Genomic DNA, 108,844 nt, shown 5'->3' on the forward strand with positions numbered 1-108,844 from the left:
CTTTATTTACTTTATTATCAGTATTCTACAGCCTCCCACACATCATCACTTTATTATCAGTATTCTACAGCCTTCCACACATCATCACTTTATTTACTTTATTATCAGTATTCTACAGCCTCCCACACATCATCACTTTATTATCAGTATTCTACAGCCTTCCACACATCATCACTTTATTCACTTTATTATCAGTATTCTACAGCCTTCCACACATCATCACTTTATTATCAGTATTCTACAGCCTTCCACACATCATCACTTTATTTACTTTATTATCAGTATTCTACAGCCTCCCATACATCATCACTTTATTATCAGTATTCTACAGCCTCCCACATATCATCACTTTATTTACTTTATTATCAGTATTCTTCAGCCTTCCACACATCATCACTTTATTATCAGTATTCTACAGCCTTCCACACATCATCACTTTATTTACTTTATTATCAGTATTCTACAGCCTCCCACACATCATCACTTTATTATCAGTATTCTACAGCCTTCCACACATCATCACTTTATTTACTTTATTATCAGTATTCTACAGCCTCCCACACATCATCACTTTATTTACTTTATTATCAGTATTCTACAGCCTTCCACACATCATCACTTTATTCACTTTATTATCAGTATTCTACAGCCACCACACATCATCACTTTATTTACTTTATTATCAGTATTATACAGCCTTCCACGCATCATCACTTTATTATCAGTATTCTACAGCTTCCACACATCATCACTTTATTATCAGTATTCTACACATCATCACTTTATTTACTTTATTATCAGTATTCTACAGCCTTCCACACATCATCACTTTATTTACTTTATTATCAGTATTCTACAGCCTCCCACACATCATCACTTTATTATCAGTATTCTACAGCCTCCCACACATCATCACTTTATTTACTTCATTATCAGTATTCTACACCCTTCCACACATCATCACTTTATTATCAGTATTCTACAGCCTCCCACACATCATCACTTTATTTACTTTATTATCAGTATTCTACAGCCTCCCACACATCATCACTTTATTTACTTTATTATCAGTATTCTACAGCCTCCCACACATCATCACTTTATTTACTTTATTATCAGTATTCTACAGCCTCCCACACATCATCACGTTATTTACTTTATTATCAGTATTCTACAGCCTCCCACACATCATCACTTTATTATCAGTATTCTACAGTCTCCCACAAATCATCACTTTTTTGACTTTATTATCAGTATTCTACGGCCTCCCACACATCATCACTTTATTATCAGTATTCTACACAGCATCACTTTATTTACTTTATTATCAGTATTCTACAGCCTCCCACACATCATCACTTTATTATCAGTATTCTACAGCCTTCCACACATCATCACTTTATTTACTTTATTATCAGTATTCTACAGCCTCCCACACATCATCACTTTATTATCAGTATTCTACAGCCTTCACACATCATCACTTTATTCACTTTATTATCAGTATTCTACAGCCTTCCACACATCATCACTTTATTATCAGTATTCTACAGCCTTCCACACATCATCACTTTATTTACTTTATTATCAGTATTCTACAGCCTCCCATACATCATCACTTTATTATCAGTATTCTACAGCCTCCCACATATCATCACTTTATTTACTTTATTATCAGTATTCTTCAGCCTTCCACACATCATCACTTTATTATCAGTATTCTACAGCCTTCCACACATCATCACTTTATTTACTTTATTATCAGTATTCTACAGCCTCCCACACATCATCACTTTATTATCAGTATTCTACAGCCTTCCACACATCATCACTTTATTTACTTTATTATCAGTATTCTACAGCCTCCCACACATCATCACTTTATTTACTTTATTATCAGTATTCTACAGCCTTCCACACATCATCACTTTATTCACTTTATTATCAGTATTCTACAGCCACCCACACATCATCACTTTATTTACTTTATTATCAGTATTATACAGCCTTCCACGCATCATCACTTTATTATCAGTATTCTACAGCTTCCCACACATCATCACTTTATTATCAGTATTCTACACATCATCACTTTATTTACTTTATTATCAGTATTCTACAGCCTTCCACACGTCATCACTTTATTTACTTTATTATCAGTATTCTACAGCCTCCCACACATCATCACTTTATTATCAGTATTCTACAGCCTCCCACACATCATCACTTTATTTACTTCATTATCAGTATTCTACACCCTTCCACACATCATCACTTTATTATCAGTATTCTACAGCCTCCCACACATCATCACTTTATTTACTTTATTATCAGTATTCTACAGCCTCCACACATCATCACTTTATTTACTTTATTATCAGTATTCTACAGCCTCCCACACATCATCACTTTATTTACTTTATTATCAGTATTCTACAGCCTCCCACACATCATCACGTTATTTACTTTATTATCAGTATTCTACAGCCTTCCACACATCATCACTTTATTATCAGTATTCTACAGCCTCCCACACATCATCACTTTATTATAAGTATTCTACATTCTTCCACTCATCATCACTTTATTATCAGTATTCTACAGCCTCCCACACATCATCACTTTATTATCAGTATTCTACAGCCTCCCACACATCATCACTTTATTATTAGTATTCTACAGCCTCCCACACATCATCACTTTATTATCAGTATTCTAGAGCCTTCCACACATCATCACTTTATTATCAGTATTCTACAGCCTCCCACACATCATCACTTTATTATCAGTATTCTACAGCCTCCCACACATCATCACTTTATTTACTTTATTATCAGTATTATACAGCCTTCCACGCATCATCACTTTATTATCAGTATTCTACAGCTTCCCACACATCATCACTTTATTATCAGTATTCTACACATCATCACTTTATTTACTTTATTATCAGTATTCTACAGCCTTCCACACGTCATCACTTTATTTACTTTATTATCAGTATTCTACAGCCTCCCACACATCATCACTTTATTATCAGTATTCTACAGCCTCCCACACATCATCACTTTATTTACTTCATTATCAGTATTCTACACCCTTCCACACATCATCACTTTATTATCAGTATTCTACAGCCTCCCACACATCATCACTTTATTTACTTTATTATCAGTATTCTACAGCCTCCCACACATCATCACTTTATTTACTTTATTATCAGTATTCTACAGCCTCCCACACATCATCACTTTATTTACTTTATTATCAGTATTCTACAGCCTCCCACACATCATCACGTTATTTACTTTATTATCAGTATTCTACAGCCTTCCACACATCATCACTTTATTATCAGTATTCTACAGCCTCCCACACATCATCACTTTATTATAAGTATTCTACATTCTTCCACTCATCATCACTTTATTATCAGTATTCTACAGCCTCCCACACATCATCACTTTATTATCAGTATTCTACAGCCTCCCACACATCATCACTTTATTATTAGTATTCTACAGCCTCCCACACATCATCACTTTATTATCAGTATTCTAGAGCCTTCCACACATCATCACTTTATTATCAGTATTCTACAGCCTCCCACACATCATCACTTTATTATCAGTATTCTACAGCCTCCCACACATCATCACTTTATTTACTTTATTATCAGTATTCTACAGCCTTCCACACATCATCACTTTATTTACTTTATTATCAGTATTCTACAGCCTTCCACACATCATCACTTTATTTACTTTATTATCAGTATTCTACACATCATCACTTTATTTACTTTATTATCAATATTCTACAACCTTCCACACATCATCACTTTATTATCAGTATTCTACAGCCTTCCACACATCATCACTTTATTCACTTTATTATCAGTATTCTACAGCCTCCCACACATCATCACTTTATTTAATTTATTATCAGTATTCTACACATCATCACTTTATTCACTTTATTATCAGTATTCTACAGCCTTTCCACACATCACCACTTTATTATCAGCATTCTACAGCCTCCCACATATCATCACTTTATTTACTTTATTATCAGTATTCTACAGCCTCCCACACATCATCACTTTATTATCAGTATTCTACAGCCTTCCACACATCATCACTTCATTATCAGTATTCTACAGCCTTCCACACATCATCACTTTATTTACTTTATTAGCAGTATTCTACAGCGTCCCACACATCATCACTTTTTTATCAGTATTCTACACATCATCACTTTATTTACTTTATTATCAGTATTCTACAGCCTTCCACACATCATCACTTTATTATCAGTATTCTACACATCATCACTTTATTTACTCTATTATCAGTATTCTACAGCCTTCCACACATCATCACTTTATTATCAGTATTGTGCAGCCTTCCACACATCATCACTTTATTTACTTTATTATCAGTATTCTACAGCCTCCCATACATCATCACTTTATTATCAGTATTCTACAGCCTCCCACGTATCATCACTTTATTTACTTTATTATCAGTATTCTTCAGCCTTCCACACATCATCACTTTATTATCAGTATTCTACAGCCTCCCACACATCATCACTTAATTATCAGTATTCTACAGCCTCCCACACATCATCACTTAATTATCAGTATTCTACAGCCTTACACTCATCATCACTTTATGATCAGTATTCTACAGCCTCCCACACATCATCACTTTATTATCAGTATTCTACAGCCTCCCACACATCATCACTTTATTTACTTTATTATCAGTATTCTACAGCCTTCCACACATCATCACTTTATTTACTTTATTATCAGTATTCTACAGCCTTCCACACATCATCACTTTATTTACTTTATTATCAGTATTCTACACATCATCACTTTATTTACTTTATTATCAGTATTCTACAGCCTTCCACACATCATCGATTTATTATCAGTATTCTACAGCCTTCCACACATCATCACTTTATTTACTTTATTATCAGTATTCTACACATCATCACTTTATTTACTTTATTATCATTATTCTACAGCCTTCCACACATCATCGATTTATTATCAGTATTCTACAGCCTCCCACACATCATCACTTGATTTACTTTATTATCAGTATTCTACAACCTTCCACGCATCATCACTTTATTATCAGTATTCTACAGCCTTCCACACATCATCACTTTATTATAAGTATTCTACATTCTTCCACTCATCATCACTTTATTATCAGTATTCTACAGCCTTCCACACATCATCAATTTATTTACTTTATTACCAGTATTCTACAGCCTCCCATACATCATCACTTTATTATAAGTATTCTACATTCTTCCACTCATCATCACTTTATTATCAGTATTCTACAGCCTTCCACGCATCATCACTTTATTATCAGTATTCTACAGCCTTCCACACATCATCACTTTATTATAAGTATTCTACATTCTTCCACACATCATCACTTTATTATCAGTATTCTACAGCCTTCCACACATCATCAATTTATTTACTTTATTACCAGTATTCTACAGCCTCCCATACATCATCACCTTATTATCAGTATTCTACAGCCTCCCACATATCATCACTTTATTTACTTTATTATCAGTATTCTTCAGCCTTCCACACATCATCACTTTATTATCAGTATTCTACAGCCTTCCACACATCATCACTTTATTTACTTTATTATCAGTATTCTACAGCCTTCCACACATCATCACTTTATTTACTTTATGATCAGTATTCTACAGCCTCCCACACATCATCACTTTATTATCAGTATTCTACAGCCTCCCACACATCAACACTTTATTTACTTTATTATCAGTATTCTACAGCCTTCCACACATCATCACTTTATTTACTTTATTATCAGTATTCTACACATCATCACTTTATTTACTTTATTATCAATATTCTACAGCCTTCCACACATCATCACTTTATTATCAGTATTCTACAGCCTCCCACACATCATCACTTTATTATCAGTATTCTACAGCCTTCCACACATCATCACTTTATTATCAGTATTCAACAGCCTTCCACACATCATCACTTTATTTAATTTATTATCAGTATTCTACAGCCTCCCACACATCATCACTTTATTATCAGTATTCTACAGCCTTCCACACATCATCACTTTATTCACTTTATTATCAGTATTCTACAGTCTTCCACACATCATCACTTTATTATCAGTATTCTACACATCATCACTTTATTTACTTTATTATCAGTATTCTACACATCATCACTTTATTTACTTTATTATCAGTATTCTACAGCCTTCCACACATCATCACTTTATTTACTTTATTATCAATATTCTACAGCCTTCCACACATCATCACTTTATTATCAGTATTCTACACATCATCACTTTATTTACTTTATTATCAGTATTCTACACATCATCACTTTATTATCAGTATTCTACAGCCTCCCACACATCATCACTTTATTTACTTTATTATCAGTATTCTTCAGCCTTCCACACATCACCACTTTATTATCAGTATTCTACAGCCTCCCACACATCATCACTTTATTTACTTTATTATCAGTATTCTACAGCCTTCCACACATCACTTTATTATCAGTATTCTACAGCCTTCCACACATCATCACTTTATTTACTTTATTATCAGTATTCTACAGCCTTCCACGCATCATCACTTTATTTACTTTATTATCAGTATTCTACAGCCTTCCACACATCATCACTTTATTTACTTTATTATCAGTATTCTACAGCCTTCCACACATCATCACTTTATTATCAGTATTCTACAGCCTTCCACGCATCATCACTTTATTTACTTTATTATCAGTATTCTACAGCCTTCCACACATCATCACTTTATTATCAGTATTCTACAGCCTTCCACACATCATCACTTTATTATAAGTATTCTACATTCTTCCACTCATCATCACTTTATTATCAGTATTCTACAGCCTTCCACACATCACTTTATTATCAGTATTCTACAGCCTTCCACACATCACTTTATTATCAGTATTCTACAGCCTTCCACACATCATCACTTTATTATAAGTATTCTACATTCTTCCACTCATCATCACTTTATTATCAGTATTCTACAGCCTTCCACGCATCATCACTTTATTATCAGTATTCTACAGCCTTCCACACATCATCACTTTATTATAAGTATTCTACATTCTTCCACTCATCATCACTTTATTATCAGTATTCTACAGCCTTCCACACATCACTTTATTATCAGTATTCTACAGCCTTCCACACATCATCACTTTATTTACTTTATTATCAGTATTCTACAGCCTTCCACACATCATCACTTTATTATCAGTATTCTACAGCCTTCCACACATCATCCCTTTATTTACTTTATTATCAGTATTCTACAGCCTTCCACGCATCATCACTTTATTTACTTTATTATCAGTATTCTACAGCCTTCCACACATCATCACTTTATTTACTTTATTATCAGTATTCTACAGCCTTCCACACATCATCACTTTATTATCAGCATTCTACAGCCTTTCCACACATCATCACTTTATTTACTTTAATATCAATATTCTACAGCCTTCCACACATCATCACTTTATTATCAGTATTCTACACATCATCACTTTATTTACTTTATTATCAGTATTCTACACATCATCACTTTATTTACTTTATTATCAGTATTCTACAGCCTTCCACACATCATCACTTTATTATCAGTATTCTACATCCTCCCACACATCATCACTTTATTTACTTTATTATCAGTATTCTACAGCCTTCCACACATCATCACTTTATTATCAGTATTCTACAGCCTCCCACACATCATCAATTTATTTACTTTATTATCAGTATTCTACAGCCTTCCACACATCATCACTTTATTTTCACAAATTCTGTGCATCAAATCATGCCTGTCATGTCAAGTCCCTAGCAAGCACACAATAATGCAGACACATGGACACACACACACACAAACAAGCAAACAAACCCACATATGTACATACAGTGGGGCAAAAAAGTATTTAGTCAGTCACCAATTGTGCAAGTTCTCCCACTTAAAAAGAGGAGAGAGGCCTGTAATTTTCATCATAGGTACACTTCAACTATGACAGACAAAATGAGAAAAAAAATCCAGAAAATCACATTGTAGGATTTTTTATGAATTTATTTGCAAATTATGGTGGAAAATAAGTATTTTTAAGTGGGAGAACTTGCACAATTGGTGGCTGACTAAATACTTTTGCCCCACTGTATATACCTCAGAGTTTATAGTTTTTTACGATTGCTTACACACTAAAATTGAACTTTTTTCACAATTAGCATAACCTCACACTCAAGGAGCAAAACACAAGGCTAGATTTGCACAACTGCAAGCACATTGTCAGCTTCACACTAGTTTCAAAACATTACACACAGTGATTTGCAAAACACTAAACACACTTGTACACATCAGACACAGAAGTATATCATGATGTCACTTCCTTGCAATTCCAAAGCACTGACTGTCAAATTACCACACCTATGAGCCAATCTGTTAAACACAGCCATCAGGTGCACAAACATGACTGCTACATTGTAGACACACCAATCAGGTTTAAGCACTATAAAAATGCAGCAGGAAGGTTCACCTGCCTTCAACCAAAATGGAAGGAGTCAGAAGAAGAGTGAGGGTGAGAGGAGGAGTACACAGAGGAGGAGGAGGAGGAAGAGGAAGAGGCCGAGCCAGAGCTCGAGGAAGACCTGAAGCAGGAGGAGAACCTACACAAAGAAGAGGACCAAACTTATCAAATGACATTCGTGCAACACTAGTGGACCATGTTGTGAACCACAGATTGACGTTGAGGGAGGCTGGACTGAGAGTTCAGCCAAATCTTAGCAGATATACAGTGGCATCTGTCATAAGGACGTTTCGACAGAAATGGGTAAAAGATCTGTCTACGGTTACAGTAATCCGCTGCTTATTGTCAGCACCATATCAGCACTTGTGATACCCCTTCCTGTGACATTGTACAGGAAGTTGCATGTATTATTCTCTACATAGGTTCAAATGAAACAACTTCATCGAGTGCCTTTTGAGCGGAGTTCAGAGAGGGTCAAACGGCTGCGGCTTGAGTATGTGGAGGTTTGTATTGTTCACTTTAGCACTGTGGTGTTGCATACTGCACACATGACTGTTTTACATTGACTGTATACTAGTTATATCCTGAACTACACAACTTCTCTTTCACTGTATTTCAGGGAGTTTTGCAGATGGATGCTAAGGAAATCCTGCATGAATTCATCTATATATTGATGAGGCAGGGTTCAACCTCACAAAAGCAAGAAGGAGAGGCAGAAATATCATTGGCCACAGGGCTATAATCAATGTCCCAGGGCAGCGTGGGGGCAACATCACACTTTGCGCTGCCATTTCACAGCATGGGGTTGTCCTCCGTCAAGCCAAAATGTGCCCTTACAACACACCTCACATTCTCGCAATTTTGGACCGATTGCACCACATCATCACAGCAGGTAATGAAATGCACTAGATGCAATACATGGTCATCTGGAACAATGTGTCATTTCACCACTCTGCTTTGGTCCAGAACTGGTTTCAACACCACAGTTAACAGTACTATACCTTCCACCATACTCTCCGTTTCTAAACCCTATAGAAGAGTTTTTCTCTGCATGGAGGTGGAAGGTTTACGATCTCCAGCCCCAGGCTCAGGTACCCCTCATTCAGGCCAGGAAGGTTTACGATCTCCAGCCCCAGGCTCAGGTACCCCTCATTCAGGCCAGGAAGGTTTACGATCTCCAGCCTCAGGCTCAGGTACCCCTCATTCAGGCCAGGAAGGTTTACGATCTCCAGCCCCAGGCTCAGGTACCCCTCATTCAGGCCATGGAGGACGCCTGTGACCAAGTCGACGCCGAGGCTGTGCAAGGATGGATTCTTCCCGCGTTGTCTTGCTAATGACGATATTGCTTGTGATATTGATGAAATTCTCTGGTCAGATCCAGCTAGGAGAAGAGATAATGTATAGTATGTTTACTGTTGTATTTTCTGTACAATATTGTCAGGTTTTTTTCAGAATTTTTTAAATGTTATTTACTGTAATTGTAACCTGTACTGGATACAGTATTTTACGTTTGTCTGTTTGCTGAGCTAAGTGTTATGCACACTACTGTAGTAGCATGAGAACTGGGACATGTTTTGTTGTGATTCTCCATGTTGACATGTTAGCAACAGCAGTGTAACTGGTTCAAAAAGATTGAAGTCATATGAAATGTGTGTTTCGTATGGTAAAACAATATTATTTTTATGAAGTTGTGTTTAGTTTTGACAAGTGTTCCATTTTGCAAATGATCTGAAGTGTTGTGCTACTTTGGTGTAGGGTTGTGCTACTTGTGTGTAGTGTTTTGACAAACTGGGCCCTGTTTTCAAAATTGTAGAAAAACTGTAATGATGCCATAAATAGACCTCTTCTCACATTGAAACACCATCTGTGAAATGTGATGTGCATCAAACACCATCTCTTTCTCTCGTTTTCTCTCATGACATCCCTGCTGGCTGTATCTAGATTTCACCCTTGGCGGGACAGTGTCTAGAGATCTCTCTGATTTAGAGTCACGAATGGGTGAGGTGCCTTTACAAACTACACCTTGAAACATTCTCCGGTCATACACACAAACAAACACCCATACAAAGCCAACCCCCTGCAGTGGGCTCAGCAGGGTTACACACGCTCGCTCAGAGCCCAAGATCCCTGCACGCTAGACAAGTAGCAAAGTTCTATACACACACTGCACACTAGCCATTAATGTTGTACACACACACATATACACACATAAACACACACACTCACCCATGCACACCACACAAAGTTGTCCACCCTGAAGCCTTTTAGTTCCTCTCTAAAGTGTGATCCCTCTGTCATGTTGATCATACTGAGGGAAATAGGGCATGTTTAAAATTGTCTCATCTGTAGTAAATTGTTCTTTTACCCTATGGGCTTACATGCTACATGCTTAACCCACATTCACCTCAGCAGTGTGGGTTATGCAATGGCACGCAGACTACATGCTTCAGGAACATGCTACACAAAGAGGTCTCTGACAACATGCAGATGACTGATTACGGTGTGTGTGTGTGTGTGTCACGATCAATAACCCCCATGTCACCTCGAAAACATGACACGTCAGACTCATTAATGATTTAGCATAAATCAGGTCCAACTCTGCACATGCACTTGCTTTTCTCTCATTGAAACCTTCCTCGTTCCATCCATCCTTCCCTCCCAGACAGCTTTCGACCTGACTACTTCCTACGTAGTCAATGAGAGATAAGCTGCTCTGGTCTGCAGTCTTCTTAAAGGGCTACTGGAAAATATTCCTCAACAGTGTAGCAGAAAAGCTTGTGTTTATGACTTTTCTAAAACAAATTTATTTCGGACCTCTCGATAATCCTCGGAAATCCTTTCAATTAGAGAATGGGGGAGTTCTCCCCTTACTGGAAACCCCAGTCTCAGGCAGGTGCAAGGAGAGGGAGATAATTGGCCAGTACCAATGTAAAAAGGGGAGCGGAGTGAACCAGCGTGTTGTGATGTGTGTTGTTGGGGGAGGGGGCTAATCCGCTGTGACAGGTTTGTTAGGTTTCTTGGTTGATAATTGGATGCTTGCAGGCCCATTTTGTAGATACAGTATAAACGTGGTTCCCATAGCTGAGTTGGTTGTCAACACCAAAGTTGTGGGTTTAATTCCATCTTGGGCCACATATTCTGAATAGATGTTTTAGAACTCTAAGTCGCTTTGGATAAAAGCGTCTGCAAAATGAGCATATTATTTTTATTATCTGTAATTATTATCACTAAAACCCCCTCTCTCTTTTTCATATCAGGGCCATAACAATGATGATAATAGGATCACTATAAATCCCTGGGGTCTGACTGTCCCTGTAGGATGCTCTGAGAGTAGTACTCTGTTCTATCATTCCACTCTATTCCCTACAGGCTTTTTGTTGGCATACTAATGCACACATGAGCAGTTAAGAATGACGGGTATCGGACCAGGGTTGTCCATGCGACTCGAGAATGCCTTACTCCACTGAGATAATGCTTAAGTCTTCAAGGCTCAGATGCAAGGTTACTCATCAAATGAGCCTCTACACAGACACACAGGAAAATACACACATACACACCCATATGCACACATGCACACACACTTTCAAACCCAATGGCACAGTAATGTTTGAAGCCCCTGTGTGTGCTTCAGAGAGCTCTTCGTTAACGAAACCTCCAGATGAGAGCCTGTTCATTCCATCTGTGGGGAAGAAAGAGGAGCCAAACGATTGTCTTCCAGTGGGAAACACATCACTGATGGATCAAAACCGTCACTCCTTTCATCAGCCATCGTTTTATATTTCATTCTCAAACATTCATGTTTCTTAATGTGGAATGAGATGCTTCGATGAGATGCTTCAGTTCCTTCACAGAGATATATATTGGTGGGAATTCATTGGGTTTGTAATCAGGAGTTTTTAATGACACACACCTTACATCGTTTTTAGTTACACACATGTGCATACACACTACTGACACTGGTGTAATTGCAACACACTCACTAATATAGCAAAGTTATAGTAGTGAAACTATTTTCAGAAAAACCTTGTGTTTCTAATGTACCATTGCCAGTGTGTGTCTGTCCATTCAACTTTCTCTCTATAACAAATCTGATATGGGAGAAGAAAGGTTCTGAACAATGCTAGCCGGAGGGAGAGAAGGGGCTACACACACACACACACACACACACACACACACACACACACACACACACACACACACACACACACACACACACACACACACACACACACACACACACACACACACACACACACACACACACACACACACACACACTTCCCCTGCGGGGAGGCTGGGCTGATGGGATGCCAGTGTGTGGACAGTGTTAATCTCTCCGTTCCTCTCCTCTCTCTCTGTTTTCTGATCTTTCGTTCAGCATGAGTATTAGACCCCTGAGAAACACCTAACCTCAGCATGAACCTGCAGAGCAGCTCAGATATGACAGCTCACACTCCCTCTGATCACACACACACACACAGAGACACACACACACACAAACAAGCAAACACGCACACACTGTACTGATCATTCATATGCACACATAACTTTCTCACTAGCACACACTCTCACACACCCATTCTAACACTCAGTCATCACAGGAGAGTTTAAGTTGGAGAGGGGCCTTTGACAGCAGGAAGGAAGAGAAGACAGGAGGGAAAAGAAGAGAAGAAAAAGCGAGGATCTGTGACCTTTAATTGTGACGAGTGTGAGAGCACTGACATAAGACTGCCATTTCTCCTCTCCATCTTATAATTGCTTCCTCTCCCTGCCTCTGCCTCTTTCTCTCCAAGTCCTTGAGGATGAGTCGTGCTGGTTCTCAGATGGAAGGGCTCTGTGTGTGCGCGTGCTTGCGTATGTGCGTGTGGTATGTGCATGTGTGTTTACGTCAAGGCTCGATCAGCAGCGTGGAAGCTTTGATCCAATAGTTATTTTTATCCCCAGATGAGAAAGAAAAGGTGGATGGGGGGGGGGGGATAGAGGTTTGGAGGGGAGCTTTTGACATAAACACGATAATGAGCGTATGGCCCATTTGGATTGGCTGTGATGTTTAGAATAAAGTATTCTAATAGAAACAGGAGGTTTTGGTTTTCAGTAATTGATGCTCCAACGTGTCTCCAATAAGTGTACCTCAGTGGTAGGTGCTGCTAGGCTCTCTCGCTCTCTCTCTCTCTCTCGCTTTCTCTCGTTCTCTCTCGCTCTCTCTTGCTCTCTCTCTCTCTTGCTCTCTCTCTCTCTCGCTCTCTCGCTCTTGCTCTCTTTTGCTCTCTTTTGCTCTCTCTCTCTCCCCCTCCTCTCTCTTCATTCTCAGTGGTGTCATGTGTCTCTGTTGAGGCCTGAGAGTGCATCCCTTTGATCCCCCTTCATTCCTCCACCCCTCCTTTTCTTCTCTCTCCCCTTCTCCATCCCCATTCTGGTACTATGGGAGCCAGACCAGGATATAATGACCACCTTGTGTCTGCCTAGTGGGGCTGAAGCCTGGGAATAGGTTTGATTCCTCTCCCGTCCTCAGTAACACCTTTCCAGGCATACCTGGCTGCAAGCTTATCCGTAAGAATGTCCAGCTGCGTCTGAGGGCCTGTTGTTCTGACCGCTCTAATGCTTTTCTCAGATTCTAAGGTGTACGCTGTAGACTAGAAGAGCTGTGCTAGGGGAGTAAAAGCTGTTCAACATAACAGAAATATACACAGAAATATTTTTTATGGGAAATACCATGTGTCCCTCTGTGCTCTTGATCACATTGATGTGCATTGTGTGGGAATTCTGTTTAATCCCTGAGAGAGAGAGAGAGAGAGAGAGAGAGAGAGAGAGAGAGAGAGAGAGAGAGAGAGAGAGAGAGAGAGAGAGAGAGAGAGAGAGAGAGAGAGAGAGAGAGAGAGAGAGAGAGAGAGAGAGAGAGAGAGAGAGAGAGAGAGAGAGAGAGAGAGAGAGAGAGAGAGCTGTGAACGGGGTTCACGAGATGACAGAAAGGACACAAGATCAGAGTGCTTTAAATGAGCAAGTAAAATCAGATTTTTGACCAATCCCTTAGCTTTTATCAAACTAAGTTAAGATGTCCCATGGGCCTACATTCCAAAGTGTGTGTCATTTGGTCCTACGGTTGATGAGAAGAAGATTTTTTGAAGTATGTTTAGTATAGTTTAGCATATTAGTGTATGTGCTAAAAAGCATCTACTGCATGGCCGTAATTACATCTTTTACTAACTAAAAAATATATATTATAGTACAAATGCAGTATACATGTTCAACACAATAAAGAAAATAAATTACTTGTCAAAATCTAAATATTGCTCACAGCGTAGATCGAAGCTCAGAATGCTTATATTCTTGATCTGACTGAGTTGTAATCGCACCTAACCCAGCACTGTCCAGGTTAGGGGAGGGTTTGGCCGGCCGGGATGTCCTTGTTCCATTGCGCTCTAGCAACTCCTTGTGGCGGCCGGGCACATGCACGCTGATTTCGGTAGCCAGCTGTATGGTGTTTCCTCTGACACATTGGTGCGGCTGGCTTCCGGGTTAAGTGAGCAGTGTGTCAAGAAGTAGTGCGTCTTAGCGGGGTCATGTTTCCGTGGACACATGGATCTCGACCTTTGCCTCTCCCAAGTCCATAAGGGAGTTGCAGCGATGGGACAAGACTGTAACAACCAATTGGATATCACGAAATTGGGGAGAAAAACGGGGTAAAAGTACCAAAAAGAAAAAAAGAAAGCAACCCAACCCTCCAGACCAAACCCTGGTTACGACCCTGATCTGCTTGTATAGTGTGGCCATCTTTGAATGCATATGCGTCATTTTTTCAACTGTTTTGGGACTATGGTGATGAGTCCCAAAGACCAAATTTGGAGTGAATCTGACATGAGAAGAAGATTGTTTAAAGAGAAGATGATTATTTAAAGCGTTATGTTTTAAGATATTAATCCCAAACTTAACTTGGTTCATCGTGGTAATGTTTTCGATGGCCTTTACACGCTTCAAGCTGATTGGACATTGTGAAGTGGATTTGCAAAGAATTTAAATGGACATGTAAAATCTGATTTCATGATTTATCAATATCTCAGCCAAATGTGATGTTATTTCCAAGATGGAAGAAAATCTATCCTGATGGACCTTGTGTGTTCTTGAGGCAACGTACATACAACATTCAAATGGGGTGGAGGGTATGAGGGTTTAAGTGAGACTTCCTATAACAGTGCCACCTATAGGCCAATCAGGGTCATTCCTTTTGACAAAGTTACTCATGGCCTTTAGTTTCTGTGTCCCAAATTAGAAAAAAGTCACCCATCTTTAATTGAGTTATTTGACCATGTCAAGTTTAAATCCAAGAATAGCAATTGGTTTCACAGCTTAGCTGGGGAGAAGGTAAGAGTGTGAAAGACAGGGGAATGAGAGATAGAGGTACACATAGAGAGAGGATAAAAGAGGATAAAACCTTACTAAGATGCTGTCAGTTGGATCTGCTGGCTCTGTCTAAAGTCCTGATTTATTAACAGAGCCTTCAGACAGTATTCACTCCCCTTGACTTGTACCACATTCTGTTGTGTTACAGCCTCAATTTAAAAAGGATTCAACTTCTATACTTTTTTCCCCCCATGATGTTAAAGTGGAAATATGTTTTTCAAAATGTTTACAAATTAATGATAAATTAAAACTGAAATGTCTTGAGTCAATAAGTATTCAACCCCTTTGTTATGGCAAGCTGAAATAAGTTCAGGAATTGTTATTTGCTTAACAAGTCACATAATAAGTTACATGGACTCAGTCTGTGTGCAGTACTATTGTTTAAATGGATTTTTAAATCTCATCTCTGTGCCCAACACATACATTACAAGTATATGTAAGGTATAAAAAAAAGCAGACACTGAACATCCTTTTGAGTTTGGTGGTTATGAATTACACTTTGGATGGTGTATCAATACACCCAGTCACTACAAGGATACAGGTGTCCTTCCTAACTCAGTTGCCGGAGAGGAAGAAAACTACTCAGGGATTTCACCATGAAGCCAATGGTGACTTTAAAACAGTTACAGAGTTTAATGGCTGGATGGGGGAAAACTGAGGATGGATCAACAACATAGTAGTTACTCAACAATACTAACCTAATTGACAGAGTGAAAAGAAGGAAGCCTGTACAGAATACAAATATTGCAAAACATGCATCCTAAAACACAAGGCCAAATCTACACTGGTGTTGCTTATCAAGAAGACAGTGAATGTTCCAGAGTGTCCAAGTTACAGTTTTGACAAAAATCTACTCTGGAGCTTTTTGGAGTGTCGGCTACTGAGCTGCATACAGTATGTGTTGTTTCTAGGGGGGTTGGGGACCATCACTGGAGAGGTACAGAATGAGCAGACGTTTTGTTCCAACCCAGCTCCTGATTCACCTGATTCAGCAAGGCCAGCAGAGAGATTGATGGCTGGTTGATACCGAACCCAAACTATGACCGAAAAAAATAGTATCTGTTTCTTTCCCTCACCACAGAAGTGAGATGCATCCAATTTTCCTGATTTCTCTATTTCTTTTAACGTAGGGCCTACAGCTTTTAACATACAACACAATGTTGTAGAGGTGATGTGCCAAAATACATTCTTCATACACAGTATAAATGTTGCACTATGTTAGTGCAGAATGTGTGAGATGAACAATATATCAAAAAGTGGCACAGATCCTTTTTGTCGAGATAATTACAAAGTCATGAAAGTGTTATTAATTCAATTAAATGCAGTTTATTGTATATACTTTATTGACATGGAAAGTAAAACGCTTACATTATCAAAGTAAACCATTTATTTTTTATATACAAGTTGTTATTTATCTATACTTTCTACGATGTGATCCATAAATAGAGAAGAGAGAGGGACAGAGTGAGAGGGGGAACAAGAGAGAGACGTAGAGATAAGAGATAAGGAGAGGATTGGGGGCAATATGCTGCAATAACAATTATGTGTGAGACGTCACTCAGTGATTGGCTCAATACATCATTTTCTGAGCGACGCATGCACGCATGCACACACACAATTATACAGCAACTACAATGTTTTCAGAAAGTATTCATACCCCTTGACTTATTGCACATTTTTTTGTGTCACAGCTTAAATTAAAAAATCTGTTTTTCCCTCTCACTCATTTACACAAAATACCTCATAATGACAAAGTGAAAACTTTTGCAAATGTATTGAAAATTAAATATAAATACATACATACATACATACATACATAAATATCTCATTTACATGTGTGTTGATATATGTTAGAATCACATTTCGCAGCGATTACAGCTGTCTCTAAGAGCTTTCAATATTTGCACATTAATCTGTGAACTCCGGAGAACGAAGTTGAAGAAAGCCCAGTGCCCTGAGGAGAGGCAGAAGTGGAGTAAAACAGACAAGTACATTAGGCTACATACAGTGATGCCTAAGTCTAGTTTTTTGTAAATTGAAACAATATTCCCCCTCTGTGTAGGAGGGTGGGAGAAGGTGGGTGTGCGGAGGTGTGGGGTTTAAGTTGTGTGTGAATGGATGTGTGGGTGGATATATAGAGGGGTGTAAATGTATCTTTGAAGAGGGGAGGGAGGAAAAGACAGAGGTTGTGTAACGGCATTCTTCGTTTGTAGAAAGAGAGTCGGACCGAAATGCAGCGTGGTGGTTACTCATGTCTTTAATAAATGAAGAGCGATACATGAAATAACTTAATACAAAAGAAAAACAACAAACGGAACGAGAAAACTAATTACAGCCTATCTGGTGAAACTACACAGAGACAGGAACAATCACCCACGAAATACAAAGTGAAACCCAGGCTACCTAAATACGGTTCCCCATCAGAGACAACAAGCTCCTTGCAGACTGGCAGCTCTTTGCAGACTGACAGCTCTGGCTGCTTAATGCAGACTGACAGCTCTGGCTGCTTCATGCAGACTGACAGCTCAGGCTGCTCCGAACAGGCAGGAGGCTCCGGCAGCGCTGTAGAGGAGGAAGGCTCTAGAAGCGCTGAACAGGCGGGAGACTCCGACAGCGCAGGAGGGAAGGAAGGCTCTGATAGCACTGAACAGACAGGAGACTCCAGTAGCGCTGTAGAGTAGGAAGGCTCTGATAGCGCTGAACAGGCGGGAGACTCCGACAGCACAGGAGAGGCGAGGCGCACTGTAGGCCTGATGCGTGGTGCTGGCACTGGTAATACTGGATCGAGGACACGCACAGGTCTCCTACCTGGCGTAGCCATACTCCCTGTAAGCCCCCCCAGTAATTTTTTGGGGCTGCTTTTCGGGCTTCCATCCGCGTCGCCGTGCTGCCTCCTCATACCAGCGCCTCTCCGCTTTATTCGCCTCTAGTTCTTCCTTGGGATGGCGATATTCTCCAGGCTGATCCCAGGGTCCTTTTCCGTCTAATATCTCCTCCCAAGTCCAGAAGTCCTTTGATCGCTGCTCCTCACGATTAACAGGGAGAGTTGGCTCAGGTCTGAATCCTGACTCTGCCACTCTCTCCCTGAGCCCTCCCCCAATACATTTTCGGGGGTGACTCTCGGGTTTCTTTCTGCGCCGCCGTGTCTTTCTCTTCGACTCCATTCTCCTATAGCCCTCTTCGCACTCCCCCTGCGAATCCCAGGCGGGCTCCGGCACTCTCTCTGGGTCGACCGCCCACCTGTCTATTTCTTCCCACATAGTATACTCCATACCTCTGCTGTCCATAACGTCCTCCCTTGTCCATTCTCCGAATAATTCATCCTCCTTTCGCTGCTCATGCTGTCGCTGCCTGTTACCACGCCACTCGGTCCGTGTGTGGTGGGTGATTCTGTAACGGCGTTCTTCATTTGTAGAAAGAGAGTCGGACCGAAATGCAGCGTGGTGGTTACTCATGTCTTTAATAAATGAAGAGAGATACATGAAATAACTTAATACAAAAGTAAAACAACAAACGGAACGAGAAAACTAAATACAGCCTATCTGGTGAAACTACACAGAGACAGGAACAATCACCCACGAAGTACAAAGTGAAACCCAGGCTACCTAAATACAGTTCCCCATCAGAGACAACAAGAATCACCTGACTCTGATTGAGAACCACCTCAGGCAGCCAAGCCTATACTAGACACACCCCTAATCAACCACAATCCCAATGCCTACAAAAACCCCAATACGACAATACAATAACCCCATGTCACACCCTGGCCTGAAACAAATAATTAAAGAAAACACAAAATACTAAGACCAAGGCGTGACAGGTTTGGATAAACTGGCCTGGGTGGGTAACGGAGGGCATGGAGGGGAGGTGGTGATAAGCTTAGCTTGGGGAGCAAAAGTGGGTAAGGATGGGAGGGTGGGACAAGCTTGGCATAGGGGGGAAAGAGGGAGTAAAGCTGGGAAGTGGGGTTAAGTTTGGCTTGGGTGGGGTAAAGAGGGGAGAACAGGAAAGGGGTGGTGGAGAGGGATGGATTTGGTTTTGAGCATTAGTGGTTTAGAGCATTAGTGAGGTCGGGCACTGATGTTTGGCGATTAGGCCTGGCTCGCAATTGGCATTCAAAATGAATCCCAAAGGTGGTCAATGGGGTTGAAGTCAGGGCTCTGTACAGGCCAGTCAAGTTCTTCCACACCGATATCAACAAGCCTTTTCTGTTTATATCTTGCTTTGTGCACAGGGTATTGTCATGCTGAAACAGGAAAGGGCCTACCCCAAACTTTTGCCACAAGTTGGAAGCACAGAATCGCCTAGAATGTCATTGTATACTGTAGCTTTTAGATTTTCCTTCACCAGAACTAAGGGGCCTAACCCGAACCATGAAAAACAGTGTTAGGTGGAGGGGAACAGGTGAACCCAAGAGCAGACTCAGATGAGGATGAAGTAACCAAGGTATTTATTGGAACACAGGGGGAAGACGGAGTGCAGGTCAGGTGAAGCTCTGGCGGGTTGCTGGAGACCAGGTGCGGAGGCTGAAGCTGGAGCGAGAGGGGTTGGGACAGGGTAAGCAGGTCCGGAGGGGAATCCAAGGGAGTAGTAGAGTGGGGAATCCAGGACAGAGTAGCAGGATGACGAGACGTGGGACAGGAGACAGGGACCAGAGTCAGAGCGGGCAGAACTGTAGCGGAGAGACAAACAGCGTCAGGCAGGGTAACAGGCACAGCAGGGTAACACGCACAGTAGACTGACAGAGCAGAGATTACGATCTGGCAGTGTGGAATTGGCAGGACTGATTATGTATCGGGTTGCAGCTGGTGTGGATCTGCTCTGACTCTAGCACACCTGTCTCCGCCCACACAATCACACACACACACACAGAGAGAGGGAAGGGGACACAGGATTAGCAGTAGAGGGTGTTGCAGGAGCAGATATGACACCCAGATCACATTATTCCGCCTCCACCAAACTTTACAGTTGGCATTATGCTTTGGGGCAGGTAGTGTTCTCCTGGTATCTGCCAAACCCAGATTTGTCCATCGGACTGCCAGATAGTGAGGCGTGATTCATCATTCCAGAGAACGCCTTTCCACTGCTCCAGAGTCCAATGGCGGAAAACTTTACACCACTCCAGCCGACACTTGGCATTGCGTATGGTGATCTTAGGCTTGTGTGCGGCTGCTCGGCCATGGAAACCCATTTCATGAAGCTCCCGCCGAAAAGTTATTGTGTTGACGTTGCTTCCAGAGGCAGTTTGGAAGTCGGTAGTGAGTGTGGCAACCCAGGAAAGATGATTTTTACGTTCTAAGCACTTCAGCACTCAGCTATCCCGTTCTGTGAGCTTGTGTGGCCTATCACTTCGCAACTGAGCTGTTGTTGCTCCTAGACATTTACACTTCACAACAACAGCACTTAGAGTTGACCGGGGCAGCTCTAGCTGGGCAGAAATTTTGACGAACGAACTTGTTGTAAAGATAGCATCCTATGACGGTGCCACGTTGAAAGTCACTGAGGTCTTGAGTAAGGCCATTCTACTGCCAATGTTTGTCAATGGAGATTGCATGGCTGTGTGATTGATTTTACACACCTGTCAGCAGAGTGTGTGGCTGAAATGGCTAAATCCACTAATTTGAAGGGGTGTACACATACATTTGGATATATCTTCTGATATAACTGACCAATATTGAAACCTTTTTGCCCTCTTTGTTAAAGATATTTTCAGAATACTCGGAAATCTTAGGATATAAAATGAATGTGGAAAAAAATGAAGTCTTGCCATAGAAGTCAAAACTGTAACTCAGCCACTCAGGAACATTCACTGTGTTCTTGGTATGCAGTACCAGTGTAGATTTGGGTTTGTTATTGTCCTGCTGAAGGTTAATTAATATCCCAGTGTCTGGTGGAAAGCAGATTGAACCAGGTTTTCCTCTGGGACTTTGCCTGTGCTTAGCTCTATTCTGTTTATTTTTATCCTACAAAACTCCCTAGTCCTTGCCGATGATAAGCATATCCATAATATCATGCAGCCACCAGCATGATTCAAATATATGAAGAGTGGCACTTTTCATGTGTTGTGTTACATTTGTCCCAAACATAACGCTTTGTATTCAGGACAAAGTTTATTTCTTTTTCTTTCTTTCTTTTTTGCAGTTTTACTTGAGTGCATTATTGCAAACAGGATGTATATTTTATAAGATTTTATTCTGTACAGGGTTCCTTTAATTCACTCTGTCATTTAGGTTATTATTGTGGCTTAACTACAATGTTGTTGATCCAACCTCAGTTGTCTCTTATCACAGCCATTAAACTCTGTAACTGTTTTAAAGTCACCATTGGCTGAGTGGTTTTCTTCCTCTCCTGCAACTGAGTTAGGAAGGACGCCTATATCTTTGTAGTGACTGGGTTTATTGATACACCATCCAAAGTGTAATTAATAACTTTACCATGCTCAAAGGGAAATTCAATGTCTGCTTTTTTTTACCCATCTACCAATAGGTGCCCTGCTTTGCGAGGCATTGGAAAGCCTTCCTGATCTTTGTGGTTGAATCTGTGTTTGACATTCACTGCTCGACTGAGGGACCTTGCAGATAATTGTATTTTTGGGGTACAGAGATGAGGTAGTCATTAAAAAATCATGTTAAACACTATTATTGCACACAGAGGCCATGCAACTTATTATGTGTCTTGTTAAGCACATTTTTACTCTTGAATTTAGGTAAGCTTGTGTCATGACGTTGGCCTGTTGGTGAGGTTTGTGACCCACATAAATACTTTTCCCTCTTTTCTCTCTACTCTACAGAATGACTCTTGGAAAGCCCTTTGTTAACGTAGAGAGAGAGAGTCTGGTAACATCAAAAGGTGGGGAACAGAATCATATTTTGGTAATCCAACCAGTTGCAAATATCCATTGGTACTTAAAGAATATGATTGTCAGATCAGTTGTCATCTGAGGCATCATTACTGATGATAGGATGACATAAACTGTATCTTGGAAAGTCTACACATTCTAGTTATCAGATTCACATGGAATTGTTGTGCAATTTAAATGTTTAAATATGAAACTATTTGTGAAAAGATTCAATGTTATTTTAGCTTCTAAATGAGAGAATTGTTTTCATAGAGTTAAAACTCTGTGGACCCGCCCATGTGAACAGACATTGGTTGTAAACTATGAAACTACATAAGCCCCTTTACGAAAATTTAACTTTGTGTTCCCGAGGACGCGAGGACGACGGTCCATACGTTAAAAGGGCTACTATCAAACTACAGAACTAAGCCAACTTCAGCGTGAGCTTAAAGTATGGCAACTTGGTATGAACTTTGAACTCGTGTTCACTAAAGAAGTGATACCTCCTAGCCGTTGAGTGAGCAGCAGCAGTTGTAAACGTGGGCTAGGAAAGGATGGACAAAGTATATCTTCTACCAAACACACAACGGTACGACAACATATTCGTTCTACCACAAGACATATTCTTCAAAGGACAAGGGAGATCTCTGTTGGGCAACACGGCCTTCCATCCACAACCAACCTATTGAAGCCCCACTCAGAGTAAATATTTCTTGCATTTTCCTTTTCCAAATGGGCAATTATTTAGAATTAATAAAATTCTGTATTTACGATAGCATAGCTTTACAAGTTCCGATCAGAGACCAAATTCCTTTGTTCCTTAGTCTTCCACGCTTTCATTCAAAACCCAACCCCCCTTTCTTTGTGTAACCAGCCATCATATCTGTTCCGGCCACTAGGGACGTTTTCTTTTATGACATAATTAGTAATCAATGTATGACCCATCCTGTGTATGTGTAATTCTGTGTGATTGTTTAGGTATTTAGTAAATAAATAATTCAACCAAATCTTGTATTGCTGATTCAAAGTGTTAGCCAGGGTTCGTGAAGATGCAGGGGCACTGGCTCCTGCTGACTCCATATGGGTGGTGTGGAATTATGTAAGGGTCGCGGAACTGGTGGCAGTGAAGTCAGACGCAGGAGAGCAGAGATCGGTAATAGCCGGAGTAGTTTAATTACAAAACCCATGGCAATACAAAAAGAACCTACATGGGTACAAAACCCGACGCACACCAGTAACATAGCGTACAAGCACTTACAAACAAACAATTCCACACAAGGGGGGAACAGAGGGTTAAATACACAACACTTAATGAGGGAAATAGAAACCAGGTGTGTAGGAAAACAAGACAAAACAATTGGAAAATGAAAGTGGATCGATGATGGCTAGAAGACAGGTGACGCCGACCGCCGAACACCGCGGGAACAAGGAGAGGAAACCACTTCGGTGGAAGTCGTGACAGGTGTGAATACTTTCTGAAGGCACTGTCCATGGTAGAGTCCTATTTGCCTATGATAGATTGGCAGATAAAATAAGGGATGCTCCTCCTGGTCCGAGTTGCAGCATACTGAACTAAATGTGACAACTGTATGTCATAGCAAAATTGATGGATGTATTTGGTTATTCAAAGCTCGTTTGCAGAACAGGGTCTTCATGAAAGTTTCCTGGTTTAGAAGCAGAAGTATCACTTCAACTTTGACACGATGGACTTGTAATTCCATCTGGTTCCTATGATGTGACTTTTTTTGAGTATAGTGAAGGTATGACAGTTGTTCTGACAGGCCTTATTTTTGTATTGAGCAAATGAGAATTATCTTTTCAATTTCCCCACTCCGTATGTTCCTCCCCAATTGATTAACTGTCAAACCCTCCCCATTCAGTCTATGTGAACTGAGAGAGATCAAAGTCCTGTCTCTGTGCATGCCTGTCTACATACATACACACACTCACACATTCTAGGGATGCTGGGACACATAAACACAGTGCAATTGCCTTGGTAAACATGCAGAGCAGCTCCATACAGTGCTCTCTCTACACACACACACACACACGCACACACACACACAGGGAGAGAGACCGAGATACTTTACAGACGGATGGTGCCTATTTGAGTAAAAAAAACAATTAACTGTGGAGATGGTGAGAGCGGGGCCAAAATCTGCTCTGGAATTGTGTCTTTATTTGAAAATTGTGTTAATGCTGGTTTAATGTGTGTGTGTGGGGGGGGGGGGTGAAATAGAAAATGGTATAGAGAGTGAAAGAAAGACTAGAGAGGCAGGGAGAGCTAAATTGAAAAACAGAGGGTAAGGAAGACAAATATATAGAGAGAGAGAGAACAGGGTAGAATAGTTCAAAGAAGAGTCCTCGTCCCTTCTGCTTCCCTCGTCGTCTCACCCCCTTTAACCTTGACCTACCTACCTGTCCTGTCTGCTCCTGTGGCAGCTGCTCACACAGTCATGAAACACACACACACATACACACAGACATACACACGTACACACACACATGTACATGAACACACACTGGAATGATGAAATCTGTTTGAAGAGGCCATTTGTAATTACACACACTGCAGGACAGTGGAAATGGATTGTGACTCCACACACACACACACGCACACACACATACACACACATACAGTGTATACAGGACGTGTCTGGGATCCATACTCATCTCCCAGGAGAGAGCAGCTGTGTGGTACATGATTATCAGTCCGGATGCATTTAACCTATACATATCCATCGTTTACTATGGCATATATATCTGTATAGGGATAGAAGACACGGTAGTCTTATATAGGACACACACTGATTTCTACAGTAATACTGTACTTTTTACATTCTTTTTGCTCTAGCTCTAGTGTGCAAGTTTGTGTAAGGCTAAATGTGACATCTTTGCTAACTCAGGTTTTGCACAGTGAGAAAGCCACCCTGCGATAGCCTGGAGAGAGCTTGGGGCTAACCCTGAACACCAGATTAAGGAACGTTTTTTCTTTCCTCTCTCTGCATCTGTTTTCTTCTATTCCATGTTTTGCTAATACAGGAAAACTAAAACTTCTCCCTCTATCCTCCTTTTTAGTACATATTGAATAATCAGTCCTTGTTCAAGGTACAGCAATCATTCACTACATTGATCCTTTGTTCTAATTTCAAGAGGAATTGGATTGTACTTTCTCTATTGAAACGTGACATTTGGTAGCTACACAGTACAACTACACTCCTTCCAATATCCAAAGTCCTCTTACCTCTTCTCTTCATAACAACTTCATCCCCTGCATGATCCTAGAGTATTTAGCATCCTTGCAGCTGTGATTTTATCACTGTTCCAGGTCAGTCAGAAATGGGAAATCATCCTTTAGTTCCAGTGGATACATCCAAGGATGGCACCCAGTGGCAACAAAGACCACTACACAAACACAACATTTAATTATCTTTCTCACATTCTACCCAAATACATGCCTGCCTTTGCTCTACACAATTCGATTCAACAGTTGATTCAACAGCATACCACCCTGCATCCCACTGTTAGCTTGCTTCTGATGCTAAGCAGGGTTGGTCCTGGTCAGTCCCTGGATGGGAGACCAGATGCTGCTGGAAGGGGTGTTGGAGAGCCAGTAGGGGGCACCCTTTGCTCTGGTTAAATAAATATCCCAGGGCAGTGATTAGGGACATTGCCCTGTGTAGGGGGATGTTAATGGGTGTCTTGACTCTCAGTGGTCACTAAGTGGCACTTATTGTAAGCGTAGGGGTGTTAACCCTGGTGTCCTGGCTACATTCCCAATCTGGCCTTAATGCCACCTAATCATCCCCAGTTTACAATTGGCGTATTCATTCCTGTACCTGTTCCCCAAGTTGTTGCTGTAAATGAGAATGTGTTCTCAGTTAACATACCTAGTAAAATAAGGGTTAAATAAAAAACAAGACTTTATGGAGGGGTGAATATTAGACATTTAGAGAAACAAGATGAACATCTCAACCATGCCCCCCCACTGAGGAACATCAGACTGCTGTCACACTGTTTGTTTACTTAACATAATTAATGTTCATCTGAATCCTTCATGTATCAAAGCTATATACTTGAGGGATCGTCCTCCATCCCTCCCCCTTCTTCCTCTGTGTTCTGTTTTTAACTAAGATCATACTTGTGTGGTTGTTTCATGCCATTCTGTTAAAGTTTCCAAATAAAGAGCAGTTGAAATGGAGTTCAGTGTTTTATCCCAAATCTCCACACTTCCATAAGGACCTGGGTTAGTTTCCCACCGTCATGAATCAGGATCAGTCAGAACGTTCAACAACAGCCAGCTTCATGTGGTTGGTTCTCCTGCAGGGGTTAAAGGAACAGGTTTATAGAGGCTGCAGCTCCTCTTCAGTACACATTTGCTGCTGGGTTTGTATCTGTGTCAGAGAGCCACCATGTCCTCTCGTTCACCCCAAAAACAGACACACTAACTCTCTTTCCCCCGTCTCTCTCTTTCATTATTTCTCTCTCCCTCCACCCCCGCCCCTCTTTGATCCGTGCCTGCAGACACACAGGGAAGATGACAGCTCCTCAACAAGCGTGGAATGAGGGAGAAGAGAGGAGAGGGGGAGAGGTGGAGAAAAGTGGAGAGGGGGAAAGAGAGATGCTGAGGTGCTCATCATGAGGTGAGACATGGACTCAAACAGCCCTGGAGCTGGGTTAAATGCAACACATCCTGCAAGATACACATACGCACGCACGTACACAGACAGACAGACAGGACAAACCATGTCTCTACAAGCTCAGGAATAGATGGAGAGAACTTTTCTCCTCGGCTCCTCGTTCAGATGGTCAGATGTTCCAAACAAACTGTCCAGCAGCCTACAATCCCCCATGTAATCAGGAGAGGGATTAGACCAGTGTGTCTCTGGGACCATGTTGACTAGCACGCAGCATATGGGTTAGAGATTGGAGAGGTGTACAAACCAGACACACACTCTAACAAATATACCCAAACAAATGCTACAAACACACACTTACTCTAACCATCAGCAACAGAACCATGATCATTCTTTGCTAAATCTCGCCCATCCGTGGATTGGGCATAGGAGGTGACTATTGCAGACACAGTGGCAGAAATACAGTGTGACTGGCTGGTGAATGCACTGATGCCTGGGTTTAGCAAGAAGTTGGCAGCGACAGGGATTTCTGTGTCAGTCAGGTTTTCAACAACAAGGATTCGGAGTCCGGAGACACACACACACACACACACACACACACACACACACACACACACACACACACACACACACACACACACACACACACACACACACACACACACACACACACACACACACACACACACACACACACACACACACACACACACACACACGCAAGTGGACATACAAATAAAAGATGCCCGAGCATTATGCGTTATGAGTCCAATATGCCGTATCTCAGCCACTGCACCTAACCTAGCAAAACAACAGCTCACACTTCCTCATACACCCAGTGAAATACTGAAAAAAGCAAGACAAATATGAATTGAAGCAATGGCAGTGCACTCAGTTTTATCGACTGTCCCGCATCTGAACCCCTGATTCTGCAATTCACACTGTACCATGGGGAGTCTGATCAAATACACTCCAATTCCCTACTGCTCCCTCTCTCTGTACACAAACACATACACATACACATACACAGTAGCAGTAGGCTTGAATATTAATAGTGGACTTATTTGCAATTCAAGCCGAAGGACTGTAAGCAAATCTGTTCTCTGAGAGAGTAGGGATTTGTGGGGGGAAACACGTGCAGTCCCTAGAGTCAATTCAACCTCTTCACTGAAGGCATTGTGTTAGAATATTCTTATATCAATGAAAACAATAGTACTTAAATTAACAGAATTCATCTAGGCTTAGGTTGCATCCTTGTTTGTAGAAATGCTGTGTTCAGATGTTTGTGTTAGAGTTTAACATAGTAAAAACAGTCAGAATTCACTTTAAACACAGTTTTGCTTGTCAAAATGGACTTCCTTTTCAGAGACAGTCACTTCCGCTGGCTTTTACAAACTCACTCTCTTTAAGCCTATAGTTGTTGTTCCTCTGAAACTTTGCAAATGAAGCAAAGTGAAGATGGAACATCTATCAAAGCGCAAAACAAAGCAAATAATGGGAACTGAATTGTAATCAACCAATGAGCAAATGAACTCAAAGCAGCAGCGAGTAAACATTGACCCGGAGGTATCAATCTAGCTTCTAGATAGGCATCCATCAGCCATCAGAGGCAGCTGCTTATTGGACAGAAATAAACTCAGCATCATTACCAAATCTCCCAAAACAGCCAATCAATTACAGGGAGCTCTTATCCAATCAGCTAATGGGATGACAAATGACTCATCAAATCATGGGCAGAGTATTGATCAGCCAGGAGGGAGGATGTGGTCATCAAATGAAGCCCTAAAAGGTGACCTGTAGAGCTACAAGGTGAGCTGGGTTGTGTGTGTGTGTGTGTGTGTGTGTGTGTGTGTGTGTGTGTGTGTGTGTGTGTGTGTGTGTGTGTGTGTGTGTGTGTGTGTGTGTGTGTGTGTGTGTGTGTGTGTGTGTGTGTGTGTGTGTGTGTGTGTGTGTGTGTGTGTGTGTGCGTGCGTGCGTGTGTGTGTGTGTGCTTGCAGGTGTCAGGCTGGTGTTTCCCATGTCTTAATGAGACATCTGAAGTCATCAGTGGTCTGATTAGGCCACTCCAGCTCACTCACTTATCAAAACCTAGAGAGCCACGACACCTGCCAGATCTGTGTCTACTCGAGACTGTTACGTTTGTGTGTGTGCATAATGGACTGTTATGATTAGTTCCATCTCAAACGTACCTCAAATTGATTTGGACTAATCAATGACATTTAGTTAGATTCCTTTTAGGATTGCAGTTATGACACTAACTCATACATCAAGTATTAATGAAGATCATATAGAGATCAAACTACTGCAGTTAAAAAGGAATTTGGCTGAGCAAGGTCAGTAGTTGATTAAATATGCACAGAGCAACAGAGTACTTAAACCACCAAAATGAAACCTTTCATAGGTATATTATCATTTTGTTGTGAAGATGATGAGGGGGATGAATCTCTGAATAAATGCTTATCTTCAATAGAGAAAAGCATTCAAACTCTTTACTTCATTAAATACAGAATTGGAATAGGCCTCATTCTCGTATGGGTTCTAACTCACACAGTCATTCATTAGAATATAATTTATTTAAATGTTCAACAAAGAAAATCACATGCTATTATTGGTACGAGTATTAGAATGGAAGGGTTAAATGGAGAGCTGATGACATGACGAGAATAGCCATCCCTGTCATAACACTAGCTAGCGGAACGCAGCAAACTGCAGAGTTCTCTGTGGGACAAATAAAAAAACACACAGAACTCGATCACTCTCTTTCTCTCTCTGGCTCTCCCTCGCTGCCCCTCTCTCTCCTACACTAGGGTCCACTCCTCCACTGAACCGCCCAGAGCAACTCATGTACAGAGAACATGAGTACAGAGAAAGCAAGGGATAAAAAAAACTTCTCTACCAGAAGGTATGTGGTAAGTCTTTAAATAGGGAATTCATTCATGGCAATGAATTTAGCCCTGAGTATTTTCTTTCTTTATCTCTTTATCTCTCTTTCTCTCAGTCTTAAGAGCACCAAAAGGACAAACACATAAGTTGTTGAAGGACAAGTTGAAGCTCATCAACAGGGAACCGAGAATTCTCTCAGGTCAGCAAACAATTGAATCAGACTTCCCGAATCAAAGTTTGAATTTGGCCTCCTCAAATTTGCTGATTTGAGGATAGATCATAGTAGGCTACGGGATGGGAGAACTTGATTATGCTGTTTTGCCAATGGCAGTCTTGCACTGCCCCTGAGTGGTTTAATAGTGAAGTGAATGCAACTTGAAAATAATGATATTAACAAACAAGATCAGACAGTTATATGGATGGAGTGTAGTATATATTTTCAACCACTAAGTGACAGTACAACACAGGGAAAGATGTATTACTGATCCAGCAGCTCTACTGTGACTTTGGCCTGGTTCTATTCCAGTCCTTAGCCACATTACTTAGCTCTTAGCCCAGGCGTAGGAAATTTCTTAGAAACTGGCTTTCATCCATTCACGTCAGAGATTGCTCTGATTTCCCAGACCTAAATCTGTTACTGATTTTAGGTTCAAGGGAATTGAGATTATTCTTGAAATGGAGTACCTGTTCATGGCAGCTCAAGAACCCATAGAGGCTGATAAGATATGTAAAATATCTAGGGGGCACCGGAGTGGCGCAACGATCTAAGGCACTGCATCGCAGTGCTTGAGGTGTCACTACAGGACCGGGTTTGATCCCAGGCTGTGTCACAACCGGCTGTGATCAAGAGACCCGTAGAGTGACACACATTTCTCCCAGCGTCATCCGGGTTGGGGGAGTGTTTGGCCATGGGGGCTTTACTTGGCTCATCGTGAGCTAGCAACTCCTTGTGGCAGGCCAGGCACCTGCGGGCTGACTTTGGTCATCAGTTAAAAGGTGTTTCCTCTGACACATTGGTGCGGCTGGCTTCCGGTTTAAGCGGGCAGTTGTTAAGAAGTGCTGTTTGGAGGGCCATGTTTCAGAGGACTCATGACTTGACTTTCGCCTCCCGAGTCTGTTGGGGAGTTGCAGCGATGAGAGAAGGTCAAAAAAGGGGGTAATGTCACGACTCCTACCGAAGGTGGCTCCTCTTCCTGTTCGGGCAGCACTTGGCGGTCGTCGTCACCGGTCTACTAGCTGCCACCGATCCCTTTTCTGTTGGTTTTGTCTTATTGGTTTCACCTGTTTCTTGTTTAGGTTTTTAGTTGGGTTATGTAAGCCGGCAGGCCCGCATGCTCTTTGTGAGGGATTATTTTTCCACTGTGTTTATGTGTTTCGTGTTGGGTTTTTCTCCGGACTCCGGACCTGTTTTTGGACTTATCGTGGAAGTGCGCCCGTTATTTGGCGTTTACGATTTTTCCTGTGCCGAAAAATAGGCACTATTCTGTACCTTCTGCCTCCTGCGCCTGACTCCGCACCCACTACGCCTGAGTGCGTCACAGACGCCCGCACCATCAAGAATGGAGTCAGCAGGAGGAGCGGCCACCCCCCTTCCATCGATGGAGCGCGTCCTCCATCATACCACCATCCTCCATCGGATTGGGTCTGTGATGGACCAGATGATGGAGAGAATGGACCGATGGGAGAGGAGTGGTCTCCCCACCGCGCATCCAGCTCCTCCGATGAGTCAACCTACTCCTCCGGCGGCGTCCGGCTCCAGCGCACTTCGTCTTGCGCCCCTGAGGGAGTACGATGGAGCAGCGGCTGGGTACCAGGGGTTTTTACTCCAGCTCGAGTTGTACCTGGCTACCGTGAGGCTGACTCCCTCTGGTGAGGAGAGTGTGAGCGTCCTCGTCTCCTGCCTGACGGGCCAAGCTCTGGAGTGGGCCACCGCTGTCTGGAATGGCCCAAACTGGAGAGGGATGACTATCCAGAGTTCACCCACCATTTCCGGGCCGTGTTCGACCACCCTCCGGAGGGCCGAGCGACGGCTGAGCGGCTATTCCACCTTAGGCAGGAGACGAGGAGCGTGCGGGACTTTGCGTTGGAGATCCAGACCTTGGCTGCTGGGGCCGGGTGGAATGACAGGGCCCTGATGGACCACTACCGGTGCAGCCTCCGGGAGGACGTCCACAGGGAGCTAGCTTGTCGGGACGCCACTCTCTCCCTCAACGAACTCATAGACATGTGAATCCGGCTGGACAATCTGCTACCTGCCCGCGGGCATTCAGAAAGGGTCCTGTCAGTTCCACCTCCTAGCCCTCCCGCTCCCATTCCTATGGAGTTAGGAGGTGCCGCTTCGAGGGGTACCGGAAGAGGAGGGTCCTCCTGCACCAGCTATGGCCGGAGAGGACACACATCCGACCGGTGCTGGAGGAGCCCGTCTGGGAGTCGAGAGGGCAGGCAGAACACTTCTTGGTCCCCCCAGGTGAGTCAGCATCAAACTCACCTAGAGCCCCCTGTTGGGATTATATAAAAAAAATCCTTTAATTTTCTCTCTCTCCAGCATAAGACGCTAGTCGATTCAGGCGCAGCTGGGAACATTATGGATCGCGGACTCGCCCGTAAGCTGGGAATTCCTCTGGTGCTGATAGATCCCCCCTTCCCCGTGAACTCCTTAGATAGCTGACCATTAGGGTCAGGGCTGGTCAGGGAGGCCACGGTTCCACTGGACATGGAAATGCAGGGGGATCATAGGGAGCAGATTAGTCCCTTATCGATTGACATGCGTTTCCAGTGGTGATGGGGGTTCCCATTCTGGCCAGTCACAATCCCAGTATTTTGTGGAAACAGGGGGCTCTCCAGGGGTGGTCAGAGGAGTGTTCAGGTAGGTGTATGGGAGTTTTCATCGGTGCCACGTCGGTGGAGAGTCCAGACCAGGTTTCCACTGTGCCATTCCCTCTGAGGATGCCGATTTGGCCTTCTGTAAGAAGAGAGCGACCAAATTACCACCTCATCGACAGGGGGGTTGTGCGATAAACCTCCAGGTAAACGCTGTGCTTCCCAGGAGTCACGTGTACCCATTGTCACATGAGGAGATGTTGGCTATGGAGACATATGTCACGGAATCTCTGGGACAGAGGCACATTCGGCCCTCCATGTCACCCGTCTCCTCAAGTTTCTTTTTGTGAAGTAAAAGGATTGAGGTCTGCGTCCGTGCATTGATTATCGATTTCTCATTTCCATCACAGTGGGGTTTAGTTACCAGCTACCTCTCATCACTACGGAAGAGGAATCATTTCACGGAGCGCGTTTTTTCACTAAACTGGAAAAAATGAAATCGCGTTTAGTACCACATCGGGCCATTATGAGTACCTCGTCATGTCGTATGGGTTAAAGAATGCTCCAGACGTCTTTCAAACCTTTGTAGATGAGATTCTCAGGGACCTGCACAGGCAGGGCGTGGTTGTATATATTGATGATATCCTGATCTATTCCGCCACGCGCGCCACGCATGTGTCTCTAAGGCGCAAGGTGCTTTGTCGACTGCTGGAGCATGAGCTATACATCAAGGCTGAGAAGTGTGTGTTCTCCAAACGAGCCGTCTCCTTCCTGGGTTATCGCATTTCCACCTCGGGGGTGGTGATGGAGTGTGACCGCATTAAGGCCGTGCGTAATTGGCTGACTCCAACCACGGTAAAGGGGGTGCAGCGGTTTTTAGGGTTTGCCAATTACTACCGGACGTTTATCCGGGGTTTTGGCCAGGTGGCGGCTCCCATTACCTCACTGCTGAAAGGGGGGATGGTGCGGTTACAGTGGTCGGCAGAGACTGACAGAGCCTTCAATCGGTTGAAGGCGCTGTTCACTGATGTGCCTGTGTTGGCGCACCCGGACCTGGAGTATATCCGGGCAGCGAGGAGACTGAATCCACGTCAGGCAAGGTGGGCCATCTTCTTCAGCCGATTTAGGTTTATGATCTCGTATAGACCAGGTTCCCTGAACATGAAGGCCGACGCGCTGTCCCGTCTCTATGACAAGGAGGATAGGCCCATCGATCCTACTCCCATCCTTCCAGCTTCTAGGCTCGTGGCACCAGTGGTATGCGAGGTGGAAGCGGACATTGAGCGGGCGTTAGCGGTGGAACCTGCGCCTCCACATATTTCCTACAGGTCGTAAGTACGTGCCGCTTGGTGTCCGTGATCAATTGATTCAGTGGGCTCACACACTACCCTCTTCTGGTCATCCTGGTATGGCGAGGAAGCGCAGGGTTCATAGGGGGAAGTACTCGTGACCCACCTCAGTTAGGGACGTGAGGTTCTATGTCTCTTCCTGTTCGGTGTGTGCTCACTACGCGGTGCCGGAGGACATCGTCTCTGATCGGGGTCCCCAGTTCACGTCCTGAGGGTGAAGGGCATTTATGGAGCATCTGGGGGTCTCGGTCAGCTTGACCTCTGGTTATCACCCGAGAGTAATGGGCAGGTGGTGAGAGGGAACCAGGAGGTGGGTAGGTTTCTGCGGTAGTGTTGCCAGGACTGGCCAGGAGAATGGGCGGAGTTGGCCCAGAACTCACTCCGCCACTCCTCCACGAACATGTCACCATTTCAATGAGTGTTGGGCTACCGGCCGGTCCTGGCACAGTGGCATCAGAGTCAGATCGAGGTGCAGCGTCAGGTGCAGCGCTCCAAGGAGACCTGGAGGGCCGTCCAGGAATCCCTCAAACAAGCCTGTGGACGGCAGAAGAGGAACACTGACCGCTACTCTGATGCCACTGTGCCAGGACTGGCTGGTAGCCCAACACGCATTGAAATGGTGACATGTTCGTGGAGGAGTGGCGGAGTGAGTTCTGGGCCAACTCCACCCATTCTCCTGGCCAGTCCTGGCAACACTACCGCAGAAACCTACCCACCTCCTGGTTCCCTCTCACCACCTGCCCACCAAGTGAGGCCCCCGGGGTCTGGCTCTTGACCGGAAACCTGCCCCTCCGATTGCCCTGCCGGAACCTGGGGCCGCAGAGCGTGGGGCCCTTCAAAGTCCTGAGGAGGATAAACACGGTGTGTTATAGACTACAACTCCCGTCCTATTATCTTATTAACCCCTCGTTTCATGTGTCTCTCCTCAGGCCGGTGGTAGCTGGTCCCCTGCAAGAAGGTGAGGTGCCGGAGGTCCCTCCGCCCCCTCTGGACATCGAGGGGTCCGCGGGGAGTCCCCGGGGGGTCCCCATCGAGGGGTCCCCGGCGTACACACCATAATTTGCAAATAAATTCATAAAAAATCCTACAATGTGATTTTCTGGATTTTTTTTCTAATTTTGTCTGTCATAGTTGAAGTGTACCTATGATGAAAATGACAGGCCTCTCTCGTCTTTAAGTGGGAGAACTTGCACAATTGGTGGCTGACCTTTTTGCACCACTGTATATATAAAATGTCTATGGATGCAAGGCAAGGTAGCAGACAGTATCAATTCCTTTTTTCCATGTACTTGACGTTCACTGAAAAGCTGAAACACTGAAAGATGTCTGCTTTGACATTTTGCTAAGATGAGTGTCAAACTGTGTCTTCTAAACCAGGTATTCCCATACTGCAATGCTGTGGGTGGTAAACCAAAAAAAAAAAAAATTATAATATTTTTTTTTACATTCGTTTCTCTTCACATTTTCAAACAGTCCATTTAGATTTTCCGACGGGGCTATACATTTGGGTGAGTAGCCTGAGTAGCCTTCACTGCAAAAATAAAATTAAACCATCTAGTGTTCAGCAAAATCCAAAATCCAATCCAATCCAATCTATCCAATGATATGGGCAGCAACCATGTAACGCTTTTACAACATACAGAAGTGAGCTGGGGCCGGATTCACAAAGGTTACTTATGAAAAAATGTAAGAAGTTTCTTAAGAAAAAAAATAGGAAGTTCATAAGATAGTTTGTAAATGCAACTCCTCAAAATGTTCTTAGGAATTCGTAGTTTTCTTAGGAACTTTGTAAATATCTTTCTTAAAAACTTCTTATTTAGCATTGACATTAGTGACGTGCTTGAAACCAATAAATAACCCCTATGTGATCGGATTTGGTTATTTGGCTATTTTCCATACATTATAGCCATCAGACTAGCTATATCAAAATCAAAAATGGATAACCAAGAAAAGAGATTGAAGTGATGGTGGAGTAAATAGCAGCCAGGAAAAGCTTGCTGTTGGGGAGACTTGTCTCTGCCATCGGTGGTATGGCAAGGGACAGTGATGCAGTAAAAAATAGGTGGTCCAACATCAAGTCTGCTACTAAGAAGAAAGGAGCAGAGAGACCATGTGGACCAGCTGGAGGCGAAGGTGTCGTCCATCATAGAGAAGGTGGTAGAGGGACTGTGCGACTGGAAATTTAGTTCGCTACGTTAGCTAGCTAACGTGTAAAGACACTATAGCCAAAATAGCTAACGACGGTAACGTTAGCTAAGTTAGCCAAGTTCTTCTTTGCAAATTGACAAGATATTGTTAGCTATTTAACACTTCCAGAATATTGTAACATGTTGGTAATTACTAGCTAGCTAGATAATGCGTGTTTAATTTGTATTCTTACTGTATTTAAATATCCGGTAGCCAACTGTGTCTGTGGCGCAAGAAAACGTTCATGGTTACAAAGGTATCCATTTGTCTCAAGACAAAGGTTTACCTAAAGTTAAGTACATTTCCAAGAAATCCTAAAGCATTATTTTCAATCCCATTTCTTCTTAAGTTTTTTCTCAGGAAAATTAGGAAAAACCTAAAGAACTTTTCCAATTACTTTATTTTTTAAACTTTATTTAACTAGGCAAGTCAGTTAAGAACAAATTCTTATTTTCAATGACGGCCTCAGAACTGCCTGTTCAGGGGCAGAACGACAGATTTGTACCTTGTCAGCTTGGGGTTTGAACTTGCAACCTTCCGGTTACTAGTCCAACGCTCTAACCACTAAGCTACCCTGCCGCCCCAGGAATAGGAATAGCAACTTTGCTTAACTTCCTTCTTCCTTCTTAGTTAAGGAAAAAAATGGCAGAAGAAATTTATTCTTAAGAATGTTTTGTGAATCCGGCCCCTGGTTATCAAGGGGCAAAGTATTGACATATTGTTTTGAATTGAGAGAAGAGCTTAAAGTTTTCTTTAATGACCATCATTTTCACTTGTCTGACCGCTTGCATGATGTCGAGATTCTCACACGGCTGGCCTATCTGGGTGATGTTTTTTCTTGCCTGAATGATCTGAAGCTAGGATTACAGGGACTCTCCGCAAAAAAATACTCAATGTGCAGGACAAAATTAATGCTATGATTAAGAAGTTGGAGCTCTTCTCTGTCTGCATTAAGAAGCACAACACACAGGTCTTTCCATCATTGTATGATATTTAGTGTACAAATGAACTCAAGCTTACGGACAATGTCAAATGTGGGTGCCCAATTAGGCATGTACTTTCCCGAAATGAATGACACAAACAACTAGATTTGTTATCCCTTTCATGTCCTGGCTCCAGTCCACTTATTGATATCTGAACAAGGGAGCCTCACTTCGAAATTGCAATAAGCGTTTCTGTGAAAATGTAATTTAATCAGAAACCACTGCCAGATTCTTGGATTGGGATGTGCTCAGAGTATCCTACCTTGGAATATCTTGCTGTTAAGACACTGACGCCCTTTGCAACCACGTACAGTTGAAGTCTACATAAATGTTTACATAAAAACTTGTTTTTCAACCTCTCCACAAATGTCTTGTTAACAAACTATAGTTTTGGCAAGTTGGTTAGGCCATCTACTTTGTGCATGACAAAAGTAATTTTCCAACAATTGTTTACAGACAGATTATTACGCTTATAATTCATTGTATCACAATTCCAGTGGGTCAGAAGTTTACATACACTAAATTGACTGTGCCTTTAAACAGCTTGGAAAATTCCAGAAAATTATGTCACGGCTTTAGGCTAATTGGCATCATTTGAGTCAATTGGAGGTGTAGCTGTGGATGTATTTCAAGGCCTATCTTCAAACTCTGTGCCTCTTTGCTTGACATCATGGGAAAATCAAACAAAATCAGCCTAGACCTCACCAAAAAAAAATGTAGACTTCCACAAGTCTGGTTCATCCCTGGGAGCAATTTCCAAATGCCTGAAGGTACCACGTTCATCTGTACAAACAATTGTACGCAAGTATAAACACCATGGGACCACACAGCTGTCATAATGCTCAGGAAGGAGACGAGTTCTGTCTCCTAGAGATTATCGTACTTTGGTGCGAAAAGTGCAAATCAATCCCAGAACAACAGCAAAGGACCTTGTGAAGATGCTGGAGGAAACAGGTACAAAAGTATCTATATCCACAGTAAAGCGAGTCCTATATCGACTTAACCTGAAAGGCCGCTCAGCAAGGAAGAAGCCACTGCTCCAAAACCGCCATAAAAAAGCCAGACTATGGTTTGAACTGCACATGGGGACAAAGATCATACTTTTTGGAGAAATGTCCTCTGGTCTGATGATACAAAAATAGAACTGTTTGGCCATAATGACCATCATTATGTTTGGAGGAAAAGGGGGTAGGCTTGCAAGCCGAAGAACACCATCCCAACCGTGAAGCACGGGGTGGCAGCATCATGCTGTGGGGGTGCTTTGCTGCAAGAGGGACTGGTGCACTTCACAAAATAGATGACATCATGAGGGAGGAAAATGATGCGATGTCTTGAGATGTTGCTTCAATATATCCAGTCAGGAAGTTAAAGCTTAGTCGCAAATGGGTCTTCCAAATGGACAATGACCCCAATCATACTTCCAAAGATGTGGCAAAATGGCTTAAGGACAACAAAGTCAGGGTATTGAAGTGGCCATCACAAAGCCCTAACCTCAAACCTATAGAACATTTGTGGGCAGAACTGAAAAAGCGTGTGTGAGCAAGGAGGCCTCAAACCTGATTCAGTTACACCAGCTCTGTCATGAGGAATGGGCCAAAATTTACCCAACTTATTGTGAGAGGCTTGTGGAAGGCTACCCGAAACATTTGACCCAAGTTAAACAATTTAAAGCCATTGCTACCAAATACTAATTGAGTGTATGTAAACTTCTGACCCACTGGGAATGTGATAAAAGAAATTAAAGCTGAAATAAATCATTATCTCTTCTATTATTCTGACATTTCACATTCTTAAAATAAAGTGGTGATCCTAACTAACCTAAGACAGGGAATTGTTTACTAGGATTAAATGCCAGGAATTGTGAAAAACTGAGTTTAAATGTATTTGGCTTAGGTGTATGTAAACTTCCGACTTCCACTGTATGTGAGAGTGGATTCTCGGCCCTCACTAGCATGAAAACTAAATACAGGCACAGACTGTGTGTGGAAAATGATTTAAGACTGAGACTCTCCAATACAACTCAACATTGCAGAGTTATGTGCATCCTTTCAAGCACAGCTTCTCATTAACCTGTGGTGAGTTATACACAATTTTAGATGAACAAATAAGGTTTCATATGTAAGGTGGCTAAATAATATTATTGATTAATATTATTTGTGCCCTGGTCCTATAACAGCTCTTTGTCACTTCCCACGAGCCGGATTGTGACGACAACTCACACCCATTCTTATGTTTAATAAATATATCGTATAGCAGGCTTACAATGATGGCAAAAAAACAACATTTGAGAGTGCGCTGACCCTGGTGCTAGAGAGGGTACGCAGCTAGAGGTTGAATGTTTGAAGGGGTACAGGACTATAAAAAGATTGAAAACCCCTGCTCTAAACAACCTTAGCTACATTTAACATCGAAACCAATATTGAGAAAGAAAGCAGAAGAAGGGGATGTAGAGGGGAGAAACTCTCTCACCTGGTTACCATAGAAACGTCTATTCTCCTTACTCCAGTATCAGCCCTGAGCACAGACAGCCAGAGCACAGTCTGATCTCACACAGAACACTCGAGAAGATAGACAGCATGCATTTTTAAAACTGCCTCACCTCATACATTTACAATCCACAGGTCTCATGTACACACCTTCCGTACACACCACACAATGCCTCTGACTGTAACACACCTCACAATGTTTGTCATGTATCAGTGAATTCATTTTTTATTCAATACTACACTTAAAATGTCAATGTTGCATTGCTCACCTGTATTGCTCACAATGTTATTTTATACATGTATACAGTATCATAATCATGGATCTCTATGCAGTTATGCTCACTACATAGTTCTAATAACATCTATCAACACTGCAGCAGTTTAGTCCAATTCTCAGCTCTGCATGACTTCAGACCATAACTGAAAACATTTCACATGCACACACGCGCGCACGCCCACACACACACACACAGCTCTTTGACAACACTTCCCTCTCCAAGCCAGCACTGAACACAGCCTACAATTTGAGCAAAGCCTACTCTTAGTTACCACACGTGTGGGGGCAGACTTTAAATTACACCAGCCTAAAAAACTAAGGTTTTTGTTAAGATCGTGTGTTACTTCTAGTTTTTGTCAAGCTCCAGTGTTACATCTAGCTGTGTGTAATTCATCTCTATTTGACATAATTAACTGTCTATCTCAGATTCATCCATGACTGGTGCACATAAATGATTGACACTAGAGGTTAGAGGAATGAAAGGAGAAAGAGCAGGGGTCCACTCAGACAGTCTGATATGAATGTCTGATAATGGTATGACTTTACAACAGCCTTCTATATTTCCACTGGATCCAGGGGATGTTACTCTATTGGCATGTTTGGGCTCAACAATTGGGCTTATTCATTTAAGCACACAAACCAAAATCAACAAAATCTGGCAAGGGACAAATCTAACAGAAAAACTGGGTCTGTAGTCAGTGATGTGAAACGTGAATGGTGCAGATAGAAACAGAATGAATAAATCTGACATGATTCCATATTCTATGACAAATACCCCTATCTGTTCTACATGAAACATTTGCAGTACCAGTCAAAAGTTTGGACACGTCTACTCATTCAAGGGTTTTTCTTTATTTTCAATATTTTCTACATTGTAGAATGCTATTGAAGACATCAAAACTATGAAATAACACATATGGAATCATGTTGTAACCAATGAAGTGTTAAACAAATCAAAACATATGTTATATTTTATATTCTTCAAAGTAGCCACCCTTTGCCTTGTTGACAGCTTTGCACACTCTTGGCATTCTCTCAACCAGCTTCACCTGGAATGTTTTCCAACAATCTTGAAGGAGTTCCAACATATGCTGATCCCTTTTAGGCTGCTTTTCCTTCACTCTGCGGTCCAACTCATCCCAAACCATCTCTATTGGGTTGAGGTCGGGTAATTGTGAAGGCCAGGTCATCTGATGCACCACTACATCACTCTCCTTATTGGTAAAATAGCCCTTACAAAGCCTGGAGTTGTGTTGGGTCATTGTCCTGCTGAAAAACAAATGATAGTCCCACAAGCGCAAATCAGATGGGATGGCGTATCGCTGCAGAATGCTGTGGTAGCCATGATGGTTAAGTGTGCCTTGATTTCAAAATAAATCACAGACAGTGTCACCAGAAAAGCACCCCCACACCATCACACCTCCTCCATCACACATCGAGATAATCCCTTCACCAACTCTGCATCTCACAAAGACACGGCGGTTGGAACCAAAAATCTCAAATTCGTGCTCATCAGACCAAAGGACAGATTTCCACCGGTCTAATGTTCATTGCTTGTGTTTCTTGGCCGAAGGAAGTCTCTTCTTCTCATTGGTGTCCTTTAGTCGTGGTTTCTTTGAAGCAATTCGACCATGAAGGCCTGATTCACACAGTCTCCTCTGAACAGTTGATGTTGAGATGTGTCTGTTACTAAGCATTTATTTGGGCTGCAATTTCTGAGGCTGGTAACTACAATGAACTTATCCTCTGCAGCAGAGGTAACTCTAGTTCTTCCTTTCCTTTGGCGGTCCTCATGAGAACCAGTTTAATCATAGCCCTTGATGGTTTTTGCGACTCCACTTGAAGAAACTTTCAAAGTTCTTGAAATTTTCCAGATTGACTGACCTTCATGTCTTATTAAAGTAATGATGGACTGTCGTTTATCTTTGCTTATTTGATGTGTTCTTGCCATAATATGGACTTGGTCTTTTACCAAATTGGGCTATCTTCTGTATACCACCCCTACCTTGTCACAACACAACTGATTGGCTCATTAACACATTAAGAAGGAAAGAAATTCACAAATTAAATTTTAACAAGGCACACCTGTTAATTGAAATGCATTCCAGGTGACTACCTCATGAAGCTCGTTGAGAGAAGGCTACTTTGAATAATCTCAAATATAAAATACATTTTGATTTGTTTAACACTTTTTTGGTTACTACATGATTCCATATATGTTATTGCATAGTTTTGCTGTCTTCACTATCAATGTAGGAAATAGTAAAAATAAAGAAAAACCCTGGAATTAGTAGGTGTGTCCAAACTTTTGACTGGTACTGTATATCTAAACATAGTGTAATGTTGCATCCTGAACAGGCCACTTGACCCTGAGTTATGGAAACCTCTACTACACAACCCTTTGGATCGTTAGTGATGGACATCAGTTATTTATAATCCCTTTTCCCCTGAAAAAAACTCTGTCCATTCTACTCGTGCAGCCTCTGTGGAGTAGGCCTACTCTTTATTCATATTCTAATCAAATCAAATCAAAGTTTATTTGTCACGTGTGCCCGAATACAACAGGTGTAAACCTTACAGTGAAATGCTTACTTACAGGCTCTAACCAACAGTGCAATTTTTAAGTTAAAAAAAGGTATTAGGTGAACAATAGATAAGTAAAGAAATAAAAACAACAGTTAAAAAAAGACAGTGAAAAAATACAGTTACGGGGCTATAACAGTAGTGAGGCTATATACAGACACCGGTTAGTCGGGCTGATTGAGGTAGTATGTACATGTAGGTATGGTTAAAGTGACTATGCATATATGACAAACAGAGAGTAGCAGTAGCGTAAAAGAGGAGTTGGCGGGTGGTGGGTGGCGGGTGGCGGGACACAATGCAGATAGTCCGGATAGCCAATCTGCGGGGGCACAGGTTAGTCGGGCTAATTGAGGTAGTATGTAAATGAATGTATAGTTAAAGTGACTATGCATATATGACAAACAGAGAGTAGCAGATAGTCCGGGAATCCATTTGATTACCTGTTCAGGAGTCTTCTGGCTTGGGGGTAAAAACTGTTGATAAGCCTTTTGGTTCTGGACCTGGCGCTCAGGTACAACTTGCCATGCAATAGTAAAGAGAACATTCTATGACTGAGGTGGCTGGGGTCTTTGACAATTTTTAGGGCCTTCCTCTGACACCACCTGGTATAGAGGTCCTGGATGGCAGGCAGCTTAGCGCCAGTGATGTACTGGCCGCACGCGCTACCATCTGTAGTGCCTTGCGGTCGGAGGTTGAGCAGTTTCCGTACCAGGCAGTGATGCAACCAATGCTCTCAATGTTGCAGCTGTAGAACTTTTTGAGGATCTGAGGACCCATGCCAAATCTCTTTAGTTTCCTGAGGGGCAATAGGCTTTGTCGTGCCCTCTTCACGGCTGTCTTGCTGTGTTTGGACCATGTTAGTTTGTTGGTGATGTGGACACCAAGGAACTTGAAGCTCTCAACCTGCTCCACTACAGCCCCATCGATGAGAATGGGGGCATGCTCGGTTCTCCTTTTCCTGTAGTCCACAATCATCTTCTTAGTCTTGGTTACATTGAGGGATAGGTTGTTATTCTGGCACCACTCAGCGAATTCTCTCACCTCCTCCCTGTAGGCGGTCTCGTTGTTGTCGGTGATCAGGCCTACCACTGTTGTGTTGTTTGCAAACTTAATGATGGTGTCGGAGTCGTGCCTGGCCACGCAGTCGTGGGTGAACAGGGAGTGCAGGAGGGGACTGAGGACGCACCCCTGAGGGGCTCCAGTGTTGAGGATCAGCGTGGCTGATGTGTTACTACCTACCCTCACCACCTGGGGTGGCCCGTCAGGAAGTCCAGGGTCCAGTTGCAGAGGGAGGTGTTTAGTCCCAGGATCCTTAGCTGAATGATGAGCTTTGATGGTACTATGGTGTTGAACAATGAGCTGTAGTCAATGAATAGCATTCTCAAATAAGTGTTCCTTTTGTCCAGGTGGGAAGGGCAGTGTGGAGTGCAATAGAGATTGCATCATCTGTGGATCTGTTAGGGCGGTATGCAAATTGGAGTGGGTCTAGGGTTTCTGGGATAATGGTGTTGATGTTTATAAGCCTTTATAAGCCTTTAAAAGCACTTCATGGCTACCGACGTGAATGCTACGGGTCTGTAGTCATTTAAGCAGGTTGCCTTAGTGTTCTTATTTTCCGCCATTTTCCACCATAATTTGCAAATAAATTCATTAAAAATCCTACAATGTGATTTTCTGGAGAATTTTTTTTCTCATTTTGTCTGTCATTTTTGAAGTGTACCTATGATGAAAATTACAAGCCTCTCTCATCTTTTTAAGTGGGAGAACTTGCACAATTGGTGGCTGACTAAATACTTTTTCGCCCCACTGTACATATTCTAATAGGTTAATCAAACAGTCTCAGCACAATCCTCTCATTCATCATAAGACCATCTCTTCAAATTTCAAGGATTTTTGTAAACAAAGAAAAGCATATGACTAAACAGCAGGACATTTTTTAAATAAAGATTGTTTTTGAATAGCACACCCTTCATAGTACTATTGTCTTGTCATCAATACAGCATGAAGGTATTTAGTGTAAGAATAGCCCATGTTCATCAGCTCAGTATATAGGCCAAGAATGTACTGAGGACCTTATGTGTTATGTTCACAGGTAAATTGGCTCTGGCAGACAAAACAGCCAAATACTTAATCTAAACGTGAATCGATTCTCAATTATGATACAGTTCTAGAAACTTAAAGCCCTGTAATTTCATATCACATAAAAATAATTTCATACATATAAAATATAAATTTACTGCACAATGTTTTAACCGTTTTAATTGTTTCAGTGTTTTAATTTTAACACAGGTGCAGCTGACAATATTTTAAAGTTACAACACATTTCTGGCATCCTTCTGTTACACACAGGTATTCGGAGAAGCTATAGATACAGTGCCTTCAGAAAGTAATATTACCCATTGACTTATTTGACATTTTGTTGTGTTACAGCCTGAATTAAAAATGGATTAAATGGATTTATTTTTCTCGCCCATCTACACGCAATACCCCATAGCGACAAAGTGAAAACATGTTTTTTGACATTTTTGCAAATAAATATTGAATTTACATAAGTATTCACACTCATCAGTCAATGCTTTGTAGAAGCACCTTTGGCAGCGGTTACAGCTGTGAGTCTTACGTCGTAAGTCTCTAACAGCTTTGAACACCTGGATTTTACAATAATTGCACATCATTCTTTTTAGAATTCTTCAAGCTCTGTCAAGTTGGTTGTTGATCATTGCTAGACAGTCCTTTTCAAGTCTTGCCATAGATTTTCAAGACAATTTAAGTCAAAACTGTAACTAGGCCACTCAGAAACATTCAATGTGGTCTTGGTAAGCATCTCCAGTGTATATTTGGTCTTGTGTTTTAGGTTATTGTCCTGCTGAAGGTGAATTTGTATCCCAGTGTCTGTTGGAAAGCAGACTGAACCAGGTTAGCCTCTAGGATTTAGCCTGTGCTTAGCTCTATTTCGTTTATTTTCATCCTACAAAATTCCATAGTCCTTGCTGATGACAAGCATATCCATCACAGGATGCAGCCACCACCATGTTTGAAAATATGGGTGAGTGGCACTCAGTGATGTCTTGTGTTGGATTTGTCCCAAACATAATGCTTTGTATTCAGGACATAAAGTTCATTTCGTTGCCACATTATTTGCAGTTTTACTTTAGTGCCTTATTGCAAACAGGATACATGTTTTGGAATATTTTTATTCTGTGCAGTCTTCCTTCTTTTCACCATATGAGTGTTGTAAAGTAACTACAATGTTGTTAATCCATCCTCTGTTTTCTCCTATCACAGCCATTAAACTCTGTAACTGTTTTAAAGTCACCATTAGTCTCATGATGAAATCCCTGAGCAGTTTCCTTCCTCTCTGGCAACTGAGTTAGGAAGGACGCCTGTATCTTTGTAGTGACTGGGTATATTGATACACCATCGAAAGTGTAATTAATAACTTCATCATGCTTAAAGGGATAAAGGTATTTTTTTTACCAATCCACAACTAGGAGCCCAATGCGAGGCATTGGAAATCTCCCCTGTCTTTGTAGTTGAATCTGAGTTTGAAATGATCTGCTCGACTGAGGGACCTTACAGATAATTGTGGGTGTGGGGTACAGAGATGAAGTCATGAAGTCATTCAAAAATCATGTTAAACATTATTATTGCACACAGTGTCCATTCAATGTATTATGTGACTTTTTAAGAACATTTTTACTCCTGAATTTATTCAGGCTTGCCATAACAAAGGATTTGAATAGTTATTGACTCAAGACATTTCAGCTTTTCATTTTTTCTTAATTTGTAAACATTTCTAAAAACATAATTCCACTTTGACATAATTGGGTATTGTGTGTAGGCCAGTGACACAAAATGTCAATTTAATCCATTTCAAATTTACACTGTAAAATAACTACATTTTGAAAAAGTCAAGGGGTGTGAATACGTTCTGAAGGCACTGTAGCTAATTAAATCAGGTGGTCGCATTCGTCTTCCATACACAAACATTTTTTTATTTTTTAAATTTTATTTCCCCTTTTATTTAACCAGGTAGGCCAGCTGAGAACAAGTTCTCATTTACAACTGCGACCTGGCCAAGATAAAGCTAAGCAGTGCGACAACAACAACAGCACAGAGTTACACATAAACAAACGTACAGTCAATAACACAAAAGAAAAGAAACATAGAAAAATCTAGGTACGGTACATGACCTTGTGTGAACCCTAACCCTTTAACGATGTGTAGTAGTTCAACATTATTTTGTATGATTATTTCTCGTCGAAATGAAAGTTAAGTTCCAAATGTTTCCAAAACTGTTCTGCCTAAATGTATTTTTTTAGACAGGGCATATTGGCAGTGTCTATGCATTTGCAGTATATGGTATGTTTAGCATTACCGTCTATGAAAAGGCTACTCGGTATATATTGACAGGGAGAAACTATAATTGAAAACCTGACACATTTTTCTGTTTAAATATTCTTTGATTTTAACAATAATATATGCCATTTAGCGGACGCTTTTATCCAAAGCAACTTACAGTCATGTGTGCATACATTCTACATATGGGTGGTCCCGGGAATCGAACCCACTACCCTGGCGTTACAAGCGCCATGCTCTACCAACTGAGCTACAGAAGGACCACATTTTCACATTAGATTGTTGTTTGGACATTATGATATTGGTGGAGGTTATGAATGTTCACTTTTTCAGACTGTAGAACAACATTTATACCTGACTCTGTCTTCTGTGCAATTCAGATTGAAACTTAGAGATCTACCAGATAGGCCTATTCTGGTGACTGGGAATGGCTGCATGGTGGTGCCTGAGGATACATACAGTGTCAGGACCACAAGCCCCCGTCAGTGGAAAATATATTACAAATTCATATCCATTGCCTACTACAGCCATTCATGTAACTACTTTGCTGGCCTGTCGCGCATCTTTCCCAATAAAAAAAAGTTACATTGCGGTCATTTCGGACACAAACTCCGGCAACTTACATCCACAGTGAGGGCCTCTTTTTGTTTTCTTAGTAGTGCTGTCTCAACCTATCGTTGAAAGGGGGAGGGTAAATGTGTTGAACAACTGAGTTTGATGAGCAACTAGAAGATCCAACCAAAAAGGAAATCATCATTCAAACTACCCAATAGAAGCTTTTGAGTGTTGATGCAATCCTTTCAGCGGCAACGATGGGCGGTCCTCTGTGCCAAGAGCCCGCCCTAGGCCCGATCTGTTAGGTTGCGCACATGCTGCAGTTTCAGTTTGTTTTATTCACCATTTTGAGTAGCTCAAGGTAAAATTTTAACTAAAATCGCGTTTGGAAAAGAAATTCGTTCCCGTATATTTCGTTTTACGCAGTAGCTCGGGCGTTGGAACGTTTCGTTGCGCCCATTGGAGTTGCAGAGCGGGACGATTTCATTTGTATTTTCCTGGATTTAATTTCCCCTTTCTTACATTCTTAACCTCTACAGTATTTCTGCAAAATGTCAAGACCAGTGAGGTACGTTTTTCTAATGTCCTTCGCTGAGGCAGTGTGGCGTGCACGCTGCCTTTACAGGAGACACGTACGTCTCTACCATGTTGTGTTTTTGGCTACAGTTCCGTTTATTTGATGAAACATTTATGTAAATGTATTTTTTCCATCCTTGTGCACGCACTTACTAGCATGGATCATTGCAATGTGGACTGTTCGTTCGCCATGGCGGGGTGAAAATGCCTGTATTGCGCGCCCCTTGGCGAGAGTGCGTGCATCTGGTGTGAATCATGTCTACAAAAACCGATCCTACTCGAATATCATTTGGTGCGATACCCTTATGTTTCAGTTGTATTTACCTTGGTTTTATGTGTTCCTAGAATGTGGTATGTCATGGTATTTTGTGTGAGATGGGAGGTAGATCAGACTGGGGAATATGGCTACCCATTCATCCACGAGAGCCTCTGAAACGTTAATAAAAAACAGGACTGGAGGTGGACATCGGCTCATGGGATGTGATCTTATTAACACGCAGCCTAGCGACGTCTGTACTAGTTCCAAGTAGGCTATCCACCATTGGAACGCAATTGTTTTATTCTATGGTCTTTTATTGGGGAACAATGAAATGTGAAAGGGGCGACGGCAGCCTGTTGGATTTGAGTGAAAACGCGGTACGAGAAAGGGAGAGCTGAGGAGCTACATTTTCACTGATAGCAGGGGGGCGGAGTGGCTTTAGAAGTCACCCCCCCCCCACACGCCTAGCTCTTCGCTGCCTGAAAAGACCGAGAGGGTCGCATTTGAGCGAAGAAAATAACCTATTTCGCAAGATAAACACACATGGACGTTGCTTGTTAATTAAATATAGCGGAAGCGAATCAAGCAACTGTTGCAACAATGTAACCGATATTGCACACGAATATGCAACAAAGTAGCAATGTGGCGTCGATGGTTGCCCCTCCCCTTGCTCCCGTTCCCCCCCCCAGGTAATGCGTGGGTCCCTCTTAAAGAATAAAAAATAAACCTTTTTTTTTGGGGGGGGGGGTCGTTTGAGCTCATGGCGATTGCTTTTCTAGTGGTGGTCGGGGCTTTGTCTTTCGGCCTGTGTGTCTGAGGTCTTCACGGGGGCGACAGGGCCTGCGCTTGTAAAAGCGTTTATTGCCTTGACCTCCCTTGCCCCCGCTAGCACATTTAACCATATGAGGTACCTTGGAAGCCTATAGTTACTATTGCATACAATGTTTCCAATCACTTTGGTGTGTGTTTAGGACGTCAGGGGGGTGGGAAAATAGATGGGTGTGTGTTCGAGATCAAGACCACTGTATGTAGGTTATGTATGCCTCATGCCTGTGTGTGTATATTATGGCACTGCTCTGAAGGTGTGTATTACATTGAGCACCTGCCTTCTGGTCAGCTGTGTCACCTACAGCACTGGTCTTCCTTGGTGTGTTAACCCATTCCACTCATCCACTTTCCCAAATGAGTCCTTGAAACTGGAGAAGTGAGACAAGCATCCAGTTTACTAGAGAAACTATCCCCTTCTGTGTGAGGGAACTTTTAAACATCAAAACGCATACTGCTGATGCATGATTGATGGCTGAGTGTATTTGGGGGTGTGGTGGAAGAGACGGAACTGAGGTGGATGAAATCCTGTTTGCGCCTTGATTTGGAATAATTGGGAATACATTGTCCTGGCTGCATTTTGATGCATCTACTTACTGGAGATGAGAAGAACCCTCCTGAGTTGTGCATCTTATATGAACCAGGTGTGGTTCCTAGAGTTATGTTCACATAATCTGCGTCCATCTTTGCCCTTCTGACTCTACATTACATTGAAGTCAGTGAATCTTCCTTTTGATTCCCTGAGGGGAATTTATCAGTGTGAAATGAACAATCTAAAAATCTCAATTTGTGATAAATTGTGCCCAGTATCCAAACATGTATAATCTAAAAACAACTTTACTAATACAAAAGTTATAAATCAAATTGTATTTGTCGCATGCGCTGACTACAACAGGTGTACCGGTACAGAGTTAATATGCAGGGGTACTGGTTAGTTGCGGTAATTTGTACATGTGTGTAGGGTTAGGGTGACTATGCATAGATAGTAAACAGTGAGTAGCAGCAGTCTTATGGCTTGGGGGTAGAAGCTGTTAAGGAGCCTTTTTGAACGAGACTTGGCGCTCCGGTACCGCTTGCTGTGCGGTAGCAGGGAGAACAGTATGACTTGGGTGACTGGAGACGCTGACAGTTTTTTGAGCCTTTCCCTGACACCGCCTGGTATAGAGGTCCTGGGTGGGAGGTAGCTTGGACCCAGTGAAGTATTGGACCGTACGCACTACCCTCTGCTGGCGCCTTATAGTCTGATGCCGCGCAGTTGCTATACCAGGCGGTGATGCAACCGGTCAGGATGCTGTTGATGGTGCAGCTGTAGAACTTGTTGAGAAACTGAGGACCTGTGACAAATCTTTTCAGTCTCCTGAGAGGGAATAGGCGTTGTCGTGCCCTCTTCACGACTGTCTTGGAGTGTTTGGACTAGAGGTCGACCGATTTTGATTTTCCAACACCAACAACGATTATTGGAGGACCAAAAAAAGCAGATACCGATTAATTGGCCGATTTCTTTTACAAATATATAGATTTGTTTGTTTTTAAAATTTACCAAAAAGTTACATTTTGGTTTCATCTGACCATATGACATTCTCCCGATCTTCTTCTGGATCATCCAAATGCTCTCTAGCAAACTTCCGACGGGCCTGGACATGTACTGGCTTAAGCAGGGGGACACGTCTGGCAATGCAGGATTTGAGTCCCTGGCGGTGTAGTGTGTTACTGATTGTAGGCGTTGTTACTTTGGTCCCAGGTCTCTGCAGGTCATTCACTAGGTCCCCCCCGTGTGGTTCTGGGATTTTTGCTCACCGTTCTTGTGATCATTTTGACTCCACAGGGTGAGATCTTGCGTGGAGCCCCAGATCGAGGGAGATTATCAGTGGTCTTGTATGTCTTCCATTTCCTAATAATTGCTCCCACAGTTGATTTCTTCAAACCAAACTGCTTACCTATTGCAGATTCACTCTTCCCAGCCTGGTGAAGGTCTACATTTTTGTTTCTGGTGTCCTTTGCCAGCTCTTTGGTCTTGGCCATAGTGGAGTTTGGAGTGTGACTGTTTGAAGTTGTGGACAGGTGTCTTTCATACTGATAACAAGTTCAAACAGGTGCCATTAATACAGGTAACGAGTGGAGGACAGAGGAGCCTCTTAAAGAAGAAGTTACAGGTCTGTGAGAGCCAGAAATCTTTCTTGTTTTTAGGTGACCAAATACTTATTTTCCACCATAATTTGCAAATAAATTCATTAAAAATCCTACAATGTGATTTTCTGGATTTTCCCCCTCATTTTGTCTGTCATAGTTGAAGTGTACCTATGATGAAAATTACAGGCCTCTCTCATATTTTTATGTGGGAGAACTTGCACAATTGGTGGCTGACTAAATACTTTTTTGCCCCACTGTATGAGATGAGTAATGCAAAATATGTAAACATAATTAAAGTGGCCAGTGGTTTCAAGTCTATGTACATTCTTGGCCAAATGTTTTGAGAATGACACAAATATTAATTTTCACAAAGTCTGCTGCCTCAGTTTGTATGATGGCAATTTGCATATACTCCAGAATGTTATGAAGAGTGATCAAATTCATTTAAATTAATTGCAAAGTCCCTCTTTGCCATGCAAATGAACTGAATCACCAAAAAACATTTCCACTGTATTCAACCCTGCCACAAAAGGACCAGCTGACATCATGTCAGTGATTCTCTCATTAACACAGGTGTGTGTTGACGAGGACAGGGCTGGAGATCACTCTGTCATGCTGATTGAATTCTAATAACAGACTGGAAGCTTCAAAGGGAGGGTGGTGCATGGAATCATTGTTTTTCCTCTGTCAACCAGTGTTACCTGCAAGGAAACAAGTGCAGTCATCATTGCTTTGCACAAAAAATGGCTTCACAGGCAAGGACATTGCTGTCAGTAAGATTGCACCTAAATCAACCATTTGTCGGATCAAGTACTTCAAGGAGAGCGGTTCAATTGTTGTGAAGAAGGCTTCAGGGTGCCCAAGAAAGTCCAGCAAGCGCCAGGGCCGTCTCCTAAAGTTGATTCAGCTGTGGGATCGGGGCACCGCCAGTACAGAGCTTGCTCGGGAATGGCAGCAGGCAGGTGTGAGTGCATCTGCACTGACAGTGAGGCAAATACTTTTGGAGGATGGCCTGGTGTCAGGAAGGGCAGCAAAGAAGCCACCTCTCCAGGAAAAATATCAGAGACAGACTGATATTCTGCAAACGGTACAGGGATTGGACTGCTGAGGACTGGGGGTGAAGTCATTTTCTCTGAATCCCCTTTCCGATTGTTTGGGGCATCTGGAAAAAAGCTTGTCCGGAGAAGACAAGGTGAGCGCTACCATCAAGTCCTATGTCATGCCAACAGTAAAGCATCCTGAGACCATGTGTGGGGTTGCTTCTCAGCCAAGGGAGTGGACTCACTCACAATTTTGCCTAAGAACACAGCCATGAATTAATAATGGTACCAACACATCCTCCGAGAGCAACTTCTCCCAACCATCTAGGAACAGTTTGGTGATGAACAATGCCATTTCCAGCATGATGGAGCACCTTGCCATAAGGCAAAAGTGATAACTAAGTGGCTCGGGGAACAAAACAATATGTTGGTTCAATGGCCAGGAAACTCCCCAGACCTTAATCCTATTGAGAACTTGTGGTCAATCCTCAAGAGGCGAGTGGACAAACAAAAACCTACAAATTCTGACAAACTCCAACCATTGATTATGCAAGATGAGGCTGCCATCAGTCAGGAGGTGGCCCAGAAGTCAATTGACAGCATGCCAGAGGTCTTGAAAAAGAAGGGTCAACAATGCAAATATTGACTCTTTGCATCAACTTCATGTAATTTTCAATAAAAGCCTTTGATACTTATGAAATGCTTGTAATTATACTTCAGTATTCCATAGTAACATCTGACAAAAACATCTATAGACACTGAAGCAGCAAACTTTGTGGAAATTAATATTTGTCATTCTCAACTTTGGCCACGACTGTATGTAGGGCAACAGCCTCTGTGGTAGTGAGGCTATTCGATATTCTGATGGACTTGAGATAGAAGCTGTTTTTCAGTCTCACGGTACCAGCTTGATGCACCTGTAATGACCTTGCCTTCTAAATGATAGCGGGGTGAACAGGCAATGGCTCGGGTAGTTGTTCTTTGGGCCACTGCAAATAACCTTTTGGCCTTCCTGTGACATCGGGTGTTGTAGGTGTCCCAGAGTGCAGGTAGTCTGTCCCTGGTTATGCGTTGGGCAGACCATAACTACCTTTGGAGAGCCCTGTGTTTGTGGGCAGTGCAGTTGCCATACCAGGTGGTGATGCAGCCTGACAGGATGCTCTCAATTGTGCCTATATAAGTTTGAGGGTTTTAGGTGCCAAGCCAAATTTCTTCAGCCTCCTGAGGTTGAGGAGGCCCTCGGTGTTACGAGGCGGTAGTCATTTAGGCAGGTTACCCTTTCTCGTTCTTGGGCACAGGCACTATGGTGGTCTGCTTGAAACGTAGGTGTTACAGACTCTGTCAGGGAGAGGTTTAAAATGACTTTGAAGACACTTGCTAGTTGGTCCACGCAGGCTCTGAGTAAATGTCTTGGTAATCCGTCTGGCCCCATGTCCTTGTGAATGTTGGCCGGTTTAAAAGTCTTGCTCACATCAGCTATGGAGAGTGTGATCACAGTTGTCCGGGAACAGCTGGTGCTCTCATGCATGCATCAGTGTTGCTTTCCTCAGAGAACATAAAAGGCATTTAGCCTATCTGCTAGACTCTCGTCACTGGGCAGCACCTGGCTGAGTTTCCCTTGGTAGTCCGTAATAGTTTGCAAGCCCTGCCACATCCATTGAGTGCCAGAGCCGGTGTAATCCATGGCTTATGGTAAGGATATGTACGTGCTGTCACTGTTGGGATGACATCGTCGATGCAGTTATTGATGAAGCCGGTGACTTGAGGTGGTATACTCCTTAATGTGAATCAATCAAATGTATTTATAAAGCCCTTTTTACATCAGCTGATGTCTCACAGTGCTGTACAGAAACCCAGCCTAAAACCCCAAATGGCAAGCAATGCAGAAGCACAGTGTGAATAGGTAAAATCCCTGAGCATATTCCAGTCTGTGCTAGAAAAACAGTCCTGGTGTGTAGAATTCACATCATCTGACCACTTTTGTATTGAACGAGTCACTGGTACTACCTGCATTGGTTTTTGCTTATAAGCGGAAATCAGGAGGATAGGAAACTGTGCATAATTCTATCGAAATGCATTGAAAATTGTACACTCTAAGAATGTCACGTTTGTGTTATAACATGAAAATAATTCATTCATTGCTATGGTCATTGATCTCCTGAAGTAGCTGTCCTTTTAATATTCTTTCTGTGCCTCCAAATGTTTGGATATACTGGTGAAGTTACCAGGTTGTTAACTCTACTAATGAGGTAATGTCATGACTGAACAAGGTGTTCACAGCCCGTTACCTGGGTGGCAGATAGCCTAGCGGTTAAGAGGGTTGGCCAAGTAACCGAAAGGTCGCTGGTTCGAATCCCCGAGACGACTACGTGAAGAAAAAAAGGTCTGCCCTTGTGCATGGCACTTAACCGTAATTGGTCATGTAAGTCTCTCTGGATAAGAGCGTCTGGTAAATGACAAAAGTAAAAAAAAAAAGGTTTCTGAGTGTAAAATGCGCCCCCCAGCGGCAATGCATCCATCAAAACGTAGCGCCGATAATATGGTCACAACTTTTGAGTGGTTTAGGCTAGAGACCAGCAGTTTTCTCTGTAGGCATTTTTCATGAATAGGAAAAAGCGGCACAGTGACGCCTAATCAATTATAACAATTATAATCTGGCTGATACCTGGTGCCTCCAATTTAACATGACAGTTTGCACAGCAAAATATTTAGGAGCATATGTGACCCAAATGGTTTCACTTAGAGCCCTGTCCTCCAAATTGCTTTCATCCACCCTGTGTGTGTTGAAATCGGTGCAGACGAAGGAGAGGAAGCCACATTAGACTTTTGACTTGTACCTGGGATGGGCAACTCTAGTCCTCGAGGGCCTGATTGGTGTCACATTTATGCCCCAGCTAACACACCTGCCTCCAATGATCACCTAATCATGAACTTCAGTTTAAAATGCAATTAGTTTAATCAGCAATGCTTGCTAGGGATGGGGGGGGGGGGTAAAAGTGATTACTGGGTCCCCCTGACAGCATGTAACTGGCTGTCATGATGATTATTTCTGCATGTTGTGTCTTATGGCAACAGTCCTCATCCAACCGACTAGAAACTTGATAGGAAATCTCTGTTTATGTTTACTTCACAGGAACAAGAAGGTGGTGAATTACTCACAATTCCAGGAATCTGATGACGCAGGTGAGAGAGCAAGAGTTTGTGTACGTGTGTGCAACTGCAACCCCTTTCCCCTGTAGATAAGCTGTGTGTGTAACCCCTTTTTAATTCCCTTGTAGATGAGGAGTATGGGAAGAACTCAGACAAGCCTAAGAAGCCTCGTGCGGCTCCTCGCGAGGTGAAGCGCAAGCGGTCAAAGAACTCTCAGGAGGACAGGTGAGCCCGGAGAACCGCAGCAAACGGCTGAATCCCGACTCAAACTTCAGTGAACATCTTCCATAGGCATCATGCATGATTTAGAAATACGAGTTGAGGGCGTTCAACTTGACATTTGGTGGTTCTATAAAAAAACAGACTTGGTGTGTAGAGTTGCGGTGTCTTGTTGCTCAATTGTTGTTTTTTGTTTCAGTGAGGATTCTGATGAAAAACTCTCCAAATCCAAAAATGATTCAGCAGGTAAGCCATTCTGACATTTTCCATTCATCAACTGGTTGATTAACAATTCATCTTGTGTTAAGTCTTAATTTGTGATAGAGCTATGAATTATGATAAATCTATGATCCCTTTCAGTAGTGGAGATGTTGGTCAAGCTTGGGGTCAGGGAAAATGTCCTGAAGAGGAGGCTATGGTTAATAATAATAATATATGCCATTTAGCAGACGCTTTTATCCAAAGCGACTTACAGTCATGTGTGCATACATTCTACGTATGGGTGGTCCCGGGAATTGAACCCACTACCCTGGCGTTACAAGCGCCATGCTCTACCAACTGAGCTACAGAAGGACCACTAGAAGGACCACATGGTTCAAGCTATGGTTCAGGGAAAATGTCCTGAAGAGGAGGCTATGGTTCAAGCTTGGGGTCAGGGAAAATGTCCTGAAGAGGAGGCTATGGTTCAAGCTTGGGGTCAGGGAAAATGTCCTGAAGAGGAGGCTATGGTTCAAGCTTGGGGTCAGGGAAAATGTCCTGAAGAGGAGGCTATGGTTCAAGCTTGGTGGGGTCAGGATTCAACTAGTGATATGGGGGGGGGAGAAATCGATAGTTAAATATATTATTTTTGACCATCGTTTTGACAATATCGCTAAATAAATGTTGTGCTACTTTATTAACCTTTATTTAAACAGGTAGCCACATTGAGATACAACTATTTACAAGAGAGCCCTGTATACATTTACAAATGAAGCCCAATACATTTTAAAAAACAAAACAAATTATACTGAAAAGAAATATAAACACAACATGTGAAGTGTTGGTCCATTGTTTCATGAGCTGAAATACTTATTTCTCTCAGATTTTGCACAAATTTGTTTACATCTCATTTAGTGAGCATTTCTCCTTTGCCAAAATAGTCCATCCACTTGACTGGTGTGGCATGTCAAGAAGCTGATTAAACAGCATGATCGTTACACATGTTCACGTTGTGCTGGGGACAATAAAAGACCACTCTAAAATGTGCAGTTTTGTCACGGAACACAGTGCCACAGAGGTTGAGGGATCATGCAATTGGCATGCTGACTGCAGGAATATCCACACCAGCCCAGGACCTCAACATTCGGCTTCTTCCCCTGCAGGATCATCTGAGACCAGCCACCCAGACAGCTGATGAAACTGCGTTTCCGCAACCAAACCATTTCTGCACAAACTGTCAGAAACCATCTCAGAGAAGCTCATCTGCGTGCTCGTCATCCTCACTTGGGTCTTAACCTGATTGCAGTTCGGCACCATAACCGACTTCAGTAGACAAATGCTCACTTTCGATGGCCACTGGCTCGCTGGATAAGTGTGCTATTCAGGGATGTCACTTTTTCAACTGTACCGGGCAGGTGGCAGACAGCATGTATGGCGTTGTGTGGGCTAGGGGTTTGCTTATGTCAATGTTGGGGAATAGACGGCCCCATGGTGGCGGTGTGGTTATGGTATGGGCAGGCATACGCTATGGACAACGAACATAATTGTATTTTATTGGTGGCAATTTGAATGCACGGAGATACTATGACAGAATCCTGAGGCCCATTGTGGTGCAATTAATTCGCCACCATCACCTAATGTTTCCGCGTGATAATGCATGACACCATGTCCGGAGGATCTATCCACAATTCCTGGAAGCTGAAAATGGCCTAGTTCTTCCATGGCCTGCATACTCACTAAACATGTCACCCATTCGGCATGTTTGGGAAGCCCTGGATCGACGTGTACGACAGCGTGTTCGAGTACCCCCCCAATATCTAGCAACTTCGCACTGCCATTGAAGAGTGGGACAACCTTCCACAATCAACAGCCTGATCAACTCTATGAAGGAGATGTGTTCTGTATTCTGCATGAGGCAAATGGTCACACCAGATACTGACTGGTTTTCTGATCCACACCCATAGCTTTAAAACGTTATCTGTGACAAACCGATGCATCCCTGTATTCTCAGTCATGTGAAATCTATAGATTAGTGCATAATGAAATCATTTCAATTGACTGATTTCTTTATATGAACTGCATATCTTTGAAATGGTTGTTTTTATAGTATTTGAAATGTATATAAATCAAAACGCATTATATAAAATACAACAGCCCTACAAAGACATTACAAATAAAATGCACATTAAACATATTTAAGAAAAGCAATCACATTCTGTAACATAAGTCTCCAATCAATCATTTTAAATGCCTGAAAGGCACCAGAATATCTAACTGCAAGGATTTCTGCATATTCCACACATCGGGGGCTAAAGAAATGAAATGATGTGGAGACAAAAGCAGTTATTGATCCCTGAGAACGGGTTTGGTCATTTTACCGTCTGAATTTAATCAATGAAGTTATGTACAGAGGAAGTTTCCGTACGACTGCTTTGTGAATAAATAATGCACCTCTCTTCTTACAGAGGTCCATCCCACATTTTTGTACAGAACACAATGGGTCCTATAACCGTCCCCAGTGGTAAAACGTATTGGTGAATGGAATACGGACTCCAATGGTTTAAAAGCAGAGGCTGCCGCATGCATGTAAATGTCACCATAGTCTATTACAGGGAGAAGCGTTGTTTGAACAATCTTCCTTTTGTTTTCAGAACTGAGGCAGGATTTAATTCTATAAGAGGAAATATATATAGAGTGGGGCAAAAAATGTAGTCAGCCACCAATTGTGCAAGTTCTCACTTAAAAAGATGTTAGAGGCCTGTAATTTTTTATCATAGGTACACTTCAACTATGACAGACAAAATGAGGGGGAAAATCCAGAAAATCACATTGTAGGATTTTTAATGAATTTATTTGCAAATTATGGTGGAAAATAAGTATTTGGTCACCTAAAAACAAGAAAGATTTCTGGCTCTCACAGACCTGTAACTTCTTCTTTAAGAGGCTCCTCTGTCCTCCACTCGTTACCTGTATTAAAGGCACCTGTTTGAACTTGTTATCAGTATAAAAGACACCTGTCCACAACCTCACAGTCACACTCCAAACTCCATTATGGCCAAGACTAAAGAGCTGTCAAAGGACACCAGAAACAAAATTGTAGACCTGCACCAGGCTGGGAAGAGTGAATCTGCAATAGGTAAGCAGCTTGGTTTGAAGAAATCAACTGGGAGCAATTATTAGGAAATGGAAGACATACAAGACCACTGATAATCTCCCTCGATCTGGGGCTCCACGCAAGATCTCACCCCGTGGAGTCAAAATGATCACAAGAACGGTGAGAAAAAATCCCAGAACAACACGGGGGCGACCTAGTGAATGACCCGCAGAGAGCTGGGACCAAAGTAATAAAGCCTACCATCAGTAACACACTACGCCGCCAGGGACTCAAATCCTGCAGTGCCAGACATGTCCTCCTGCTTAAGCCAGTACATGTCCAGGCCCGACTGAAGTTTGCTAGAGAGCATTTGAATGATCCAAAAGAAGATTGGGAGAATGTCATACGGTCAGATGAAACCAAAATATCGTTTTTTTGGATAAAAACTCAACTCGTTGTGTGAAGGACAAAGAATGCTGAGTTGCATCCAAAAAACACCATACCTACTGTGAAGTATGGGGGTGGAAACATCATGCTTTGGGGCTGTTTTTATGCAAACGGACCAGACGACTGATCCGTGTAAAGGAAAGAATGAATGGGGCATGTATCGTGAGATTTTGAGTGAAAACCTCCTTCCATCAGCAAGGGCATTGAAGATGAAACGTGGCTGGGTCTTTCAGCATGACAATGATCCCAAACACACCGCCCGGGCAACGAAGGAGTGGCTTCGTAAGAAGCATTTCAAGGTCCTGGAGTGGCCTAGCCAGTCTCTAAATACTTTTTTGCCCCACTGTATATGAATCATAGAGCTCAGCTTTGTCACATTTTCAATGTGTTTTTCCAAAGACAACTTGTTATCAATCCAGATACTCAAGTTCTCATAGTGAGAAACTTGCTCTATTTGGAGGGCAAATACTCAGGTCCCCAGTCAACATTATGGGACCTAGAGAACAGCATAAAGTTGGTTTGATTAGCATTTAACACCAAGTTAAGATCTGGAAGTTATGAGTCAATCATGCTGAAGGTCACGAATGGCATGCTATACTGAAGATGCACAGGAATAAATAACTTCTCTACGTAGAGATGAATTTTGTTATTTTTTATGCCTTTATTTAACTAGGAAAGTAAGTTAAGAACAAATTCTTATTTTCAATGACGGCCTAGGAACAGTGGGTTAATTAACTGCCTTGTTCAGGGGCAGATTTGTACCATGTCAGCTCAGGGATTTGATCTTGCAACCTTTCGGTTACTAGTCCAACGCTCTAACTACTAGGCTACCTGCCGCCCGATGGAAATACTATTAACACCTGTAACATTCAATGCCATTTATATACAATGTGAACAACAATGGGTACACCATTAAGCACTTCAAGAAATGTGGATTTAACCCCGTCTATCATAATAGCCTGGGTTCGGTCACTAAGCAAATTCTGAAACCACAAACGGGCATCAGTGCTAAGGACTAACACAGACAACTTACTCAGTAAGATGGAATGATCAACTGTATCAAAAACCTTTGACAAATCTATAAATAGGGCAGCACAATTAATTTTAGCATCCAAAGAATTGACAATATAATATACAACAGATGTGGTTACAGTAATATTTATGTGGCTTGGTCTAAACCTTGATTTAATGTACATTCAAAATACAGTTCACAGATCTTATTTTTTAAAGCTAAAATAAAAGAAAAAGAACAAAGTTGCACATTCACCAAGGATTCAATAATCTTAGCTTGACAAGGAAGCCTTGATATTGGATGATAGTTGTCAAGATCACAACAATCACCTCCCTTATGTAGTGGCAGCACATTTCCACACTTAGGAATATTTCCTGATAAGTGTTTAATGTACATATGTGGGTTATTGAACCAACAATGACCTGGATCCAAATGGTCGGCCCTGTAGATATCTTAATGTCAACAACCCATTGTTTGTGAATTGCCGAAAGGAAAAACCCTGACTGACATTTTCTAAATTATTCAGTAAAGCTTCCCCATCAACATCCAGTACATTCTCGCATTGAGTAGGCTTTTGAATTCTCACATTGAGTAGGCTTTTGAATTCTCGCATTGAGTAGGCTTTTGAATTCTCACATTGAGTAGGCTTTTGAATTCTATCACACAATTCTCAATTCTCTGAAGGATTGCCAGTCCTGGGGAGTCAGTACTTCTAGCCATAGCCCAGGAAGCATCTCTATTGCTTATGAACTCAGATAATTCAGGTTGTGAAACGATGGGTCTATTGCTTATGAACAGTTAAACAATATATATATATTAAATAAATAAATAAACGGGGCATGCTTATCTTCAGTGATGTTAAAAACAGTCATAAAGTGATAAAGAGCCAATTCAGAATCCGGTATAGCGAAGATACCATCAAGATCACAATGGTAGAGGTTAATGTCTCTTTGTAATAATGCATGGTTTTGTCCTATGAGTCCTAACATCTCTAATACAAACAATAGGACAGTGGTCACTAATGTCCAGGGAGAAAACAACACCACTAGCCACACATTTCTTTGCAGTATTTGTAAACATCAGGACATATTTGGTCATGTGGACTTGGTAACCAACTGGGTGAGGTTTAGGTTATTATAAAAAATCCTTTAAACGGTCTTGGGTTCCTCAGGACACGCTAAAGTCACCAGTGACAAAGTCAGCGGGACTAGTTAACAAACGTTTCTTAGGGCAGTAGACTCCCAGAACAGTTACGTTAGAATGAGAACCTAGATGAAGACTTGGCTAGATATGTGAATTGTTTAGGATTGGAAGTAGCCTTTAAGAGACACAGGAAGGTGACTTTTTGTATAGATGGCAACACCTTTGCCCGTTCTATCAGCACGAGTACTCTAAGACCATCAATAGTAACCTCAAAATCCACATTTATTTCAGTTAACCATGTTTCTGATAAAATACAAATATCTGGATCTGCCTGGGAATCCCAGATCTTGATGTAGTCCATTTTTGGCAAAATGCTGCAAATATTTGATTAATAATTGGGCTAAGTAAATTGACTCATCATTACCACTTACATTACATGGGATGTGCAAATGTACAAGCATCATGCTCTCCCTCCGTGTAAAGACATTTGACTGGATCCAACCACCGCGCAATCAAATTGTACCGGAGGCGGGTTGCTCGCTTTGTGACTGACAAATAGATCACTGGGTAATGCATATCGTTCATTCTAGCGGGGGAGTGCTCAACAGACAAGTGAATTGGAACTTTTTAAATGGAAAGTAGCCTAGTTAATATGAAGTCAAAGTAGAAAATCGTCTGTGACTGGCTGGTTTAGCCGACCCGGCGCTAATGGAAAACACTCAAGGACGGAAGGGGACTAGGGCTATGGGAAGGGGACTAGGGCTATGGGAAGGGGCCCAGGCTAGTGGCCAGGAGCTTTGTGACCGGGCTACTGCTAATGTTTTTCTGTTTGGTTGCAGATGACTTTGGCAGTGATGAAGACAACGACTTTGGAGAGGAAGATGAGGAGGATGGAGGGAGCGACTACGAAGCTAAAAGAGGCAAAAAGGGAAAGACAGCCAAGGTGGCAAAGCCCACTAAGAGGACACCCAAGAGAAAACGACCCACAGGTAAGACTCATACACTGAGGTGCCAGTGTGTACGCCAGTTATTATATGACTGTATGTTATAACCTGGCTACACATTTCTGTTTGTTAGATGACAGTGATGAGGAGGTGAGTCGTAAGGTGCGTACAGTGCGCCAGGCCGCCACCAAGGCTGTGTCTAAACAGAGAGAGATCTTGCTGGGAGACGGAGGTAGTGAGGACGAGGAACGTGAAGACAAGGAGGAGGCCTTCGCAGACCGTAAGTCAACCACTCAAAACAAAACGGGCCTACCCGGACCTAACCCTTGATCATGACTCTGTTCCATTACATTACAAATAAGTATTTGAATTGAAGGCATAGGCCTGGGCAATAAGGCTAAAATATATTATCACGGTATTATTATTATTTTTTTTAAATAATTCGCTGTATAAAATTTGCTTAGTGCGTGACCCTGGGGTGGCAACACATATATATTATATGTGATTTAAATGGGTCTTTCTTATTTCTGATTGTTTTATACTGTTCAATTCAACTTCAAGAAAAGACAAATTAGCTGTTTGCAGATGTAGAAACACAAACGAATAAACAAACGAATTTATATTAAGAAGCAAAGTGAAAATGTCATTGTCATCAACATTGTATGTGCTGAAATGACCATGCAGACTGAACGCAAGTGTCTTGGGGTCGATGAATAAGAAATGCGTTCCTTGAGTGACGGGGCGGGGCTAATTCTGTGTCGAAAGCTGCATTTGGAGAGATTACTCAATTAGCGAAGTAAACTATAAAAGTGGAGGTACACACAGCGTATTCCATTTAACAAACCAAACATTCAAATCCCGTTGTAGAAGTTAAGCTAAAAACCCAAACCGGTAAAATACAGTATACCGCCCAGCCTTACGAAGACGTCTTCTGTATAGGGGGAATTTTTTTAAGAACCCCGATGTTCGGTTTGAACATTAACACGCATCGCTTGATGCACGGTTTTGGAAGCATAAGGACCTTTATCTTTCATATAGCGTAAATCATAAAAAAAGCTTAATGGAGACACCTTTGATAGGGTTAGTGTTCCCACAGGCCTTATCTCCATGTTACGGCGCCTGTTTATGGAAGACCGAGGGACCACCTGTGCTAATTAGCTATCTAGCATGATCCAAATTATGGAACGTCGTTTGGGTCTTTGCATGTCAAAAAGGATACACGTCAAATAACATTTTTGACCAATCAGGACCTGAATATGACTGCACGTCACATAATAATTTAACGCATTCATAATTTTTTTACGTAGTTATTACACATTGATTACACTATCACTCGTATTTCATATGTCACAACGATTCATAGATACATATGGTATGATGCTGGTAAAGTTGTCTCGCGCACCTACAGTGCTGCTCATAAAAAGCTAGCTAGCTGATGGCTGCAAACAATGTTCTTCCCCAAAAACATAGTAAAACGACAACCTGTTTCAGTAGCTGTAGTTAGCTAGCTAACTATATAACTAGGTGTCATCTAAAATGACCTTCATTTATAAGATGGTTTTTATTTGATTAATGGTGGTCGGGACCCATCTATGTGAAGCTAGCCACAATATGGATATGCCACAATAGTGGACATTGCTGTTAGCCTTCAAAATGAAATTATGCCTTTGACAGTGATGCAAATAAATAGTACAATTATGCCATGAGGTTGGAATGTTATAGAAAATCAACAAAATACTATTTGTTAATTTTCGGCGCTGACAGAGATGGCTGCCTCGCTTCGTGTTCCTAGGAAACTGCAGTATTTTTTTATATGTTATTTCTTACATTGTTACCCCAGGAAATCTTATGTTTTATTACATACAGTCAGGAGGAACTATTGGATATAAGAGCGACGTCAACTCACCAACATTACGACCAGGAATACAACTTTCCCAGAGCGGATCCTCTGGTCCATCACCCAGGACAATGGATTGGATCCCAGCAAGCGATCCAAAACAAAGGCGCCGCAGAAGGGGCAGACGGAGCGGTCTTCTGGTCAGGCTCCGTAGACGGGCACACCGCCCACCACTCCCGAGCCTACTACTTGCCAATGTCCAGTCTCTTGACAACCAGGTTGATGAAATCCGAGCCAGGGTTGTCTTCCAGAGAGACATTAGAGACTAACGTTCTTTGTTTCATGGAAACATGGCTCACGCGAGACACGCTATCGGAGTCGGTACAGCCACCTGGTTTCTTCACGCATTGTGCCGACAGAAACAAGCATCTCTCTGGTAAGAAGAAAGGCAGGGGTGTATGCCTTATGATTAACGAGATGTGGTGTGATAACATGCAGAAACTCAAGTCCTTCTGTTCACCAGACTTATAATTCCTTACAATCAATTGCCGACCACATTATCTACCAAGAGAATTCTCTTCGATCATAATCACAGTCGTGTATATTCTCCCTCAAGCAGACACATCGACGGCCCTGAAATAACTTCATTTGACTCTATGTAAACTGGAAACCACATATCCTGAGGATGCATTTATTGTAGCTGGGGATTTTAACAAGGCTAATGTGAAAACAAGGCTCCCTATATTTTACCAGCACATCGATTGCACGACCCGGGCTGGCAAAACCCTGGATCATTGTTACTCTAAATTCCGCGACGCATATAAAGCCCTCCCCCGCCCTCCTTTCGGAAAAGCTGACCAAGACTCCATTTTGTTGCTCCCAGCCTATAGACAGAAACTAAAACAGGGAGCACCTGTGCTCAGGTCTGTTCATCGCTGGTCCGACCAATCGGATTCCACGCTTCAAGATTGCTTCGATCACGTGGACTGGGATATGTTCCGCATAGCGTCGAACAACAACATTGAAGAACACGCTGATTCGGCGAGCGAGTTTATTAACAAGTGCATCGGTGATGTTGTACCCATAGTGTCTATTAAAACATTCCCCAACGAGAAACCGTGGATTGATGGCAGCATTCACGCAAAACTGAAAGCGCGAAGCACTGCTTTTAATCAGGGCAAGGTGACTGGAAACATGATCAAATACAAACAGTGTAGCAATTCCCTCTGCAAGGCAATCTAACAAGCTAAGCATCAGTATAGAGACAAAGTGGAGTCGCAATTCAACAGCTCAGACACGAGAGGTATGTGGCATGGTCTACAGTCAATCACGGACTACAAAACAAAAACCAGCCCTGTCGCGGACCACGATTTCTTGCTCCCAGACAGACTAAACAACTTCTTTGCTCACTTTGAGGACAATACAGTGCCACTGACATGGCCCGCTACCAAAGCCTGTGGGCTCTCCTTCACTGCAGCCAACGTGAGTAAAACATTTAAACGTGTTAACCCTCGCGAGGCTGCAGGCCCAGACGGCATCCCCGGCCACGTCCTCAGAGCATGCGCAGACCAGCTTGCTGCTGTGTTTACGGACATATTCAATCAATCCTTATCCCCAGTCTGCTGTTCCCACATGCTTCAAGAGGGCAACCACTGTTCCTGTTCCCAAGAACGCTAAGGTAACTGAGCTAAATGACTACTGCCCCGTAGCACTCACTTCAGTCATCATGAAGTGCTTTGAGAGACTAGTCAAGGACCATATCACCTCCACCCTACCTGACAACCTAGACCCACTCCAATTTGCTTACCTCCCCAATAGGTTCACAGACAACGCAATCATACTGCACACTGCCCTAACCCATCTGGACAAGAGGAATAGCTATGTAAGAATGCTGTAAATCGACAACAGCTCAGCATTTAACACCATAGTACCCTCCAAACTCATCATTAAGCTCGAGACCCTGCCAGCCCTGTGCAACTGGGTCCTGGACTTCCTGACGGGTGGTGGTGAGGGTAGGTAACATCTCCACCCTGCTGATCCTCAACACTAGGGCCCCACAAGGGCACATTCTCAGCCCTCTCCTGTACGCCCTGTTCACCCATGACTGCGTGGCCATGCACGCCTCCAACTCAATCATCAAGTTTGCAGAAGACACTACAGTGGTAGGCTTGATTACCAACAAGATGGCCTACAGGGAGGAGGTGAGGGCCCTCGGAGTGTGGTGTCAGAAAAATAACCTCACACCCAATGTCAACAAAACAAAGGAGATGATCGTGGATTTCAGGAAACAGCAGAGGGAGCACCCCCCTATCCACATTGACGGGACAGTAGTGGAGAGGGTTGTAAGTTTTAAGTTACTCGGCATACACATCACGGACAAACTGAACATTCGGCCCCCTTGAACTTTGCGACCTTTTGCCACATTTCAGGCTTCAAACATAAAGATATAAAACTGTATTTTTTTGTCAAGAATCAACAACAAGTGGGACACAATCATGAAGTGGAACGACAATTATTGGATATTTCAAACTTTTCAAAACTGAAAAATTGGGCGTGCAAAATTGTTCAGCCCCTTTACTTTCAGTGCAGCAAACTCTCTCCATAAGTTCAGTGAGGATCTCTGAATGATCCAATGTTGACCTAAATGTTGACCTAAATGACTAATGATGATAAATACAATCCACCTGTGTGTAATCAAGTCTCCGTATAAATGCACCTGCACGAACAGGGAACTGAAGAACAGGGAACACACCAGGCAGGTCCGAGATACTGTTGTGAAGAAGTTTAAAGCCGGATTTGGATACAAAAAGATTTCCCAAGCTTTAAACATCCCAAGGAGCACTGTGCAAGCGATAATATTGAAATGGAAGGAGTATCAGACCACTGGAAATCTACCAAGACCTGGCCGTCCCTCTAAACTTTCAGCTCATACAAGGAGAAGACTGATCAGAGATGCAGCCAAGAGGCCCATGATCACTCTGGATGAACTGCAGAGATCTACAGCTGAGGTGGGAGACTCTGTCCATAGGACAACAATCAGTCGTATATTGCACAAATCTGGCCTTTATGGAAGAGTGGCAAGAAGAAAGCCATTTCTTAAAGATATCCATAAAAAGTGTCGTTTAAAGTTTGCCACAAGCCACCTGGGAGACACACCATACATGTGAAAGAAGGTGCTCTGGTCAGATGAAACCAAAATTGAACATTTTGGCAACAATGCAAAACGTTATGTTTGGCGTAAAAGCAACACAGCTCATCACCCTGAACACACCATCCCCACTGTCAAACATGGTGGTGGCAGCATCATGGTTTGGGCCTGCTTTTCTTCAGCAGGGACAGGGAAGATGGTTAAAATTGATGGGAAGATGGATGGAGCCAAATACAGGACCATTCTGGAAGAAATCCCGATGGAGTCTGCAGAAGACCTGAGACTGGGAAGGAGATTTGTCTTCCAACAAGACAATGATCCAAAACATAAAGCAAAATCTACAATGGTTCAAAAATAAACATATCCAGGTGTTAGAATGGCCAAGTCAAAGTCCAGACCTGAATCCAATCGAGAATCTGTGGAAAGAACTGAAAACTGCTATTCACAAATGCTCTCCATCCAACCTCACTGAGCTCGAGCTGTTTTGCAAGGAGGAATGGGAAAACATTTCAGTCTCTCGATGTGCAAAACTGATAGAGACATACCCCAAGCGACTTACAGCTGTAATCGCAGCAAAAGGTGGCGCTACAAAGTATTAACTTAAGGGGGCTGAATAATTTTGCACGCCCAATTTTTCAGTTTTTGATTTGCTAAAAAAGTTTGAAATATCCAATAAATGTCGTTCCACTTCATGATTGTGTCCCACTTGTTGTTGATTCTTCACAAAAAAATACAGTTTTATATCTTTGTCTGAAGCCTGAAATGTGGCAAAAGGTCGCAAAGTTCAAGGGGGCCGAATACTTTCGCAAGGCACTGTATATATTTTTATGTATGTATTCATATTCATCCCTTTATACTTGTGTATGTGTATAAGGTAGTTGTTGTGAAATTGTTAGGTTAGATTACTTGTTAGATATTACTGCGTGGTCGGAACTTGAAGCACAAGCATTTTGCTACACTCGCATTAACATCTGCTAACCATGTGTATGTGACAAATAATATTTGTTTAAATCTCAGTGGATGTATTATACTTTAGAATTGCATTAGGAGCATACTTATTTCACTGTACAGCCTTGCCTATGGATAGTGGATCAATGACATGGGGTATCGGTCTACTCAGTAACACCCAGAGAACATTAGCGTCGTAGCTCTTACACGGAACCCAAACCGGCAACGTGCGCTATCATGCATAAATGTATTTTGTCCCCCTATAACAAACGCGATCATGACACACAGGTTAAAATATCAAAACCAACTCTGAACCAATTACATTAACTTGGGGACAGGTCCAAAAGCATTCAACATGTATGGCAATTTAGCTAGTTAGCTTGAACTTGCTAGCTAATTTGTCCCGGGATATAAACATTGAGTTATTTTACCTGAGATGCATCAAGGTCCGCTACTCCGATAATTAATCCACACATAAAACGGCCAACTGAATCGTTTCTAGTCATCTCTCCTCCTTCCAGGCTTTTTCATCTTTGAATTTATATGGTGATTGGCATCTACACTTACATAGTATTACCACGACGACCAACAACACATTTAGTTTTTCAATCACCCACGTGGGTATAACCAATTAGATGGCACGTGGGTACCTGCTTCTATAAACCAATGAGGAGATTGTAGAGGCAGGACTTGCAGCACGATCTGCGTCAGAAATAGGAATGACTTCTATTTTAGCCCTTGGCATCGCAGATGCTCGTCGGCGGGCGCGAGCAGTGTGGGTGCAATAATTGAATAACATGGATTTCTATATTTATTTTGCGACGCACGCGACATGTCTGGTCAGCATGTGATTGCGGAACTCTGAAACAACAGAGAATTGAGCCACAGTTATTGTCAACCAATGTGTATTGAACACTATTCCTGAGGAGAAACAATACTGCATGGATGTTTTGGAGTCTGATAACTCTGAGGAGGACGTTGGAGAAAAATCTCTTTGGTACTGAGTAGACTGATTTCCCATTTCATTGATCCCCAATCCTTAGGTAAAGCTGTATAGTGCAATATGAATGTCAATGCACACAACAGGCTGACTGGGTAGGTCATTTCACACAGTCACTCCCGCGATAAGAGCTACAACGCTAACATTTGCGTAAACTCTTAGGTTGTGTTCTGTGGGTGTCACCGAGTAGACTGATACCCCCATTCCATTGCTTTACTTCCAACCTTGTTTAACATGATCTAGTATAAATATGGCATGATTCCACCAATTGTAACCATCACTTTCAAAGAGGTACTTTTATTTTGAAGGCAATCTGCAAATTCTACTATTGTGCCTAATCTTTATTGTGGCTAGCTTCACAACACATCCGGGTCCAGTTGAGCCTCAGTAGCCAGATGAAGCTAGCTGGCTGCATATAACGTTAGCTTTGGTCAACCGGGTTAAGTAGCTGGCTAGCTATTTATTTTCATGAACTGAAGTACAATTTCAATAGGCGAACAACAAGTGTATACCTAGCTAATACTTACTCACAAGGATTCTGATATCATTGTTAAGAATAATTAAAATTACTGCAGTTTCTACTGGTCATTGCTAGCTAGCTACCCCAGAAGTTGCGGGCGAATAAATACGTCCTTATTACCAGCGCGGTATTGTAAACCCATCGTTTGTGGCCGGTGTGCGCTTGTGTACAGCTCTGATAGTGTTGGCGCTTGCCTTGCACGTGACAATTCAGCACATACAACATTCTATAATATAGTGTTATTTGACTTGTACCGGATACCTGAGTGTAACAGAAAAATACTGTTGGCTTCAAACGTGATAAGGCTGGCCTTCAATGTGTATTTTGCATTTGTGAAGTTATTTTCATGTAATATAAAATTAAAGTGATTTATGGTTCTAGAACCGTATCACAATTGAGAATCGATTTTCGTTTAGATGTATTTATCTGTTTTGCCTGCCAGAGACAGTCTACCGCTGAAAATAACAAGGTCCTTGAACCTTAAGGAGTAACGGTAACATTAGGCTCCTTAAGAGTACATCTTGGGCTTGGAATTACCAGGGACCTCAAGATACGGTATTATCACAAAATGTCTTGTGGTTCTCACGATTTTTAAAAATTTATATACACACACTACCATTCAAAGGTTTGGGGTCACTTAGAAATGTCCTTGTTTTTAAAAGAAAAGCACTTATTTTTTCATAACATCAAATCGATCAGAAATACAGTGTAGACATTGTTAATGTTGTAAATGACTATTGTAGCTGGAAACAAAATGTTTTGTGGAATATCTACATAGGCATACAGAGCCCCATTTATCAGCAACCCTCACTCCTGTGTTCCAATGGCATGTTGTGTTAGCTAATCCAAGTTTATCATTTTAAAAGGCTAATTGATAATTAGAAAACCCTTTTACAATTGTTAGCATAGCTGAAAACTTGTCCTGATTTTAAAGAAGCAAGAAAACTGGTCTTTAGACTAGTTTAGTATCTGGAGCATCAGCATTTGTGGGTTCGATTACAGGAACAAAATGGCCAGAAACAAAGGACTTTCTTCTGAAACTCGTCAGTCTATTCTTGTTCTGAGTAATGAACGCTATTCCATGCGAGAAATTGCCAAGAAACTGAAGATCTCATACCTCGCTGTGTACAACTCCCTTCACAGAACAGAGCAAACTGTCTCTAACCAGAATAGGAGTGGGAGGTCCCGGTGCACAACTGAGCAAGAGGACAAGTACATTAGTGTCTAGTTTGAGAAACAGATGCCTCACAAGTCCTCAACTGGCAGCTTCATTAAATAGTACCCGCAAAACACCAGTCTCAACATCAACAGTGAAGAGGCGACTCCGGGATGCTGGCCTACTAGGCAGAGTTCCTCTGTCCAGTGTCTGTTTTTTTGCCCGTATTAATTTTTCTTTTTCAAATCAAAGTTTATTGGTCACATACACATGGTTAGCAGATGTTAATGTGAGTGTAGTGAAATGCTTGTGCTTCTAATTCAAACCATGCAGTAATATCTAACAAGGAATCTGAACAATTTCACAACAACTACCGTATAAACACAAGTATAAATGAATGAATACGAATATGTACATATAAATATATGGATGAGCGATGGCCGAATGGCATAGGCAAGATGCCGTAGATGGTATAGAGTACAGTATATACATATGAGATGAGTAATGTATGTAAACATTATTATATAATGTGGCATTGTGTAAAGTGACTAGTGATACATTTATTACATCCAGTTTTTAATTATTAAAGTGGCTAGAGATTTGAGTCAGTTTGTTGGCAGCAGCCACTAGTGATGGCTGTTTAACAGTCTGATGGCCTTGAGATAGAAGCTGTTTTTCAGTCTCTCGGCCCCTACTTTGATGCACCTGTACTGGCCTCGCCTTCTGGATGATAGCAGGGTGAACAGGCAGTGGCTCAGGTGGTTGTTGTCCTTGATTATCTTTTTGGCCTTCCTGTAACATCGGGTGGTGTAAGTGTCCTGGAGAGTAGGTAGTTTGCCCCCCCGGTGATGCGTTGTGCAGACCTCACAACTGTCTGGAGAGCCTTACAGTTGTGGGTGGCGCAGTTGCCGTACCAGGCGGTGATACAGCCCGACAGGATGCTCTCGGTTGTGCATTTGTAAAAGTTTGAGTGTTTTAGGTGACAAGCCAAATTTCTTCATCCTCTTGAGGTGTTATTGCGCCTTCACCCCACTGTCTGTGTGGGTGGACCTTTTCAGTTTGTCCGTGATGTGTATGCCGAGGAACTTAAAGCTTTCCACCTTCTCCACTACTGTCCCATCGATGTAGATAGGGGGGCTGTTTCCTGAAGTCTACAATCATCTCCTTTGTTTTGTTGACATTGAGTGTGAGGTTATTTTTCTGACACCACACTCTGAGGGCCCTCACCTCCTCCCCGTAGGCTGTCTCGTTGTTGTTCGTAATCAAGCCTGCCACTGTAAACTTGATGATTGAATTGGAGACGTGCCTGGCCACGCAGTCATGGGTGAACAGGGAGTACAGGAGAGGGCTGAGAATGCACCCTTGTGAGTCCCCAGTGTTTTGGATCAGCGGGGTGGAGATGTTGTTTCCTACCCTCACCACCTGGGGGTGGCCCGTCAGAATGTCCAGGACCCAGTTGCACAGGGTGGGGTCGAAACCCAGGGTCTCGAGCTTAATGACTAGTTTGGAATGTACTATGATGTTAAATGCTTAGCTGTAGTTGATGACATAGGTATTCCTCTTGTCCAGATGGGTTAGGGCAGTGTGCAGTGTCATTGTGATTGCGTCGTCTGTGGACAAATTGGAGTGGGTCTTGGGTGTCAGGTAGGGTGGAGGTGATATGGTCCTTGACTAGTCTCTCAAAGCACTTGATGATGGCAGAAGTGAGTGCTACGAGGCGATATTCATTTAGTTTAGTTACCTTAGCGTTCTTGGGAACAGGAACAATGGTTGCCCTCTTGAAGCATGTGGGAACAGCAGACTGGGATAAAGATTGATTGAATATGTCTGTAAACACACCAGCCAGCTGGTCTGCGCATGCTCTGAGGACGCGGCTAGGGATGCCTTCTGGGCCGGCAGCCTTGCGAGGGTTAACACGTATAAATGTTTTACTTTATTGGCCAGTCTGATGTGGCTTTTTCTTTGCAACTCTGCCTAGAAGGCCAGCATCCTGGAGTCGCCACTTCGCTGTTGACGTTGAGACTCGTGTTTTGCGGGTACTATTTATTGAAGCTGCCAGTTGAGGACTTGAGGCGTCTATCTCAAACTAGACACTCTAATAATGTACTTTCTTCTTGCTCAGTTGTGCACCGGGGCCTCCCACTAGTTTTATTCTGGTTAGAGACAGTTTGCGATTTTCAATGAAGATCTTCAGTTTCTTGACAGTTTTCTCGCCTTCATTTCTCAGAATCGGAATAGACTGACGAGTTTCAGAAGAAAGTCCTTTGTTTCTGGCCATTTTGAGCCTGTAATCAAACTCACAAATGCTGATGCTACAGATACTCAACTAATCTAAAGAAGGTCAGTTTTCTTGCTTCTTTAATCAGGACAACAGTTTTCAGCTATACTAACATAATTGCAAAAGGGTTTTCTAATGATATACTTAGATTAGCTAACACAATGTGCCATTGGAACACAGGAGTGATGGTTGCTGGTAATGGGCCTCTGTACGCCTTTGTAGATTTTCCATAAAAAAATCTGCCATTTCCAGCTACAATGGTCATTTAAAACATTAACAATGTCTACACTATTTCTGATCAATTTGATATTTTAATGGACAAAAAATGTGCTCTTCAAAAACAAGGAAATTTCCAAGTGACCCCAAACCTTTGAACTGTAGTGTGTGTGTGCATATAAACTGCAAACTAGAACAAAATAATGTTACAATATTGTCAAAACCATGCAATCTCCATAGACAAACATTTGCAATAGAATGGCCCATTCTGAAGAGCTCTGACTTTCAACGTTGCACCACCATAGGATGCCACCTTTCCAACAAGTCAGTTTGTAAAAATTTCTGCTCTGCTAGATCTACCCCGGTCAACTGTAAGTGCAGTTGTTGGGAAGTGGAAAAGTCTGGGAACTATTCAGCTGTAAATTGATAGACCACACAAGCTCACAGAACGGGATTGCCGAGTGCTGTGGCGTGTAAAAATGGCCTGTCCTCTGTTTCAACACTCACTACCGAGTTTCAAAGAACGGTTCGTCGGGAGCTTCAAGAAAATTGGTTTCCATGGCCGAGCAACCGCACACAAGTCTAAGCTAACCATGCGCAATGCCAAGCGCCGGCTGGAGTGGTGTAAAGCTCTCCGCCATTGGACTGGAGCAATGGAAACGCGTTCTCTGGAGTGATGAATCATGCTTCACCTTCTGGCAGTCCAACGGACAAATCTGGATTTGGTGGATGAACAGGCAAATGCTACCTGGCTGAATGAATAGTGCCAACGGTAAAGTTTGGTGGAGGAGGAATAATGGTCTGTGGCTGTTTTTCATGGTTCAGGCCCCTTAGTACCAGTGAAGGGAAATCTTAACGCTGTAGCGTTCAATGACATTCTAGATTGAGTGCTTCCCAACTTTGTGGCAACAGTTTGGGGAAGGCCCTTTCCTGTTTCAGCATGACAATGCCCCCTGTGCACAAAGGAAGGTCCATAAAGAAATGGTTTGTCAAGATCGGTGTGGAAGAACTTGACTGGCCTGCACAGAGCCCTGACTTCAACCCCAGTGAACACCTTTGGGATGAATTGTAATGTCAACAACGAGCCAGGCCTCATCGCCCAACGTCAGTGCCCGACCTCACTAATGCTCATTTGACTGAATGGAAGCAAGTCACCGCAGCAATGGTCAAACATCTAGTGCAAAGCCTCCCAGAAGACTGGTGGCTGTTACAGCAGCAAAGGAGGGACCAACTACATTAATGCCCATGATTCTGGAATGAGATGTTTGACGAGCAGGTGACCATACTTTTGGCCATGTAGTGTATTTGTCAGGTGAAATTACCAATAATCACCACCTCGTCCTCCTCTCTCTAGCTGATGAGTCGGGCAGTGATGAAGACTTCATGGTTGAGGATGATGATGATAGTGACTATGGCCGCTCCAAGAGCAAGAGGAGCAGCAAGAAGGTGATCAAACGGAGCCGGCCAGAAAGGAAGGAAAAGAAATCCCCCAAACCACGACTAAAGGCCACTGGTAGGACCGCTCATCATGAATCAATCACCCATATTCTTCAGAACTGCAAGCATCGGTTGTTATATGCTTTTTTCAGATAATGTGTAAGTATCTTCCCAGCCTCATAACTTCTTTGAATGAATGTGTATTCATAACTTTGTGTGTGTCTCTCCTCCCCCAGTGACCCCCAGCCCAATGAAAGGAAAGGGTAAAGGTCGCCCCAGTGCTGCCAAGGCCCTGGAGAAGAGCTCGCCCAAAGAGGAGGAAGAGGAGGAGCCAGAGAGCCCCCTGGAGGAAGAGGAGGAGGAGGTGGTGGTGAAGAAGGACTCCTCCCCCACTCCCAAGAAAACAAAGGAGGCACCCGGGAAGGAGAAGAAGGAAAAGGAAGATGAGGAGGAGGAGGAGGAGGAAGAGGAGGACGGATCGGAAGAGGACGTGCCCTCTGGGGAAGACTAGACCCACAGAAGTCCCACCTCTCTCTCTCTTCCCCATTCCCTCTCTTTACCTTCTCAAGTTTTTTGTTTCTCTTAGTTTAGAGTTTATTTTGGTTTCATTGGTGGCCTGGCTCAATGGTTTGAACCTCATGTGGATTTGTTGTTTAGTGTTTGTTGTTTAGTGTCTGGCTTCCCGTAATGACTGACTTCCCGTAATGACTGACTGACTGAGCACATCGTATCTGTGTGCATAAGAACATGCATACCATATGGCTGTGAGGGATGGAAGGAAAGAACAAGTGAGATTTTACTCCCTCTCTCTGAACATGTCCCATTCCTCCATCCCTGTCCCCTCTGCTCATCTACACCTCTACTGGCACACCTCTCTTCTCTTTTTCATCTCCCTCTCCACAGTGGCTGCATTAGTCTTTCCTACACAAGTCTGTGTGAAGCTCAGAAAACAGTTATTTGGGCTTTGTTAGTTTGCCTTTCTGAGAGCTCCGTGCTAGTGGACATCTGTCCTCAACAGTCGCTTGAAGTGTAGAGTCATTCCTTTTCTTTCTGCAGGCTGATGGGTGTGCAAGTGAGCCTTCTATTAAAAAAAATATATATATATATTCTAGCAATTTTCTTTATCTGCTGAGTTCTCCATTCCCCTCTCCATGTAATCTCTGGTCTGACATGACTGGATAGGTGAAAGCTATGTAGTATAACCCTTGCTTGACCTATCTAGTAGTGAAAGATCAGTGATTACTGAGCCCTGGGCCTGTCTGGGTTAGGGTTTCCATCTCTATCCTGGTTTCTCAGTGGACTGCTGTTGTCCAATCAAAGCACTTTTTTATTTTTATTCACTGTGCCACAATACCCATTGGTTTAGTTACAGCCCAACGCTGACTAATCAGAGAAGGCCACACTGGAGACTCGGAGGGAGGATATGTAAGCGTGTTAGATTGTTCTCCCTTAGGTCCTGTGCCCACTCACCACATAGCGCTGTGCCGACACTGACAAAGTGCTTTTTAAACTCTCAAACACAATATGTTTTAAGGAAGGTTTTACGGTTGTTATTTTAAATGTTAACTTGGTTGAATTAATGCTGTTGTATTTCCACCTACTCCGAAGTTAAGCTCTGGCCCTGTGTCTTCACTATAACACATACACAAAGCTTGTTATTGAATATAGAACTGTCCAGTCGTGCTTTGAGATCAATTGTTTTGATTTTATTAAAGCAAATAGGCAGAATAATTGGCACGGGACAAATAACAATCAGCGCACACCCAACACATTTTTACATGATATTCAATATAACAGTACATTCCTAGTACAAGGAACAGAGTTGAAGATCACTTTGGAGTAGCTGTGTGTTATTGTGCTTGAGACAGAGAGATTGCTCTGAGCTGTAAACAGTTAATTATGTCGTGAGAGGGGGTCATGGAAGCAGGTCTTAGATCAGCCCTAAGAGAGCCTGTTTTTGCTGTGTGCTGGTACTACCCGTGTGTGGTTGTGATGGAGCACACGCTCAGGGGGGTTGGTGTTTCCTCACCCTAGACCCTCTACCATTGGTTTGTGGTTCTGAGATTTTGGCTGCATCTGTGCTGGGCATGACACAAGCATAAACCATACACCCATGCCAACACGCACACTACCCTGGCATGGCCAGAGCATCCTTTCAATGTTCAACCCTTTGTGCCAGGCATCCACAAGCCTTTTTAATTGAATCGAGAGTTGTTTTTTTGAGAGCCCCTAAAATGAATGTTTTGTTGGTTTGTTTCAATTCTCTATTCAGATTTTTGTAATGTTTGTTTTTTAAGAAAATAAATAAAATGTATCTTGATTTTAAAAAGAAAAGTCGAGCCTATCCATCTGTTTTTCTGCTGGGTTTAGGCAGACTAGGGGAGCAGACCCAGCAACTCCTTTCTGTTCCACTCTCCTTTTCTCTCATTCTATTGCTCATCTCACGCGTTCTCCCTCTCCTGCACTCAGCTCATACTTACTCCTTCCCTCTCTCACTCACACACACACACACACACACACACACACACACGGCTCATTCACCTCAGACAGAAGTTAGGATGTTGATGTAGTCAACAGTGATGCCGGCATATGTTTTTCTCTATACCTCTCCTCTGCTCTCCTCTACAACCAATAAAAACTAGCTGCATTTCCCCTATTCTGCCCTTCACAGATCTGATAGGACTAGATAAGTGACAGCAATAGAGCCCCACCGGGTGCCATAATTCCCAGCGGTCAAACGGAAATGGTTCTAATTGTTTCTCCACCATACATTTTTAGAAACAATTAAAATAAGGACTGTCTTTTGTTTAGGCTTACACTGGTGATGTTTTGATAACCGTGTAAATATCTCTCAGACAAGGTGACTTATTATATTTGGCTCTATTTACTGTGATTCGAAAATGCTAATTAGCATCAAAGTAGACATTAGCAAGACTACAAATCCCTGCAAGCTCCTGCATGTTATCTCAAGCTGACATCTTTGCTAACCGGTAAATTGTCAATGTTAAACCTGCACAAGACAGTTCACAGAATTGTCCATTTAAAGAAATGTAGCCAATTTATTAGTTAACCCAGAGATTCTTACCGTTTGCCTCGATTCAGGGGTCTTATCCAGATCATCATGGCGTTTGTAGTTCTTTATGATATCCACATTAGCAGCTAATTAGCATTTAATTTTAGGTGGGTAAATACAGGCCAATATTAAGTCACATTGTCCTAGAGAGATTCACACCGTTATCAAAACGTCACACCAGGGTAAGTACACGAAACACAGTCCTTATTTTATTTGAAGTGTTTCTAAAGTCCACTATGAGAAATGAATGGTGGAAAAACAATTGGAACCATTTCCTTTTTTGACCGCTAGGTATTATGACTCATACTGTGGTACTCTATATGAAGGAATCTAGGTCAAACCACTGCTTATGCCTTTCCGGTTGTTTCAGATCTGCAAATAAGAGTGTACACGGGCAGAAGTGAAAGAGAAGGCATGAAATGAGTGCAAGAGAACGTTTGTTACTCCTCCCTGGGCTGAAAACATTTTTGAGCCAAATTGTAAAGCATTCTTGGTCTGTGGTTCATTATTGTTTTCGCTGAGAATAAAAGCTACTAGTAATTAAAACAAGTTTGGGTGCTTAAAGATTGACTCAGTTTCTTATTGCCTTATAATTCCCTTGGTACTACTAAACTAGAGGGGCTCTCGGTATGGCGTAATACATGGGGTTTGGAGGGATGTTAGTGTGAATACTAAACCTGTAGATTGAAATGATTCCACCCGGCCTACAGGAGTGCCTAGGGCGTTGGGGCTAGTGGTCGCTTTGGAATTCCGCAAATGAGTGCTCTGCCTCGGATGTTGACCAACTGAAGCCATAGATCTAACATAGTATTAGAGATTGACGTGGAGGGGATGTCTGTCATCAAAGAAAATAATGAAATAGAAGACCTAGCTGACTGAGATCAAAGCTGTTATTATACCAAGGGACCACTGTATGTATATATTTTTTGGCCTGTCAGACCCAATGATGTTCTGACCAAATTGCTCAAGACTGCAAATATGTGCCCTAGAAGATGTTTCAGCAGACCCAAACCAAACTTTGGTTCTGGTGCACTTTCCCTGGTACCCTCCTGACGGCAGTGGACAAGTGTTTATATGCCTAACTCCAAACTGGCCCCTATAGGTCCAAGCACTTCTGTAGATCAAAGATGGGTATTAGCTAATTTTGATGACAAGAATCAAACGTTATTGATTACCAAATTGCCTATTCAAGCCTTGGCTCCACATGAGCCTTAGGGTTAGGAGTTAATTTGGATTGGTCATCTTAGTATAGGGATTGTATCATGTTCCTGAATGACACAATGCTTGAACTGTGTGGGGTTTCTGTGTCCAGGCAGTAGGGGATCCCACATAGGGCTATAAGGTCCATACTTTTAGGCTTCTCTTCTGCTAGTTAATCAAATGACTCATGTCACTGGTTGGCCAGACAACTCTCTTACATGGTAAGAGGTTTGAATCAGGGGAAGGATTGAAACCAGTAGTGCTGTGTACCTCCAGGCCCAGATTTGAATCCCCCTGTTTAACATGAACATGATAAACAATGGACTTACTATTTCTTTCCCATCCTTTCTTCAATATCCCTGCATTCATATTGCTTTTCATTTGTTTTCTTCTATGCATCTTAAATTGTACTGGCAAATGTAAATGTAAGCAAAATTGTGATTCTTACAGGTGATTGCGCCAAGAAGCTTTTGTCAGTGTTGTGGAATGGGAACGCTGAACTGTTGAATATTTTGCATGTTGTGGAAAAGTGAGTAGCGACGATGATGGTAATGATGATGAAGGCAATATTGTGGTCTTAAAGTATTAACGACAACAATGATGTTGATGACATTTTGGTTTCCCGGCTTCTAATAAAGGCAACCTACTTTTTATACAGATTTAACTAGTTGTTTTGTGATGTCGAGCTCTGTATTTCATGTGCGAGTAGGGTTGCACAGCTACCAGTATTTTAACAGTTACCAGAACATTTAGTCATTTTGGTAATTAACATGTCATCTATGGCAATCTTGGGTAACTTTGGTAATGTATACTTCAATAACTTTTAAATGTATTCATATATATATATATAGTATAAATGTTCTATATCTGTATCCATATTGTTCATGAGTTTCTAGTGGATAGACTATATGGTTAAAGAGAAAATAGCCTAATTAATTAAATAAGCATTAACCAACCATGGCATTTTCAATTAACTCTGTTTTGGTGCCAACACATTAACAAAGACATATTGACATAGTAAAATAAAAAAAGTTTGTAAAAAAAAGCTGTCATACATTTTATTTTACATAATCATTTGATATACAGTTGAAGTCGGAAGTTTACATACACTTAGGTTGGAGTCATTAAAACTCCAACCACTCCACAAATTTCTTGTTAACAAACTATAGTTTTGAAGTTGGTTAGGGCATCTACTTTGTGCATGACACAAATATTGTTTACAGACAGATTATTTAACTTATTATTCACTTTATCACAATTCCAGTGGATCAGAAGTTTACATACAGTAAGTTGACTGTGCCTTTAAACAGCTTGGAAAATTACAGAAAATTATGCCATGCCTTTCGAAGCATCTGATAGGCTAATTGACATCATTTGAGTCAATTGGAGGTGTACCTGTGGATGTATTTCAAGGCCTACCTTCAAACTCAGTGCATCTTTGCTTGACATCATGGGAAAATCAAAAGAAACCTGCCAAGACCTCAGAAAAAAAAATTGTAGACCTCCACAAGTCTGGCTCATCCTTGAGAGCAATTTCCAAACGCCTGAAGGTACCACGTTCATCTATACAAACAATAGAATGCAAGTATAAACACCATGGGACCACGCAGCCGTCATACCGTTCAGGATGGAGACGCGTTCTGTCTCATAGAGATTATCGTACTTTGGTGCGAAAAGTGCAAATCAATCCCAGAACAACAGCAAAGGACCATGCGAAGATGCTGGAGGAAACAGGTACAAAAGTATCTATATCCACAGTAAAACGAGTCATATATTGACATAACCTGAAAGGCTGCTCAGCAAGGAAAAAGCCACTGCTCCAAAACTGCCATAAAAAAACCCAGACTACGGTTTGCAACTGCACATGGGGACAAAGAACGTACTTTTCGGAGAAATTTCCTCTGGTCTGATGAAACAAAAATAGAACCGTTTGACCATAATGACCATCGTTATGTTTGGAGGAAAAAGGGAGAGGCTTGCAAGTCGAAGAACACCATCCGAACTGTGAAGCACGGGGGTGGCAGCATCATGTTGTCGGTGTGCTTTGCTGCAGGAGGGATTAGCGCACTTCACAAAATAGATGGCAGCATGAGAAAGGAAAATCATGTGGATATATTGAAGCAACATCTCAAAACATCAGTCAAGAAGTTAAAGCTTGGTCGCAAATGGATCTTCCAAATGGACAATGACCCAAGCATACTTCCAAAGTTATGGCAAAATGAGAAGACCAGCCACACAGAGGGCCAGAGATAATTACAGATAACTGAGATAATCTGAAGAAACCAAAAGGGCCACTTGTGAATAATTACATAAAATCCTTGAAAGTTAACAAAATTCTGGTAGTGTACTGGTAAACTTCGAAAGTGACCCTCCCTTTAAAACCCTATGTGAGGCTCATTCCAAGAGCCTTTTTCTCCAAGGGCCCAATATGTGCACTACTCACTGTTAGCCACACAGTGGCACTGTTTTCATGCAGTCCAGGGCTGTATATCACAATAGTTTAGTCTAGCGGCCTCATCTCCTTTGTTTACCTTAGTCACAGGAAAGAATAGGTGAAAACATGATCATAATAATCATTACACATAATACAAAAATCATTAAATAGTTAACACATTAACATCGGATCATCAATAGCCTAGGCCTAGTCATAAAAAGGTATAGGTACTAAAGTCTCAGTCAGTCAACTATAGTTCTACATTAGCTCTGCAGTGAGTCTGCTTAAAAAAACGAAGTTTAGTGGTCTAGATAGGTGGACACTTTGTTGAATTATTTTTTATAATCAATAATTATCCTATCATGGCCCATAATTAACATCGAACGTTTTCCTCATATTGATATAGAACGGGTTATAACTATCTAATTTTCTTTGTCCAATCCCACTGCAGTAGAGTCAGGCAGTTACATTTTTAATCTGGCTCCGCTACTAAACAGGGAAGCATCACCAAGTGCGCGCACAGGCTCCGCAGAATGAAGCCACTGGTTCTACAACTAGGGTTCAACAGGTACAGTAACTTTAAACGCACCTCTCATTTTGTACAGAAGTGATCGAGAAGAGTTTGATGTGGTAAATTATATTTTTTTCTCCAGGGTTGTATACACTGTGCTTTAGTCAGCCTCGAATTGTCATTTAGTCAGCCTCGTCTATTGTCATTTTACTTGGTTCTTTAATTAGTTTTGATGTATTGTTTGCGAGCTAGGTTTAATTAGGCTATGTGCGTTTAATGCATTAGCCTTTTTAAAGTCTTGACATCACGATTTGGCCTACCATTTCCGGAATGGGCTCTTAACCTGTCTGTGAACGAGGAACTACAAACACGTGTTTTAAAACAACTTCGTAAGCACAAAAAGTAGGCTACTTTTCAAACATCGATGTGAGAATTGTGCTCATTTTACATGTAATCTACAGAAAGTAGGCTTTGACTACACTAATATCAAAGATATTAAAGACAGTACAGTATGAATATAGGCTAACACTGCTTCTCCAATAGAAATAGCCGAGCACACTTATAGGGGATGTTATGGCGACGTTGGCTACCCAATCTCATGCGTAGAACCACGTAATTGGGTCTAAAAGCCTATTTATGCTGGATCCTAAAATGCTTGATATGAAGTGTGTGACGCAATTTCAGGAGATCAGAGGCATGCAGAGGACGCATTGAACTGGGTGCCACATTAATAAAAGTCACCCTGTAAAATAGAACTTGAGCAAGTCTAAAAGTATTTGATTTTAAATATACTTAAGTATCAAAAGTATAAATAATGTCAAATTCCTTATTAGTGTAACCAGAAGTTTTTTAAATTTACGGATGATATTCAAGGGGCACACTCAAACATAATTTACACATGAAGCATTTGTATTTAGGTAAGATCAGGGTTGTTCGCTTGATAAGTGCATGAATTTAACCATTTTCCTGTCCTGTTAAGCATTCAAAATATAAAGAGTACTTTTGGGTGTCAGGGAAAATGTATGGAGTAAAAAGTACATTATTTTCTTTAGGAATGTAGTGAAGTAAAAGTAGTCAAATATAAATAATAAAGTACAGATATCCCACAAAACTACTTAAGTAGTACTTTAAAGTGCTTTTACTTATGTACATTACACCACTGGTCTTCAAATCAGAGGCACTCGTTTCATATAAAGTTGTTTTTGACAAATGAAAATGTGTCACTTTAACAAGGTTATGGTAATAACATGTTCAACTACTTAAGACATTGGTTCGAATCTAGGTTGTGCCTTTAGATTTTGGAAGAATATTTCACTTCTCTCATTTGGCGTGTTTGAGTGACAATTCGACTGTGGACAGAAGTAGACAAAGTCAGGGTGGAAGTACATGCACCAACAGCCAATCGGACAACTTCTGCTGTTTCTAGGAAACCCAACTCTAACCAGGTTTCCGTCCAACCTTTTTATGCTAGTAAAGTACATGTTGGATAAAACATGTAATGACAGGCCTGATGGAAAGAGAATATTTTTTTGGTTAACTTTCCAAATGTCAACAAAACTAAATATGCTAGACAAGGTGGGATCTTTTGTGTCGAGGTATGCTAGAAATATCGGTAGAAACACTTTTATGCGCAAATACTGATATAGTAACCATTATATGGAAGTAAACTTAGAGTCACGTGATGACATGTATGGTCCTCCCATTAAGTCAGGGAGGGAAAGAATGCAGTTTATTAGCCTACAGATTAAATTGATGAACTTCACAGGGTGGTGATGATGCAAGGTGAGCTTGATGCTGCTTTCCAATAAATATCAAGGGTCTTATTCTGTTGACGTGATAAAAATCTATGCTTTGCTGCCATTTGACAAATAATCTCGCTCTTTTGTCCATAAATCTCATCATGTAGGCTACATACATATACATATATAACATTTGCAGCATATGGGATATGCTCGGTTGTTTGCCATTACTTCATGCCCTTGTGCCTTCCCCATTATTGTTTGTGATTGTGCAACATTGAATTGTAATGAATGTGATTGAGTCCACAAAGATTCTTACTGTATGGTAAATGTTTGCATGTTAGCATCACTGCAGCGTATTTCTTAAATTCTCAACCTTTGTTGCTTTTGTCAGTCAGCATGTAAAACATATAATTTGATTCAGTCACATGAAGTACAAAACACTCACTGTACAGAAAAGGATTAGGCTATACATGCACATAAATGACTGGGTAAACACTATGAAAATGATTAGACTACATGTACATCAGTTCACATACTGGGTAAACACTATGAGAAGGATTAGACTACATGTACATTAGTTCACATAAATTACTGGGTAAACACTATGAAAAGGATTAGACTACATGTACATCAGTTCACATACTGGGTAAACACTATGCCAAGCAGATACACTTGGTATTGACCCCACAACTGGTGTCTGGGGTACTTGCTCATAAAGGGCCAGTTTCCCAGACACAGATTAAGCCTCTAAAATTGTAGATATCCCCTACAATAACCCATATATAGCCTACAATATGTATTACATTTTATTCACACTTAATAGACAAATCAACACATTTGAATTTGTTTGGTGACAATAATAATACAGACAAGACAAATTGTAGGCTATAACATGGGACACAGCATTACAGTAACGTCGAGATAAATACGAGCTATATTGTCACAAGTAGGATATTTCATTTATTTATGTTAGAAATTTGGATCACATGTAAACACAAAGATGTATTTAAGCTCTAAATAGTTATCCACCCAAAACATTAAACATGCATCGTTAATGACCAACGATAGGTGGCGACATCAACCATTTATGAGCATGTCGTGCCTTTTGCTTCCAAAAAAGAAGGTCATCTCCCACATTTCTTTGGTTCCGACTTCAAGTTACAGTTGGTGAGGAGAAACTACAGAAATGTCCAGTTGGCTGCAGTCGAAAGTTCATGACGATTGATCACATGGTTGTTGTAAAGGTCATGCAGTCGACATGTAGTCGCAAGTCTGACAATTGTTATACCCATAATGCAACACACTTTGAATGCATGTTATGTTATACCCATAATGCAACACACCAACGTTGATCAACGTCTTGCCAAAAGTGATCCGCTCGAACGTGGAATAGAATGGCATCAAACACATGGTAACCATGTGTTTAATGTATTTGATACCATTCCACCTATGTTGCTCCAGCCATTACCATGAGCCCTTCCTCCCCAATTAAGGTGCCACCAACCTCCTGTGGTTCTCAGTAGTCTTGCGATGTTGTGCTTCTAGGTTTAGAAACTCTGATAATATACTGCAGTCCAGGCCACTGTTGTTGGCTGTAAAAATGTTCCTTAGTATTGGCAAATATATTGAGATGGGTTAAACTTACTTGCTCAGACGGGCTGGGCCATCCATCGTCTCTGCTTTCTCCTTCTTCTATGTTATTATGGCGGTCCGCAAACAAGAGTTAGAGGTGCATGCCTCCACATACTGTATGGGTGGTAAACTATAGAAAAAATATTCATTGTTGGAAAAAAGGGGGAAAAACGGCTTCATACAAAAATCGACACATGAGAAAATCAGCCCACTCCTTCAGTCACATTCCAATTCAAGTCACATTCCTACAAAGGCTCAGGGGCCTGTGAGGGCACAACATCCTTTGACAGGATTTCTTGCAATGCCTCAGCTGAGAAGTCACTGACTCCAAAAAAGGGTTCTGCTGCACTCACAATAATTCTAATTTTCTCAGATTTCTTCTTTGTTTGTACTGTACTGTTTATGACCATTGCAATAAATGCTACAAAGTCCACCTTTTTCACATGTAATATGTCAGGATCCCTTGATTGCCAAGAAACATTCACTTGTGCAGAGTCTCAATTACCATTGCGTCTTCAACGCCACTTGCTCCTTCCACTCTTCTCGCCGACTCCAGATAGGAGACATGCTGGAAATCCCTTAGTCTCCTTCACCCTAACAGGGCAATCTGGGGATTCGGGCGCATGTTCGCCACCACAGTTGCAACATATAACCTCAGCTGGCATACAATTTTCTTTCCGTCAGCATACACTTGGTACATGCCCAAATATTTTGCCTTCATAACACTGGAGGGGCTTGTGCACAAAAGCTCTTACAGGGTATCTCATTAAGCCTAGCTTTACATGAGAAGGGATAGACTCGTCCTAAAAACAATAATATGGACAAAGTGGGTTTACTTACTCCATCCACAATACAGGTCAGTCGACATGCACTAATCACTTCACCTACTTCCTCAGGTATGTCATCTGCATTCACTTAATTTGCAACCCCAGAGATAATCCCCTTGACAGTCGCCCTGCTTTGGAAATCCATATACAACATTATATAAACAAATATTGTTGAGGCGCAAAGCACGCTTCTTCTGTTCCGAGGACAGAATCGGAATACCAGCTGTTGTGACTCTCACCTCACTCAACGCAGCCATGATACTCCTCGTGACTTCAAACAGATCCCCCAAGTAACATTGATCCAAAACCTTCACTCTGACTATAAACAAATCAAGGGATTTCTTAGTTTCCATCACGACTGTAACCCACTCGTTCTCACTCTCATCTTCACCCAACCCGTCATCAGTTTCAAACAGAACATCCGTTTCCCGCCATCTTCCCTGAGTAAAACTTCTCTGCTTTATCAATCTGTCTTAATTGAATCCTCCTGGACTCGGGTAGACGTAACATAGTAAATGTAAATCCGGTACATGCCAATATGATGTTACATTTCGTATGGTATGTATTTTTTGTGGATGTCCATCATCAATTTTGTATCATATGCTACGAATTATAATCCGTATGATGTGTTAAATTGCAATTCGTACAATGTGTTAATATTTGAAAAATGTATGTTAACATGCTAAGTAGTTGCAAAGTAGCTCAAAAGTAGTAAATAAATGCTAATTAGCTAAAAATGAAAAAGTTGTCCATGATGAGATTCGTTGCTAGAAGTTTGCGTTATACTGCCACAAATCCACACCAACCATTCGCCCTGCTTTCGTTTTTGCCTTGTGTAACCTTGTTTATGTCACCATACCAAACATAATGTCATACTAATTTGAGTGTCCCAGATTTAAATGTACTATGTTACGTCTAGCCTATGAGAACAGACTAATTTAAGTGCCAGACCTCTGTCCTTTCTAGTATGGCCAGAAAGTCACAACTCAGAAGATGCACCTTAGACTACAATGGGGGTATCTAAACACTTCACTGCCCACTGGGTACAAACTGATTGAATCAACATTGTTTCAATGTCATTTGTCAACGTATTGTGACATGGAATAAAACATTGGATTTCAACAAGTCATTAACGGTTGTTGAGGGTAACATTTCAACAACAGGATTAGGTCATCATGGAAACCAAACCCTGTATAACATATGTTTAATTTGTAACTTTTAAAGCAGGGGTGGGGAACTCCAGTCCTCGAGGGCCTGATTGGTGTCACACTTTTTCTCCATCCCTAGCAAACACAGCTGATTAATCAAACTGCATTCTAAACTGAAGTTCATGATTAGTTGATCATTGGAGTCAGGTGTGTTAGCTGGGGCTGAGGTAAAACTGTGACACCAATCAAGACTGGAAATTCCCACCCCCGCTTTAAAGCAACATCAGATTTTCAACTTTATATCCACTATCAGCAATAAAACAATAGGCTGGGCAGATCTCCTCCTGGAGAATTGATCTGTCTACAGCTACCCTTTGGTTTCCCATTCAAGGTGTTAACCAAGCCCAGCCCAGGTATGATATTTGTCACTGACTATTATGTGCTATAGTGAGACAGATTCTTGAGAGATCTCCACTTGAACTATATCAATTTACGGTTGCTATCAAAGTCATTCCAAAGGGTAGGTTTAACAGAGTACATTTAATGTGACCATACTTTTATCATTCATTTATCCTCAATTAAGCTATTTCAGCCTAAAGCATTTGCAAAGTCATCAACTGCTATTGTTTCAGTTTAACCTAGAATTCAACTAAAAATAGAAAAAAATAGACCTGGGGTTTTAAGCTCTGGTTGATTTAAAATGTGATGATATTTAGTGATTTATTTTTTATTTAATTGTTTGGTTGTCAACGCAACCAAATATCAACATTTTGAAGGAGATGTTTATTCTGCGTCTGTGCCACTAATTAGTCTGGCTTTAATTTCAGTTTGTCTGCAAATTAATAATTGATATGTTGGAATCACGTCTCCATCTCAGTCTCCATCTCAACCACAGTTAAAGAAAAGGACTAAATCAAATCGAGCTTTATTTCAAGTGCATTTAGTTTGATTTGTTTTAAGTTAAGATTTTTGGTTGAGATGGCAATGTGAATCCAACATCAATTATTAATTTGTAGACCAACTTGAATTAAAGACATATTAATAAGTGCACAGATGGCCCTATCCAAGTTAACTTTTTGATATTTGGTTGCTTTGACAACCAAACACAATTCAATATCACTTTGGAAATACAATAAATACCCTTTTAACATGTCGACAAGTTAACAAATTGATTGTTGGATTCATGTCTCCAACTCAACCAAAAACGCAGTTAAAGAATGTGATTAAGCCAGTGGCTCAGATGGAACTATCCAAGCAGTAGATGCATCTCCTTTAAATTTGAAGTTACTGTGGCTATACATTTCTTCTTATAGTAAATATTTTCTTAACTCTATTTCTTGAACTGCATTGTTGGGTTAAAGGCTTTTAACTAAACATTTTACGGTAAGGTCGGCGCTTTGATTTGATGGTATTGTTTACTAGATGTTGTCCAATTAATATTGACTCTTCTGTAAGTACTCCCTCTTCTCAAATCAGGGTTGATTGGAAACTGCTTTGTTCCAAGAAATCTTTACTCCATGACGAAGGCCAAGCAGCCGAAATGCTTCAGTTTAAAAAAATATTTGTTTAAGTGAACATGCCATACAAAAACGGGCATTTTTATTAATTAAATGAAGAGTGCCTTGGTGCATTGCAGGTGCATTGGTTCTGCTAACAGTGAAAACAATCTATTGTATAAATAAAGTATCTGACATTGTATTCCCATTTGAAATATGCTGTGCTTTTAAATGGTTGAAAGCACAGTGATAGACATTTGGGTGACAACTAAACCAAAAATCAGACGTTGTTTTTCTGTTTGGTTGTGCTTTTAGATGGTTGAAGCATAATGATAACATATTGGAAATTCAACTGTCTTTTGAACTGACAAATATTATCCACATTGCAATGACGTAGTGTGTCCAGGGAGTGGTGGCTGATTGTTCAGAGATGAACATCTCAGGTTGCTCTCGCTTTCATTGTTTTTGGAGGATAAACATACTCATGAAGGATCCTTTGTTGCTACACTGATAGTTCCGTTAACTGACTTTGTGTGTGTGTGACCTCAGGCGCCGTTTTCCCTTAATTCAGCAATTTTAATAACTGCCGCATGAACACTTTGGTGTTGTTCGCCTTCAAAGTGCTTGTTTCAGCATTGAGCACTGTGCTGATTTGCTCTACTACATTACTCATTTCTCTGCTCATGTTAAGCAACACTTGATTCTCCTGACTAGAACATTATTCATGCCCATCTGGAACTTCTGTGCCAGTGAAAAGGTAGCTACGGCTCAGAGCTGGGTTTCTTTGGTAACATGATGACCTTTCAATGCCCTCTCATTTGGATTTATTGAAGCAGAGTCCTCTCACTGTCCTGGTGGTTTAGGTTACCTACCTGTTGTTGTCACGGATACGCTCCCCTGGCAGGTGTGGGTCTGTTGGACCAGGATGTGATTCTCAGCTTTATTGCGGCCTCTGTAAACATCCATGCTGGGTAGTGACTGACTTATAGCTTCTTTAACTCTGCTGGGATATCATTAGATCTTTACACTGAGAGTCAGAGAGTGTCTCTATTTTTCAGCAGTGGTCACCAACCCTGGTCCTGGAGAGCAACATGATGTGTAGGCTTTTGTTACAGTACTAGTCAACCAATCGTAACAACCTTGATTTGTTGAGTCAATTATATTGGGCTTGAACAGAAGTCGCCACACCCTAAAGCTTCCCCAGGACTAGGGTTAGAAACCATTGTTCTAAGGGGTTTGTTGTCAGGAGTGTGTCCAGAGGAGATGGTTTTCTATAATCAGTTGTGACCATTGTTCTTAGGCCACACCCTTCTGCTGCTATTGGCTGGCAGGGACACTGTTGTAGTTGTTTGCCCTGCTGATGTGACTCCTTTCTCCCGGACGTGATGGGGATGCTGATATTCCAGTTCCCAACCTGAGCCTGGCACTCCCGACAGCTGACAATAGGTTACAGGTGTTACCTCACGACAGGTGCAACACACATCACAACAGGTGTGTTACCTAGGAATATGGTTTATTCCTAGATACGCCTAGCATTGCTTGGCTGATGGGAAATGACACACGCGCACACACAATTTACTTCCTCCTGAGAGATGACGGACATGGGCACATGAGGAGTGGACACAGCTCTACGAGAGACACAGGATTATTTTATGGTTGGACAGTGAGTTTTGAATTTTATTGACTCTATAACCTTTCTTTGATGCAAGGAAGAGTGTAATAATTAAAAGTGATGTTGCAGTATATTAGGCCCTACGTAGTATATACTTTCCTGCAGTCAAATGACAAAATCGCCCTCTAGTGGCCTCATGAGTGGAATGTTATTCATATTTTTCAGAATTAAACTTTTTTTTTTATGCCAAAAATCTGGTGTTTCGCTGTCAAATGGTTGTTACATTTCAGTCTTCTGTGATGTATATGAAGTGTAATATTGGGATACAAACTCAATGTAATGCATTTTAACTCTGTCTGACATGGTACAGGTGTCTTATTTTTTTCTAATTCCATAACCATACGTGTGAAGTTTATACTTTTGATTCAAAGCAGATTTGTGCAGTACTATGACGAAAGACACTGTGACCCTGATTTAGCCCACTGCAGTATAAGGTTCATGTTCAACCTAATTAAATAAGTGTAGGTTTTAAAATGTCCTTCATTGAGGAGAGAATTAGAAATGTCAAGATGTTTTGTAATAAATAATTGATGTGTAATATAATTGGAAAATAATCAACAGAGCTCAGTGTGAAATCCTCATTTCAAGCTCCAAGCTGCTTTCTGAGATCTACTGTTCCTGACTCGTCCTCAATGGAACTGTCACTAACATTAAAAAAGAACAAACTAGTCATGTGTAAATTCCTCCTCTCATTTGTCAAGTTGCCTCAACTGTGAAGCCATGTCTTTAGGAGTCAGTTTCTTCCTGATGCAAGTCAGACACCTTTTATCTAGGCATTGTACACATTTTGATACTAGGTATTAAGGTATTGTGTCAGTGTTTGGTTATGTGTGTGCGTGACTGAAAGAATAGGACACACCTCAGTGTACACACTGCAAGTCAGGCTGGGTTGAACTCAACTTGGGGGGGGGGGGGGAACTGGTCTTTTTCCCTTCCAGAGAATCAACCACTCCTGGGCAGGTACATTCCAGCTCACCTTAAGAGTCTTATTGGAGTTCATCACATCTTAGAATCTTAATCAACTGGAGTTCCATCCTGTTTCCCCTGCAAGTTACAGGAGGTAGCTAACAATAGAACCTTGCCCCCCCCTTCCCCTGTGTTAAGCTTTACATTTCACCTGTCTAGAGCCAATTTTGATTTCAGTCTGAGGTGTTTCCTGACTGATTCTGCGTTTGATAATGTTTGTCCCCCATGAGACACTAGATGCAGAAGCCTATTTCACTTTCTCAAAATCCCCAGAATGAATCAGATGACTCAATCTGTAATTAAATTTGTCATTTTTTGCCGAAGATGTAAAATTCCATAACTAAAACATCCAACAGGTGTTAAGTGAGGAATTTCTCAAGTTAAAAAAAGTCCAGATGTCTTCTATAAAAACCAATTCAGAACTGCTGGGCAGGTCTGTTGCACTGTCTATGCTGTTGGATGGAGAGCAATCACTGCAGCTCTTACAGCCCATGTTAGTGGGCAAATGGACGTTGTCAAATCAAAACCCAACCTTCATTTATCCGTTATGACGAACAGAGTTTTAGATGAGACTGACTTTTTGATCAAAATGATCATTTAGACACTTTGTAGTAAATTTTCACACTAAATAACTGTATCGACGCCACGTAGACCTTTTTCAAATGGATTCATTGCTTTTTAAAGGCAGTCGCTAAGCATTGTGACCCATTTCTAAAGCCCACCAATGAGTCCAGACCCAATATTAGGGCAATTAAAAATTGAAAGCTTAAGACTAAGGTTCTACTGTATCTGCAAAAATATGATTTCCTAGATAATTGGCTTAATTTCTGACCCCTCATTGGTTTGAATGGTGTCAGCAATTTTTGCCTAGTTTTCTTTTGATCCTAACGACATGAATTGGGATATTTAGAGTACTATATAGGTGGAGCTTTGTTCTGTTCAATGTTATGTCAACTCAATTTTGACAAATGCAGATAGAACCTAGCTGTCATTACTATAGAATAATTAGGAAGCTTGTGTCCTGTAATGACTAAAGATATGATATAGTATCCATTGTCACGATGTGCCTCTATTCATGTCGGCCTGTTCTCCCTCACTTCTGTCAGGGTCCATGTTTCCATGTGTGGATTTCTCTGGCGATTGGCAGACTTGAGTAAACTACATCAGGCCTCAACAGGCATGACCACAGGACTGGACTCTCTTACCTCCTTTGACCCTGCTACTCTACCTGCGTAAGACTGAAATAGATGGAGCAAGAAAGACACCTTTACCTCTGTCTGCCAGAAGTCCAATGTGAGCTCGGACAACTGTATACATGGGGAAGCCGTCCGGTCAGTTATATTGTCTGTTTTCCACTATCTTGAGTAGAGACACTGGAACCTCCTCATAGAAGCATGGGACACAAACACCAGCCAGAACCCTGCCACCTTTTCATCTGCACCACCCACTTGTTTACATGTGCAGGTACCCCAAGGACTTCCCTCTGGAAGAGTCACCGTAGAATACATGCGTAGAGAAGAGCATTTTGTCCTGTCCACACAGTCACTATAAACTCCTGTATCACAGGTCTCGAACTATTTGGGAGAGACCAGAGCTTGAGATATAGAGTGGACGTTAAGTATAGGCAGAGGAAGCATCTTTGAGTCATGCAGGGCCGTGTGTGTCAGCTGTTGCTGGTGAATGCTTTAACCTGTGGTCTGGAGGTGTGTATGGCTGCAGGGACATTCTACATCCCCCCTCTACTGCTGCAGGCCGGCATGGAGGAACGCTACATGACCATGGTGCTGGGTGAGTCAACACTCTATGACCGTAGTTCTGGATGAGTGACCTGGGTGTAAACTCTATGACCATGGTTGAAATAAGTGATTTGTTCTTGAGCTTGGAAGTAGATCTTCCCTCTCTACCTCTCTCTCAGGAGTCGGGCCGGTTCTGGGTTTGATCTTTGTGCCCATGATCGGTTCGTATAGTGACTCGTGGCGTGGTCGTTTTGGTCGGCGCCGGCCATTCATCTGGCTCCTATGTGTGGGGGTTCTGCTGGGCCTGCAGGTCTTACCCCAAGCTTCTCACCTAGCTTCCCTGCTCTACCCACAGCGCCCCCGATGGCTGGAGGGGATACTGCTTGTGGGGGCAGCCTGTCTGCTGGAGTTCTCAGGACAGGTGGAGCAGAAACTCAAAATATTGTTAAATCAATAACATTGATGTAGATGTTTGACTTTATTTGAATTCTTTATTCGAGTGCTCCTTACTGTGTGTTTATGGAGTTTATAGCACCTAAATGACTGTTCTCGACAGGCCTGTTTCACACCGCTGGAAGCGCTGATCTCAGACCAGTTCCCTGGAGAGGAGGAGAGCAGAAGAGCCTTTTCTGTTTACTCACTGATGATCAGCCTGGGAGGATGCCTTGGGTAAGGGACCTCTCAAGATCAGCCTCAGGAGCTGCCTGGGGCAGGTTACATCTCTCGCTGAGAAAGTGGATAGGACAGAGATCAAGTCATAAAAGAGAACCAGAAAATACACCTCTGTGATCCTTCTGTCTCATCCTAGATACCTGCTCCCAGCCCTGGACTGGAGCCATGCCCCCACAGCAGCCTACCTAGGTGGCCAGGAGGCCTTTATCTATGCGTTGATCACACTCATCTTCCTCACCTGCCTCCTCAGCACAGTCTTCATATCAGAGGACAGATGGACCGGAGGAGAGGGAACCAGGAAGGGCGTTAGCGTTAGTTCCACCCTGAGCCATTCCCATTGGAGGAGCCGATACTGTGGACACCCCTTGCTATCGCGGACCCAGTGTGTACGGATGGCCGTGGGGTGGTGTATGTCGCTGTGCGTGTCTGCACTGCCACGTGTGTATGGTGTGTGTATGAGCTTGCCGGCAGTGATACGGCGGCTGTTTGTAGCTGAGCTGTTCAGCTGGATGGCTCTGATGAGCTTCATGCTGTTCTATACAGACTTTATGGGAGTGGGGCTGTACCGTGGAGTACCCAACGCTACACCTGGAACACAGGAGAGACAACGATACGACGAAGGTAGGATGGGCAGACATTTACTTGATCCTTATCTTTTCATTTACTACAAAAAGTTGCTGCGAATTTGACACCTCCGTTTTTCTTTTCCAATCCTCCTTACCCTGTGACATTTTTTATAAGATTTTCAATTCACCCATTTCAATGCAGCCATAGATCTACTCTCCCCTCGTATCTACCAGGTGTACGCATGGCGAGTGTGGGTCTGTTTCTGCAGTGCCTGATCTCAGTGGTCTGCTCCATCCTGATGGAGCGCTGGATGGTGTTGCTAGGCACCCGGGCTGTTTACGTTAGCAGTGTGATCCTGCTAGCGTTAGCTACAGCTGTGATGAGCTTCTCAAAGAGTGTAGTGATGGTCACTGTCATGGCTGCAGCTACTGGATATACCTTCTGTGTGCTGCAGGTCCTGCCCTACACCCTGCTGTGTCTGTACCACTCAGACAAACTGGTAAGACACATACGCATACATTACCACTCTAGCCAGCAGGGGCGCTGTGGGTAGAGCGGGGCAGCTAGGTGAGAGGCCTGGGACAAGACCTGCAGAACCCCCACACACAGGAGCCAGATGATTGGCCGACTGAAACGTCACGTTCTGACAGAAGTAATCACAGTAGATAAACCCAATCTCTCTCTCAGGTCTTTTTCTCCAGCTCCAAATCCAGGCCTTCTCACCAAGGAGAAAGTGATGACCACACCAACTCAAAGCTGCTCCTTACCCCTGACCATGGCAAGACCCCGCTTCTCACCTCTGCCTCCCCCCATGTGTCTCTGCCCCTGGAGAGAGAGGGAGAGGCCATACCCCTGCCTCAGAGAGGGATGTGTCTGGACATGGCTATCCTGGACAGTGCCTACCTGCTCTCCCAGGTAAGGATGGCTGCTCGTCTCTCTACAAGTTAGACCGGTTGACCTGTGCTTGTATGTGTGTCTTTGTTGCTTGGGACAAATATTTGTCTCAACAATTATGGCTAATAATGTACTGTTCTGTTCTCTCCCCTGCAGGTGCTGCCTGCTCTGTGTCTGGGCTCCATAGTGCAGCAATCCCACAGTGTCAGTGCCTATATGGCCTCCGCTTGCTTCCTTAGCCTCCTGTCCCTGCTCTGCTCCACCGGGGTCGTCTTCACACGCAGCGACCTCCACAAGCTCACAGGGCAAAAGGATTAATCCATTGTGGGTTCTAGTTGGTATCTGTGTTCTATTGTGGAATTGTAGATTTTTACTGGACCTTGGCAGTCCGTTAGAATCCTGTAGCATGAAAAATATGCCGTAAGACTCAAAGGGTTGGGGATTGCAGCTCTGACATCAGCACCTCTGAGACAGACAGGTGCTGTGTTGACACAGGTAGAGGTTAACAACACAATCGAAGAGACAGATCATTCTTTCTGCACATACCTTTTTTCTTCCAGCCACAGAATTACATTGTGTGCAGTTACTTCTGGGCACATTTCATATAGTTTTGTAGATGTATTTCTCTACTGTTGGTTGGTGTCTCATTCCACTATGGCATTTCTTTATCTGGAATTGTAATGCACTTACGAACCTTATAGTTTCTTATGTTGACATAAAGAACTAGGTAGTCATATGAACAGTGCCAATTGTGTTTTGGATAATACATCAAGAGTCTGTCACCTATCCCTTAACCCAACATGTAAATCTTCTGTTTTCGGTATGCTATGATATCATAATTACTCGAAGAGTGATATGGTATGTATTGATAATGTATGCATTGGGAATGTGGCATTTTATTCCTCAGGGAACTCAGTGCAGGTAAATCAGTTTCTGTTGTAGGCTGCTAGCTAAATGCCTTATTTTTAAACCATGTACTTGAATGTCATAATACATTTGTCATCAGGTGGGAAATGTACAGTTATTCCATGATTTCCTGGCATGGTGTCCTCAGACATGCTTTCGCCTAATGCAAAAATGTGGTAAATATTTTTTTACATATATTGATTTGTTTTTCACGGTTTAAACTGTTTAATTGTACCAAGGGAAAGGATGAGTTATTATACAGGGTAATAAGCTCATTTGCTCCAGGGGTGCCGTACTACTATGGCTGACCCTGTAAAACATCACATTTCACTGCATGTATCCAGTGTTTTAAAAATAATAATTGAAGGTTAAGTTATTACATAGGTTAATAGGTTATATGCAAGCATTCTTTTTTTATGAATAAAATATTTTAAACAAAACATTATGTAATCTAAATGATATGCTGACCAGTTAAAGGTTGTATTGCTGCACTCTCCTAAACATCAGAATAGAGGTCTCTAGTTTCATGTTCATACATGTGCTCTCCACGGGGCTGAGTGACACCAACATTTGGTTAAGCATGAAGGCTGTCCCTGTTAATACGACTTAAGCAATGCATAGGCTACAGTTGAACAAAAGGGCCATTGTACCATACCTGCAGTGTAAAGCTCTACCTTGTTCAGTTCATGACTGACATAGTTACTGAATGAGCCACGTTGTATATGACATTTCGAAAACACTGGATACATTTGCCACGTACTAGGAAACTTGGAAATGTTCGACTTGTTAATTGAAAGCGACACGTGTATAACGACAAGCAGACCAGTTAACAAGTCGAAAATGTCAGTTTCCTAGTTCCGATTAGCACTTGAATGCGGCACCCTTCAAGTTGGCTACTTGGACAGGAACCTAAAATAGTGACAGTTCCCAAAATAATGGCAAAACGCGCCCATCGTGCGGAAACCAATAGAATCCCTTGTGTTAGGGCGAGCCTCCGTACGCTTAGCCAATCAGAACGGCGGAATTGGATCAATGCTTCCTAGTGTACAAGCAATGCAGTCATGTAATGGCCACAGAAATAATGTCAACATGGAACTGTGGCAAGGACGGGATCCCTTTCTGCAAAAATAAGACGGCGAAAAACTTTGAGGACTGTCATTTCGAAAGGTTTTAATATAGTTAATGATTATCTACGGTAAGTTCACCCTCACTAGTGATATTTGCTGTTTTCGGTTGACCCTACACTCCGAACTTGTGAATTCCTTGTCTGGCTGTTGTCAGGTCCCTTTTGCCATGTGCCTCACCTGCTCATACTCTGAATTTAAAAGCAGTTGAAGTTGTAAATAATACTGTTTGTGGATGTCGAAGATAGGCCTACAATCGATTAACTATTAGTTTTCACTTCGGTGTAATACGCACTTATTACGGTCCTGCTCCATGTTTTGCGCCTGATACACATATGCGCGTCATGTGGCCAATGTTCAGGGTTGCCAGGTCCAGCTTAAATGTTGAGCCAATTATTGCTCAAAACCCACCCACAAGGCCTGAACTAGGCCCAAAAATGTTTTTCGCAGCAAGTGAAGAGTTGACATATTTATTCAATAGGTGTCTCCATAGTGACAATCTAAATACATCTGGTAAAATTGCTTTACCTTGTTTTCTACATGTATCCCTTTGTTAATGGTTTATCACACCAAATGATTTAATTTGAACTATAAATCGAAAAGCCCAAGAAGTTAGCTTTTTGGCTTCCTTTATTTAATTAAAGTAAGTTGATGTGTGGCTGCAGTCTGATGTCCTAGTCATCCACCCCTCTGGAGCAACATGGAAAGCAAAATGGAGAGAAGCCATCCATCATGAGTCCAGTAGATCAACAGTTTATTGTACTATTAATCAATCACTGCTATTATAATTTGATAGTAATGGAGTTAATCGGTGCCGCTCTCTCTCCTCTGACTTCAACTTTCTGACCAATGTTAGCTTGCTACATACAGGGCTCAATCATTTTTTCATCACTGTCCCAAAGTCGTTCCAAAGTGCAATTTTAAACTGTCCCAAATTAAATTGGGTCTACTCATAGGACATAGGTCATTCATAGATTTAAAAGGCTAATAACAGTAGCCTACTACCGAAATAGATAAATGGGGCTGTCAAAAGAATCCTCTAAAAAAGACATTGGAATAATATTTAAATATATTTAGCATAAATGTACAAAAATAATTAGACTACATGGAAATGTAGACTAGGTAATATGCATATTGGTTACAGCCTCTCGTCCACACCGATACCAAAGCCACATTTTAAAGATACTTTTAATTACTTAAATATAGGCTAAACGCCAGTCATGTTTGACAATGTTAAAGTATTGTAATTTGCCTAGTTAAATAAAATACAAATAATTAAGAAATAAGGCACGAGGGGGTGTGGAATATGGCCAATATACCACAGCCAAACGCTGTGCTTATGCAAGACGCATCGTGGAGTGCCTGGACAAAGCGCTTAGCTGTGGTATATTGTCCATATACCACAAACCCCCCAGGTGCCTTAATGCTGTTATTATAAACTGGTTACCAATGTAATTAGAGCAGTAAAAATAAATGTTTTGTCATACCCATGGTATACGGGTCTGATATACCACGGCTGTCAGCCAATCAGCATTCAGGGCTGGAATCACAAAGTTTATAATTAACATTAACATCTAAAGGTTTGATTCTGTTGACATACTCCAAGCACGTTTCGTTCAGATGAAATGGTCACAACAGCAGAGAGAAAGGACAGTTCCTGTTGCGCTCCGCACACATCACCCACTTTGAAATCTGAGTGGAAGCAATCAGCATTTTGAAACTAATAAGCCATAACATTTAACATTTTATTCATGAGGCATGTCTTACCTTGTTTCAAAGTAGCTTAGCCAAAATCAGACCATATGTTGAGGGAATGATTAAAAAATAAATAAATCCTTATGCCGTTGAAACCAACATTTTCTATTTTTCTATTGATTTTCAAATCAACCTTTTCATTGTCCAGCAGGCAAAGACTCAAACTTAGCCATATTAGCAACCCATGCTAGTTGTTGCATCTTTAGATCTCCCCTCTTTCAAAATTGCAAAAGGATATTTTCATTTCTGTCACATGAAACCCCTCGCATGTGTGGTGTGCTTTTTAGAAAGGTGCGTTCCCGCTAATTGCATTTTGGAACATTCGCGTGTAGGGTACTGCTGTGTGCACATTGCTGCACTAATATGAAGAAATAGTTCATTATTTTAAGCTAAATGTTCTGATCTGTTGCATTAGCCTCATTGCTTAACTTGTTTTTTTTATGTACAGTAGTTGTATGATTTAGAATCTATCGGCCTAGAACTGTCCTAGAGTCTGTTCAAATCATCCCAGACATTTTTATTTATCATCCCGGGACGACGGGGGGCCCTTAATTTTGATCCCTGGCTACATAGTTTACCCAGAGAGAAAGCACATATTTCGATCCTCTTGCTGAAACTGTTGGATGATTATTTCTCAGTTTCTCTCCCTTGCAGTGTTGGCTCTAGTAATGATTGGCAGGACTAGGGGTGGTCAGGATACAGCGAACGAGGCAAACAAGAATTATGAGGGAGAAGTAAGTAGCTAGCTAGTGCTAGTTTATTAGTTTGTTGTTCTCACATCGCGTGTTATGACTTCCTTCTGCAGCGCTCTGTCAACACCAATGACTGTGCTCAACACACACACACACACACCCCTCCGGCGCTCCCTCCCCACCACTCATTGGCAGTGTTCGAGAACATCAAAACGACTGCAGGTGACTACCATCTGACTGATAACCTTGCATCATGAATAACAACTCATTATTATTTGTAGATCGGTCAGTCACAGTTTACCCATGATATTGTGGTTATGATCCCCTCGAACACGGCCACTGACTTACTCACTCACTCAGCAACAGCCTGCATCACTCCCTGATTATCAGTAGTAGTAGGTCACAGTGAAATGTAATACAAATAAAAGAGAAATGCCATTTTCACCCACGATATGGTTTTCAAAGGAAAACCGCCAATATGGTTTTCAATGGAAAACCGCCCACATGGCAACCTTGCTACAGTTTACACTGGGCACATTATTATGCACAATGTATCCATTTAATTATCCAGAGTTTTGCTACATTGGTATGAATGACATGAAAAAGCACTAACATGTTAATTATTTTGAATTTGGTGATAAGATTCGCTCTGTTTCAGTACATGCGTGTAGGCCTTGATCCCATTGGATTGGATGTTTGGCCTAGTCATTTGTAGATTGTCAGGTTTCAGTTATTATTACCAGGTTGCGAAATGGTAATAACTAAAGAGATCTTGCTAATGAATTGCATTCAATTGAATGAGTTTGACTTTCTTACGAGAATGAATGCTTTCAACTACCCTTTCTATACCTCCCCATGATATTTATTTTGCCCTATAATTAGGTACTTAATTAAATCGATGTTAAATATTATATTCTTATTCATGATTCAGCATTTACTTTTTTAACTGCGGTATCCCCAACGTTTTCTATGCAGGTGTAGTGAGAAGCGTGGTTCTCCTGTGTATCTGGACTGTATCTGGACTGTATCAATGGTGTCGTTAAGCAACAGAGCGCTGGTCTCTGATAATGACCTCTTTAGGGAAGGTGTTAGCCTGGTCTCCCTGGGGCTTGTAGAGGGAGAGGGTAGTGAGGGGGGGGGAGCGAGGGGGGGAGCTTTACTTCCTGTTACAGTCCCGAGGCCGGGGACATGGGGGCTCGACTCAGCTTCAGCCCTGGAGAGGAGGAGGATGACGAAGAGGAAGGGGGCCTGCTCCGACTCTATCTGACCCCCACAGAGGGTCTGCCTGACTTCAGCCCCCGCCTGCCCTCACCCTTCTCTCCCACCATGGAGGACATCGAAGAGTTCCTCAGGGAGAAGATGGAGCTGGTGAGAGAGGGGGGTTCTCTTCTCTAGTGAACCCATAGAGGAGCCAGCTCCCTCCCCTTCCAGCTCCATGGAACAACCCCTCTCCTCAGGGGGACACAGTGAGCCAGGGACCAGCAATGCTCTGTCACCCCCCACCCCACAAACCCCCAATTGCCCTCACACCCGAAGCCCATCCCCCCTCACCCCCTCAGTGTTCCTGGGAGCACCCCTGGTTTTCCAGGTCCAGTCCTTGCCTCTGGCCCAGCCTCACCCCCAGACAGGCTCTCCTCCTGGTGCATCCAGTGGGCTGAGATTGGCCCACCTGGTTCTGGGACTCCACAGAGGACAGAATGTTACCCTGCTGGCCTCACAGGTGCCCTCCACCCTTCTCAACATAGCCAGCACGGACGCTCCAGACCAGAAGTACGTGAAGATTGCCCCTCTACCGATCACTGTGAGGATTGCCGGGGGGCTTGTTGGGGCAACAGTCATTGAAGGTCACAGTGGAGGGGTTGTGGTCAAATCTGTGGCCCCCCCTAGGGTCAACAGACCCCCCCATAAAGAGACGCTGAGGGTACACAAATGTTCCCACCCGGGCTGTGAGAAGATGTACACCAAGAGCAGCCATCTGAAGGCCCACTTCCGCAGACACACCGGAGAAAAGCCATACACCTGCAGCTGGCCTGACTGTGTCTGGAGGTGGGTTAAATCATAACAATGCTAGTCAACATGCAGAGAAAACACAGGAACCTTGGGTTTGTTAAATGTAGTTTATTACCATATAGGCTAGCCATTAACATGTGATAGGATACTAAAACGGAGGGAGAAGAAAGAAAAGCCTGTAATGACTGGTTTAAAATGAAGTGGTTATGATGATGACAGTGACAAACAGATGCTCTATCACTGTTGTTATTTTTGTTGGGATATTGAAATACAGTATTTCACTGTAATTATTTTGTAAAGCTGAGCATAAAGAAAATATTGTTCTGTCTCTGCAGAGGTAGGGAGTAGAGCTGGTATGAAATGGTAACCATATAGAAGCTCAGCAAATATTAGATATTACAACACACTCACTGTTGCGAACAGTTAGTTTCCCAATATGTAACTGCAGTGAGCTCTGTAAGGAAATTATTGGGCTTAGGGTTATTAAAGTAGTTAGAAGACGTGAAAGGATATGCTTATAATGTTTGTACAGCGCCTTCAGGAGTATCACAACCCTTGACTTTTTTCCACATTGTGTTGTGTTACAGCACAAATTTAAAATTAATACAATTGAGATTCCTTTTTTTCTGGCCTACACATAATGCCCCATAATATCAAAGTGGAGTGATGTTTTTAGAATATTTTACAAATGAATTAAAAATGAAAAGCTTGAGTCAATAAGTATTCAAACCCTTTGTTATGGCAAGCCTAAATAAGCCTAACATTTGCATAATAAGTTGCATGGATTCACTCTGTGTGCAATAATAGTGTTTAATATAATTTCTGAATGACTACCTCATCTCTGTACCCCACACAGGTCCCTCAGTCGTGCAGTGAATTTCAAACAGATTCAATCACAAAGACCAGGGAGTTTTACCAATGCCTCGCAAAGAAGGGTACATATTGGTAGATGGGTGTAAAAAATATATATATTAAAAAAAACAGGCATTGAATATCCCTTTGAGCATGGTGAAGTTATTAATTACACTTTGGGTGGTGTATCAATACATCTAGTCACTACAAAGATACAGTTGTCCTTCCTAACTCAGTTGCTGGAGTGGAAGGAAACAGCTCAGGGATTTCACCATGAGGCCAATGGTGACTGAAACAGTTTGAGTTTAATGGCTGTGATAGAAAACTGAGGATGGATTAGCAATGTAGTTACTCCACAACACTAACCTAAATGACAGAATGAAATTAAGTCATCCTGTACATAATACAAATATTCCAAAACATTCATCCTGTTTGCAACAAGGCACTAAAGTAATACGGCAAAAACAAGGGGCAAATCAATTAACTTTGTCCTGAATACAAAGTGTTATGTTTGAGATAAATCTAACACAACACATCACTGAGTGCCACTCTTCATATTTTTGAAGCATGGTGATGGCTGCATCATGTTATGGGTATGCTTCTAATCAACAAGGACTGGGTAGTTTTTCAGGATAAAAAAATGTACGTAATGGAGGTAAGCACAGGCAAAATCCTAGAGGAAAACCTGCTTCAGTCTACTTTCCACCTGACACTGGGAGACTAATTCACCTTTAAGCACGACAATCACAGAAAACACAACGCCAAATCTACACTGGAGTTGCTTACCAAGAAGACAGTGAATGTTCCTGAGTGGCCGAGTTACAGTTTTGACTTAAATCTACTTGAAAATCTAAGGCAAGAACTGAAAATAGTGATCTAGCAATGATCAACAACCAATTTGACAGCTTGAAGAATTTTGAAAAGAATAATGGGCAAATGTTAAACAATCCTGGTGTGGAAAGCTCGTAGAGACTTACCCAGAAAGACACAGCTGTAATCCCTGCCAAAGGTGCTTCTACAAATTAGTGACTCAAGGGTGTGAATACTTATGCAAATTAGATTTCTGTATTTCATCTTCAATAAATGTGCACAAATTTCTACTTTGTCATTATGGGGTATTGTGTGTAGATGGGTGAGAATAAAACATATTTGATCCATTTTGAATTCAGGCTGTAACACAACAAAATGTTGAATAAGTCAAGGGGTATGAATACTCTGACGGCACTGTATATTGTAAATACTGTTTGACCCACCATTTAGTGTTTCTATTTCCCTCAGAGCTGGGTCTGAGCTCTAATTTGGGGGCAATCAAACAGTGGGAATAACAGGCCTCCTGACACACTTAGCTGGAACCAACTGAACTAAGTATTTAGCGTAGAAACAATTACAATTCTGAGAAATCATTAAAGCACCTCTATCTCTGTAGGTTCTCTCGTTCTGATGAGCTGTCTCGTCACCGGCGCTCCCACTCCGGGGTCAAGCCCTACGAGTGCTCTCTGTGTGAGAAGAAGTTTGCCCGCAGTGACCACCTCTCCAAACACACCAAGGTGCACCGCAGTCCCCGGCCTGGCAGAATCGTCAGAACTACTGTCTGACCCAGCCAGCATCTCGACACAGCAAACCCAGCTCAGCCCAGTCGTGATCCTGATGCCACCCTTAACCCCGTTGCAGCACTTGACCTGGACAGCAGAATTATTAGTACCTGCCTCTAGAATTCAGAGCAGCCTGGTCCCACACCTACACCCTGGCTGTGCCTGCCCAACCCTGCCCAGTCCAACCTCAACCCGACCACAGGCGAACAGACTAATCAGACTCATCCACCCAGACCTTCCCCGGGAAGGCCCCGTTAGGGAGTCTGAGTCCTCATCAGGACACTGGAGCTACAGGAGCATATCTGGGCCAGCCAGAATCTGATTCAGACCCTGCTGAGCTCTGCCCTCTTTACCCTCTCCTCTCCTCCTTCCTGCAGCAGAGCAGATGAGGGCTTGTCCTGGTGCTAGACAGTGAACTAACAGGTAACGGCCATCTCAAGGATGTGATTGTTCAGCTTAAAGCGGATTTCAGGCCTTTAGGTTAAATCAAATCCCCCTGCCACACACACACCTCGCTACCCTCATCAGATGACAAGTGTGACAGGCAGCTGCACAAGGTCTAACTCTCAGAAGATAATGTTGTATATGTCATTAGATTGTGTTTAAAAGACTACACTGTCACACATTCTATTCTACATATTATATTGCTCTGTGAATCTGCTTCAGGAGTTAGACCCTCAAGACAGTTTGAGGTAAATGCACTGGCCCAGCTCATTCTAGCCCATAATCTGTGCTATTAGCCCAGTTGAAATTTGAAAGTACTGTGTTGATATGTGAGCTGCCAGATTCTCTCAGAGAACAGGTTTGAGTCTAAATCTCTTACATATCCCCTCCTGCTCCCCATAGTGCCAACCCTCTGGCCCAATCACATCCCCCCTGGCTCTAACGGCCAATTCAGTACTGTTATCACCGCTTCCCTGACCTCGTGCCGCTTCCCACTCCCTAAAAGACCTCAGGGGCTGCAGACTAGTGTCTGATGGTTTTCACCATGGTGCTTTACTGGTCCATTATGTAATAACTGGTTAGTTAAGAGTCCACTCACAGCCACCTGGTTTGCGTCAGATGCTGATTGAAGGCAAGTAACGGAGTGAAAACCAGCAGACACCGCAGCCCACCTGGTCCACACTCTTAAACCTATATAGTGTACAGTACTGTACCTGAAAAGGGCAGCTGATCGTTGTCCAATCTGTGTCTGTAAAATATAACATTTACATGTACAGAACATATAGAAGCTCCTTTCCAGAAAAACCCTTAGTCAGTACATTAAGCTATCCAGTGGTGTCTGTGCTTGGTGGGGCCATCTGGGGCCATCTGATCAGCCAGACGGGAGTTAATTATGAGACTCACTCTTCCATTAATGAGTTAACCCATCACACTTCATCAATATGAGCCCTCTGTTCTCAAGTGCACTTATGTTAGCAGGTCAAGCAGGAGAGGGTTAAGCATGGAGAAAAGTTATAGGTAGCCCAACGGCTAAGGAATTGGACCTGTTGATGAAAGGTGTCTGGTTCAAATCCTGTGGCGGGCACTGGAAAAATAGGTGTGAATTGATCTGGTAACTGAAGGGCTGCTGGATTCACATCCTAAAGATGTTCTTCTACTGTTGGGCCCTTAACCCCACAGCATGCTTTCCATCCAGGGGCCCTGCACTGCAGCTTGACCCTGTGCTTGTCTCAACTGTGTGTGATGTGTGCTGTAAGACATGGACAATAAAGTTGTTTTCTAAATGCTATGCCAAGGACTGGGGGCTCTGCTACCAGTATGTAAGCTGTAGCTCTGGATTTGAGTGTAAAATGTGCTTTTCAACAGGCTACTGCACTTAGGAAACCATATAGAGAAAACAATGGACTTTTCAGGGTAGCAGTTTTGGCCCATATTCCTTCAGAGAAACCAGAGTGGATACATGCTCTTTAAACCCACTTATATTGTACTCAAATTTCCAGTCAATCACTCACATTTGCCATCGATCCCAGTGATTCAGAATTTATGATGAGCCAACCTTTAAAAAAAAAAAACATTTACCCATTTGGATGGGTAAACTCAGAATGGACCACCACATCATCAGTATCACTGGCAATCATCATTAAATGGTATCTTGCCATTACAGAAACAGTTTGTTGTTTTTTAATATTGTTTGTGTATTTCTTTCTTTGGACATGACTCGTTTGATTAGATCACGACCACATCAACCCACCTAGACATACGTCTGACCCAGCTGTGTGTCCATGGCTGATCGGGTCCCTCTGATTCAGTCCTATTGTAAATGTTCCCCTTTCTGCCTTACTTTCAACCATAGGTCGCTCTCTCCCAGTAACTCTAACTACTGTAATAATTCAGTTCTGCTGAAATACACGTTAAAAAAAGAATTGAATACCAGACATGCTATTTTCCTATGTATGAGAATAAAGGATAAGAAAATGTAAACATGATCCTTGTCATTATTTGAGTCATGGCTTTTTTTGTTGTTGTGTATTTCAAGAAACACAATTATCCATGCCTTCATTGGGTCATTAAGTCCATCTATTCTTTCATTGGAGTGACATTCAAAGATTGTAAAACTATTGCTTTGTCTCTGCCCCAAATAAAAGTGTTGCTTGTGGCACAGTGGGAGGCTGTTCCTACAAGTCTCTGCCTCGGAAGAGAATGCCGTAGGCTTCAGTACTCTGAACCTTGGCATATTTCTAACATTGATTCCGCTGTTACAGAGTGAAGAAATTTGGGTTTACAATGCTAGAGAGAGAGAGAGAGAGAGAAATTCTCCCAGTGTGCTTCAGAAACCAGCCTGCCTGTAAGACTGGAATGTCTGGCACTGTGTGGAGCTGAGTCGTTCTGGGACTGAAGGTGTGTCTGGAAGAAGGTTGGACTGCATTTCATCAAAAAAAAAATAGCATCCCCTCCCCTCTGCCCTTGTTCACTTGACTCTCCCATTCACAAACCTGAGACGACTGGGTAGGTGTAAGCCTCCATCACTCACCCTAGTTCCCGGTGTGTTGTTCTCATCTATCCAGATCTGTGAAAGGAAGTAAATGACAGCAGAGGGAAGGAGACATCTTTTTGGAATGAAGTGCAGTCCTGAGATCGCTAGAAGAATTGTGAGGCTGCAAATAAGCATCCATATTGCCCAGGCCCAGGGGTTACTGTCGTTCTAGAATAAACATACATCATTCTTGGCCCTATAGCTGTGGATGCATTCCAATGAGAGCCACAGGTGACATCACGCTTCACAGGTTAGTGGTTGAGGTTTAGATTGGGGAGGGAGGGTATCCCAACTGATCCTAAATCTGTGCCGACGGGCTACTTCTACTATGTGCAGGTACTAGGCCCATCTCAGTAAAAAATACATTACAGTCCATCTCCTTAAACCCTCACAGGATTTGAAAAGGTGAATAATTTGTCCACAATTTTTATATACCCCAACTGAAAGATTAGTGGAATCTGTGTGGGTAGCTGGACAGGTGGGATGACTGACAGTGAAGGTGAACAGGTGGTCACGTGTCAGGTGACAGAGGAATGTATGAGACTGAGGCAGGAATTCCTTTAACCATAAAGTGGTATATTTACTGAGTAGTGTGGATTCATGACACACATAACTTCTGGATCAGATGGAGTTAAGGAAGAGAAAGCAGCGAGATCAGGCGATGGCAATTTCCTCCTTTTATGGAGTTGAGATCTGTCGGACATTTCCACCTGACCTAATTAAATCGCCCCTTGCCCAGCTGAGTAAATGGCAATGAATTAAAGGATTATTCCACCAACTCCATGGGCCTTTT

The 108,844-nt window shown here is 42.2% G+C and overlaps 3 protein-coding genes across 9 annotated transcripts; all 3 read left to right on the plus strand.

Moving 5' to 3' along the window:
- The first annotated feature begins 48,282 nt into the window (after positions 1-48,282).
- On the plus strand, positions 48,283-77,907 carry nucks1a (nuclear casein kinase and cyclin-dependent kinase substrate 1a). Of its 2 annotated transcripts, XM_046309981.1 has the most exons (8): positions 48,283-48,564; positions 55,960-56,009; positions 56,105-56,201; positions 56,395-56,441; positions 62,929-63,078; positions 63,167-63,313; positions 75,491-75,649; positions 75,810-77,907. In XM_046309981.1, the coding sequence occupies exons 1-8, from the start codon at positions 48,548-48,550 to the stop codon at positions 76,082-76,084; spliced, it is 942 nt and encodes a 313-aa protein (XP_046165937.1). In that variant the 5' UTR covers positions 48,283-48,547; the 3' UTR covers positions 76,085-77,907. The 2 variants fall into 2 exon arrangements, with proteins under 2 accessions (XP_046165937.1, XP_046165938.1); XM_046309982.1 differs by lacking the exon at positions 75,491-75,649 and having other exon boundaries at positions 48,284-48,564.
- A 4,806-nt stretch (positions 77,908-82,713) lies between these two features.
- Positions 82,714-97,489, plus strand: slc45a3 (solute carrier family 45 member 3). 6 transcript variants are annotated; one of them, XM_046310135.1, is made up of 8 exons: positions 82,714-82,848; positions 93,381-94,062; positions 94,190-94,431; positions 94,567-94,679; positions 94,819-95,303; positions 95,483-95,748; positions 95,937-96,164; positions 96,300-97,489. In XM_046310135.1, exons 2-8 carry the CDS (start codon positions 93,921-93,923, stop codon positions 96,459-96,461), a joined length of 1,638 nt encoding a protein of 545 aa, XP_046166091.1. In that variant the 5' UTR covers positions 82,714-82,848; positions 93,381-93,920; the 3' UTR covers positions 96,462-97,489. The 6 variants fall into 6 exon arrangements, with proteins under 6 accessions (XP_046166091.1, XP_046166092.1, XP_046166094.1 ...); XM_046310136.1 differs by lacking the exon at positions 82,714-82,848 and adding an exon at positions 88,401-88,553; XM_046310134.1 differs by lacking the exon at positions 82,714-82,848 and adding an exon at positions 90,914-91,299.
- Positions 97,490-97,603: 114 nt separating this feature from the next.
- si:ch211-117k10.3 (Krueppel-like factor 15) lies at positions 97,604-107,485 on the plus strand. The gene is given in 4 exon segments (XM_046310140.1): positions 97,604-98,244; positions 101,596-101,998; positions 102,000-102,666; positions 104,909-107,485. Coding segments are annotated over 3 exon segments (1,026 nt in total). The 5' UTR covers positions 97,604-98,244; positions 101,596-101,808; the 3' UTR covers positions 105,078-107,485.
- The last annotated feature ends 1,359 nt before the right edge of the window (positions 107,486-108,844 follow it).

This window comes from Oncorhynchus gorbuscha, linkage group LG18, assembly GCF_021184085.1.
Source record: "Oncorhynchus gorbuscha isolate QuinsamMale2020 ecotype Even-year linkage group LG18, OgorEven_v1.0, whole genome shotgun sequence".
Lineage (NCBI taxonomy): Eukaryota > Metazoa > Chordata > Actinopteri > Salmoniformes > Salmonidae > Oncorhynchus > Oncorhynchus gorbuscha.

Bases quoted from the DNA above. Each gene is read 5' to 3' on its own strand.
- nucks1a (XM_046309981.1), top strand. The intron at 56,202-56,394 runs GTGAGCCCGGAG...TTTTTGTTTCAG, and splicing joins AAGAACTCTCAGGAGGACAG to TGAGGATTCTGATGAAAAAC. The intron at 63,079-63,166 runs GTAAGACTCATA...TCTGTTTGTTAG, and splicing joins CAAGAGAAAACGACCCACAG to ATGACAGTGATGAGGAGGTG.
- slc45a3 (XM_046310135.1), top strand. From the start codon at position 93,921: ATGCAGGGCCGTGTGTGTCAGCTGTTGCTGGTGAATGCTTTAACCTGT. The intron at 94,063-94,189 runs GTGAGTCAACAC...CCTCTCTCTCAG, and splicing joins CTACATGACCATGGTGCTGG to GAGTCGGGCCGGTTCTGGGT. The intron at 94,432-94,566 runs GTGGAGCAGAAA...TGTTCTCGACAG, and splicing joins TGCTGGAGTTCTCAGGACAG to GCCTGTTTCACACCGCTGGA.